This window comes from Budorcas taxicolor, chromosome 13 (assembly GCF_023091745.1).
Source record: "Budorcas taxicolor isolate Tak-1 chromosome 13, Takin1.1, whole genome shotgun sequence".
In the NCBI taxonomy this organism is placed as follows: Eukaryota; Metazoa; Chordata; class Mammalia; order Artiodactyla; family Bovidae; genus Budorcas; species Budorcas taxicolor.
The window spans coordinates 77,098,271-77,202,254 of NC_068922.1; the positions used below are offsets into that span (position 1 = coordinate 77,098,271).

At 41.9% G+C, this 103,984-nt stretch overlaps 2 protein-coding genes across 4 annotated transcripts; one reads left to right on the top strand and one right to left on the bottom strand.

Moving 5' to 3' along the window:
• Window positions 1-543: 543 nt before the first annotated feature.
• On the top strand, window positions 544-36,313 carry CSE1L (chromosome segregation 1 like). The gene is made up of 25 exons (XM_052650491.1): window positions 544-664; window positions 9,301-9,396; window positions 11,673-11,815; window positions 14,025-14,126; window positions 14,200-14,345; window positions 14,679-14,769; window positions 16,363-16,470; window positions 18,853-18,945; window positions 21,183-21,350; window positions 21,452-21,581; window positions 22,398-22,463; window positions 22,872-23,074; window positions 23,508-23,592; window positions 24,647-24,708; window positions 26,969-27,105; window positions 28,155-28,258; window positions 29,927-30,024; window positions 31,196-31,346; window positions 31,493-31,701; window positions 32,079-32,176; window positions 32,279-32,364; window positions 32,887-32,968; window positions 34,187-34,333; window positions 35,204-35,435; window positions 36,095-36,313. Exons 2-25 carry the CDS (start codon window positions 9,306-9,308, stop codon window positions 36,182-36,184), a joined length of 2,922 nt encoding a protein of 973 aa, XP_052506451.1. The 5' UTR covers window positions 544-664; window positions 9,301-9,305; the 3' UTR covers window positions 36,185-36,313.
• A 5,117-nt stretch (window positions 36,314-41,430) lies between these two features.
• On the bottom strand, window positions 41,431-103,267 carry STAU1 (staufen double-stranded RNA binding protein 1). Of its 3 annotated transcripts, XM_052650555.1 has the most exons (16): window positions 103,137-103,267; window positions 93,363-93,433; window positions 82,568-82,856; window positions 80,789-80,913; window positions 77,605-77,761; window positions 75,518-75,656; window positions 74,128-74,293; window positions 62,670-62,768; window positions 50,572-50,784; window positions 49,310-49,453; window positions 47,234-47,380; window positions 45,937-46,012; window positions 45,415-45,734; window positions 44,714-44,836; window positions 43,861-43,946; window positions 41,431-42,947 (listed from the first exon to the last, which is right to left on the bottom strand). In XM_052650555.1, the coding sequence occupies exons 3-16, from the start codon at window positions 82,770-82,772 to the stop codon at window positions 42,932-42,934; spliced, it is 2,016 nt and encodes a 671-aa protein (XP_052506515.1). In that variant the 5' UTR covers window positions 82,773-82,856; window positions 93,363-93,433; window positions 103,137-103,267; the 3' UTR covers window positions 41,431-42,931. The 3 variants fall into 3 exon arrangements, with proteins under 3 accessions (XP_052506515.1, XP_052506517.1, XP_052506516.1); XM_052650557.1 differs by lacking the exons at window positions 77,605-77,761; window positions 80,789-80,913 and having other exon boundaries at window positions 50,572-50,802; XM_052650556.1 differs by lacking the exons at window positions 80,789-80,913; window positions 93,363-93,433; window positions 103,137-103,267 and having other exon boundaries at window positions 50,572-50,802; window positions 82,568-82,772.
• Window positions 103,268-103,984: the final 717 nt, after the last annotated feature.

The window sequence follows — 103,984 nt, forward strand, 5'->3', positions numbered from 1 at the left end:
AGCCTTTGCTGTTAGCATCCCCTTTTCCTGGAAAGCTCTGCAGGCGAATCCACAGCTGTCTTCTTGTGGAACTTCAGGTCACTTGTTTAGAGGCCTCCTCTGGCCATCCCCTTGACAATCTACGTTGCTGCCTGCCGTATCACTGTCTTTCAGTCTTCTCACAGCACTTATCAAATCTGAAAAGATCTTGTTTATTCCTTTCCTCTCTTTAAAACAAGCTCCACGAGGGGCAGAAAAGTTCTCTTCTATCGGAGATGCTTTGGCCATGACTTTGGACAGTTCCTTCGATAGTTGTATGAGACCCACTAGATGCCTGACTGAAGCCCTGACATCAAGAGGGCACAATTCAGCGGACACACGCCGCATACGTGCCCTTCTCAGAACCCGGAGAGAGATACCCACTAGCGCGGTCAAAGAGCAGTGCCGCGCGTGACGTCAGCCCCCTCAGAGCGGGGCCGTGATTGGTGATTGGAATCTGGGTGGAGCCGAGCGCTCTTGGCCCCGCCCCTTACTCGGCCCCTTGTACGCATGCGCCCCGGCCGAAGCCTCCCTGCCGCGCCATTTTGCCGGGGTTTGAATGTGAGGTGTGGAGCGGCGGTAGGAGTGGAGTGCCGGCTACGGTCCGTGACTGGGCTTCCCTTCTCCGTTCCCGCGTCCCCACGAGGTGAGGCGCAGGCCTTCACGGCCTGGTATCGGGGCCTCTCGGGACCCGGCTGGGGGAGGGTGGAAGCGCTCCCTGCGCTTCCGAACGCTGGGAAGCCAGGACCGCACCTCCAGGCGAGAGCGCAACATTGGCCCATGTCTGGGGAAGCGCCCGGGGGCAGGGGCTTCGCCTTCGCGTCTCGCCCCCCCTGGCGGCATTCCAGGTCTGAGGTGCAGGCTCGGTAAGCAACCCCACCCCCGCCCGGGCCTGTGAAGAGCGAGGGCGGCCCTGGCGAGGCCTAGCCCGTGCGGCGCGAGCGCCCGCCTCTTCCTCCCTAGCGCCGCGCTGATTGGCCGCGCTCTCGGGGCGGCCTGCTCTCATTGGTTGCACCCGTGCGTGCGTTCTCGGCGCGCCCGGCCGCCCGCATCGTGAGGCGAGTGCGGCTGCGGGGCCTGGCCGGCTGCGGGGCGGGCATTCAAGCCGCCGCCCCGGCCGCCGCCGCCGCTACCCTGGGCCTCCCTTTCCCGTTAGGGCGGCGGCGGTGGTGGCGGAGCGCCACACCGCCGAGGGCTTCGGTCTCCGCGGCTGTGAAACGGGCCCGGTGATCTCACTTTGCTGAGTTGCTCGTGAGGGTTAGGCTCTGGTCTGCCCCCGAGGGGCTCCGTGCACCTGTCGGGTGACCCAGGGTCCGCCTCTTGAGGGAACATTTACGGTGTGGTAGTTCGGAGCATTGGGATTCCGCTTAGGAACGGGAAGGCCTGGATTCGTTTTCAGATTTAACCCGTCCTTAGGGCTGGTCACTTCATCTCTCCGAGTCTCCACTTCCTCATCTGGAAAAGCGGGGTTGAAAACATCTGCCTCGTAAAGTGGCTGCGGGTCCCCCTGAGTTACTACCCTGGTTTACCAAGCCCCGTCTGGGGTGACCGTTGTCCACCTCTCCCACCCACCTCTTCTCCTTGACTACTGTAGCCATGTTGCTTACGTTTTCTTTCTCTTACATGTTCCTAGCGCATGTCCTCCAGAAGCGTTCGGACGCGCCTTTCGTTTGCTTGGACATGCCAACAGTAGATCTTTGCAAGGCTGGTTCCCTGTCCTTCACGTTTCACTCACATTACGCCTTTTTTTGACCAACCTTTCAAAGGATCTCTTTCAACTAATCACATCACTCTAGTTTTATTTACTTAATAGTTTTTTTTATCATGTTCTAGAATCACTAATAGTTTACTTGGTTATTGTCTTTTTCAAATTTCAAAGGCTGATACCTTACCTGTCTTGTTGCTGCTGTAAGCAGATGGCCAGTGCTTGCCACATGGTAGATGCGCAAGTATTATTCCTCGGAACAGTCAGGCAGGGAAAGGGACTTTTTACTTTTGGATCTTACCAGTGCTCTTTTTGGGCTTCCCTGATGGCTCAGAGGGTAAAGCGTCTGCCTGCAACGCAGGAGACCTGGGTTCGATCCCTGGGTCAGGAAGATCCCCTGGAAAAGGAAATGACAACCCACTCTAGTACTCTTGCCTGGGAAATCCCATGGATGGAAACCTGGTAGACTACAGTCCATGGGATCACAAAGAGTCGGACATAACTGAGCGACTTCACCAGTGCTCTTTTTCTCCTCTGCTCGGACCACCATAGTGAAGATTTTGGCCCTTTTTTGTGTGTCTCCTTTTTTTCACATAATTCGTGTGACTGGATCTACCCAGCGTCTTACTTCTCAGACTCTGTATCTTTCATTTCTTTACACCAGTGCAGGGGAATTCTTTATTCCCCTCTGTTTACTTTGATTTTTGCTGGTTGGGAGCTAGGATAGAGCAGAACCATTTTCTGTACAATATTAGATAGGTTTGGGGGCAGTGCTCTACCTTTGGTATTAATTTGTTCCTTTATTCATTTAATAACTTGATAAATAACTTCATTTAATCCACTTAATCTCTTTGAATACAGTGAAATTTACCTTTTTTTGTCTCAAACAGAATGGACAGAGTTCCTTCCCTTGGGGAACCTATATTCTAGTGGGGGAAAGAGACAAGATTACAAATAAATGACTTAAATAATTCCAGACAAGTGACAGATGAAGGCGACTTTTCTGAGGCGGTGGCATTTGAACTGAGACCAGCTATGGAAAGATGAGGGAACAGAACATTCCAGGCAGAGAGAATAGAAAGTACAAAGGGTTCAAGGAAAATCGAGCTTTCACAGAGTAGTATGTGAAGGGACAGATATCCAGAGGTCAGATCACATCGGGCTTTGTAGACAGTGTAAAAAGTTTGGCTCTGCATCTCAGTGGTATGTTCCTGTGATTAGAAAGCAGGGTGGACTGAGGTGCTGCAGTGTGTTCTTAATGTGTGTGTGCCAGATGGTTTTCATTTATTGGATCTCTCTCCCTTCCTCCAGATGTAGGGCCTCTGGAGTGGTTCTCTAATGCAGAGGAAATATCTTGAGGAAAAGGCATACATCTTGGATCAGCTTATGTCACAGATGTCTGTGTGGTGGCCTTGGAAAGCAAAGCTTTTATTCCAAATGTCTTCGTCTGTAATTGAGGACCTCTGAGAAGAGGCTAGACTTTAGGTCCAGCCAGTCTTTTAACAAAAAGTCTGGCATAATTGATTTATTGTGGTACATAAAGGAAGTCACTCGTTTGTGTCCTGCTTTGTGACCCCGTGGACTAGAGTCCATGGAATTCTCCAGGCCAGAGTACTGGAGTGGGTAGCTGTTCCCTTCTTCAGGGGATCTTCTCAACCCAGGGATCGAACCCAGGTCTCCTACATTGCTGGCAGATTCTTTACCAGCTGAGCCACCAGGGAAGCCCATTGTGGTACATATTTTTCATGTATTTTTTGGTAGAGATTTCCAAAAATAGCTCAGTGGAGAAGTAAAGTATCAGCCTTCATTTAAAGGCAAAAAAGTGAATTTTTTCATTTCTGGTTTGTCTTTAAAGTCATTGCACATATTTCAGAATGTCAGTGTACCTCCACCTCTGGCAAATAAAGATAACTAGACCTTGATCTTGCTGATGTATTGTGAATACCTGTGGAGTAGTCTCTAAAATTACCTGATGTGTCATATTTTCGCAAATCGGGGGTAAGCTTACAATTTGGGTTTATAGACACTGTCACTGAGGAGACAGAAAAGGGATTTTTGGACAAACATTTAGTCCCTTAACATTAAAAATATAAGATTTATATAGTATTTTAACTTTGGGGGTTGTAGCACGCATGTGTATATTCCTCCACCACCAGCACCACCACCACCGCACACAGAGTTTTAGCACACATGGGTATATTCCTTCACCACCACACACACACACACAGTTTCCCCCCATACACCTTTTTTAACCTGGCCCTTCTGCTTCGCCGTTTCATGGGGGTCACTGTCGTGTGCTTTAGAGTCAGTTGGCTCCTGCCCTTCTGTCTCACAGTCATTTGACTGAATAAATGTGAAGCATGATAGTGCTTTTTGATGGGAAAAAGATCAATAAAGCGTATGTAGCTTTTGAAAATAGGGCACAAATACACAGTAGGTGCTCTTCACTGTTTTAAGAATCGAGGGAGATTGCAGTGAACAAAACACAAAATCCTTGCTCCCATGTTGCTGACAGTCTAATGGAGGGAGAAGCGTAGTAAACAAGAATGCGGTTTATAGGCCTGATAAAATTGGAAAAGTAGAACCAGAGAATGGAGCGTGACTGAGCTGGATGCTGTTTTAGATAGGATGGTCCAGGAGAGCAGCTCAAAACAGAAGTGACATTTGAAAAGAGACCTGAATGAAGCGGGGAGTGAACTACAAAGCTCTCCAGGGGCAGAGCTGTCTAGGTGGAGGAGACAGTAAGTCCTAGCCCCTGAAATAAGCACTGGCAAATATGAACAATAATACTGGATAAAGTTCAAACTCCCATTTTTGAAGCATTTTTGAATGAACAGAAACTAGTTATGTCAGTATGTTGGTCACTATTTATCTGACAGATAGACTGAATTCCTACATTATGTCATGCTTGCTAATAACTGATGCTCAGAGAATAGTCTCCAGTCCAGACTGGATCCATGTTTTAGCTGGTTGACTGACATGTTAGCTTATCCATTAATTCATGTGGCAAATGCTTAGTGAATACTGTGTGCCAGGCAGTGCTGAAGGTCCTGGGCTACAGAGGTGAGCAAGACCTACAAAGTCCATGCCCCAGGGAGCTTACATATAAGAGATGACAGGTCAAAGATATCTCAGATGAGAGTAAGTGCTGTGAACAGTGCAACAGGGATGAGGTAGATGATGGTTGTAGAAGGCTTTTTTGAGGAGTTGACAGTGGGCTGGATGATGCCTGATGTCAAATTAGAAGGAAGGGTTATTACAGTCAGGGAGAACTCTTGTCTGGTTTGAGGAACAGAAAGAAGGCTTTGGTGGCTGGACGGCAAGAAGGTCAGAGGTAAGGTTGACAGGTGCCAGCTTGCATGGTACTCTGTCATGAAGAAAGTTAGTAAAATGCAAATTTATTAAGGAGTGTATTTAAAATCTAAACTCAACAAAATAGGTTAAGTTAACCTCTGTAATCTCCTAAACAAACATGCTGCCTTGTGTAAATCCCAAAAGGTAGGATAATTTGCATGTAGCAAAGACTTTTTTTTAAATCTCATATATACTAATGTAAACGGTTTTCCTTGGCAACAGCTTTTCATAACAGATTGAGCATTTCAACACAGAAAAAAGAATGGGAAATAAATTGATTAAATCACTGCTTTCCGGCCTGTGTTCCATAATAACATGGTTCTGTGGCCAGGCTCTGGGTTCTTGAAGCTTTTAAAGTACATCTCCAAAAGAGGGTGAATATGATGCATACCATTTTCCAAACCTTTGGTGTAAAAAACAGGAAGAGTTGCTTCTCCAGTAAATTGTGTGTGTGGTTGAGTGGAACTTCATGCCCATAGAGTGGTTTGCCCTGGATCAAAGGAAGTGAATATATATAAATGGTGGAGTCTACCAAATCACCTGGCTTCCCTTGTGGTAAAAACGAGTGTGTTGAGGAGAATACATATAGCTTCAAAAATTGGTTTCCTTAGAAGGCTGTGGTTTCTGGCTGTGAAGGAGTACTCTTCACAACCTCAGCATTAGCTGTAGCCCTTTATAAAGCCTATTAATCATTTGTAATATATTAGATGTGCATTTTTTTGGTCAGTCATAGCATATTCTGTGATTTATATTTAGTTTTGAGCTTTAAATATTTGAAAAGTTGCTTTTTATTGAGATACAATTAAGATGTAACATTGTTAATTTCAGGTGCACAACATAATGGTGTATATATTGTGAAATGATCACAATAAACCTAGTTAATTAATGTCCATCATCACACATAATTACAAATTTATGTCTTTTGTGTTCTGAACTTTTAGGATTTACTGTCCTTGTAACTTTCAAATATACAGCATGCTGCTGTTAACTGGGGTCTCTGTGTTGGACATTGCATCCTTGTGATTTATGTATTTATTTCACAACTGGAGTTGTACCTTTCGCCCAGCTTCATCCATTTGCCCCTGCCACGCAGTCAACCACCAATCTGTTTGTTGTTGTTTTGCCATGCCCCCACCAATCTGTTTTCTTTGTTGCTGTTCTGCCACACACCACAGTATGTGGGACAGATAGAAGCCATGCCTGCTGCATTGGTAGGCAGAGTCTTAGTCATTGGACCACTGAGGAAGTTCCCTAATCTGCTCTTTTTATCTATGAATTTTTAAGATTCCACATAGAAACATGATCATGTGGTATTTCAGTTCAGTCACTCAGTCCTGTCCAACTCTTTGTGACCCCATGGACTGTAGCATGCCAGGCTTCCCTGTCCATCGCTAACTCCCGGAACTTACTCAAACTCATGTCTGTCGCATCAGTGATGCCACCCAGCCATCTCATCCTCTGTCGTCCCCTTCTCCTCCTGCCCTTAATCCCTCCCAGGATCAGGGTCTTTTCCAGTGAGTCAGTTCTTTGCATCAGGTGGCCAAAGTATTGGAGTTTCAGCTTCAGCATCAGTCCTTCCAGTGGATATACAGGACTGATTTCCTTTAGGATGGACTGGTTGGATCTCTTTGCAGTCCAAGGGACTCTCAAGAGTCTTCTCCAACACCACAGTTCAAAAGCATCAGTTCTTCAGTGTTCAGCTTTCTTAATAGTCCAACTCTCACATCCATACCTGACCACTGGAAAAACCATAGCTTTGACTTGACAGACCTTTGTTGGTAATGTCTCTGCTTTTTAATATGCTGTCTAGGTTGGTCTTAGCTTTTCTTCCAAGGAGCAAGCGTCTTTTAATTTCATGGCTGCAGTGATTGAGGAGCCCCCAAAAAGAAATTTTGTCACTGTTTCCACTGTTTCCCCGTCTGTTTGCCATGAAGTGATGGACCAGATGCCATGATCTTAGTTTTCTGAATGTTATGTTTTAAGCCAGCTTTTCACTCTCCTCTTTCACTTTCATTAAGAGGTTCTTTAGTTCTTCTTTGCTTTCTGCCATAAGGGTGGTGTCATTTGCGTATTGGAGGTTATTGATACTTCTCTTGGCAATCTTGATTTTAGTCTGTGCTTCATCCAGTCCAGCGTTTCTCATGATGTACTCTGCATAGAAGTTAAATAAGCAGGGTGACAATAATACAGCCTTGACGTACTCCTTTCCTGATTTGGAACCAGTCTGTTGTTCCATGTCCAGTTCTAACCTTTGCTTCCTGACCTGCATACAGATTTCTCAAGACGCAGGTCAGGTGGTCTGGTATTCCCATCTCTTTAAGAATTTTCCACAGTTTGTTGTGATCCACTCAGTCAAAGGCTTTGGCATAGTCAATAAAGCAGAAGTAGATATTTTTTCTGGAACTGTCTTGCTTTTTTGATGATCCAGCAGATGTTGGCAATTTGATCTCTGGTCCCTCTGCCTTTTCTAAATCCAGCTTGAACATCTGGAAGTTGATGGTTCATATACTGTTGAAGCCTGGCTTGGAGAATGTTGAGCATTATTTTTCTAGCATGTGAGATGAGTGCAGTTGTGTGGTAGTTTGAACATTCTTTGGCATTGCCTTTCTTTGGGATTGAAGTGAAAATTGGCCTCTTCCGGTCCTGTGGCCACTGCTGAATTTTCCAAATTTGCTGGCGTATTGAGTGCAGCACTTTTACAGCATCATCTTTTAGGATTTGAAATAGCTCAACTGGAATTCCATCACCTCCACTAGTTTTGTTGGTAGTATTTTTGCTTCCTAAGGCCCCTCCAGGATGTCTGGCTCTAGGTGAATGATCACACCATCGTGATTATCTGAGTCGTGAAGATCTTTTCTGTACACTTCTTTTGTGTATTCTTGTCACCTCTTAATGCCTTCTGCTTCTGTTAGGTCCATGACGTTTCTCTTTTATTGGGCCCATCTTTGCATGAAATGGTCCCTTGGTATCTCTGATTTTCTTGAAGAGATCTCTAGTCTGTGGTATTTATGTATCATTTATTTCACTTAGTATACTGCCCTTAGGATCCATCCATGTTGTCACAAATGGCAGGGGTTTCCCTTTTTGTGTGTCGCTGGATAGTATTCCATTCTTGTATGTATACTACATTGGATTATCCATCGATGGATGCTTAGGTTGCTTCCGTGTGTTGACTGTTGTTAATAATGCTGCAGTGAACAGCAGTCAACAGGAGTACAGATCCTTCAGATAAATACCTAGAAGTGGAGTAGCTGGAGCATGTGGTAATTCTGTTTTTAATTTTTGAGGAACCTCCATACTTGCTTTCATAGTGGCTGCACATTCCCACCATCAGGGTACAAGGGTTTCCTTTTCTCCCCATCCTCGCCAAATGCTTGTTATTTCTTGTCTTTTTTATTATAGTTGTTCTAACAGGTGTGGGGTGATAATCTCATTGTGGTTTTGATTTGCATTCCCTTGTGTTTAGTGATTTTGAGCACCTTTTCATATTTTCTTTGGAAGAATGTCTATTCAGTTCCTCTGCCCATTTTTCAGTTGGACTCTTTTTTTCCTGAGTCGTGTGAGTTTTTCTTTTCTTTTTTTTTAACTTTTTATGTTTTGGATATTAATTATTTATCAGATACAATTTGTGAATATTTTCTCCTATTTAGTATGTTGCCTTTTCATTTTGTTGATGGTTTGCTTTGCTGCGCAGACATTTTTGGTTTGATGTCATTCCACTTGTTTATTTTTGCTTTGACTTTTGTGTGGAAAGTTGCTTTTTAATTACAACTGCAGCTGTCATCTTATGAACCCCAAAATTATCGTCCCAGGTGCACATTCTCAGTGTGTAGTTTGTTGTCAATACCTATGGCTGCATGTTGTACACAAAAGAATTTACTCTAGTTTCTTTAATCTCAGAAGTCAATGGGATCCTTATTTTACTGCTTAAAAATTTTAGTTTTTTATTGTGGGTTTGTAAAAAAATCGAAAAATTCATATTTTTAACCTTTAGTTTGTAATATGTTTTTTCTTCTGTTTCTCAAAATTGTCTCATCACTGATTCAAAAAAGCCCATCTACTGGAACCTTGTCTTGGCGAAGAATAAAACTTTATAGGCAATACCCAGAGCATATCAAGTAGATGACTTTCAGAGAGGGGGACATCCATGATGTAAAATGATTCTCTTATGTACATCCTGTGTCCTCATGTGCTCAATTACCCAAACCTCATTTTTGTTTTAGGCTCAATGGCAATGGAGCTCAGTGATGCAAATTTGCAAACCCTAACAGAATATTTAAAGAAGACTCTCGATCCTGATCCTGCCATCAGGCGTCCAGGTAAAGTGAATAAATACTCTCTTGTGGTTGATTTATTCTTAAAGGACAGGTGAGAGAAACCTTTGTGCAATCTGTTTGTAAATTTTTAAAAAGAGATTAACACTTGAATTCTTAGGCATAGTTTATTTTTCATTTATAACATATCCTTCTTTGTTTGTTGTGTTTTTGTTTCTTGAGTAAAATAACTTTTATCCCTTTTGGGATAAAAAGGACTAGTAAGTTTAGGGTGCTTTGTCCGTTGACCTTCCTGAAAATCCCTACACCTTCCTGTTTTAGAGATACAATAATCAGAGCATAGAGCTAAGAGTTAACGGCCTTAAAAGTGATTAAGTGAATGAAACTAGGGTTTTTTAATTAATATTTTAAGACCTAGGGTTCCTCCCCTTTTCCTCCTCCCAGATTTGACCAGTTGTCATTAATGATTTAGTGTAAGCTTAAAATTGCAGCTTAAATGACTGTAGGGAGTTGCACAGGAAGGTAAAAGCTGGGGTTGGGAGGAGGGCAGGCTGCGGGGTTAACTGCCTTGGTTAGGGGCAGATATAATTAATATTTGGAACCATCTAACTCGGGGGGATTCAAACCAGTCTTGCAAGATCAGATTTCCAGCTTTACTTGAAAAATAAGGATATTTATATGTAGCATTCTCATTTTTAAATGACAGTGATTAACGTCAAAAACTTTTGAAATAACACGCAAACTGAACAACTTCTGGGGGCCACACGTGTCTTGTGGATAGTAAGCTGATGATCCTTGTTGTAAGCCATATTAACCAGAAATGCTCTTAATCTGCATCTTCAGAATTTACTGATGTGCATTCTCATAAAGAGGATTTTGGAAGCACTCCATGAAGACGCAGATGAATGTGTGCACATATGTGTTGTATATTATAGATATAGTAAATAGAATTATTTGTTTATTATTTACATGTTAATGCATCCATCCTAGTGTAGAAAGGCCTTTGTGATTTCTGTGAGGGAAAATTGTGATTTTCCTGTTAGTGCTTAAAGAAGTAATTTGTTCTTGGATAAAAGGAAATTAATGGTTCCAGTCTTAGACTTCCCCAGAAATCCTCTGCCAACACTGTTTAATGAAAATTATTTTTAATAACTGTGTCTTTGTAAGGTGGAGGTGCTGTTGTTTTATGAATCCAGGATAAAATGTAGGAATAAATTGATGTTTCTAATAAGAGTTGCAACCATACATTTCACAGGGATTGCCAGATATGAAATATTGACCAACCAAATATTGAACAACCAAAGCTTTCTATAAAACCATATAAACCATAGTGTGTCCCCTCCTGAAAATTCTTTTTCAGTTCAGCATTCTTTATCTTTCAAGAAACACATGGTAGACACAAAGCAGGGAGGGTTTGAGGGTGGAAGTTAAACTCTTGGGACTCAATTCGGAAAGAAGGTGTTAAATCATACTAAATTGTAGAATAATAGATGCTGACCGCTCACCCTTTCAGTAAATATTGAAACACCTTGGATTGGATGCTGCCTCAGGAAGCTTAAGATAGGAAAAATTGGAAGTGCTATAAATCGTCATGGTCTGATCTGAAAACCCAGGAGATTTATTGTCCCTAACTGTAGTATGAGTTTAAAATATATGAGTAAAATCTTTGTATAAGGTTATTGCTGATATTAGAAGTGTTTAGTTTGAAAAGAAAACTGAGGGCTAGTAGGATAGAATAAGGACTGGACTAAAACTTTTTCATTGATGAAATCCGCTAGCTGTGTGATCTTTGACAAGCTTACTTAACCTCAGTGGCCTTGTCCTTAAAGTGAGGGTAATACTACCTACTTCTCTGGGTAGTAGTGACAACTTAACATATGTGAGTCAAACATCAGACCCACATGATTAATGATAATATATATTAAAATGAATCAACAAATTTAATCTTAGTCATAGTCCTATAAAAGAAATGTTACTACCATTACTAATAGTACTAATAATCATCTTTCTGGAACAAGACAGGGCGTTTGACTTTTTTGCCCTAAGGTCACTTAATCTCTGAAAAGCAGATTCTCCTTCACATGAGGTGATCATCTGATTAGGCCACTTCATAGGTTTGTGAGATGAGTTAATGGTGAGTTAATGGATGGTAAAGTGATGTGAAAACTGAGATACTATATCAATTTAATGTAACATCATGTACAATCCTAATCTTTCCATTTGTTGATGCTTCAGTCAGAAATATACATAGTTCACATATACATACAGTCTTAAGATTTGGTTTTAATAACATATCTTCTAACATGGGGATTGTTTTCCAGCTGAGAAGTTTCTTGAATCTGTAGAAGGAAATCAGAACTACCCATTGTTGCTGTTAACATTACTAGAGAAGTCCCAGGATAATGTTATTAAAGTGTGTGCCTCTGTGACATTCAAGAACTATATTAAAAGAAATTGGAGAATTGTAAGTATTTTGTGAGTACCTAGTTTAAGACCCTGCATGTTTAAAAGATTTATATGTGCAGTGTTCCTGAGTGATTCAGACACAGATTAAAGATAAAAAACAGGACCCTCCTCACCAAATATTAAAGTCAAACCCCAAAACATACAAAAAGTATAAAAAGACCATAACCAAGCGAGATTTATCCCAAATACGCATGGCTGTTTCAGCATTCAAAAACCTGTAGACTGAGAAAAGGTAAGTCATATTATTATTTTAATAGGTGCAGAAAAAGCCCATGTCAAAGTCCAACATCTATTCGTGGTTAAAAACTCAGTAAATCTGAAATAGAGGGGTCTTTCTTAGCATGATAAAGACTATGAAAAAGCGATAACTAATATACATAATGGTGAAAAACTTGAAACCTTCCCACTAAGATCAGGTGCAAAACAAGGATGTCCCCTCTCGCCACTCCTTCGCAATATTTTGTTGGAGGTCCTTGATAATGCAGTAGGTAAAGGAGTATGCCATTTGGGAAGAAAGATATTTTTAAAACTGTGTTTGTTCACAGAAAGTTCCTGTTTTATTTAAATTCATATTGATTAAGTCGGCTTCATAACCCGAGCTGCTCGAGAGAGTGAGACTTTGTCTAACCTCCAGTTTGTGTTCTGCTGTTGTTTTGGTTTGTTTTTTGGTTTGGTCGTGCCCTGTAGCATGTGGGATCTTAGGGATCCTGTATTGGCAGCATGGAGTCTTAACTACTGGACTGAGAGGAAAGTCCCATGGTTGAAATTTAACTTTAGCTCTCTGCTGAAGAGACATTATGTGGAAAGTTACACAGTCTAAATGAATAATTGAAGCAGTTTCTATTGTGGACAAGGAAAAATTACATAAAGCTGGAAAAAACACATTTTAAATATATATATATATATAATGTGTATAATGCATTTGAATTTTTTGATATGGGATATGTCCTATGTCTTGGATATGGAAATATTTTCTAATTACAAGGTGAATCTTAATATGCTGCAAATTTAATGGGGGCTTTCCAAGTGGCTCAGTGGTGAAGAATCTGCCTGCTGAGCAGGAGATGTGGGTTCGATCCCTGGATCAGAAAGATCCCCTGGAGAAGAAAATGGCAGCCCACTGCAGTATTCTTGCCTGGGAAATTCCATGGGCAGGAGCCTGGCCGGCTACAATCCATGGGGTCACAAAGAGTCAGACATGACTTAGCGACTAAACTACCACCACTCCAAGGTGAATCTTATTGTGCTATAAGTTTAATGATCAGTATAAAATTATACGTTGAGAAACAGAAACGGATATTTTCCCTACCTTAGCTTTTGACAGAGGTTCTAAAATTGGGGGTGGTTTTGCCCATCTGGGGACATTTAGAGATTTTTTGGTTGTCACGGGGGATGGGGGGTGTTTCTGACAACTCGTGGGAAGAAGCCAAGGATACTGGTAACCATCCTACAATGCACAAGAAAGACCCCCACAACCAAGATTTATCTGACCCAAAATGTCAGTAATGGCACAGCTGAGGTAACCCTGGGTTAGGATAAAGAAAAAGGGAATGTTTTTAGTAATAATAGTAATCACATTTAGAAGGTATTAAAGTTGACAGAAATGGTCAGTTTTTCTAAAAAATCAACTTGACATCTGCTTATTCACTGAGAGTCTTTTTTCTTCATTCCATAGAAGAATTTAAAAATAGTAAATACTGTTGTTAAACTTGTGTAGTCACGTGTTCTCACATGTGGTGAAGAAATGAGTTGGTGAATTTTAGAATGTATAAAAACCCACGCATTTACTTGTAGACGTTCAGGCCCCCTCTGTCTTGATTTATAAAACTAGTGAGACTCAGAATCCCTTTGGGTGATGTAGTCCTGGTTGCATTTGAACTGGTAATAGTCAAGAAGTTTTCACTGACAAGACCTTTCTTTAACTTAAGGTAATGATCAAATTGAGGATGAATATGGGCTGAGTAGCATATATTTATGAAGATTTTAACCACATTTTGATTAATTATCATATAGAACTGAGATTCTCAATTGACATCAGAGAGGCTGATTATTAAAGGAATCTGTGACCCATTCATAGAGAAGAAAGGCCCTGTTTTCCTGTGTTTTTCTTAGGATACCAGGAAATGAGATGGTTCTGTTTTATCTACAAATGCCTACAGTCATGGATATGAATTTAAGTTACTTGTTCATTAATGTTTTGCTTTCAGGTTGAAGATGAACCAAATAAAATTTGCGAAGCCGACAGAGGAGCCATTAAAGCTAACATCGTGCACTTGATGCTCAGCAGCCCAGAGCAAATTCAGAAGCAGGTACGTGAGGCCCTGCTTGTTAGGGGCCTTGCTTGTAGAGGTTTCATCTAATTAGACTCTCTCCTGCCCCCAGTTAAGTGATGCCATTAGCATTATTGGCAGAGAAGATTTCCCTCAGAAATGGCCTGACTTGTTGACTGAAATGGTGAATCGCTTTCAGAGTGGAGATTTCCATGTTATTAACGGAGTCCTTCGTACAGCACATTCTTTATTTAAAAGGTATTGATATGTAAATTGATATTTTTAAAATACTTTTTTCAGGTGTTTTTCCTTGTGTATTTTTGTGACTGTTGTCATTCTTTCATGATAATTCTAGAATAAGAACATAAGCCTCTCAATTCATTATCATGTTTATTTCTTATTAAGTGTAGGATTTTTATTTCATATTGCCCTACTACTTGCAAAATACCTGGTCTTGATAAACTGTGCTTGAATTCCCTTCTTATTTCAGAAAGCTGTCTAGCAGTAGATTTTTGTCTAATCCAGCCTTGAAGACCTAAAGTCAGTTAACAAAAATTTGTGAATTTACCTATTTTGCATTGATTTTTTTAGATATCGCCATGAATTTAAGTCAAACGAGTTATGGACTGAAATTAAACTTGTTCTGGATGCCTTTGCTTTGCCTTTGACGAATCTATTTAAGGTATACAATAACATTTTGGTGGTATCTTTTAGTTACTTAACATTTTAAAGCACTTCAATATTTGTATAAATTTATTTAAGAGATTGCTTTGAAAGCTTATTTGATAGGTCATGGTTTAGAGCAACATTTCTTTTGAAAAATTTCAAACCTATATCTAAATAGAGAAGATGGTATAATGAATTCCCATGTATTGACTACAGGTTTAACAAGTTACTAGTATTTTGTTTCTTTTTACTTTGTTTTATCTTTTTGATTTTGTATAAATAGTTAAAAGCAAATCCCAGGCATCATAGTATTTCACTCAAGTATTTGTGTATCTCTAAAGGAATAGGTCTGTATTTTGATTTTACTGTTTATGGAATTTAATAGTACATAAGCAGCTTCCCTAAACATGTTCTTCATCTTTCTGAGAATCCTTTAAGATTGAAGAAGAAGTAATGTCAACCTTTTTGTTCCCTCGATAAGGAAAGAAGAGAGTTTGGTTTCACAAACAATATAAAGTACCATGCCTCAATAGTTTTTCGAACTCAAGAAAAGCTGCTCATTTCCTGTTTTCAAAAAGGAAAGATTGTGTGATTGTCACAACTTCTAAATTATAGAGTATGCACAGAATTTTTCATGGTTAGAGTATCTTACTGATAGTACATTTCTTATTTTCAAAAATAAAATTGGATAAGCGTGATCATTTTTTTCACCTGTTGGATTGGCAGAGATTTTTTATTTCTTTTCAGTGACGTTAAAAGTTTTAGCCAGGAACAGGTAGAACTGGTGGAGGGGGTCTTTTAGCTAGAGTGCACTGAAATGAACACTCGTGTCCTCCCCGTTGGATTATAAATGGTACTAGCTTTCTGGAGTTTGACACTTCAGTGAGAAAGCCATAATATTTGTATTTCCTGACTCCAGGATATAGTTAGCAACATTTGTTGTGTGTGTTTTACATAATAGATTTGCACGAATTACCAAGACCTTTTATGTATATTTTCTCATTTGATACATATTAGATAGGTATTATGCCTAATTACAGATAAGGAGATGGGGGCTCTGAAATAACTTAACTCAGAGTCATGCTCATTGTGAGCAAGAGTCTGGGTTGTATCTAGATCTGTCTGGCTTCCAAAACCCTTACTCACAGCATACCATTCTGCATTGGTAATATAGTTCTAGAATCTCAAACTCAGAAAACTAGAAGTGTGTGCACAAAGATTTGTAGATAAACTTGTTTATTGCAGTTAGAATAACAAATAGTTACAAACAACCTAAAGGCCAGGTTGCAGGAAATTATTTAATGAACACATATGAAGGCATTTAATTATCTTAACATTTAATAGTTACATGTATACACAGAGGAGAATAGAAGGATCTAGTCCAAAATATTAACATTAGACTTTGCAGTAGTGTTATTATGGACAGTTTAAAAATATATACTTTAAAGAATTTTTCAAAAATCTTAAATGAGTGCACACTACTATTTAAAAGCCAAATTTTGGAGAAGATATATAAATATTGAGTTGGCCAAAAGGTTCAGCATAGTACAAGGCTTTTTCACTAAGGTTTACGATACACTAAAGCCGTCTTCCTAAATTCTTTCCCAAGGCCACTATTGAACTCTGCAGCACCCATGCAAATGATGCCTCTGCTCTGAGAATTCTGTTCTCTTCCCTGATCCTAATCTCAAAATTGTTCTACAGTTTAAACTTTCAGGTAAGTTTTATTTCTTGGTTTTGGTTCTTATTCTTTGATGTCAAATGTAAAGTTTTTCACTTGATAAAGACTTCTTTGCTAGCGCTGATTTCACCCCCCCGCCCAAAGAATAAGTATTAGTTGTTTTGTTTCTGATTCCCCCCACTTTTTATCAACAAATTGTGTTCTATTTTATAGTAGTTCCTAGACATGCTAGTGGGTGGATGTATCACAGAGAAAAGTAGCATTCTCTTAGTCTGGTAAGTTAGGGAAACCCCGCATCCTAAATGATTATTGGGGTGTCACCCTATATTCTATTTTATTGAAGACACAGCACATCCCAGGCCTTCCTCTTGTTCATTTAAGTGGGTGTTGACGCTGGGGGAACCATGTTTTGATTAGAGGCCTCTGGCTAGGTAATACCAAAAAAAGCTTATAGCTTTTAATGGAAGCTTATCTGGGAGACAAAACAGTGAAGAAGCAGGCTTGGGAAAGTGTAAGAACTGGAGCCTCTGTGTCTCACAGGAAACACAGCTACAGTCTTACAGTAGGAAATGCCTGGTCACTGTGTTGCTGGTGAGGTAGTGGCTCCAGTCATTGTTTCTGTTCTTGAGTCATTACTTTAAATAAGAGCTGGGGCTTCAGGACAAGATGGAAGTCTTACTGGTACAGATTCCTATACTGAGATTAAAGAGGAAGGATGTGGCCTTTTCGTTAACTTTAGCCAGAGCCAAGTACCAGGCTTAATCCTCCCAACAGTACTCCCTCACAGTGGTAGGGACAGCATTCCTAAAAGGAATAGATAGAATGAATAGGAGACAAATAGCCCAAAGTGGCATACCTTCATCCGTGTCCAGCTGGACAGCAATTTGAGAAATTCTTAAAGGATATCACTGGGTGTTTTTTTTTTAACACCTTTGAATTCTACTTCCTAGAAGTCAGGTAGAATGAGGTGCTTAATAATTTCTTAGTCACGGAAGCCTAAGTAGGAAGGAGGCATAATCTTTACCCTTGGGGGATTATTCCTCATTAAGAGGGCAGTTCTGTGCCATAGGAAATCAGTAACTGTATCAGCCAGTAAGCCTGACTTGGTTGTCATCTTAAAAAAAAATTGCAGTAATTCAGAAAGGAAAAGAAATGTATTGGTAAGCACTGTGTTGTGTAAGGAAAGTCTTTAGCCTTCAGTTCAATTCAGTCGCTCAGTCCCATCCGACTCTTTGCGACCCCATGAATCGCAGCACGCCAGGCCTCCCTGTCCATCACCAACTCCCGGAGTTCACTCAGACTCACGTCCATCGAGTCCGTGATGCCATCCAGCCATCTCATCCTCTGTCGTCCCCTTCTCCTCCTGCCCCCGATCCCTCCCAGCATCAGAGTCTTTTCCAATGAGTCAACTCTTTGCATGAGGTGGCCAAAGTACTGGAGTTTCTGCTTTAGCATCAGTCCTTCCAAAGAAATCCCAGGGCTGATCTCCTTCAGAATGGACTGGTTGGATCTCCTTGCAGTCCAAGGGACTCTCAAGAGTCTTCTCCAACACCACAGTTCAAACGCATCAATTCTTCATCACTCAGCTTTCTTCACAGTCCAACACATCCATACATGACCACAGGAAAAACCATAGCCTTGACTAGACAGACCTTAGTCGGCAAAGTAATGTCTCTGCTTTTGAATATACTATCTAGGTTGGTCATAACTTTCCTTCCGAGGAGTAAGCAGCTTTTAATTTCATGGCTGCAGTCACCATCTGCAGTGATTTTGGAGCCCCAAAAAATAAAGTCTGACACTGCTTCCACTGTTTTCCCATCTATTTGCCATGAAGTGATGGGACCAGACACCTTGATCTTCGTTTTCTGAATGTTGAGCTTTAAGCCAACTTTTTCACTCTCCTCTTTCACTTTCATCAAGAGGCTTTTAGTTCCTCTTCACTTTCTGCCATAAGGGTGGTATCATCTGCATATCTGAGGTTACTGATATTACTCCCAGCAGTCTTGATTCCAGCTTGTGTTTCTTCCAGCCCCGCGTTTCTCATGATGTACTCTGCATATAAGTTAAATAAGCAGGGTGACAATATACAGCCTTGACGTACTCCTTTTCCTATTTGGAACCAATCTGTTGTTCCACGTCCAGTTCGACCTTAAAGGAATAAGTAGTTTTACATTGGGACAGGAAACAGGCGGCATCATTTGTGATTGAAAGCTTACGGAGACAGTCAAAATGGTTTACTCAGCTGCCAGACCCAGCTGGAGCAGCGAACTCTTGCCAAAGCAGATACTGGTTGATATAGCTGAGAAATGTGGACTGGTGTCTGTAGGCACATGGAAAACATTTGCCATCGTGGGGAAAACTTATTGAAATATAATGATTATTTCAACCCAGAGTCTCAAGTCACCATTTATTCTTTAGGATCTCCCTGAATTTTTTGAAGATAATATGGAAACTTGGATGAACAATTTTCATACCCTCTTAACATTAGATAATAAGCTTCTACAAACTGATGTAAGTATTATTTATTTCCTAAGTAGGCTTTTTTAAACTAAGAGTTATTTGAAATACAATATTAAATGTCAGTTGTATCTCAGTATTTTTAAATGTTAAAAGAATTATTTGAGTACCTGTGAGAATATTGGAGGGAGGATAGTTAATTAATCTTCAGAAAAATGTAAGTTATTTGAGAACATTTAGCATTGTGGTTCCTTATAATTTATTTACTCTTGCATTGTTAATAGATAAAAATTCTAAGAATGCAAGTAAAATTTGATGATACGGGGTGTCCCACATTTGATTATTTATAATATGCAGAACTACTCTTGTAATACTGACTTAAGTCACGATTTATAGGTAAGGCTGTTTCATTACATTATTGAAAGTAAGTCTTCAAGAATATTCACATTATGAGCATTTTATGAAATAGAAAATCACTTGTCATTGAAGATACTAAGAAAACTTAAACCTTTGTAATAACAGCCTCTCTTGAAAAAGTCATCTACAGTGTGGGAAAGAGAGTACATGAAAGTTTGTAATAGGTGTAAGTTTCTGATCTGGGTTTTGTAATAAGTGCTTTTCAACATAATAACGCTTCTGTGTTACTCATTTGCTTGTTTATTATTATATTTATGATTTACCTCTTTCTCAAGAAACAAGAAAAATGTAAAAGGTGATATAGTAAGAATACTTCAACACCAGATAAAAGTTACAGTTGGTGATGCAAATCTGGGGAGTGATGTACAGAGGGAGAATGTTACTGTGGGGATACAGCACGTTTTACCTGAGATTTGCAGAGGATGCAACCAAGAAAAGGATTCCTAAAAAATAATTCCTTCAGTCCACTAGGGAGAAACCACTCCCTCAGAAAACAAGCTTGTCTTTACACTTAAGTCTAAAGGAAGTTTCTCACATAGGACTCTTAAGGGAGTTGTTTGCCCGTTTAACTGTGTGTCATCTGTGTGTAGCATCCCTGATACTTATGCTTTGAGGAGCTGTACTTTTTATCTCTTTTCAATTTGAGTTCTTTGGCACATAATATAGCTCTGAAAGTATTTGTGGATTGCTGCTATATATCTTAAGGATTATTCTGTTAGTCACTGTCATGGTTGTGAGTGGGGCTGGCAGACTTTTCCTATAAAGGTCCAGGTATTTTAGACTTGGACACTATGTGCTCAGCTCTGCAGTTGTAGTTGAAAGCGGCCATGGGCAATACTATAAGTTGTATAAATGAAAACAAAGAATGAGTGTAGCTGGGTTTTAATAAAACTGTACTTCAGAAATTAGGCAGCAGATTGACCCCTGCTTTAGTTGGTGGTTTAACATTTTACAGTAAACGTGAAAGTGTTAGTCACTCAGTCACATCCGACTCTCTGCGACCCCATGGACTGTAGCCCGCCTGGCTCCTGTGTCCGTGGGATTCTCCAGGCGAGAATGCTGGAGGGGGTGGCCATGCCCTCCGCCTTCACAGGGCTTCCCTGATGGCTCAGACAGTAGAGCGTCTGCCTGCAATGCGGGAGACCCAGGTTTGATCCCTGGGTCGGGAAGATCCCCTGGAGAAAGAAATGGGAACCCACTCCAGTATTCTTGCCTGGAAAATTCCATGGACTGAGGAGACTGGTAGGCTGCAGTCCATGGGGTTGCAAAGAGACGGACACAACTGAGCGACTTCACTTTCAGGTGGCACAATAGTAAAGAATCTGCCTGCCAATATAGGAGACCTGGGTTTGATCCCAGGGTCAGGAAGATCCCCTGGAGTAGGAAATGAAAACCCATTCCAGTACTCTGGCCTGGGAAATCCCCTGGACAGAGGAGCAAACTATTATTTGTGAGAATGTTATAGTATTAACTTACGGGGAAGAGAACACATTTTAATATATTTGAAAATGAGAACCTTTTGAGAGATAGCAAGACTATGTTAGAAATGGGAGTGTGATATTATTGATGTTTATTACTCAGATTTTTTAAGGAATATATTATTTTCAGTTTAATACATAAATATTTTGTAATTCAGCAACCAGAAGAAAGGGCTTTATTTAACTAGAAAACTTTTGATAACTCTTCTCATTGATGAATAAATAAGAAGCATTTTCATATTTTATTTACTTGAAAGACCAGGTGAACAAATTTGCAGTGGCATAGATGTGTTTACAGCACTTTGAATTTATGATTTTTGAAGAGTTTGGCTGCTGTCCATGTTTATGGTAGCATTGAAGTTGTATGTTTGAGTTTTCTGTTTTCTCTTATGTGAGGATGAAGAGGAAGCAGGCTTACTGGAGCTCTTAAAATCCCAGATTTGTGATAATGCTGCACTTTATGCACAAAAATACGATGAAGAGTTTCAGCGATACCTGCCTCGTTTTGTCACAGCCATCTGGAATTTACTAGTTACAACAGGTCAAGAGGTTAAATATGACTTGGTAAGATGATGGTGGAGACAATTAAGGCATCCCTTCCCTCCCCCATGAAGTAAATGGTTCAGTTTGCTCTTAAATATGTTTATTTTTGTGTTTTATTCCAGTTGGTAAGTAATGCAATTCAGTTTCTGGCTTCAGTTTGTGAGAGACCTCACTATAAGAATCTCTTTGAGGACCAGAACACGCTGACAAGTATCTGTGAAAAGGTTATTGTGCCTAACATGGAATTTAGAGGTAATTGTGGAAAGCTTTTTCAGGAGATTAATTGAAAGCTCGTTTTTAAAAAGAATATGTTAGTGTGAATGTAAGAAGTCTTCTCTGTGCTGCTTTTTGTAACAGATTCAGTCTATGTTCTATTGGATCTAGTATTTAACCGAGGCCAAAGCTGGTTTTGAGTAGCTGGCTTGAGACTAGAAGTGATTGATGGCTTTTAAACACAGAACTGAAGCCCACCTAGTTCGTGCTTTAAGGTTAAAATAGTCCTCAGAGTCTGTTTTTACAGAATGTCTTTCTTATGAGTAGGAAGAGCAGTCATTAGATCATTCAGTCTGGAACAGAATGAGGAAATAAAAGTGTAACATGGGGTTCTATTTCCTTTCCTTTTCATAAAACCGTATTTAAAGGACAGATCTTTATCTGATACTGTCCTACTTGTTTCGGTGTTGAAGTGACTTTTCTGAAATAATGGTGATGGTAGTGGTTAGGCGGTTGTTTAATGTCTTTACTTGTCAGAATAAAGAGCTGGCCTCCCTGTATTGATCTCCAGCACTTGTGAAAGTTGGTGATAAAGTGCGGTTCTGTGGACGCTCACATTAAAACAGTGAGCCTGTCTCACAGTTGTGTAAATTACCTGTTACCTAAGCTTTCAGGGTAGCATTTACTGCTCTAAGAACAATTAATAGGAATATGTGAAATAATCATTGTTTGGGAAAGAACACTTTGCTGTAAAACACGGTGGTTCCACGTGTTCTTCTGCATACCCAACTGTAAAGCTAGAATGACTTGCCGTGTCTTGTAAGAGGTGACCTGAATGTCATCTTGCTTTTGCAGCTGCTGATGAAGAAGCCTTTGAAGATAATTCTGAGGAGTACATAAGAAGAGATCTGGAAGGATCTGGTATGTTGATTTTTATCTGTTGGTCTCTTAGGAACCAGTGTTGAACTTGCTCTTTTTTGATAGATACGGGGAAGTAAGGGAGTCAGGGTAAGTGTCATTTCAGCTGTCTTTTTCTGGAGAACTGTTTTCCTTCTTCAACTTGAGCGTGGTAAAAAGCAGCCCTTATATGAGCTATATCAAAGTATCAGATGTTAAATCATTTGTCTTCTCTTTTTTTATATACTTATTAGTATTTATCATACTATGATCTTTTAGTTTCATTATCATTTTTTGTTTGTGGGGAGAGAATTTTTTTCATTGTTTTTTGTTGCTTATAGCTATTAGATGGAATTTGTTTTCTTAAAAACTTGACCAGTTGGTTGGTGGTTGCTTCTTTCTCCCATGATGTATTTCCCTTTGATTTTGTAGATATTGATACTAGACGCAGGGCTGCTTGTGATCTAGTTCGAGGATTATGCAAGTTTTTTGAGGGACCCGTGACAGGAATCTTCTCTGGTTATGTTAATTCCATGCTGCAGGAATATGCCAAAAATCCATCTGTCAACTGGAAACACAAAGACGCAGCCATTTACCTGGTGACATCTTTGGCATCGAAAGCCCAAACACAGAAGGTGACTCTTTTCAGTCTGTTTTTGTTTCCAAAACATAGTTGTCCTTTAGCGCAGAAGTCAAAAAGAAGGGATGTATTTCTGGTTATGTAGCCTGCTCTGGTAGGTGATGTTCTGATTAGAATTCGTAGTCTCCAGAAATGACTTTACATTGATGTATTACTTACACATTTCTCATAGACCACAGTGTAGATGGTGCACTTGTTTCTTTAGGCAAGACTCAGTACAGGAGACTTGCTAAGCTTACATTTAGCTGTTCTTTAATTTAGGGAAGTTTCTTTATTATCTGTTAAACCAGTCTTATTTTATATGTAAGCAGTTTATGTTTTGAAGTATTTATCTCCATCTTTAACCTGGTTTTCTAAAGCTGCCTAAATTTCCATTGTGGTGGATTTATACAGGCAGTTCATGTTACTGTTACGAATTTGTTTTTTAGCATGGGATTACACAAGCAAATGAGCTTGTAAACCTGACTGAATTCTTCGTGAATCACATTCTCCCTGATTTAAAATCAGCTAATGGTGAGTTTTGTGAAATGTTTTTAATACAACTTACAGTGTACCTGTAATTCTTATGTGCACTGGTATTTTAAACTACCAAATGAATGCTGTCTTGGCTCTGTATCATTCATGATACTGAAAACAGTGGCTCCTATCCTTGCAGTTACTTCTGTTGGATAAAATTTCAAACAGTTGCCTTCCATCTTGCCCAGGTGAAATTAACTTTCCCTAAAGAAAATGTTGCTTATATAGAAGGAAAATAGGAACAGGTGAGACTGAATTGTCACTCAGCTTTGTTATCCTAATAATTTCACACTAGAAGTCATACTTTGGTTTCTGTTTTCCTTCTCATTTAAAAAAAAAAAGAACTCTTGGGAATTTCCTGGTGGTCAAGTGGTTGGTACTCTGTGCTTCAGTGCTGAGGTCCTGGGTTCGATACCTGGTCAGGGAATTAAGAGCTCACAACATGGCCAAAAATAAAATTAAACTTAAAAAAAATGAATTCATAAAAATGGAAGTAAGTTTAAAACACTTGAGACTAATAGATGCTCAGGATACTTTCATATGTTTATGAAAGTATGTTAAGCAAGACAGACAGACAGATGTAAAGTTGTGGAGACTTACAGTCACTGCACAGTGGGCATAACATAGAGGACTCCCTCGTCACTGTCACTTCAAGAGCTTTGACAACCACCCGATATTCTGTCCCTTTCACTAGTCAGCGTGCTTCCCACTGCTCATGTAAGCTTATCTGGAGAGCCTTGCTCCTGATTCAGAATAGCTTCGGTTCTGGGAAGAGATGCTGTCATTATTTCCCGTGGCCCAAATAATTTTTGTTGAATTATATAAGTAATATGTGTTCCTTTGTAGTGAAAATTAAAGGTAAAGGTGAAAAAAATAGAATTATTCATAAACTTACCAGAAGTAATAGTTGTGTGGTAGATCATTATATAATTAACTAAGCTTTAATTACTTGACATTTGCTTACCAGAACCATGTTTTTAAAATCTGATAATATTGTGACTGATTTGAGAGTAACAGTTAAATAACTGTGACTTTTTATTTCTTTCAATAGTAAATGAATTTCCTGTTCTTAAAGCTGATGGCATCAAATACATTATGATTTTTAGAAATCAAGTAAGTAGCTTTTCATTTATATGTTACATGCCACTTACTCTCTTAAGAGCTTTATTCTATAACAGCTTCTCTTCCCTTCTACTGTGCAGTCATATTTGATATCCACATCTAACAAAATTAACAATATCTCCTTAAGAACTTAGGATACTAGGCCGTGATTAATTTTTCTCCGTTTCTCAAAAATACTGTTTATACATTGCTTACGGTTGTTATGTCTCATGTCCCTTAGTTTACAACAGAGGGGTCCTTCTTCCCCTTTCCTATGCAACACCCCCCCTTTTTTTTTGAGAAACCTGTCATTTACCTTGTAGAGTTTCTCATTCTACCTTTGGCTGATTGCATCATCAGTGGTATAATTTACCTCTTGTTTCTCTGTTCCCTGTATTTCTAATGTGAGGTTAAGAGTGATGATCACATTTTTTGAGATATAGGTAATCTCAATATAGAATTCACCATTTTTAAATGTATACTTGTGTGGTTTTTAATATGTTTATTCTTTTGCACAACCAACATTACTGTCTCATAGATTAATTACCAATTTGAATGGGGAAAACGGGATACATGTTTGTGTGTCCCCTCCCCACCTTTTAAGTAACAAAGACTACAAAATCTATTTAGAAAACCTTAGGAGCAATTTGCCCCTGCTCAGTGTTATCCAACTTTCTTATCTTAAATTCCAGCCAAGCCATTAGGAGCCTAAAGGCAAATCACACAAAATTGCTGATCTTCTTTGTTTTCTTTGTTCTCTAAGTGTTAGTCGCTCAGTCATGCCCACCTCTTTGCGACCCCATGGACTGCAGCTCACCAGGTTCCTCTGTCCATGAGATTTTCCAGGCAATGATACTGGAGTGGGTTGCCATTTCCTTCCCCATGTTTTTCCCCTTTATAAGTTCAGAGTGGTGAGTTTGGTGCCTCACCAGCCTCCAGAAGACAAGTGGAATTTATTTGTTGGCTCTCTGGTGTCATCTTTGCCCAGTAGGGCCCCCATTATGTAGGGTTTCGTTTCTTCTTCTTCTTCTTTTTTTTTAATTGGAGGATAATTGCTTTATAGTATTGTGTTGGTTTCTGCTGTACATCAACATAAATCACCCATAGGTATACATATGTCCCTTCCTGTGTCTTCTTGACACAAATTTAGTAACTTTTTAGCAGCTTCTTTTCTTTCATATATGACAATATTTCAGGTTCATCTTGTATATTTCCTGTTCCAGACCTGAGTTTGCTGCCCTTAAAGGTGGGAAATGTTATTTAGAGACCATAATCTAGATGCTGGGGAAACTGATTCTAGGCTTTTTCATGAAGAGAGCTGGGAAATAAGTAAAACCGATATTATCACCAAAGGAATACTGCAGAGTGCCATTTGATTTCTTTGTGTATCTTATATCCTTAGCATATTATCCTATTGGATGGATAGTCAAGAAATAACTGTTTAAAACAACTTGGAATTATTCTGCATTTTTGCCACTAACTTGATAAATAATTAGCTTCCTACTTTGTGGGGTTTTCTTTTTTGGCGGAAGGCCTGAGAAAGGTACTGTCCATGCCTCCAGAGTCAGGCGAGGTACATTCAGAAAGGTCTAGCTTTCCTCCCTGTTCCTTCTCTCTTCCTGAAGGTAACCGTTTTTCACTGAATTTTGGTTTATGTTTCCATTACTTAATTTTGAAAATATAACCTAAAATTGTCCTATATCTGTTTCTATATTTCCCGCTCTCCTACGCAGAAGAGAGTATGCTGAACACCATTTTTCTCCATTTTTTCTTTTTTGGCTGCACCACATGGCTTGTGGGATCTTAGATATTCTCAACTTTTAGAAGTTTTTAGTGAAGAGTAGTATGCTTATGTTTATGCCTCCCCGCTCCACTTTGTTTTTTAAAGAAGAGAAAGTGAGGCACAAAGAGCTTGAGTGGTTTTTCTAAGAAACTTCCTAGTGGGAAGTACAGTTCCTAAGAGCAGGTAAATCAGGCTGCTGCTCCATGAGTTTTTTCACCCTAAGGTCATAGTTTCATGCTCAGAGCTAGAGAGTTGGTTGGAAAAGTGAATGTGAGTTGAACCATTGCTTGGAGGAAGAAGTTTTGATTTCTCACCCGTATCATATCATCGAATCTCCATTATAATAGTTGCTGGAAATTAGAATCAGATTCTAACTAATCTCTAAAATTAGGTTCTAACTTTTTAGAGCCAGCAAAGCACTCTCTTCCAGTTGGCTTTTACTCAGAGATGGTCAATGAGTTATGGCGTATGTGTTGTTGTGTTTTTCAGGTACCAAAAGAGCATCTGCTAGTCTCTATTCCCCTCTTAATCAGTCATCTTCAGGCTGAAAGCATTGTTGTTCATACTTACGCAGCACATGCTCTTGAGAGACTGTTTACTATGAGAGGGCCTAACAGCGCCACTCTGTAAGTATTTGATGTGTATATTTTTTCATCTTGGGCTGCAGACCATCGGTACTGGTTAGAGATAGCTCAGTGTAGTCGTAATTTCATTAGAAGTTAGAGAAGTAAACGTGAATATGTCATTTATACTGTGTCTCATTCGGAAAGGATTTGAGACTGCATGCCAGAGTAGCTATGTTAATGACAGTGAAGGTAAGTGGAGGAGATTGGAGCAAAGGAAAAGAACTGGGTGTGAGGCTAATTAAGAGAGGTTTGTCCTAGGATCCTGTATAATAAACAAAGTCAGGAATTTTATGTGGAATCCTCTAGCAGCCAAGGCAAAGAGAGAAATGTGGTAAGTTAAAATGTCCATAATGTCTATGAGATGAAAAGTAAAATGGTTATTCAGAAGGCATCTCAGAAGTAGGCCTTGGTTAAGGGAATACTGGGTAGTAGCCCTTTGACCTGGCTGTTCTTGTCATCTTACTTAGTGCTGAGACAAGAGACAGCTGAGTGAAAGTAATTCTCTGGGGTTCAAGGTAGTGGCTCTTGAGGCCTATTCCAAGGATAAAAAGAAGGGGGGGTTGGATGGTCTCCATGCCTTTCAGGCCTTTCTTCAACAGTGTTATTTCTTGAAAACTGAGATGGAAAGCATTCTGGGTTCTTTTCTTCAAGGACTTGAAGTCCAGATACACTCAGTGGCTAGTTAAGGGTTAAAAGGTTATCCTTTGAGGTGAGTTAAGACAGTACTGTCTTCAGGCTCAGAATTTATGCAGAAAAGAGTTCTGAACTTCCTCCGCCTCCTGGAAAGCTAGATGATTGAGGGTCCAAGTTCCGTTCTCAACAGGGACTAGTTGACAGGTGTAAACTAGTTATGACCAATTGTGTTTGGTCTCAGACATGCCTTCTGAGGAACTTAACGTGATCATATGTAAAAGAAATCTTTTCCTAAGCTGTCTGTGGTGGGAGATGGCTCGCTTTATGCCAAGAAGTGTGATTTAGTAGTTGCCAAGGGTATTCCAGAGTGACACTCAAGAGTTGGTGGTGACTGAAAGCTCTTTTTTCATCTATAGCTTTACAGCTGCAGAAATCGCACCGTTTGTTGAGATTCTGCTAACAAACCTTTTCAAAGCTCTCACACTTCCTGGCTCTTCAGAAAATGAATATATTATGAAAGGTAGGCCATTTCCCTGGTATACAGACTCTTAAGTATCTCATTTCATAGACTGCAGGGGTGGTCAACACTGAGTTGTAGTTCAGGTTATATTGAGAATTTGATAGGTTTAGATATTTTTAAATGAGAAATACTATTAACAGTGTTTGAAGAGAAAGTTTTACCCTAACTTGATACGGAACTCCTCTTATTAAAGAAAAGGTATCAAGCTCCTTTTTTCTTTTCCTTGACTGACGTTCTCGAGGGCAGAGATGAGCTGGGACCACATTTATTGACAGCATGCTCTGCTAGGTCTGGGTGTGAAACCTGGGTGTGTCTTATGGACCCCACACAGATCTGCCTTCATAGACACCACTGCCGAGGAAGTAGGAGCTAGCTGTAGGCATCAGTTCTGGGACATTCCAAGGGTCCAGCACAGTTTATATGACACAGAGGAAATGCTTTGGAGAAGGAAATGGCAACTCATTCCAGGATTCTTGGCCCAGGGAATCCCGTGGACAGAGGAGCCTGGTGGGCTGCTGTCCCTAGGGTTGCACAGAGTTAGACAGGACTGAAGCAATTGAGCAGCAGCAGCAGCAGGAAATGCTTGTCAAAGAAACTGTTCCCAGTGCCTCTGGCTTGGCCGGTCAGAACCCTTAGGTGGATGCGTGGGTGGGTGTGCATGTGTTTCTGTTTGTAAGTGTGTATCTAGGTGTATTTGTGTTTTCAGCACTGTATTTCTCCCTACAGTGATTTGTAACTACTGTTGTTCAATGGCCATTTTTTGAGGCAGCCGACTGGTCCGTGGTCTTCATTGCTGTGTTGCTAGGGTGTGCAGGAGCGTGTATGTAGCATGTACCAGCTTCCCAGTAAAGACTGTTGCATGAGTGAACGCAGGGATTCTGTGGCAGCCCAGTGGAGGGACGCTGACCCATCCTGTAACCTCGGCTTTCTAGCAAGTGGTGTCTAAGCTGAGCTGCAGGATAGGGAGTGCTTAGCTACTTGGAGGGTGAGCCTTTGGCATCACAGCAAAGTTTAGGAGGAAAGAGGAGAACTTTCTGTTCTGTGCACCTGGCATATCGTAGATGCTCTGCTTAGTAAATGTCTATTCCATTTGTGTAGAAACAGCCATTATATAGTTTTAGCCTAATAATGTATTTATCTCCGCTGCCCAGTGTGTTTTGGGTGTCTGTTAATGAACAGTTAATTTCACAACATGGGCCCTCTATTGCTTGATGTGTATTTCTGGATTTTTCTCAGACTCCTAGTCTCTTGTGGGAAGATGGGCAGGTGGCCTTATGTTTCAGCTTGTGGTGGGCTGTGATATTTCCAGTAGACTCTAGGCAAAACTCCATGCCCCTGGTTGCTGATGGAGGAAACTCCCTTCCCCTGCTGCTCTCTGTGTCCATCTCCTGCTTCACTCCCCTCTGCTTTACCTGCCTCTTTAGTCACTTCATTATTTCTTACTGTTCCTTAAGCCTTCTGGAAATAACATGAATACATAAATTGTGTTGCCTGATTTTAAAAGGAAGGGAAATTTTAGATTATTTTTAAATGTGGAGAGCTATCTGAGGGTTGTTTCGGAGTCTTAATATTTTATTTTATGACTCAGAAGACTTTTTTCTCCCCCTAACAAGTGTTATTCTGAGGTTTAACTAAACTGTTTGTTTCTGCTCTTCTTGTATTTTACAGCTATCATGAGAAGTTTTTCCCTCCTGCAGGAAGCCATAATCCCCTACATCCCTACTCTCATCACTCAGCTCACACAGAAGCTGTTAGCTGTTAGTAAGGTAACAGAGCCAGTTTTGAAAGTGCGGTTGCTTTTTAACCTAAATGCTTCAAACTGTTTGAGCCTCAGAACTCCTTGGCAATCAGTCGGACAGGGAAAGATCTATGAATTCTTTCTGACCGGCAGTTAATATATGATTCTGAAAGTGTGGGGTGTGACATAGATTGGAGACATTGCAGCAGTCACCTTTAAGTGTAAGCTCAGAAACTTCAAAACATTTTATTCTCACTTTAAAAAGTAACGTGTTCATTGAAGAGAATTGAGAAAGTACAAACAATCTGAAATAATTTTAGATGGAAGAAGTAGGCTTTGCCCCATAGGGACACAAAAGAGGCTGTTCAGATTACTGTCCTTTCGTGTCTCTTCTCTCTGACTCATTTCCCCAAAAATAAAGTTCACTCCTTTGATGAAAAATTTTACAGATATTTTGATCCATATTTAAATATTAATACCAAGTTTTAGAAAAGAAAAATTGGTTTAAAGCCAATAAAATTCATGTGTTATTGTTAATTATTCTATTAAAAGGAGATGAAGTCCTAGGAAGTATTAGGGAGACTTTGAGAATAGTGATCATTTTTCCACTGAATCCCGGGTAAGCCTCTAGGGCCTACTTGGGTTTTGGGGAGCTGAAAGAAAAGAGGAGTAAGGTCTCTCCACTTTGACCTGGCCCTGTTACGCTCATCTTCAGCTCATCAACTTTATATGGTGCCCTTCAAAGGATTGTGGTTGAAAGAGAAAATTGAAAGACGCTGGTCTGAGGGATTGCTACTGCAGGTGTAGACATAGTGAGGCCTGCAGAAGTTGAGATTGGCCTGAGGCCCCACACGTCCGTCTCCTCTATCACTGTTACAGTGACGGCTCTGGGGAGCACTCGGGCGTGAAAAAGCTCCTTATAAACACTGGGAGCTGAGGTTCATGCAGTCACCTTCCGGTGCCTTTGAAGTATTTTTCATAAGTAGACATTTGCCCATTAAAAATAAAGTCCAAACCAGCATTAGTATTACTATTTCATTTTCTGAATTTTCAAGTCACTATAAAATTTGAACATCTAGGCTTTTTCGTATAATTGGTGTTTTTTTTCTTAATAGTGTTTTCAGTAAGGTTAAATGTGTTTTAGGTAGTGAATTAGATTATTAGACATAAGCTTTTTCTTTTTCTTTTTTAAATTTCAGAACCCAAGCAAACCTCACTTTAATCACTATATGTTTGAGGCAATATGTTTATCCATAAGAATAACTTGCAAATCTAACCCTGCTGCTGTTGTAAATTTTGAGGAGGCTTTGTTTCTGGTGTTTACTGAAATTTTACAAAATGATGTACAAGGTAAGTAAAGAAAGTTATTTTCTTTCTGGTTGATTAAAAATTGTTCAAGTGATTATAAAATGCAATTTGCCCTAAGAGATATGTATCTTTTGTGTCAGAGCCATTAATTCTGAAGCTGAAAGCTCTGTTTGTACTTCTGTCAACAGAATTTATTCCGTATGTCTTTCAAGTGATGTCTTTGCTTCTGGAAACACACAAAAATGACATCCCGTCATCCTACATGGCCTTATTTCCTCATCTCCTTCAGCCAGTGCTTTGGGAAAGAACAGGAAATATTCCTGCTCTAGTGAGGCTTCTCCAGGCATTCTTAGAACGAGGTTCAAATACAATAGCAAGTGCTGCAGCTGACAAAATTGTGAGTCAGATTTATTTTGATATAACTAATTTTTAAGATAACTGAGAAACTAGAGATGGCAGATTCTTTTTAATTTTCTAAAAATATATTAAAATGAACTTACTATAAAGGGAATTGATTAGTAGAAAATGTTAACTTACATTTTATTGGAACTGGGTATCCTTTAGTTATTTACCTCTGCTAGAAACTTAACATTGCGGGCTTATTATTCGGGATCCCCCCCCCCCCCCCCCCCGCCCATACTTCAGAAGACAAACGGAGAAAATGCTATTTAGATAATTACAGTATGCACTCTTTTCCAAAATAGATCACCTGTTTTACTTTCAGAATAATTAATCCTTGCCTCTTTAATTATTATTTAATCTAATTTGTTGTAGCCTGGGTTACTAGGTGTCTTCCAGAAGCTGATTGCATCCAAAGCCAATGACCATCAAGGTTTTTATCTTCTAAATAGTATAATAGAGCACATGCCCCCGTGAGTATGAATACAGCTTCATTGTACATTTAATTGAGGATTCTGTTCGGGACTCAGAAAAATGCTGGATTTATTTTGTTGCTTTTTTCTTCAATTCTTTAGTGAGTCAGTTGACCAATACAGAAAGCAAATCTTCATTCTTCTATTCCAAAGACTTCAGAATTCCAAAACAACAAAGTTTATCAAGAGTAAGTAAAGTCATTTGAGTTTTCCTACAGAAATTTTTTAATCATTTATAAATGTTATATATAAAATATTTTAAGATGCTTCTGTTCTCTAAACTAAGTCGTTTTCAATATACTATGCTCCAAAGGTTAGTTTGTAAGTTTAAACATCAAAATATTTTTAATAGAAAAATCATAAAGAAATATAAATCAGAGAGAGACCATATGTAAACCTTTTGTCCCTGGTGGCTCAGATGGTGAAGAATCCACCTGCAAATGCAGGAGGTGTGGGTTCAACCCTGGATAAGGAAGATCCCCTGAAGAAGGAAATGGCAATCCACAGCAGTATTCTTGCCGGGGAAATCCATGGACAGAGGAGCCTGGTGGGCTACAGTCCATGGGGTCGCACAGAGTCAGACATGCCTGAGCAACTAATGCGAAGTTGTATTAAAAGGCCAGGAATGATGCCAAACTGTTTGGCAGACTTTGACTGGATTGCTTATTTAATGCAGTCCTCTGTATTGATACTCTATCTCCTTTCAACAGGTTTCTTAGTCTTCATTAATTTGTACTGTATAAAATACGGGGCGCTAGCACTGCAGGAAATATTTGATGGTATACAACCAAAGTAAGTCTGCTTTTATTATTTATCATCCTGTTTTTAAAAACGAAGCATCTGACCTCTCAGTCTCTGTTTCATAGATGACTGTATAGTTCTTGATGCAGTGATAGTATCTTTGTGGTTTCCAAAATATTCTTGCAGGGGGTGCCGGTGGGCTGTAAAGAAGAAAATACCTGCAAACATTTTTCTAATTCCTAAAGGCCCCTGCCCCTACCCGCCGTGTTCTTTACAGCCAGGGCTCTACGTTGCGTCAGATGTCTGGCATGTCTCCAGGGCCTTCCTCTGTTAAGGCCAACAGTGGTTTTTCAAGTGCGAATAGTTTGGATCAGTGAAATTTTGCTCTTGACTTAGTATATATGCATTAAGAATACAGTTAAGCAGCATTACCCATTTACTAGGAAAGGAAGGCAGTAAAGTAATGATAGAAAATAACTTCTTAGAGAAAAACCTTACAGATATCTGTAGTAAATCAAAAATAATTCCTCATTGATTGAAATGTGAAAAATGAATTAACCTAAGAAGTACCAGAAAATATGTTTTCTAGCTATAGGAAGTCATGAAGAAAGGAGCAGTTTGACTCGGTGCTCATGGCGCCTAAATTAGCATGGTCTTTCCACAGAGCAAAAAATACTTGTCCAGAGATCAGAATGTCCACATGCCTTGATATTTACCATTTCCACTTCAAAGAATTTAATAAGATAAATTCTTAATAACAGAAGTATAAACTTAAGAATTGTATACCATGCAGAATTACAGAAAACTTTAATTCCAGGATGTTTGCAACAACATTCACTAGCCAAATCATTTATTTAAAAGACAGCCTTTAACATTCACATACTTAGAGGTATGTAAGCATAGAAAGTTGGAAAGTTTATAATCCAAAAATGTTAAAACTGGTTTTTGCTGGATAGTGAGGTGATCATGATTCTCTTTTCTTATCTGTGCTCTGTTAGTTTTTTAAAGATCTCTTGAGTAATTAAAAAAACATGCAAGACCAAAAAATGGCCCTAGAGAATCCCCTTGAGCTTACGGTGCAGTGTTCACAAAGGATGGTGGCAGTTGGTCAGAGTAGCAGTTTGATTTTTTTAGGTCTCTTCCTTTCTGTTGACCAAAATTAGCACCCTTTTTTTGTATTTTATTATATTCCTAAGCAGTCACTGAGTGTAAATAAGTTAGACTACTGTAATTAAATATTGAGTGAATTTATTTTGCTTTGAATAACAGAATGTTTGGAATGGTTTTGGAAAAAATCATTATTCCTGAAATTCAGAAAGTATCTGGAAATGTAGAGAAAAAGATATGTGCTGTTGGGATAACCAAATTACTAACAGAATGTCCCCCAATGATGGACACAGAGTACACCAAACTGTGGTAAGTACTCCATTCTGAAGTTTGGGGAAATTACAGTTCCTTCCCCTATGATGACAAAATTAACCAAGCTTATTCTCTTGGGGGCCAAGAGAATTGGGTTTTGACCTCAGCTACCTCTGTAGCTACCATCAAATCCAAGACATGACTTGTGGATTCTTCTGGGCCTAGAAAGATTTTGTTTCCTGATTATTTTTATTTCTTTTGGCCATGCTTAGCAGCATGTAAGATCCTAGTTCCCCCAACCAGCGATCAAAATTGTGCCCCCTGCGGTGGAAGCACAGAGTTTTAACCACTGGACCACCAGGGAAGTTTCGGGGGGAATTCATGGACCCCTTAGAGAGACTGCTGAGAGTCCCTGGTCCAGGTGACCTCTAAGGCTTTCACACACTCACTCCATTAAATTGGCTTAAGTCTTTAAAAGGAGAAACTGATGAGGCAGAAGATCTTACATGCGTGCTTGATGTCTGGCTCCATGACGACCTAGCTTTTCTTGACCTCTTGCCTCACCCTTACGGTTTCAGTCAGGCAGCCTCTTCCATCAAATGATCTGACAACTTGAAGCTTATTTCTTCTAACTTAAAACCATTGAATCTCAATTTGACTTCACACACATGGCCTTCTAACTAGCCTGGGTCACACAGCCAGCACTGAGAGTTCTGGGCAAAGCACATCGGCATGCTGTGGCCCAAAGAATTGAAGAACGCTTTCCAGTTAGACAAAATCCCTGGTGTCCATCTTAATCGCAAGGATCCCTTCCTCCTCCTGAGACCACGAGTCTATAGTTTTATGTCTCTGAAGACATTGCTCCTTTATTAATAACTTAAATCTTCCAAGAGGTTGTTACTTAAATCTTGTCATCTTCCAATCCAGGACTCCTTTATTACAGTCTCTGATTGGCCTATTCGAGTTACCCGAGGATGATACCATCCCTGATGAAGAACATTTTATTGATATAGAAGATACCCCAGGATACCAGACTGCCTTCTCACAGTTGGCATTTGCTGGGAAAAAGGAGCACGACCCTGTCGGTCAGATGGTGAACAACCCCAAAATCCACCTGGCACAGTCGCTGCACAAGCTGTCCACTGCCTGTCCAGGAAGGGTGCGTGTCTTTGTCACCTTGGAGAACTCTAACCTTCTCTGAATCGCTCTGCTCGGTTCACAGGCCCCCGTGGGGTGGCGCTGAGGGCAGCCGCTCAGGCACCTGTCTTCCTTCCAGCACAGTCAGCCGCAGGCACTTGCAGTCAGGTCTCTAAGTGATAGGCTCTGTGTTTCCTTTATGATGATGTGCAAATGACTTCGGAGTAAAGACAAAGTGGAGGATAAATCCCTTGACTAGAAATGTATTTATTTCCCAGAATGAAATAACCCTTCCATTTTTAAAATGGAGGTATTAATGTTTTTAAGTGCAACCTATTCAGAAATGACAGACCGTAGAGTAAATTTAATAATGGCTTTATATTGCATTAGCCAGAAACAGTCTTACCAATTTTGTCGGAAAATCTATATTTTTGATTGTTTTATTGTGGAAAATTTAGAACATAACTTAGAAACTAATAAATACTCATTTATTACAGACCTTCACTAAGTAATTTGAGAGCAAGCCTTAGGCATCATGTATTTCACCATGAGTACTTCGTTAGGCATCAGTAACCAACGGACTTGGTTTAAGCAACCATAACACCACTATCACACTGAACAGTAAAACAGTGATTCCTGTGGGTCCACATTTCAGATCTGTCATCTGTTTCCCATCTGTAGGTGCCCTCCATGGTGAGCACCAGCCTCAATGCGGAAGCGCTCCAGTATCTCCAGGGATACCTTCAGGCGGCTAGTGTGACGCTGCTTTGAACTGCCTTTTTTGAACCGGCTTAGTCCAGGATGGTTTCTGAGGACATCGTGTAGACATCTGAGCACAGCTGCACTAAAACAGAACGTGTTCTTTTTGAACTTGTCTATTAAATGTTGTTTTAAGCTGAACCTTGAGCAAATTAGTTTGTGTGATCATATAAGTGAGTGACTTTCAGTTTGCAGCTACAAAGACAAGTATTACTACTAGCTTAGCGTATGACATTGATCCGAGCATTTGCACTGTTTTGACGGACATTGACTGTGGAGACATTTCCTCTGTTACTAAGTCCTTTTGTTTCGAGGCTGTTGCCATTTGTATTTCCCCTGTCCTGTGTTTTTGTCCGTTTCCTTAAGCTTTTACTGGAAATGTGAATAAGCAAAGAAATCACTTGTGTAACTTGCCAAGAAATGCACATTTCATAGTTTTAAATCTGTAATGAGCAATAAAAAGCCCTAAAATATGTATCTAAGAACATCTTAAGGACAGGTTTTTGGTGCTGATATTTTTATAATGAATTTTCTTTAAGTTTTCCCTCTCCTGGACTCCATAAAATCCTAATTTCTAAACAATTCAAATTCAGATTACCTAGTCTTTTTTTAATAAGGGAAAGGGAACCATCACGGCAGGTTTGCGGCTTGTGTGTGAGAACTCTCAGTTAGCCCAGTTCCTGGGTGGCAACGTGAACTGTAGGAAATGGTTTCCTCTGAGTTGGGAAGACATGCCCGGCCTGGCTTCACAGGCTGTTGGGGCTGTGCTAGGTGCTGCGGCTGTTTGCTGCTGTTCCAGTGGCTTCTCTGCAGATCAGAGGCTCCTTGGAACTTTTTGAACCCTGGCATCCATCTTGGCAAAGGCTGCCAGCCCAGCTCTTCCCAGGGTTCTGTGGCCTCTGTCTTTAGAGAATAAAGAATCAGACTATCGACGTGAGGAGGCAGTTTTTACAAAGGATGTGGGGACTGTCTGTTTAGTGCAGTGAGACCAGAATCTGATTCTGTACAGATTATGTGGGTTTTTTTCCCACCTGACTTGAATGCTTTATTTTCTTCACGTTGGTTTTGTTCTGTTGCTTGAGAGGTTTCCAGTTTAACCTAGTGTACTTGTACCTACCAACCTAATGATTATTTTTGATTTGAATAGTAATGGAAGCATTAAATCATATTTACTCTGGCTTAAGTCGTCACTGGCAGATGAATATTGAGATAGCTCTGAGATCTTTTTTAAACTATGAACATGACCTAATACAGGTGAAACGTCTGGAATGGCAGAGTTGGTGCTGCTTTGGCGCTTGGCGGAGCTCCTTCTTCAGTTAAAACGAATGAGAAACCATTTACTTTGTAACTGCACCTCTTAAAATAGTTTCTGAACAGGAAGGCTGGTTACTTGCATTCTTTTACTCTAGCATAATTCATGAATATGTTGTTAAATTTTTTTTTTTAATGTTTAAAATTGAGATTTCCTACTGCGTCCAAGACAGTTTTTATATCTATCTTATAGAGTTAAAAGACGGGAGGGGAGTTCCTGTGGTGTGTTTTCGAGATGTCTTAGTGGCCGTTCCTTGGTGGGGCCAGCTCTCTGTGTGAAGGGCTGGGTTCATACTTTGGGGCCTAGGCAGGGCCCTCTCTCAGGACGGTTCTAGACACAGGGGCCATTGCCGCTGCAGAGTTCTTCGTCAGTCTCTTGCTGGACCCACTGATTCTCCCTGCTGCTTGACTGTATCTTTCTCTTTTATAAATGTTTTCCTTGTAGCAAATACAGGAAAATATTTTAACAATTAAAAATCATTCACATTCTTACCTTCAAGCATTTTTATTCTCTTTCTAAGCAAAGTTTAGATCATTCTGTAAAGAAAATTTTATATGCTTTTTAGAAAAACCTTCTACCATTTAAAACATTTACTTGGCAAATGTAATTTTCAGTGGTTATATAGTTTCATCGTGTGGATATATCAATACCAAGTTATACAGTCATTGTTAGGTATGTAGAATTTTTATAAATCTTGAAGTAGACAACCTTTTAGGCCAATCTTCCTCTCTTTTTCCTGAAGGTGGAATTATTGGGCCAGTTATCCCGTGGGAAAGGTTGTGCCAATGTCTGTCACATATCCCTACCCACACTGGGCATTACTTCGTTATTTGTGGGGCACAATGAATCTGGCATTCAGTCAGAATATTAGCTGCATAACACATATTACATATATACATAATATTAGCTGTGAAAGTCTGATAATAAATAGGGCGTCTAGCTCAGCTGGTAAAGAATCTGCCTGCAGCGTGGGAGACCTGGGTTGGGAAGATGCCCTGGCGGGCATGACGACCCACCCCAGGATTCTTGCCTGCAGAATCCCATGGACAGAGGAGCCTGGTGGGCTACATCCATGGGGTCACGGAGAGTAACACGACTGAAGCCTCTTGGCACACATGCAACCTGTTAATACGGGTGTGACTGCAAGGCAAACACTGGGAATGTTGTTGGCGGGCTCCCCACTCTTGGATTGTGATCTTTTACTCCATTTCAGAAACCTGAGTGTTGGTGCTGCAGCCCAGTTGTTGATTATTCCTTGCTCTCTGCTCCTTGGTTGAGAAACATGACCTCCATGTGCGACAAGGCAAGATTCAGCTTTGGGTCCACCCTGGCGCATTCTTGGTAGGAGTACTGGAATCCAGTGAAAGGAATGTACGAGGCAGTTTCCTTGGATCCTCTCTGAGCTAAGAATGAGGTAACAGACGAACACGCTGCCCCTGGGCAGGCTGCCGCCCTCATCCAGCCACCCTCCTCTGGGGTTGCTGTGTGATTCAAGACTTCTTTAAAAGTTAGAAAAGTCGACTTTCTCCCTCAAAGTGGATGATGTGAGGGCAAAATGTGATAACGTGGAAGGAAGAGCAGAGCAGCCCCTCGACAGGTCAGGGAGAAGCTGCCCAGACCTGACGCGAAAGGGAGGACTGAAGAGGTGGGGAGGCAGTTGAGAGTCAACGCTTCGGAGTCTAGAGAGGGAATTCTGCTCCAGGAAGCTGGGTTTCTCAGGAGATGTCCCCTAAGGATCCTAAAGGGTCCCCAGAGCAGCGGGGAGGAACCTAGCTCCCACCAGGTCCCGCCACTCACAGCAGAGGAGGGTGTCCTCGGAAGGCTGACAGTCCCACTCTGAGCCGTGGCTGAGCTGAGGCCAGCCCCACTGTCAGGACTCTAGGTCTCAGGCTGGAAGAGGTCCCTGCAGAGAAACCTTCCCAACAAGAAGCCAGGGGTGAGGGCTGGGGGGGGGGGGACAAACGAAGCCAACTGCTGCCGGCTGAGCCTTCCAAGCCCCCATCCCAACAGGCAGCTGAGAACACTGCCTCCAATCCCAGGGACAGATGGGCCAGGGCAGTGGCCTGCGGAGCCCACAACAGTGAAGCCAAAGCCATCTGTCCTTTTAGTCAAAGGTACCACGTCTCGCCATAATTCGCGGCATTTGGGGTGCCATCCAAGAATCATCTATCGTTTAGAGTCGTGTTTTGTATCAGGATAAAAATCACTAGCAAGGTCATCATGATCTTGCTGCTCAGGACACTAGTTCCAGAAGTACCTGTACATTACCTGGGACCTTATTAGAAACGCTCCTCAAACCCAGGCCTCCTACTGCAACAGAACCTCTGAGAATGGCACCCAGCAGCCTCGAAACAGTCTCCCTGGGGAGCGGCTGCTCACGCTCAAGCAGCTGAACAAGGACTGGATGAAGTAAAGTAGAAGTGAATCGGAGACAAGTGGGCACGGCAAAAGCTGTGAACACGGTCAGAGTCTCAACGTCTTATGGGCTCGAAAGGGAGAAGGGATCATACCTCAAAGACACGGAATGATCAGCTTCAGTTTTGCATAAAGGGCGGCAGACACCGCGGCTGTGGCCGACATAGCTGCAGGCCTCGGGGCCTCTTCCAGAAGTCCCCCATCCCCTCCCACCGAGCTGAGACGGACAGGAACTATTGCTTTCACGGCCGTTTCTTGGGAGAGGCTCAGAAGTAGACGAGGGTCTGCGTCCCTGAGGAGAGCCGTGAGCGCGTGACAGGAGGACAGAATGAGGGAGCGCCTGGGAGGTGGCAGGAAGGCTCTGGGAGTCCAGTAGGGAATCGGCCGATGCCTCGGCCCCCGAGGGGGGACTCCACGAAACAGCATCAGCGCCTGTGCTGCAGGAACAGCGGAAGGTGCTGACTAAGCAGTACCAGCCCTGCACACTGGGGAGCTGCTTCCGGGTCAGCGTCCACCCGTTAAAACATCTGGGCCCTTCATGAGGTCATCTAGTTACAGGCGCTCTTCACAGCACAGAAGACTCGGCCACACAGAACCACCATCTCCCGGGGTGTCCCTCAACCAGGGCCTCGGGAAGATGCTGCCTGGCTGAGGGGAGCGATGACAAACCACTGCAGAGAGAACCGGGCCGGATCTGGGCCCACTCTGGCGTTGGGGAATCTCGGGCACGCTTAACTGGCTGCCAACACAGTCTAGACCTAACCCCCCCTTAGCCATCCATCATTCCGGAAGTCACGGTCCCTGGGCTGTGGAAAGTGAGCATTCCCAGGTTTCTTAGCTGGATTCAGCCTGGTTTACACTATCCTTGTCCATGAATCCAAGGAGCCGGTTGACAAAATTATGATTACAATCCAGAGAAGCGTTTTCACGTACGTGTTCTGAGTCCACCCAGTGAGCATATGCTTGGCATACAGGACCTGGGCCGGGGGACATGCACAGAAAAAATCTTAGGCCATTCCCTGCGCAAGACTTTGGCAGCTGGAGGCAATACACAGTTGAAAAATCAGCCAAGGGACTTACCTGACGGTCCAGTGGTTAAGACTCCAACTTGCCATGTCGGGGACACAGGTTCAATCCCTGATTGGGGAACTAAGACCCCACAGGCTCGGGAGCAACTAAGCCCACAACAGCTCTCACCAGAGAGTCCAAACGACACAGTGAAAGATCCTGCACGACCCAAAGCAGCCAAATAAAAACACACACAGCAGGGAAGGCTGAAGAATGCCGAGGTGCCGAAGGCATCAGTACGAACGCATGGCTTTTAAACAGATACACGGCTTGGCAGGTGTGTGTGTACATATAGACAGACAGATAGATGCTCTTTCTAGCTGTCCACGGGGCCTCAACCCAACAGCCCACTAGCAACAAGCTCCACACACCCCCTTGCTGGCAGCTCTGCCCGCAGCACCATACTTCATGCCATCTCACATCTTCCCTTACTTCTTCAGTTACTGCTCGACAGGATGACACGTTCATTAGTAGCTGTTTATTGATCAATGGTTTGATATAAAGTTATTTCAGATCTTCAGAATTTTGCCCAAATGAAATCACAAGCATTACAAAGTTTTTCTCTTAAAAATAAAAAAGGGGTTGGGGGCAGGCTGGGAAGGACCAACCTAGCAGTAGTGGCATTTGAGAATAAATTAACAAAAAAAAAAAATTTAGTATTACCATTTATTGGTGACAAACACTAAGTTTTACTTACATTCCATGGGGAGAAAAAATTCCAGCGTAAACAACGAATCCAAGCAGTACTTAACTCGCAAGGCTACCGTGCTTGTCATGTGGGCTGTTATGCGGGACCTCGCCGCACACATCTCTGTGCACAGCAACACGACTTCAGAAGCAACAGTTGGAGAGAGAAACATGGGCCATTCTTTCCAGCCCTCATGGAGATGTAATCAACAGTATAAAGCACTCACGGAAGATCAATCTGCAGTTGTATATGTGCTACACGGAGACCATATCCTGTAGTGTAGTGAGAGCTGTGTGTCCTCAAGAGTTGTATTATATACACACAATTTTCTTTAAAACAAAGATCAAAGTTCATTTAAATCCTGGTGCATTAACAAAAAAATAAAATAGAAAAGGAACCAAATGATCAGTTAAAGTTTAAAATTCCTAAGTTGTCCAATTTATACCACTGTGGGAGACTTCATCAAGGTTTCATCAAAGCCAGGACTGTTTCAGCTAAACCAGAGGGCACACAATTTGCATCACTGAAAGGGTCCTGGGTTAAGTCCAATGAAATAAAAATGTATAACCACATACACATGGATATGATCTTTGCCGGTTAGATTACTGATAAAGTCAGTCTCAGACAAGCTTCTAAACTGTGCTATGTAACTAGATACAACTGAGAAACTCTCAAATGAAAATTTATATAGTGTCATTTCAATCAAAAGAAAATAATGAAACTAAGAATATGTATCTCTCCTGGAAGAGAGCAGTGGTGACAGTGTGGGTACCGCGGGAGGCGTGGGCCAGAGCGTGCCAAGAAGGTCAGCTGCGGCCCAGCAGGAAGCATATGTGATTTTCTCTGGGGCTTTCAGCCCTCTCTCTCCAGCGCGGGTGTCCAGGGTTTGTCCCAAAGTGTTCTGAGTGAGCCAGTCTGAGAAGGGGCGGTGCTTTCTGTTTCTTCTTCCGCACAGCAAGAAAAAAAACACCCAAAACAAACAAACAAAAAAACCCCACCAAAACCAACACTAGGGTGCCTGGGGCACAGGCCTGCGGTTTCCCAAGGGAGCCGGGGCGGCTGCAGACCGCCCGGCCCCCAGCAGGCGCTGCCATGCGCCAGCAGCCACACCGCTGCCTCCTCGGGCCCCGCCGTCTTCACCACTGCCATCTCCAGGCCTTTACCCATCGTGTCTCTCGGCCCACTGGAGGTATCAGAAATTCCAAATGTTCCAAGCAGTTTCAGCATTTTCAGTATATACGTTGGGATTTTTCAATGATTCATGGCCAGATAAAGTTCAGCACCTCCCACACCTTTAAGGAAGAAAAACATGAAAATGATCTAAGTTTTAAAATTTAAGAGAATTAAGCCATGTTAAAAATGGAACTAGGAGACATCAAGAAGCCTGCTATTCAGGCCCCAGTTTATAACTGATACACACTGGGGGCTGGAGGGCGCCTCCCTGCTAGCTCAGCTGGTAAAGAATCTGCCTGCAATGCCAGAGACCTGGGTTCAATTCCTGGGTCGGGGAGATCCCCTGGAGAAGGCACAGGCTACCCATTCCTGTGTTCTTGGGGTTCCCTGATAAACTTTTGGTAAAGAATCTGCCTGCAATGCAAGAGACCCTGGTTTGATTCCTGGGTTGGGAAGGTCCCCTGGAGAAGGGATAGGCTACCCACTCCAGTATTCTGACCAGGAGAATTCCATGGATGGAGGAGCCTGGTGGGCTATATAATCCATGGGGTCACCAAGAATCGGATATGACTGAGCAACTAACACATAGAATCAAGTGAAAACAGCAAAGAAGAGAATGGGTAGATAGCATGTTATCTCCAGGAGGGAAAGGAGGAAAATAAGGAAAGAAATGTATTTGCATTAAAAACAAACATACAGGAAAGGTACACAAGAAACCTACGCTAATGCAATCTCCGGGTGGGGCAGAGAGCGGCACAGCTGGGGACTGCATGAGGGCAAGACCCATCAACCCATCACTGTGGGCACCTTTTTAAATGATTTTGACTTGCACCATGTGAATGTATTACCTATTCAAAGTTTTTTTTTTTTTTTAAAGGTAGCACTCTCTGCCCAAAACTTGGAAACCTTTCAGGGGAAAGGGACAGAAAGTGACTAAGTCAACAAGTATTTCACTACTAAGTTGAGCAGACAATTTGAATTTAATGCAAATGAGGAAGAGAACTGCCTTTCCATGTAAATCAGCTCACTCACACAGACATTGGTCCATTTCCTGTTCTTGGCATCTCCGTATTCTGTTGGTCCAACTCAGACAGCAACTTTAAAATGTTCAGTGCAGCCTAGTGAGAATGAGAAGTGAAAGTCAAACCACGGCCACCGCTCAGGACTCTAGTACACGACACTGAACAGCGACTCGAGGGCTTCTACTGCCCAACAAAAGATATGGGCCCACTAAATAACCCTCTCACGCTTGCATTTTTAATTAAAAATATAAATTTAAAAAGTTATCCATGGTTACTTCACTGAATCACATCCTCTATGTTAATTTTATTATGTATCACATTACAATATTTTCATCCTGTGGTCAGAGTACAAATTTTATATCCCCACTTTAATGTAAAACCTATGTTTCTGTGTTAGCATTAGAATACATTCCCCTCAGTGACATATAATGAATGCATTATATTCCATCAGATGAATATACCATAGTTTATATCTATTAATTTAATCAATTCCTTTTCTTGGTTTTAGTATTTCTTAACAGTAACAATTTCATCTGAACAGAACATTAAAATGAGAGGCTTTCTAAGCTGCTAGAACATGGGGCTGCAATTCCTTGTTCTGGTCAGAGGTGAAATAAATTCAGTATCTGGAGCCTTTCAAGATCTGGGTGCCCCTCAGGTCAGCAAGGAAAGGCAGGAGAGGGTTGGCCAAAGCCCCTGAGTTCTGATAAACAGAATGAGACATCACACCAGTAATCTAGGAGCAGTCTTCAGAAATATGGAATCTACAGAACAGCCAACTGTCCCCACAGTTTGCAGAGAACCCCTCTCCCTGTCTCTGAGGCCAGTGGCAAGCTGGGGCCGGGCCCGCGTGGGGGACGCACCATGTCGTGGCAGGACTCCACGTCCTTCCCAATACCGTGGCTGATCAGGGGCGGCTGAGAGGAACAGTTGATAAGAGATACAAATTCGTTCTTGTTGTTTTTGGGGAAGTCTTTGTATTCAACCTACAAGAGAAAAGAGAGCTGAGGCAAGGGACGGGGAGAGGAGGCGAGGTCGAGGGGGCGCAGGGCTATGGCTCTGGGTCTGTGTCCCTGTCTCAGCCTGGCATGTCTACACCAGCTCCTGCCCTGCAGGCACGAAAGGCCATCCGTGGGGCCTGCTGTGAAGGGGCAGGCATGACACCAGAGCCTCAGCTTCCAGGATCTCCGAAGAACCTAGAAATCTACTCAAAAACCCCTGGTCTGGAAGAACCCGTGTCCTTTCCTAGCCCTAGAAAGGGCCAGCACAACACATCTGTTCTCACTGAAGTCTACATTTGTAACGACCACTGGGTTAGCGGCTTCATTACTATGGCTGCCCTGGAATTTTAAAATTCACCAAAGGTTGAGGATATTCTCTTACTGTCCAGGGTTCTAACATTTCCCATGCCTCCTCCGTTCCTCAGAATTACCCTTCACCAGGCAGCCCCCAACCATCCACCTAGACAAAGAGCTTGCTTTAAGAAACAAGGTACTTGATTCTCAGAGAAACCAGAGAGGCCCGCACTGAGGTACAGACCCCACAGCTCGGTCCGAACGGTTACCTGGAATCCCTGGACTGTGGAGAGATAGTCCAGCTGCTCAGAGGGTCTCGTCAGAGGTCCGTGGGGTGCGTGGCCTGAAGAGATGTTACTCTTTAAAATGGTCTCGGCTGTAGGCGAGGTGCCCCCATACAACAATTCTCGGGCTATCATGGCAGTTACCGTGGCCTTGGCAGGATTCGGAGCTACCCTGGTGAAATCTTTGGTGTGATGTCCGTGACTGACTCCTACTGCCTGGGCAACCTCGGGCACCATGGGAAGGATTCCAGCAGGCAGCTGCTGATGACTAAGATAAGGCATCCTAAACTCATCTTCTTTATTGCCTGGGGAGGGACACAGGACAAATCAACTGCCTGGAAAAATGTTACACAGCCCCACCCTGACCCTCCCTCAGCACAGCACAGGGACAACCGTGAAGCCAAACACGGAACTCTGTAGCCCGCTCACCAGGTACCTGCTACCACCGGGAACCACGCAAAGGCCAGAAGCACAATCAGATCAGGACAGTGTTAACATCACACTTACTAGTCCCATTTTCATCCCCAGAGCCAGGTTCAAAAAAGGTTACTTTTCTTCCATCCCCTGGTTTCTTTACAGGTGTCTTTAAAAAAAAAAAAAGGCCATGAGCATCAATGAAACCATTCAAAAATTAGTTCCTGCTGTCCAAAACTATACAAACTCCAACCAACAATTCTTGGTTTATTAACTTTTAAATAAGAGGGCACAGGCAGGAAGGCCTGTGCCACGTGCCCCCAGCAGCGCCCGTCCCCAGGCACACATGCAGCCACGTCAGCCTGTCCGTGAACAGCATCTAACAGAGGGGCCTCTGCTCCGCGCTCGTGAGAGGAGAGGGGGACGCTTAACGGGAAAGAGCCAGAATACGTCAGACTGACAGAGCTGACCAACAATGAAGCTTTTAGGTTGATGCCAAACAATTAAATAAAGATTATTTCCTGAAGCAAATGTCCAACTAAAGGATAAGGTGACAAATCAAAGGCAACAAATAGAGGGGAAAACATTATACAGTAAAAATTATGCCAAACACAGCAGTTTCCTTTCTGGGAAGATAAAGGTGCCCTGCGAGGCCCTGCAAGATTCTGGAATGAAAGCCCTCAAAGCAAAGTCCAGGACCTCTACAGACTCTCTGGTGAGTGCCTGGGGTCCCAGCTATTAACTATGTGGCCACAGCTGATGCCAACCATCTGTCTCTGCTGACAGCACTGGCCGACAGAACTGAATCAGTCCTGGTATTTTCAAGTTTATCCCAAAAGGACCATCTAGTATCTGGAAACGAGGTCAGCCACGGCTTTCGTTGCGGGTCCTGCTTACCAACCTCGGCAGAAGTGCAATTTTCAACATGGGATCATTTCTATCTAAAGTTCAATTCATAATGAAAAAGAAACCGCAAACTGAGACTATGGTTCGGCTCTGGATCTAACATCATGCTATCCCCGTGTCCCAGGAAAACCAAAGCCAGTTCTACAACTAACAAAAGCCTAAGGTTGATGAGTCTTTTATGGAGGTCTCATTCTAAGAGCACAAATGACAGAATCATACACTGGTTTGGAGCAAGCTGCCCTCCAGCAAAGCATCCCACACCACAGAGATGCTGGCGCAGTAACAACTTAAACCCAGCACCACGCCCAGAGCCATGGACGTGCACCTCCCGAGCACACTGTGAAGGTGCAACGGCTAAGAGCCTGCTCAGCAGGGCTGCTTCACGGCCAGGAGGAGGCAGCCGTGCCCTAGAGGAGCCAGAGTCCCCCTGGATGAGGTGAGCAGCTCATCCTGCAGTTAGAGAGGACACAGAGCCTGAGTGCACCTTCTCCTCCGACTTGAGGGCAGGTTTGGAGGGCTGGGCCTGCGGGACTTTGAAACCGAGGATCTCCAGCATGTTTTCGGCCGCGTTGCGTTTGGCTGCCTTCTTGTTGGTGCCTGAGCCTTCTGCCGTGTGGTTCCCCACCTTCACCTGCATACGGAAGGCAGGACTCGGATCAGTGCTCAAACCTTCAGAATAAAGACCCGCCAGGAACGGAAGAGAACCCAGAACAATGAGAACCTGGATGGCTTCACAGTGCTGCCCTGGAGCTGGTTTGCACCAGCCCACGAAAGCGCATCATGAAATACTGAGGAATTTGTTGGAGAGCTGGTGGTTAAAGGTAGTTATTAGTAAACTAACTGTGTAAGCTTGTAATTAAATTACTTTAACCAACAGAGGTAATGAATACCTAAACTGCATCACTTCTAGCTGGACTCCAGTTTAAAATCATCTACACTTGTGAGGCTCTCTGTACTTGCTGCGCATCCGCTGTCCACATGCAGCGACACGACTCTCTCCTGCTCAGAGGGAGCTCTCTCACCACAGACTCCGGCAATTCTGCTTCTCAAGGATTAAGTTACTCTGCTGATTTACCTATTCTTTTTTTTTAACTATCTAAAAAAAATATTTTTTATCGCATTATAATCTACATAACCATACAACTCACTTCCTTTACTTCCACAATTCAATGATTTTTGGTATATTTACAGAGCTGTGTAACTATCACCATAGGCAAGTGACGGTTAACAACGCAGATTAAGCTTTCAAGTGTCATCAAGCCTGCAGCCACTACGTAACCAGCACAACAAACTGAAACTTCCAGTCTTGGGAAAATTATCTGATACAGCAAAGAAGCTGTTCGTATTGTTTATATGAGTTAAGTTCTGATATGTCTTTGTTGTTAATGTAAACAAAAATAGCAATCAGGACTCATGCTAATACCAGTCATTCAACAATGACATGAGCAAACCTCCTTGCTGGACCAGAGAACAATAAAGACTTCTCATTCTGTGACACTGCTACGCTGACCATCACACTGAAGCCACAGATGTATGAAATGTACAACAGGGTATTGCACAGCACCTGTAAATCGTGTGCTATGCTTCCTACCAGCACAATTCACACACACACACACACAGCCGTGTGACGTATGCATACACACCCTTCCTCCCAGCACACTGCCTCCCCTAAGAGCTGCCGTTAAACACCCGGCACGCCACAGCTCCCCACCCCCTCCAGGCTGGTCTTGTTGCTGGGTGTTAAGTCACTCAGTCATGTCTGACTCTGTGACCCCACAGACTCTAGCCTGCCAGGGGTCCTCTCCATGGGATTCTCTAGCTGAGACTAGTGGAGTGGGTTGCCATTTCCTTCTCCAGAGAATCTTCCCGACCCAAGGATTGAACCTACGTCTCCTGCATTGGCAGGCGGATTCTTAACCACCGGGCCACCTGGGAAGCTGGTCTTGACGACAGACCAAAACCAAAAGCCCCGTATCACAAACGTTAAGGAAACCCTGGCCTCTGAAGAGAGCTCTGAGGTTGAATCCCAACCTGGCATCCACCAGCCATCTGATTCTGGGCAAATCACTGAGCCTCTCAACACGCTGCAGTATCATCCCTCTTCCTGCCCTCTGACGGTGGAGTGAGACACCAGGCTAACTGCTGGTGCTTTATGAGCTCTAAACTGCTGCCCAGAGTTTTCTGTTTTTCACCAGAAAACACTATGAAATTCCCATCACAAATTCAGCTGGCTGTACCAGTAACTGTTCCCTCTGCACAATCTGAAGCGCAACCCCAGTCCACAGATCCAAGATCCTACGGAAGGGTCAGGAGGAACGGGAATAGATCCTTCACACAGTTTATAAGACAACGTAAACCTCCGAGGGGTAACAAAGAAGAAACAGGCGCCTTCCTGTTGAGACAGCAGCATGTGTTAGGGCATCAAGTTATGGCAAGCAACGTGATCTTAGTAACATTTGGTGGCAGGGCGATGCACTGGGCTCGGCCTCCTGAGGGAGGGGCCCGGCCCTGGAACGCCTCTGGCCGAGACGGGAGGACGCCCACAGCCCGGCTGGCCCACCTGCATGACAAACTCCCTGCGTCGCGGAAGGCCCCGCTCGGCGAGTAGCAGGTACTCCGGCTCCTTCTCCTTCTTCGCCTGCTGGATCTGGGCCAGTCTGCTGATCGGGTTCATCCCCTGGCCATACTCGGGGCCGCTCTGTAGCTGAGGAACAGTCAGGGTGGAAACCATGTGCTGAGTTAGTCACAGAGAGGACCTTGCCGATTCAGAGACCGGGACACGACCGCTGAATACGTCTATGCTGATCTAATGGCTCAGAATTAATCACATCTTTTTTAAAGTTTTTTTTTTTTCACTGAAAGATGCCTCAATGATTTTGATTGCTCTGAGGTGATTTTAGGTCTTCTTAGCAAACCAATATCACCATTCATCATGAGCAGGCAAGCATCGTTGTAATACGTGCTTTTGAACAATAAATGTCAATGGATGATAATAAAGAGGTACAAAAATTTATCAAACTCTTCCTAAAATTACCCCAAAGCCTACATCATCAGGATGGGTTTCCAGGTTTCTTAACAATGACTCAAAATCCAGAAATCATTTATATATGTATAGACATACATATATATATGTATATATAAAATGCGGAAATGCTGACGCCGTGTGGAAAGAACCTAAAATTCCCACAGTGACTTCCTGGTGGCACTTTCCATGCCAGGGAATCCTCACCTGCTCACCAGTAACACCCACCAGAGGAGATATCAAGTAGACAAAGGAAACTGCCGCGGTGTGCTAACGTTCCTACGCAGAGAATGCTAAGTTGAATGTGAGAAAAACTTGTATTCTGACACAACATGAAACTATATGGACAATCAGAACAAAAGAGATCCTGGCATTCATAAATGTCCCAAAATGGAACCTGTCCCTTTTCTGGGAGGGTGAGGGACAGTGTAATTTTTGAATGGTTCATGAGCATGACTCAAAAACCCAGCAGAAGGTGTACATGTCTGCCTCCTGGCCCGCCCCGGCCCCCTCCGCCCAGAGTCTCCCGCACACTCAGAACCGTGCAGCGGGCACGAGACAAGCAGCTGGGTGTCCTCTCCCCGCAGATGACCACAGCTCCTCGCAGGGTCCGCACCCAGAGCCTCCGCCGAGCCCGGCGCTGCCCGACCCAGGGCCCCCCGGGAGCCGCACCAGGCGGCCCAGAAGGACTCGCGAGGCAGGCGTGTGCGGGCCAGCGCCCCGCCTCTCTCACCAGCCTTGCAAACCCCCAGCTGTCTTCAGGCAATGGAAACGCCCTCTTCTTTCAGGCACGTTCTTACCCTGACTATGGATTTTGTTTTCTTTTTGATTCTAGGCTTCACCCGCTCCACTGTAGGCAGGGGTGGTAACTTCTTCAGCTCCTCGAGAACAGCTATAGCAGCATTTTTCTTTGAAATCTTCTTGCTCTTCCCTTCACCTTCCCCCACAAACTCCCCAACCGACACCCTGGTCACAAAGCTCTTCATGTGGGGTGGGCCGCTCTCCCGGGCAACCTGTTTTGGAGGGAAAGACTGAGTGAAAGCTTGACAGACACGCATTACCGGCTGCAAGGCACACTGCTCAGCGTGAGACCCCGGGAAAGGGCGACTAAGGACAAGACTCACTAAATGAAGGCAGTGTCAATGTGGACAGTTCTGAAAGCTTTTTTCCCCTCTTTTCTTTTTTCCCCCTACTTGTTAAAGTTCTCAGGTCTGATGAGTCCAAAAGAGCCATGGAACAGGGCACCATTTTCTACTCCCACCACCCAGGGTCACAGGCGGTCCTGAGTTTAGCGTGCTCCCCTGCAAACGGCAGCAAGGCAGCTGGCCCAGCAAAGCCCAGAAATAAATGCAGCACCAAGAGTTCAAGTTTAATGTTTGCTCTGAGCCGCCAGCCAAGACCGAGCTTATTAAATACTGGCTGCTCTGAGCTATAAAAAGGAATGAGAAAATCTCCAAACACGTAAAGTGATTTCTAGCACTTGGTAAGTAAAGAAAGCAAACTGCAAAGAGTGTAAAAAAAAAAACGGTGCAGAGTATTAAATCTATATATACATACACACATACATAAATAGACACACGTATGTGTTTATATGCTTCTTTTTTCGCAAAAGGAAACTCAGGAAGGATAAAGCACAAACCAATGGAATTAAACAGTTTCCTATAGTAGTTGGGGGGAAGGACTGAGGTAGGGGAACAAGAGGACACTTCTGAGTATCTTTTTGTGTAGTTTTGACACTTTGGAGCATTTACTGTTACACATATTAAAAATATAAGTCAAGAGAAATGGGGGAAAATACTGAAATGGATTATGAACAGAAAACTAACTGTATATTAAAGTGATTATATAATCACACAGAAGGAAGATAAAAATCAGATCCAACCTACATTAGGAAAGATACCCTTGAAAAGAACAACTGAGTCAACAGACTTACAATGCCAGATGTCAAGACTTCCTGTAGTTACAGAATCTGTGACATCATGGTATTATTTAGCGATAAACCAATAGATCAATAAAACAGAATGCAGAAAGAGACCTGCACATATACAGCCTCTTGATGTTCAGCAAACACAAATCAAAGCAAAAGCAACGTCCTTCTCTTTTTTTAATGCCAATGGAGCACCTAGATAAACAAGATCTCAGATTCTACCCAAAACAAAAATTAAGCTAAAACAGGCCCAAATATGAAAGTTAAAACTATAAAATAGCTTTCAGAAGAAAACATAAGAGAAAACTTCATGACCATGAGGCTGGCAAAGAATTCTTGGACACAAAAAACACAAACCATAAAGTAAAATTAGAATTCCTCAAAATTAAAATACTGCTCATCAAAAGATAACATTTAAAAAGTAAAAATGGGGGAGTTTGGGGGAGAATGGATACATGCATATGTATGGCTGAGTCCCTTTGCTGTTTACTTGATACAACCACAACAGTGTTAACTGCCTACATACCCCAATACAAAAGAAAAAGTTTAAAATCTGGGGAAAAAAAAGAGGTAAAAAAGGGAACTCAAAGAGTATGGGAGAGAATATTTACAATATATGTACCAAACGAAAGAATTACACCCAGAACACCGAAAGAAATCCTACAAGTCAATAATAAAAAGACAAATACTCAATTAAAAAAATACTTCAACAGGCACTCTTCGCAAGGATAGGGAGCAAGTGGTAGAAGTGTATCCCTTTGGGAAATAGTTGGACAATTTTTACATAAACACCTACCCTCTGACTTAGCAACTCTGACTGCACATGCACCCAAGACGACTTAGCAGCCTTATTTATAGTAGTTCCCAACTATCCATGTCCATCAATAGAACAATGGATACATTCCATTCCATTCATACAGTGGAATACCACTCAGCATTAAACTACTGAAACATATGGATGGGACTTAACAACAAACAAAGCACACTGTATTTACGTGAAGTCTAAGAACACAGAGAACACATCTACAGAGACTGCAGAGAGCAGCTGTTTCTGGGTGGAATGGGGCACAGGGACTTACAGAGGTTATGATAAAGTTCCATATCTTGATCTGGGTAGTGAATTTTTTTTTTTACACATACTAAACTTTAGTGGGCTGTGCACTTAAGATACCTATATTCACTATATAATGACTATTAGCATAGAGGAAGAATAACCCAAGAAGTCATGAAAGCAATGCTCTGAAGACACACCTTCAGTGTGCAGATAAAAAGTGCAGAGATAACTTGGACTTTACTTAGGACGCTTGCTGTTGAAGGTGTGGATAAATATACTGGTGGTGTTGGAAGCGGAAAAGATCCCAATATGAAGGAATGAAACCGAGGGAGAGCCTGTGATGACGGACTGAAATCAGAGGGATGAACCCGTGGTTCTGTAGACAGTGGACCTGTCTTCTGCTAACAGGGTCTGGAAGCAGTGACCTGCAGCAGCAACAAGCCGACCTCCACTCAGCCCGGCCCCTACACGCCACTCTGTTAAAGGGAGCCAGAACTCCTTGGAAGAACACTTGAGACCATTTGTATTAGAATTTCTGTTTCTGCCAGGGCCAAAGTTAGCACAGGGAAAGTTCCAAGTAAGGCGAAAACACTGTTGTATCACAGAGGAAGGAAGGTCTCTCAAAGTCGGAAAAGGGGAGTTGAGAGCCAGGACACAGGGACATTAAGACCTCCAAACACAAAACACAGAAGAAAAAAAACCCGTGCCTATTACCTCAGGGTACATATAAAAATTATAAGTAGAAATGAACCATTAATCTAAAGAGACAACTCTTCTAGAAGAAAACAAGGGAGAAGGACCTTAGATTTGGCAAATTATCTCAGATGGATCACAACCACCATGAGCCACAGAAGAAAAATTTAACAAAGCAGACCTCTCCAAAATTAAATTATTTTTGCTTTTTGGGAAAATATTGTTTAAAAATGAAAAGACAAGCCACAGACTGGGAGAAAATATTTGGAAAATACCTATCTGAGAAAAGAACTGTATTCAGAATATATAAAGAACATATAAAATCCAATAATAAAAAATAACTCAAAAACCTGACAAAAGAACACTCTTTTCCAAAGAAGATGTACAGATGGAAAACAGGCGTATGAAACATGCTCAGCATCGCTAGTATGCATGGAGATACAAACTAAACCTAAAGTTATGACTACGCGCCAACTAGAAGCCGACCACACTAAGTGGCAGAGAACAACTGAAGCTCCCGTGCACAGCTAGTGCTGTGCTTTCCAGCAGCTCAGTCGTGTCCGACTCTTTGCGACCCCATGGACTGGAGCCCACCAGGCTCCTCTGTCCATGGGGATTCTCCAGCCGAGAATATTTGAATGAGTTGCCAAACCCTCTTCCAAACAATCTTCCCGACCCAGGGATTGAACCCAGGTCACGCGCATTGCAGGTGGATTCTTTACCAGATGAGCCACAAGGGAAGCCCAAGAACACTGGAGTGGGTAGCCTATCTCTTTTCCAGCAGATCTTCCCGACCCAGGAATCGAACTGGAGTCTCCTCCATTGCAGGTGGATTCTTTACCAACTGGGCTGTCAGGGAAGGCCATGTACACAAGTATCTCGTTGCCCTTTATGTGGCTTCTTTAATGTAGTGCCGATTTTGAGTCCATATGTTGTATGAATCAGTAATTCATCTTATTTCTGAGTAGTATTCCACTGTCTGGATTCACCACAACTTATTCACTCCACGTTCAAGGTCAGAAGGGGCAGCCGTGAGGAGATACCCCTCGACCAAGGTAAGGAGCAGCGGCTGCACTTTGCTGGAGCAGCTGTGAAGAGATACCGCACGTCCAAGGTAAGAGAAAACTAAGTAAGACGGTAGGTGTTGCAAGACGGCATCAGAGGGCAGACACTGAAACCATACTCACAGAAATCTAGTCAATCTAATCACACGGACCAGAGCCTTGTCTAACTCAATGAAACTAAGCCATGCCATGTGGGGCCACCCAAAACGGGAGGGTCATGGTGGAGAGATCTGACAGAATGTGGCCCACTAGAGAAGGGAATGGCAAACCACTTCAGTATTCTTGCCTTGAGAACCCCATAAATAGTATGAAAAGGCAAAATGATAGGACACTGAAAGGGGAACTCCACGGGTCGGGAGGTCCCCAATATGCTACTGGAGATCAGTGGAGAAATAATTCCAGAAAGAATGAAGGGATGGAGGAAAAGCAAAAACAATACCCAGCTGCGGATATGACTGGTGATAGAAGCAAGGTCCGATGCTGTAAAGAGCAATATTGCATAGGAACCTGGAATGTTAGGTCCATGAATGAAGGCAAATTGCAAGTGGTCAAACAGGAGATGGCAAGAGTAAACGTCGACATTCTAGAAATCAGCAAACTACAATGGACTGGAATGGGTGAATTTAACTCAGATGACCATTATATCTACTACTGCGGGCAGAAATCCCTTAGAAGAAATGGAGTAGCCATCATGGTCAACAAGAGTCGGAAATGCAGGACTTGGATGCAATCTCAAAAACAATAGAATGATCTCTGTTTCCAAGGCAAACCATTCAATATCACAGTAATCCAAGTCTATGCCCCAACCAGTAATGCTGAAGAAACTGAAGTTGAACGGTTCTATGAAGACCTACAAGACCTTTTAGAACTAACACCCAAAAAAATTGTCCTTTTCATTATAGGGGACTGGAATGCAAAAGTAGGAAGTCAAGAAATACCTGGAGTAACAGGCAAATTTGGCCTTGGAATGCGGAGTGAAGGAGGGCAAAGGCTAACAGCGTTTTGCCAAGAGAACACACTAGTCATAGCAAACACCCTCTTCCAATGACACAAGAGAAGATTCTACACATGGACATCACCAGATGGTCAACACCAAAATCAGAATGAGTATATTCTTTGCAGCCAAAGATGGAGAAGCTCTATACAGTCAGCAAAAACAAGACTGGGAGCTGACTGTGGCTCAGATTATGAACTCCTTGTTGCCAAATTCAGACTTAAACTGAAGTAGGGAAAACCACTAGACCATTCAGGTATGACCTAAATCAAATTCCTTATGATTATACAGTGGAAGTGAGAAATAGATTTAAGGGACTAGATCTGATAGAGTGCCTGATGAACTATGGAATGAGGTTCGTGACATTGTACAGGAGACAGGATCAAGACCATCCCCAAGGAAAAGAAATGCAAAAAAGCAAAATAGCTGTCTGGGGAGGCCTTCAAATAGCTGTGAAAAGAAGAGAGGCGAAAGCAAAGGAGAAAAGAAAAGATATACCCTTTTGAATGCAGAGTTCCAAAGAATAGCAAGGAGAGATAAGAAAGCCTTCCTCAGCAATCAATGCAAAGAAATAGAGGAAAACAACAGAATGGGAAAGACTAGAGATCTCTTCAAGAAAATTAGAGATCCCAAGGGAACATTTCATGCAAAGATGGGCTCGATAAAGGACAGAAATGGTATGGACCTAACAGAAGCAGAGATATTAAGAAGAGGTGGCAAGAATACACAGAAGAACTGTACAAAAAAGATCTTCACGACCCAGATAATCACAATGGTGTGATTACTCACGACTCACCTCGAGCCAGACATCCTGGAATGTGAAGTCAAGTGGGCCTTAGAAAGCATCACTATGAACAAAGCTAGTGGAGGTGATGGAATTCCAGTTGAGCGATTTCAAATCCTGAAAGATGACGCTGTCAAAGTGCTGCACTCAATATGCCAGCAAATTTGGAAAACTCAGCAGTGGCCACCGGACTGGAAAAGGTCCGTTTTCATTCCAATCCCAAAGAAAGGCAATGCCAAAGAATGCTCAAACTACCGCACAATTGCATTCATTTCATATGCTATTAAAGTAACACTCAAAATTCTCCAAGCCAGGCTTCAGTAATACGTGAACTACGAACTTCCAGATGTTCAAGCTGGTTTTAGAAAAGACAGAGGGACCAGAGATCAAATTGCCAACATCTGCTGGATCACGGAAAAAGCAAGAGAGTTCCATCTATTTCTGCTTTATTGACTATGCCAAAGCCTTTGACTGTGTGGATCACAATAAACTATGGAAAATTCTGAAAGAGATGGGAATATCAGACCACCTGACCTGCCTCTTGAGAAACCTGGGGCAGGTCAGGAAGCAACAGTTAGAACTCGACATGGAACAACAGACTGGTTCCAAATAGGAAAAGGTGTACATCAAGGCTGTATATTGTCACCCTGCTTATTTAACTTATATGCAGAGTACATCATGAGAAACGCTGGACTGGAAGAAGCACAAGCTGGAATCAAGATTGCCGGGAGAAATATCAATAACCTCAGATATGCAGATGACACCACCCTTATGGCAGAAAGTGAAGAGGAACTAAAAAGCCTCTTGATGAAAGTGAAAGTGGAGAGTTAAACAGTTGGCCTAAAGCTCAACATTCAGAAAACTGAGATCATGGCATCTAGTCCCATCACTTCATGGGAAACAGATGGGGAAACAGTGTTAGACTTTATTTTGGGGGGCTCCAAAATCACTGCAGATGGTGACTGCAGCCATGAAATTAAAAGATGCTTACTCCTTGGAAGGAAAGTTAAGACCAACCTAGACAGATATTCAAAAGCAGAGACATTACTTTGCTAACGTAGTCAAGGCTATGGTTTTTCCAGTGGTCATGTATGGATGTGAGAGTTGGACTGTGAAGAAAGCTGAGTGCCGAAGAATTGATGCTTTTGAACTGAGGCACTGGAGAAGACTCTTGAGAGTCCCTTGGACTGCAAGGAAGGAGATCCAACCAGCCCATTCTAAAGGAGATCAGTCCTGGGTGTTCTTTGGAAGGACTGATGCTGAAGCTGAAACTCCAATACTTTGGCCACCTCATGCGAAGAGTTGACTCACTGGAAAAGACTCTGATGCTGGGAGGGATTGGGGGCAGGAGGAGAAGGGGACGACAGAGGATGAGATGGCTGGATGGCATCGCTGACTCAGTGGCATCACTGACTCGATGGACATGAGTTTGAGTGAAATCAGGGAGTTGGTGATGGACAGGGAGGCCTGGCGTGCTGCGATTCATGGGTCGCAAAGAGTCGGACACGACTGAGCGACTGAACTGTACTTAATTCATCCATTTCCCTGCTGAAGAACATCTTCATGGTTTTCAGTTGTTAGTGATTATGAGATTATGTATGTACGTGATAGCTTTAATCATAATCAGTAAAAACTAAAAACCATGAAGATGTTCTTCAGCTGGGAAATGGATGAGTAAGTTCTGGTGAATTCAGACAATGGAATACTACTCAGAAATAAGAAATAAACTACTGATACATAAAACATATGGACTCAAAGTCTACACTATATTAAAGAAGCCGCATAGCAGGTGATTAGATACTCTTGCCAGGAGATCGGTAATCTTTTCGGATTATAACTTTCGAAAGGGACAACACTGTACCTGGTGGGCCATCTGTTACGTGAGAGGCCTGAGGGCAGGAACAGAACGGGGACTATGGCCTTTCTTATGATTTATAATATAGTTATGGAAACGTCATGTCTGGGTTGTCTTTTCTGAGATGGCTTTATATTTTTATGTGCTCTTTCCAGGCTTCTCAAAATGTTATTACCCATTCCTGTTAAATAAATAGACAAAGGGAAAGCCCCAAAAGACCAAAAAAACACAGTATATTCAATAATTCCATGTATGTAATATTTTAGAAACAAGCAAAACGTATGGACAGACATCAGATCGATGGCTGCCCAAGGGTGACGATGGAGGGAAAGGGACTGACTGCTAGGGGACTAGGGGAGACCGAGCTGCGTGAAAGATGTTCTTTATCACAGTGGGCAGCAGTTCCACAACTGCACTGTCAAAACCCATCCAATCAGACACAGAAACAGGGCCAATTTTACTTCATGCAAATGATACTCAAGAACTCTGACCCCTCATCCCCTCAGCCCCCAAAAATAACCTGAGAGAGGCATGCCAAAGGATACCGGAGCTAGTCGGAAGGGCAATCTGAACATTAAAATGGCAAGCGAGAATAACGGAGTAACACGTAGAATGAATCTATGCTAATATAAATTAACCCATTCCCTGGCGGCTCAGTCAGTCAAGAATCCACCTGCAGTGTGGGAGACCTGGGTCCGAGCCCTGGGTTGGGAGGATCCCTTGGAGGAGGGCACGGCAACCCACTCCAGCATTCTTGCCTGGAAAGCCCCCATGGACAGAGGAGCCTAGGGGGCTGCAGTCCATGGGCCGCAAAGAGTCAGACACGACTGAGCGACTACGCACATTAATAATATAAGGCAGGAGGAGATTTTCTTTGGACACGCAGAAAATGAACATTTGACATCCACCACAGTGATATCTGGTGCTGGGAAGAATCATCAACGACTGCTAGAAACACTGAGGAACTCTGTAAGGACATACACAGCCTTCAAGCATCTCCCCACAGGCTATGGGTTAACTACAAAGGGAAAGAAAGTCTCCTTGGAGGGGCACACATCTGGTGTAGACAACGGAATTAGCGTCACTAATGATACCACGCAATGCTGAGAAGAACTGACATTAGTTCTTCAGTGTTCCTGTTTAAAAAAAAGAAAAAGCATAAACTGAAACTAATCATGAAGCAAAAAATCCAACCAACCCAAATTTAGGGCCATTACATAAAACTGACTTTTCAAAATACTAATGTCATAAAAGACCAAACAAAAGCCGAGTAACAAATTAAAGGAGACTAAAGAGATGCATCAGCTGAACACAGCGTGTGATCCTGCACCAGGCTCAAGGCAGGGAAATGAAGGAGCACCATGGGGACAATGTCAATATGTGAACCTAGGATGCACATTAGGTAACAGTATTACAGCAGTGTTACGCTTCCTGTGTGGACAATTGCAGCTATTTAAGATAATGTCCTTGCTCTTAAGCTTCACATACTGAAATATGTGCAGTCAAAGCACATATCTGCTTCTTGCTCTCAAATGATTCAGCTAAATAAAATACAGAAAAATATGTACATTTAGAGAACAGAAAAGCAAAGGTGCTGAACTGTGAGGCGCTGGTGGCCCTATGTGAAGGCAACAGTCACAGTCCTATCCTTACCACTTTCCACTGGCCTGAAAACTTTCAAAGTAAGAAGTGGAAAAGACGACGAGGAAAAGTGTGTGAGCCCACATGTGGCTCGAGGTGAGAGCCGGGACCTCAGCTCAGGGAGCGGCCCGCTGCCCTATGAAGGAGGCTGCGGCAAACAGCTCTGCTCCCAGGGCGCCCGCAGGCTGCCCCTCCACCCCGACAACCCACCTGCCGAGCGATACCTCCCTGAGCAGGGCTCTCCACGTCCTCAGACGAGACTCGAGAATTAAGAGTATCCACCCCGATGCTCAAGTCAAATCCACGCCCATCCTGAGCCCTCCACTCTCACTGGCTGCCACCGAGCCCATCTGAATTCAGTGGGATCAAGTCATGACTGGGCTTCCCTGGTGGCTCAGTGGGTAAAGCGTCTGCCTGCAATGCGGGAGACCTGGGTTCGATTCCTGGGTCGGGAAGATGCCCTGGAGAAGGAAATGGCAACCCACTCCAGTACTCTTGCCTGGAAAATCCCATGGACTGAGAAGCCTGGTAGGCTACAGTCCATGGGGTCGCAAAGAGTCGGACACAACTGAGCGACTTTCCCTTCAAGTCATGACTGCCTCCCAGGGACTTGTCAATCAGCACAATACTTTTAACTACAATGATTTTATCAAAAAGCAAGTGGTCTATACTTTTCCGAAAAATTATATGAATGGTTCTTGTCTTCTCCTATTACTTCCAACATGACATATCTTGCTGTTAAAAAAAAAAAAAAAAACCTATTCTTTTCAGTTACTCAGTAACTGTTCCCTGAGCATCCAATATCCAATATATGCCAACTAAACTTCCAGGTGCCAGAGACAGAACTGTGGGGAAAAAATGGAAGCTTCTGCTCAACCTAATAATGGAAGTTAACATGAACATTTGATACGAGAGCTAATTACTAATAAAAGCACTCATATTAACAAACTCAATGCCACACGTACACACAAACTGTCATGTTTTAAAATAATTACTTTAAGAGATAGTCACCACCAGAAGGCATTCCCACAATTTCTTTTGTGACTACTTGACAATTCCCTGCTGTATGTTACTTATTCCTGAACAGCAAAGTCTGAAAGCCAAATCTAAAACCTAAACACAAGTAGCGGTGGGGCAGAGGCAATCTCATCCCCAAATTCCACAGCAAAAACAGAAATTGGCAATCCCTGACTGAGGTCCAAGAAGCCCGGGGACCCGCAGGCAGAGCAGAGATTAGTGTGAGCAGGCAAGACGCATCACTGGGATCTCGGGCCCTGGCCAGCAGTCATCTCTGTGACCTTTCCGTGACCTAAGAAGGCAGGCCTCTTCCACCCCACAGTCTTCACATCCCTCCCTCCGGTCTTTAAACACCCATTTGTGTGCCACACTAATTCTTCAGCAGGGACTAGTGTGGGAAAAAAGTGTTTCTTCCCTTTTCCACAACAGGTTCCCAGGGAGACCTTGTGGCTTCCTTGGGTGGAGTGCCCACCTGGTTCCCACCCAGCAACAGCCCTGTTATTCTGAATGTCCTGTCTCACTGCCTCCCTCCCAGAACAGACAAAGGCTAGAAGGGATGTGGGGCCAGGGAGAAAGAATGCCAGCCCCATCTGGCATGCTGTGTTCTGGAAGGGGGGAAAGACACTGGTCCTGCTGTGGCAGGGCGGGGTACTGCCATGGGATGGCGGGGTGTCCCTGTGACCCAAGGGCAGCTCCCTACCCCCATCTGGGCCTCATGGCAGCAGGTGAGCACGGCCAGCTAGGTCAGAAATCATCTATTCGATTGAGAGAGTAAGGACTGAATTCAGGAGCCAGCTTACGGCATAGTACATAATAGGAAATATCTTATAAAAGTCATACAAGTCAGACATGAAATCTGGGGATTACCTAAAACTACAGAGCTAAGTATTTTACAGGCTAATGAACTTCAGGTTGGCTTTTTAAAACAGAAATAGGCAAAAGAACTTATGAACCACTTAAAATTGTTTTAAGCATGTGCTGTGTTTAGTCGCTCAGTTGTGTCTGACTCTGTGACCCCACAGACTTGTAGACCACCAGGCTTCTCTGTCCAAGGGATTTCCCAGGCAAGAATACTGGAGTAGGTTGCCATTTCCTTCTCCATTTAAGCAGATGCCCCACCTCAAATTTCATTTGTCTGAAGTAACTAATATGTTGATCTTAAAGCTCTTTGGAAAACTAAATATATATATGCTTTATAATTTTGAAAAACCAAATAATTGATTTAAAGAACTATTAAAACACAACCTTGCATAGCCAAGCACAGAACTCAAACGAAAGAATTTGCAAAGAATTTTCAAAAACTAGGGAAACCTAAAATAAAAAACATTCCCCCAACCTGCCTAATCTATCTGGACTCTGTGTCTTTGAAGGAAACACACACTAAATGATCTTATTTTCCATTTTGAACTAGTAATTGTTAATTACTGTTTTTAGACCACAAAGTCTCCAACAACAGATTGAGGTTATTAAATGGGCGAACCGGGAGGCACACGCTGCACAATGACAAAACCTAAGTTCTTTTAACAATTACTTGGACACTTAAGCAGAGTCATGATATTTGGGGGGTAGCATATGCTTCTGAGACTCTTATGAAGACAATGGACCCTCCCTCCAGAAGAAAATGCATGGGAACATAAACACGATCCCCTTCAGACCATTTTAGGAGGTTCACAGACATACTGAGGCCACCTATAGACTGTCTGGAGATTCATGGCTGCCCTAGGACCAAATACTGCTTTGCTAATATGAAGTCTGAATCTTAGATGTGAAGATTCACATGTATGTGATCATCATTTCAACATTGTTTAGGAAAAATACTATTCTGATGATGAACACTAAGAGTATAACAGATGCGTAAAATAAGCTTACCTCAAAATTCACAGGCAAGTTCCGTTTAAGTGCAATCTCAAACACTTGACTTATTTCAGATTTATTGAGATTTTCTTCTTCTGACTCTCTTCCATTTACCTAAGGGAAGAACAACTGGTTAGAGTGAACTCATGTTAAAAAGCTGTTAAGATCCCAGCTGCGATGTTAACCCTTAAAATTATAAGCACTGAACCCAGGCTCTATGGACTGAGCACTAACCCCGTGAGCAGAGCCACATGTGCACCGTGTGTCAGTGAGAGTTAAAAGGTTTAAAAATGTCCTATCAAATTTTGGTCAGTTTGTGTCTCATAAATCCACCATAAACAATCTACACATAACAGGGCTCTACAAATAATCAGCCTGATGGTGAGAGCCACGGCCACTCAGGGAGCAGGGCTCCCGAAGCCCCCTGGATTTGTCCCCCCGCCCCTGGAGGACAGGCAAGCCACACTCTGGAAACAAGCACAGTCAGTCTATGTGGGCCACAGCAAGGACAAATGGAGGTCTCTCCACCTGGGTATGTGTGTTTCTTATTTGGACAAAGTCACTGGAAACCACTTTAACAAAAAGATGCAGTGGAACAGTTATAAAACCACTATGGGTCTCACACTTCACTACTGCTGGCGAAAATACAAGATGAAAACCAACAAAACTGCCTGCTGGCTCAGTCGCTTCAGTCGTGTACAACGCTTTGCGACCCCATGGACTACAGCCCCCAGGCTCCTCTGTCCGTGGGGTTCTCCAGGCAAGAATACTGGAGTGGGTTGCCATGTCCTCCTCCAGGGATCTTCCCGACCCAGGGATCAAACATAGAACTTTTATGTCTCCTGCACAGGCAGGCAGGTTCTTTACCACTAGTACCACTAGCCTTGAACAAAAGCTGCCTCCAGCTCTGTAATAAGGTTCATTTACAGTCCTCCAGAGGCTGGACTGAGAGGGGCAGAGATCTCTGTGCACGTGGCCCACATGGATTCTATACTGTGCAGGGGTGATAATATGAAAAACAAGATCAGCAGTGACCCCAAAACAGGGCAATGCACGCGTGTTTTTCTTATTCCTGGAGATTCTTTAGTCAAAGAACTTGTAAAAATCCTAGTTTCAAGATCAGAATTTCTATGACAGGAACCTGTGGATGAAATTACTGAACAGGCAATGTGTAGCAAAATCCCGGATTTGATCTGTTGTGTATTTCCTGAGGTAAAGTCTAACCCTAACCTAGGATCCATATTTCAAGCTATAAATAAAATAAAGCTCTAAATTTAAAAAAAAATTAAGAATTAAGAATAGAATCCTATAAACATAAATTTAACCAGACAATGTAATTCTGTCTCTCCTTTCGTGATAAAATTTTCTTTCCATCCGGTTTCATTTCACTCGCTGCCTGGTGATATACTGTTTACATAGCAATTTCTGATGGTTTAGGTAAGCTGAACACATTTTTACACTTGTTTAAATCCTAAAGAGAAAGAGGGCCTGCCGTTTTACGAGTGAATCTTTAAAGCCATAAATCTCCAAGCAAAGTATCTTAGAATTCTAGGTTTCCACAGAGGTTTGGTTTGAAATTTATTTTTTAAATAGGTGTAAACAAACCTATTAAAAAGCATTTTAAAAAGTAAGCCTGTTCAACAAATAGTGCTGGGAAAATCAGATATCTACACACACAAAAAAATGAACGTGGACTCTTACCTCATACCACATTCACAAATTAACTCAAAATGGGTCAAAGACCTAAATGTAAGGGCTAAAAGTATAGAACTTTGAGAAGAAAACACAGGGGGAAAGCTTCATGCACTGAATTTGGAATGATTTCTTGGATAGAACACGAAAAGCATACGTAGATTCTGACTTCATCAAAATTTAAAACTTTAGTACAAAAAAACTACCAAAAAACGCTGGTACATTAAAGGACACAAGAGAACAAAGACAACCCGTAGAATGGAAGAAAATACTCACAAATCACATATTTCATAAAGAATTAGTGTCCAGAATACATAAAGAACTATAACAACTTAACAACAAATAATGCAATTCAAAAATAGAGAAAGGATTTGAACAGACATTTCTCCAAAGGAGATATGCAAACACACAACATCACTACTCAAAGAGAAATGCAAATCAAAACCACAAGAAGATACACCTCACACCCATAAGGACAGCCACAGAAAATGGTAAGTGTTGTCAAGGTTGTGCAGAAATTGCAATCTTTACACATTTCTATTGAAAATGTAAGATGGTGTGGCCTCTGTGGAGAACAGTATGGTGGGTTTCTAAAAAATTTAAACATAGGATTACAATATGATCCAGCAATTTCACTGCTAAACCCATACTCAAAAGAATTAAAAACAGGCATTCAGATACTTGTACATCAATGTTCACAGCAGTATTACTCACAATAGCCAGAAGATGATAACCACACAAACATCCACCAACAGATGAATGGACAAAAAAAATACAGATACAATCGTCAGTCTTAAAAAGGAATGGGGTGCGGGGGGGAGAATGGAATTATAAAACAAGCTACAACACAGAGGAACCTTGAAAACATTATGATAAATGAACTAAATCAGACACAGAAGACAAATCTGCACTTACACGAGGCATCTACAACAGTAAGCACAGAGACAGACGCAGGACAGAGGTTTACCATGGCCTAAGACAGCGGCGGGGGGCGGGGGGGCGGGGGGGGGGACGGCAGTGTTACTGCTGAACGTGTCCATCACTCCTGCAGTTTGTGTGTGACGTGATGAAAGCGTTTTGAAAATGGACAGTGGTGACGGCTGCACAGCACCGAGAATGTATTTAAGGCAACTCTTTGTGCACAACCACGTCTGTTGACAGCTGTTTATTTGAAAAGTTCAGAGACTTTTACAATACATGAGCTATTTTTAAAAAAATACATGAGCTATTTACATACTCTCATGATAAATAACTGTGTCAATGAGAATGTTTTCCTCGGGTGCAACCAGAACCAAACCTGGAAATAAACCAGGTGCTGCTGACACAAGACTTATACCCCAATTTTCCTTTTTCTTTTGTTCATTCAGTTCAGTTCAGTCGCTCAGTCGTGTCTGACTCTTTGCGACCCCATGAATCACAGCACGCCAGACCTCCCGGTTCATCATCAACTCCCGGAGTTCACTCAGACTCACGTCCATTGAGTCAGTGATGCCATCCAGCCATCTCATCCTCTGTTGTCCCCTTCTCCTGCCCCCAATCCCTCCCAGCATCAGAGTCTTTTCCAATGAGTCAACTCTTCACATGAGGTGGCCAAAGTATTGGAGTTTCTGCTTTAGCATCAGTCCTTCCAAAGAAATCCCAGGGCTGATCTTCAGAATGGACTGGCTGGATTTCCTTGCAGTCCAAGGGACTCTCAAGAGTCTTCTCCAACACCACAGTTCAAAAGCATCAATTCTTCGGCGCTCAGCTTTCTTCACAGTCCAACTCTCACATCCATACATGACCACTGGAAAAACCATAGCCTTGACTAAACAGACTTTTGTTGGCAAACTAATGTCTCTGCTTCTCAACATGCTGTCTAGGTTGGTCATAACTTTTCTTCCAAGGAGTAAGCAGCTTTTAATTTCATGGCTGCAGTCACCATCTGCAGTGATTTTGGAGCCCCCCCAAAAATAAAGTCTGACACTGTTTCTACTGTTTCCTCATCTATTTCCCATGAAGTGATGGGACCGGATGCCATGATCTTCGTTTTTTGAATGTTGAGCATTAAGCCAACTGTTTAACTCTCCACTTTCACTTTCATCAAGAGGCTTTTTAGTTCCTCTTCACTTTCTGCCATAAGGGTGGTGTCATCTGCATATCTGAGGTTACTGATATTTCTCCCAGCAATCTTGATTCCAGCTTGTGCTTCTTCCAGCCCAACATTTCTCATGATGTACTCTGCATATAAGTTAAATAAGCAGGGTGACAATATATACCCTTGACATACTTCTTTTCCTATTTGGGACCAGTCTGTTGTTCCATGTCCAGTTCTAACTGTTGCTTCCTGACCTGCATACAGGTTTCTCAAGAGGCAGGTCAGGTGGTCTGGTATTCCCATCTCTTGAAGAATTTTCCACAGTTTATTGTGATCCACACAGTCAAAGGCTTTGGTATAGTCAATAAAGCAGAAATAGATGTTTTTCTGGAACTCTCTTGCTTTTTCCATGATCCAGCGGATGTTGGCAATTTGATCTCTGATTCTTCTGCCTTTTCTAAAACCAGCTTGAACATCTGGAAGTTCATAGTTTACGTATTGCTGAAGCCTGGCTTCGAGAATTTTGAGTTTGTTCATTGTACCAGTTCAATTCCTTTTAATTTTTACTTTTAGTTATGACCTGTTTCATACAGCAAAGTACAAATAACAATGTAACCCATAACTCTACTGGATTTAACAAATGCAACACTAAACACCACTGACATTATTTTTTTCCTTTGATAAGGAAAACAATGAAGTCCTTCTCACACTCCTTCCCACAGGAAAGTTAACCACTACTCTAAAATGGGACCGGATCTTTCCCAGCCATGTGGGTTTTTTGTTGTTGTTAACGGACAAAAACAATATATAGGGTAATTTGGTGTTGTGAAAATTCACATAAATCATTCTCACTGACTGCCTTTATAAATACTCTAAAATTCAAACTGACAAGTTCTACTAATGAACTTACTTTTTTATTTAGCATATTGAGGTTCCACCTAAGTCTATAGGGAACTACCTAAGTCTACTACTGAATTCTAAACTCTCAGCCAGTGTTTCTCAAGCATAGCAGCATCAGAATTACTTGGGAGCTGTACAAATACAGATGCCAGGGCCCCGCTCCATATACGTGAACTCAAATTTCTGCAGGTAGGGCCTGGATATCTGTTTTATATATATATATATACTATATATATATATACTATATATATATATATATATATATAGTATATATATATATTTTTTAAAGTCCTCTAGTGACCAGAGTTGAGACTCACAACTCGAAGCTACTGCTTCAAACAGAACTGCACATTGGACAAAGCAGCCAGTAAAATAAAAATGCAAAAGAGAAAACAAAGATATACGTGTATCTGGAAGAGAGATTATATTGCTCTTTTACATAAATAATTTTAATATTATCTGGATTGGACAAAATGTTGCAATGGGGGAAGCAGCAAATGACTCAAAAAAAATCCACAAATACCATTCCCAGTGAAATGAAGAAACTGTAGCAGGCCCTTAGCCTTACCTTCAGGAAGTGGGAATTACTGTTAACGTCAATCCCATAGTGTATGGCTCAGCAATAAAATCTAGGCAACATTAAGAAAAAAAAAAAAAAATTCTGAACCATGCTTAACCCTGAACATGCCAGGAAAAGACAATCATCACCATTTACCATCTGGCTCCAAAGGACCCTCTAGATTTTTCTATATTTAAATAAAGTCATTTTACAAATAACATACAGAATAAAAGGACAACAAAAAAATCATTCCATTATAGATTTTAATAAGAAATTTAAAATAACAAACTTTTCATTCCAGGTTTGTAGTCAGGAATGAAGGCAAATAAACCCAAAACAGGCAAAGACACTAAACACAAATAACAGCTTACCAGCTGCCACGCCTGAACTTAAGAGCACAGCCCACAGTAACAACGCCAGACTTCAAACCCACTCCCGTGGGTTCCAGCCTATCATGATTCTGATTCTTCTTGAAGTCATATTGTCAAAACATATTACTTTTGAAAATGACTCATGACTGCTGAAGGGAGAACAGCCATCTCCTTTGCTCTATAACTACAAACTGCTTCCATTTCCAGGTTTATAAACCCCAAGCGAAGGATCAGCCCAATGATCTTTTTGTCACTGTATCTTCAATCTCCTTCCAACACACACACCTCCTGCTGCATGATCCAGTTATTTTGTGGATGTTAAGTGGCAAGAAAATTCTGGTGGCTAAATCATATGCAAGAAGTCTGTCATACAAATATTTTTAGGAAGTCAAAACAGGATGGTTCAGTTCTTATAAAATACTGTGTGGTAAAAGTCCCTCCTGTTGAATGACTGACCAGGAGAGAATGCACATCTCTTTTTCATACACCACAGAAACACAGTCCCCTTGCGGACTCTTGAGTCTGGGCAAACTTATCTAAGGTATCAGCTGAAGCCTCCCAGTCCAAGTCACATCCACACTCAATCTCCCTGTCCCCATGAGAGTCCAGAGTGCTGCTGTCTGTCTCTCTGCATTCATCTTCCGATTGGTCTAACAAGGAAAATGTCTTCCCCCATCAGTTTTCTTTTGTTTGCCAGCAGGGATGGAAAAATTCTGAATTCTCACCTGGGTTCAACAAAAGCTAAAAGCAGAGTAAACAGACGGGTGTCTCCAGTCTTCTTTTGTATTTTCTTGAAAAATAATCGGATGCATTAGGCAATGCAATAAGCACATTAAAGATGAGGCAACAGTGACGGTTAGTTCACGCCTGTGTCATCCACTGAGGGATTTCATCATTCTTCCACTTCTTCATTATTTTAGTCTTGTTTATTACAGATTTGGGAATATATGATAGTGCTGAAATAGTATGTAGGATGACAAGCAGCAAAATGTTTCAAAACACAAGAAAATTAACAGTCCATAATGTTAAGACTTATAAAAGGGTCCAAAGGACCCTCATGATTGTAGGACAAATTATCATTCTACTTTCAAAACTAAGTATATTTTTACCTTGTTCTTTTAAACCTCTAGAAAAAGAATAAAAGTCATGTAGTATCAATTCTTACAGAAGTAGAAAAAAGCTCAAAAATAAAAATTGGGTTCAATGGACCCCGCGCGTATAGTGAAGTATAGATAGTAAAATGAAGAGTAAGGTCTCCAATTTTAGTTTAGTCCTACTTAAACACATCCCTGGCTCAAGTGAAGATAAGAACTCAAGAACAGGAAGAGCTGCATTTATTTATTTTTACAGAAGTAGTATTTAAAAACTGGGTTTCCCTGGTAGCTCAGTTGGTAAAGAATCTGCCTGCAATGCAGGAGACCCCAGTTTGATTCCTGGGTCAGGAAGTTCCTCTGGAGAAGGGATAGGCTACCCACTCCAGTATTCTTGGGCTTCCCTGGTGGCTCAGACAGTAAAGAATCCGCCTGCAACACAGGAGACCTGGGTTGGGGAGATCCCCTGGAGGAGGGCTTGCCACCCACTCTAGTATTCTTGCCTGGAGAATTCCATGAACAGAGGAGCCTGGTGGGCGACAGTCCATGGGGTCGCAAAGAGTCAGACACAGCTGAGTGACTAAGTACAGCACAGCACAGTATTTAAAAAAAGAAAACTTCAAACAGTACAATTTTAAGAAGTGTGCCTTCTAACACTATTACCAAGAGAAAACTAATTTTAAAGTTTGATATAACCTTCAAGATAGAACCTATGCACATCCAAATGGACACACACACACACCATCCCACCCCACCCCACCCCCAACCTGGCGCCTTCATTTACTTAACTCAAACAATAGCACTACACTGGCAGTAGCAGCTCTCCATCATGCTTCCCCGCCCATTCAACGGATTATAAGCCTTCTTTCAGGTCCACGTAAACAGATCTACCACACTCTGGTAGTCCTGGGATAAATGTATTCATTTATTATATTTAGCCATTTCCCTAAGACTGGCCATATGAGGCTAGCTCCTGTTTTTCCCTATCCCATAGACACTGTAGCTATGTCGATCTTACTCCTAACACCTCAACATTGAGTAAGTCATCTTTCATTAGTACAAGCCACAGAAGAGAAAAGAAAAGAAAGGAACAGAATAGATAGAACAGAAAGAACTGGTTTCCCAACTCAGGACCTTTGCACAAGCTGCTCCCTCTGCTGGGAATGTACTATTCCTGTTCTCTTATTCATCTTCATCCTGAGCTTAAATGACTTGCCCCTCAGGGCACCATCAGTACTCCAACCTAAACAAGACACTCTATGCTCTCATGATGCGTGCTACTTTCATCCAAGCATTCGCTGCACTTTTTGATGACATTCCATTCAACCAAGCTCCACACGGGGAGGGGCACTGCGCTGTTTACCTGCAGGGCTGGCAGAGCTCAGGGCCTGTTGTCAAGGGGTCAGACTACACCTGTCTTACAGATGGAAACTGCTGGCTTTATTGGCTATGCTCTAGAGAAGATGAACTGATTCACCACACAATCACAAGTGCTAAAATTATCAAGAACAAAACAGACAATTTATTTACAATGAGAACTTCCAATGCAGGCAGGCTGTGGGTAAACAGGCTCCTCAGGCCCTGTTAGCAGAGGCCTAAAGAGGTACCATCTTCCTGGTGGGGAACCTGGCCATATACACTACCAGGCAATTCCACGTTGAGGACTACGGCTCACAAAAATAACCACAGACATACACAAAGATTTCATGACAACAATGTCCTTCACTATCTATTTTGTAACAGGAAAAATTGCAAACAACCCAAAAATCAAGCTTCTGTTGTTGAAAAACTAAACTGGTATGCTCACACAGTGGAGCACTCTGCAGCCGTTGAAGGTGGCTTAGAGGCATGCTGAATTTGAGTCCTCCATGGAATTTTAAGTAAATAGCATCAACACATCATAATAAGCACTTCAGTGGGGGTGGAAAGAGCGGTTATCATACAATATTTTCCCATTTTTGTGAAATAGATAGATGGGTGTGCTTACTTACATATGCCGATATCCACAAAAATGTTTACAGTGACTACCTTCAAGTGGGAAATTTATTTTTTCTTTTTTTGAAGTTAAAAATTGTTATAGTTCACATGCATTCCTTGTTAAGAACAAAAAATTAAAGCTATCTTTTAAAACCGTCTTTCTTCCCCTGCTGCCCACTCTCCAGAGGGCCTGGTAGACCAGCGACAGCTCAGTCAGGTGGAAAGCCAAGTGTGTTTCCCTTACAACTTCAAAGAAAATGTCATTTCTGAAGCACTGTTTGGGCCAGTCTTTGCACCATTTCTTAAGGGAACTGTCTCTACTTCAAATCACACAGAACTAGAAAAGGGGCAAAGAGGAGGAAACAAGGGGACAAATGATGCCCATGACTCCCAACCAAGCTGCTTACAGAAGTCAGATGAGCCGAGGAAAGGGTGTCCGCAGCTCTAGCCTCTGCCCTCAGGCCTGAGGCAACCGACTGCTCCAGTGGGCAATGGGCCACTCTAGGCTCTGACAGGCACCTTCCCTTTGTAGCGATACAGTGCATTCAAACTTCCAAGGAGGATTCAAAGGCCGAAAACTGCCTGGGAAGCACTGACAATATTTAGGACCTGTGATTCCCAAACCCTGACTGTTTCAGTTACTCTAAGAGCTCACTGAAAAGAAAAACAAAATAAGAACATAAAAAGTCAGACTTTCCTGGCAGTTTAGTGGTTAAGACTCTGTGCTCCCAATGCAGGCAGCATGGGTTCAATTCCTGGTTAGGGAACTAAGATCCCAAACGCACGAGGCATGGCCAGGGGAAAAAAAAAAAAAAGCCAGATTCATGGCTCTTAGCCTACTGCATTAGAATCTAGAATCGTGTGGGTTAGGCCAAGGAATTTTTTTTTTTTTTTTAAGTTCTCAAGTGATTCCGAAGCAGATGGGCCACATACCAGTGTTCAGTAATCATTTAACAGCTGCTCGCTGGAAGGAACCAAGAAATACCTACTCCATCTGATTCCAATTAGATTAGCACCAAAGTCAGCTCAACAAATGCAATGCCTCCAAAAATGACTCAGATTTCACTACCTTCAGTACTTTAACAAATTTCACCACTAAGGACCTCATCCTTTCACTTCAGTAAATCCTCCTAAGTTATAGTCCATTTCTTTCTATTTGGTCCTCAGTGAACTCTGGAAATAGAACATCTCTGTTAAAATGTGTGATTGCACTCAAGCTGAAAATGCACCAAAACAAAAGGAAAACAAAACCTTCCCATGCAACTAGCCATGAAGCCACAGAGTGCTGCCCTGAGCCAGGTCACCCTAGGGGACAGGTGGACACAACAGACCTCTGCAAGCACCCTGCGAAAGGTCCCCCAGCTTCATACCTATCATCACCCATTTGGCCCAACGTTCTGTGCAAGATCTTCTGATTGTTTGAGAACTTGTTTCTTGAGCAAGAAAAGTCAAATGCTTCCAAGGGATATGTTCAGGAGGCATTTCACGCTGTGATAAACAGAACCATGAAATCACAACGTTTTCTACTCAGTGGGCTCTCCTGGACCTTTGGTGATCCAACTGCTTTACCAGAGCCAGCCACTAATGCTTTGGCCACGCAATAGCATGGAGTCATTTTAGTGATGACTTATCACTTTCTATTTAGTCACAACATCCTATACCTATCATGATCATTTTAAAACACAGCCCCCAGGGGAGTCCCTGCCCAGGGCCTAGTCTCACTGCCCAGGGCCTAGGCTGGATCCCTGGTTGGGGAACAATCCCACAAGCTGCACGCTGTAACCAAAAATAAAAAAAATAAGTCCCCAATTCTTTGATACTCCTCTCATCCACAGGTGGGGTTCTCAACATTGTGAACGTACCAACGGTCACTGACCTGTATACTTACAAAAGTTAAAACTATGAAATTATGTGAATTTTATCTCAAAACAAAATTAAATCAATAAATAAAAGTGAGCTCCTGTAGCCCCTTCTTGAGTCTGGGCTCCCCGCCTGTTTGACCTACAGGATACGGCAGAAGTGGTGCTGGGCTGAATTCTAGGCCAGGGCCCTGAGACACTGGTGGCAGCTTCCAACTCCTGTCTCCCAGAATGTGCCCTCCTGGGACTGAGCCACCATACCGTGAGGGTGTATAGAGAGTCTCTGCTCAGGCCACAGAGGAGGGGAACCAAGGTTGCAGGACCAACGCCCCCTCCTTGATCGCAGACGACACACAGCCAACCAGCGAGAGCACCGCCTTGGAAGAGACCCTCCAGCACCGCGGCGCCGCACCGGTGGCGGCAGAGATGAGGTCTCCATGCCATGCTCTCCCTGGACCGCAGGCTTGAGAGCAGGATAAAGGCCTGGAGGTATTTAAGCCATGAAGTCTTGGGACAGTTCGTTAAGCACAAATGGTTAACAGGCATTTCAAGATAATAAAGAAAACATCTGGTCAAAATGGCTTCAGAAAATCCCCTAACCTGGTACCATAAAACACAGATTATGACAAGAATAATGTTCAGCATCGAAGAGTTCATCGCATGCTCTTCACCACTCAGGTGAGTCACAATCCTTCTAACATGTTCAGAACCACGCCACTGAGTGCACAAGAAGGCACCTGACTTTCCTGCTAAAATTTCCCAGGTGGGTGGAGGGGCAAGAAAGGCAAGAAACCCTCAGGGTACCAGAGCTTGTATGCTATCTAACAACAAACATTAAGCACAGCTCTCATGCATCCTCTTAGAAAAACCAACCTGAAGAGATGTCTTCCTTCCACCCTCCCGCTCCACCCCAAGCTCCAGGGGCCCCGGCTCAGCCTTCGCCTCACCTCCAGCCTCTCGGGGGGGGGCTCGCTCTGCAGGATCCTCAGGGCTTTCGCAGCAGCATCGTGTTTTGCAGCCTGTCTCGTCTTTCCTTTCCCATTAAATTGCTGTCCTCCCACAGAAAGTTCAACTTGATAAACTAAAGGTGGGACTGGAAATGGGTAAAAGTACCTAAAAATAGAAGGGGATGAGGAAAATTAGTCTCAGATAAGTCACCATACCATCTCTGACAAATTCCAGGTATTTCCTTCATCACAGGTCCTAATTATAGCAGTGTTTGCTCGCCAATAATGAGTCCTCATCAGCACATCCAGAGATTTCATGTGTTTATGCTCGATTAGAATTGCCACACAGTATGAGCAAACACTGTTTACATTTCACAAAATAAACTGGCTTACAAATTACATGGGTTCAATGTATAAAGCTAACCCATACTTAAAAAATCTAAAATGGATTAGACTTTGGTTAAGAAAGAAAATTTAACTTGCTCTACTTTCTCATACCTGGAATGCACACTTTCATGTCTCCAGAAAAGAATGGGACTTTTTTAACCAGTCTTTTAGTCTTTATTTTGTCTGATATAAATATAGCTATTTCTTCTTTCTTTCAGTTTCCATTTGTATGGAATAAAGTTTGTGTGCTCCTGAAACTGCAGAGTCTCTTATAGACTGCATATAGCTGGGTCTTTTGTTTCTTTAAATTCAGTTGTCCACTCTCGTGTCTTTCAATTAGACGACTGGATCCATTTATATTTAAACTAATTGACTGGACCCACATTTCTAGAAATCCCAACAGCCTAGAGCCTGGCAGAGGCTGGTTTCTATTTTTAAAATGGCTTTGGCCTCCACCTGACTACCACCCCAAAGTAGGGCAGGGAAATGAAGACCTCCAGTTTGATCATCAATCTCTCCACTAGTGTCTTAAGACCTCAAGCAGAAGGTTTTAAATGCATGGCACTTTCAGATTTCAACTAATATTGCTCTGCACCTGTATACCAAGGCTATTTACAAAGCACATAAGTAAGTTCAAAAGTCAGAAAGTACTCAGTAAACGATAATCAATAAATCTGAGGGCTGAGAATTGTGGTGTCGCAAGAATCATGTTCAAATATGACTCAGTTGCACAAAGCAGTTACATGGGTGGTCTTTAACCAGATTGTTTGGGGCTCGAGCTGTACTGCTTGTGAGGAATGTGCCCAAGACCTTTCCAATGACAGGAGTTCGAAGAGCATCAAAATGCAGTTCCAGTGACACCAGGACAATTCAGACTGGCAGAGGCCTTTGGCAGGCCAAAGAGGACCAGACCATTATGCATTCTACAATCTATACACCTTACTATTCTACATGAAAGAGCAACTATACTTTCACCTGGATTTAAAACAAAACAGACACATACCTTGGGGGATAAGCACCTCCTCTCATGTTGTAGGTATAGGTGGACTGCACCCGAGAGTAAGGGTCAACAGGCTTATACATCGGTTTCTTCCCAAGTTTCATGCACAGCGCATTTAGCTCTACAGTAGGGGTTATGCTTTCTGCAACACAGAATCAAAACAAAGAACTTTTCTTCCTGAAATGAGAATGACACTCACTAAAATCAAAAAGAATAGCATGCTTTCTACTAATGGACTCATGATGCATTTCATGAACGGCTCTAAGTACTTCACTGCTAGGCATCAGGTCAGGAAATCCAAGAATCTGCTGTGATTTGTAGGTATTAGTACACAATCAACAGCACAAAATATACGGTAACGGCTACTGAGGAGCAGCAATGTAACACAAGATGTTAGCAGTGAGAATCAGTTGTCAGAAATAGGTTCCAATACACATCAAATTTCATGATTAAAAGATCCCACAGGACTGTCCAAATCATTTCATTGTTTGGCAATACTCTACCAATATAACTCTGGTTGTACTGACTGACTGGCTTACACTTAGAAGGACATCCATACACATTATTTCATAGGACAATGCATTTATTCAGTACTATCTGGAGGCAAAGCACTGTGCTGAGCTTGAGAAACACAATTCTTGTCCCGGAGGAGTCCAGAGAACACAAGACACACTTCAAGAACTCTGATACAACACTGCGTGTGCTGTAAGGAGGTGCAGAATCGCCGAGAAGACTGTGAATTCTATCTGGAGAAATCAGATGGGACCCACAAAATACTTAGATGTTTTCTTTCTTAATATTTATAATGGGATTTGATTTGTGGTAATACTTGTTAGAAAAAATGAGTTCTGTTTCCATATACAACAGGAACAGGTATATCTTAGGTTACCTCAAAATTATCAATTTTAGAAAATACTCATCATTCATCCTTCTCTTTTTCCCCCTCTAAGTTCATCCAATTCATAAACCTTTAAAAATCATTTAAAAAGAAAACCAACCTGGAAAGATTGGACCTGGAAAGATTAGCATCAGTGCACAATCACATTTACAATCAACAGCTTCATATCAAACACAGAACAACACTAGCAATGGCAAAGTTCAATTGAAATGCACACAAAAACCCACTTGAAAATGCTTCTTTAGGATGTAGGTAGAGGAAAATAAAAATGCCTTGATTCTGTACCATAACTGGTTTCACTAATCTAGTGCATAAATCAAACTTATAAGAATACCTTTTAGTCTGCAAGTCAAGAGGGTCACATGAATAATTAGGCTCTTTTTTTTTCTTTCTTAGCTAATATATGAACTATATTTTTTACACAATTCAAATAGTTGTGTTTTAAGTAAGAGCAGCTCTGACCCATAAAATTTATCTGCAGTAGAGTATAAATGTGAAGCAAAGATCCAGAGAAAGCGAAAGGAAGAGAAAGGCATGGCCAAGGCCTTCCCAGATCGTTCCTGCATGCGAAGGGCCCGGGTGACTTCATACACTTGAGAGGTGACTCTCCTTAGACAGCCACTACTACCTACAGCTGCCAGGTCGGTGGTCCCCAAGCTTTCACAGGACACTCCTCTTTAACAGTATTCTCCCCAACTGGGACCCTTGCCTGAAGAGATATCTATTAATCTGAATTTAAGAAATAAATATCTATTTTCTCATTTTTGTTAACAATCAAGAGACGTAAAACTGACAATCGGGGTTACAATCAACAGGTTATAATCAATATTACCACACAAAGTTGAAGTGATTTTAAATAAAACCCACATTCTCACAATCTATACAACCCTTATCAAAAGAAAAAAAAAATTCCTTTCATTAAGCTTTTCTGAAAGTCTCCGAAATTGTTTGGTGACATGCCCCACCTCCCGTGACCACCTCTCCAGATCATCAGGCATCGAGGGGCTGTAGATTGGGAGCCACTGCTTTAGAGTAAGGCTAAGATTCTGAAAAGATAAGCATTTGCCACTGATAGTGCAGACTCTGTGCTCTCAAAATCAACAAGTCAGTTAAGAAAGAATTCATGTACATACTAAACGGATACCTCTAGACACACTTTTGAAAGGAACCTGTCTTGGCCCACGCATAATACCTGGATTTCTTCCTTCGCTACGGAAAGGGCGGACTATAGGTTTAGGAAATTTTGTTCCTTCCAAAGCTTTGGCAGCAGCTGTGTGTTGGGCTTTTTTAATACTAGTTCCTTCAGCTTCCCAGTGCTGATCTCCAAGTGTTAGCTGTACTGTAAACACCTACAAATGAAAATTGTGAGCTCTCAATTCAGGAAACCTGATGTTGACTAAAATATGTCACTTGGACCTTGAACATAATTTACAGTCATGGTTTAAAAGGCCTGGTCATTATCTCTGTAATTTATCCCTTCATCCCCCTTTTCACTGTTTCTAGAAACATGAAAAGATACATACATCGTCGACTTGTACTGCATAGCACTCCATGAAAAAACATCTTTTGAAAAAAAAAAAAAGAAAAAACATCTTTTGAAAGATGGGTGTAAGTACAGAAATTAAAAACTGTTCTCTTATATGTTAAAATATTAAATGCTAATTATCTGGAAGCCATCCAAATAAAAACTGTCTTCCCATTTCTTCTCATGGAAGAAGTTTAGCAAGCTCAATTTAGACACATAATAGTACCTCATACAAATGAAGACAGCATTTGTTGTAATTTGTTCCCTGATTCTTGTCTGAAAATACAACCTCATTAGGCCAAAACCTCAAATGAATTTGGGAATGTCATTATTACAATGCTACCTTTTACTTTCCTAAGACTGTACTATTCAGACACTGCCCCCCCTTTCAGAAGATGAGATTCACTGCAAGCAAAGATCTAACAACATTCTGAACTCAACTCTAAGGAGGCATTCAAAAGAGCTAATTTTGCCCTTAACAAGTGCGGACAATGACAAGCCTCTTTTTTCCTTTTTAAGTATAAAGGGAACTTGTGTGCACGCTCTATTCGTAAAGTTAGGTTATGTTAATCCCATCAGAATTGGACAAACAATTCATCCAAAAAACACTAGGACCCACCACAGCGCAGTGATTCTTTAACACTTGTGTACATCTGAAGAATAACCCAGGAAGCCTGGTGAAATACACGTGCCCGGAGTTTTGACTGAAAAGAACAGCATGAGGGGAGGCCTGAGCCTGTGTATTTTTAATAAGCTCCCAAAGTCATTCTGATGCACTTCAATGGTTGAGATTCACTACTTTGGAGTTTTTATTCTTCTGATTTTCTTTATCACGGAATCTATCACTTTATTTCACTTACAAATAATTCACAAGAGAAACGGTGATTTGAGTATGTCCAGGTCATTTAAATTTGGTGCCTCAAGGGATGGGGCCAACTTGCCTCTAGAGCTGATTTTTCTTGTAGGTCTTAACTTCAGGATTCCCTCAGTGCACAACTTCCACTAAAGGGCGAAAAATTAAAGAATCCTTCACCCCCCCTTGAAATATTAGGGGTCTCCTGTATTTATGCTGCAGTTCATAAAGTTACTCATTAAAGCACTGATAGCATGAATGCAAAACCCTGGCTAGCACAAGAAGTCAGACAGCAGAAGCAGCCTGCAACGCTGTGCAACCCCTCAGTCATTTCTGTGATCCTTTCATGAAAAGACATCGAAGGGGGAAAACGCTATAAGACAGAAGAGAGTTAATTTCACGGTCAGTCTTGCCTTTCTCCACGACTGTCCCGATGGCGCTGCTGCCACGCTGCTGCCTTCCGTGCGGAGGGGCAGTGGTGAGGTTACATCTCGGTTCAGAGAGAATTAAAAGTACACCAGACCTCTGACTTTTTAAATAGTCTAATAATCATCTAGGAGGGAATAAATTTTTCTCTTTGAACAACTTGTAGGCAAAAAAAAAAAAGCAGCTACAGACTGAACACACAGCCAAATTACCTAAAAGGTACCAAAGTTCAAGTGAGACAGTACATATTTCCAAGAATACCAAAAACAGTTAATAAAGGGAATCCCAAAGTTAAGATCTGCAAAAAAAAATCCTGTAGAAGAAACAGAACAGTTACCAGAGAATTGGCTAATTGCCTTCTAAAAGTAAAGAAATATTTCAAATATAATTATGCTTTAGAATAATATTAAAACTACCTTCATGAGAGTGGGAAATTCCTGTTTTTCTTAAATGTATAATTGCTTAATTTGTAATAGCTACCATTTCTCAAGCATTTACTACGTGCCAGACACTGCACTCCACACTTTGACATATATTCTCACCATAGACCTATTTGGTAAGTACTATTATCTCCATTTTACAGATGAGGAAACGGAGTTTCAAAAAAAGTAGTAACCTACACAAGGTCACCAAGTTAGTAAGAAGCTAAGATTCAAACCCAGATCTGCCTGACTCCAAAGCAACTAACCAAAATGCACTCCCCTATGGGGCCTGTCCGTGATTGTGGTCAATGCTACTTTTAGTCCAAGAAAAAAGAGAAACTTGGTATCATTCAAGGTTTGAGGTTTGCATGTCAGGAAAACTGAGGCACAAAGAGACAAACAACTCTTCCTTATAAAACTGTATTATCTTACTTCAAGGCTAGAATCAGAAATAGGCCTAATTCTTTATCTCTCATACTGTAGTTGCAAAAGATAAAGCCAGATACACAAACATTTAGGGTCCAAGCACATTAGCACAGATATCAAGCAAGCTTAAAACTCTGAACTCCTGAAAAACAAATAGTAAAAATTCAAATTACAGTCAGTCTTTCATCCTCTAAGATGAGAGTGACAAGCGTACCTAAAATCAGACATAATTCCATGTACTCACAGGGAGATTAATTTCTACCTCTCACATTCAAATCCTGTATCTGATTCTGAACAAGAAGCAACACTGACTTCCCATTCACCACCTCTCCCTGCCCTGCCCAGACCTAAGGTACCTATGCACGTGCAAACGAAAAGGAAAGGAGCCAGACGGAGGCTGCAGCCAGGAGGCCCAGAGCCCAGAAAACTCACAGGAATCACAGGTGCTTGGGACTTGTCTTGATTCAGAATCCTAAACAACCACATGCTAACTGAAGTTTTAAAAGCCAAATATCCCCCAGAGAAGCATCTCTTTCGTTTGACCCACTCTGCAAGGATGGAAAAAAGAAGTGACTCGCCCAAAATCTGTACTTCTGCATCTCTTTAAAACAACCTCAGCAGTTTCAAATGTGTTTTGAATCACCGCACCACTTGCAACTGTATGAAAAGAAAGAAAACATTCCTAGTGGGTTATAAATGCACAAGCAGTATGGACAATATTTACCTTACAGTGAGCTGGACCTTGCTCACGCAAAAGCTTATACTCAGGCTGAATCTTGTTGAAACGGGCTAACTCATTCACAAGACACATTGGGGTTTTCTCTTTAGGGTGTGCCATGTTAGGAGGAACTGAAAAATAATGTGAGAGCGTTGACGTCAACTAGCAGTGTTAGAGACGGCGGCTCTCCAGGGCTATGAAGAGAGGGAAAACAAATGCCACGTCTAATGATTTAGAGCAACAGCGATGCAAAACTGCAAACCACACTGAGGGCACATATCTGAAGACACAGCTGGGATCTTTTCTGAACCAGTTGAAGTCAGGTTACCTAGGAAGGGGTGTGTCTTCAAAAGAGAGAGAATAGAAGTCAGAGGAATAACCAAACCATGGCAAGCACGCAAGATTTGAAATCGGATGAAGGACTGCTATTACAACCAAGGGAATAACAAGGAGGTCTTTTGAGCAGAGACACATACACACATTAGTTACTACAACAGTTGTCAGCTGTACCCTGTTCATTATTTCACAAAACGCAATACGCCAATACCATTTCTCAAACGACGACTGTCTTTTTCCAAATAGCTAACTTCTCCTTCCTGGGGTATCTTCTCATCTTATCTCCAAAGGCTGCCATCCTCAGACTTTACCTATCTTTAATAATTATGTAAGTAAAATAAAATGGTCTTGGAGGACAGGAGTTTTATAAAGTCAACAAAATGTGGATATAAGAACACATTAGAAGAGAAAGCAATTAAATCCCAGAGGACTGAACTAGTCCGTGCCATTTCCTATTAAGATGGTATTCAAATGGCAAATATGGGGAACACTGAACCTCTAGGGGACTATGACAAGTCAAGAACGCCATCTGGTGAGCTGGTCCAAGGAAGTCTAGAGGTAGCAGCATGATAAGAGTCTGCGCAGCTGAGAGTGGGACAAGCTAAAACTCTAAGAAGAGAGATACAAAGTAAAGGAAACGAGAGGACAGAGGAGGAAATGCAAGGGAGATGTCAGGCACTAAGGGCTGAGAAGCATTTATTACAAGGTGACTCCAGGACAGAGACACCTATGCTGACACCCCCTTTAACTGGCTTTGCAACATGGGATGAGATCGGGAGAACTGGGGAGCAGAATATTGCTTTTAAGGGTTATTTCCCCAGGGATTGCAAGTCTTTTCTAATCCATGGATATTTTTCATTCTTGTTTTCCTAATATTCAAATTTGAGGGCTTCCTTTTTAAACATCTCTGCTGCTTGGTTCAATTTCTCATTGGCCCTCACTGTGATTTCTCAACTACCTCTGGATGGCAACTTAAACTTACTTAGTCAAAATAAAAATTAGCAAATGCCAACACATTCTTTTGCGTCCCAAAATCTGGCTGTCCCCTTGCTTGGGATAAATCTTACAGACCTCCAAAAAGGGTACTTACACCTACAAATCAGTCCTGGGAAATCATTTTAACAGCAGAATTTTCCCATATAACAATGAATATCCAAAGTGGTATTTTTTTTCTGCCAGCTACCAGTTTATAACAGAGTAGGCTTTATAGTTTGGTTTCTAATTTTCTTCCTTACACTTTGAAATACTCTGTAAAAGGTCTCTTTCAAGCCAGTATATCATCAAGTGTGTTTCATATCTGGTATAAATAAAGAAGTGTGGGCGGTATACTTCCTCCTGCTTCTTGAAGGTAAATGTGCAAGAGCTCCCTGTATCTGCAATCTACTTATCAGGTCAGAAAACAGGCTAAGAAAACATTTGAAACAGAAGACACTTGGATCATACGCTTACCTGCAGCTGCACTGGTGGATGTAATAGATGCAGAGGGTAAAGCAGAGTTTTGAATAGGTCTACCTGCATTTTCAGAGGGCAGAGAGCTAGCAGTAGAAGGAATACTCATCAAAGGCTGTGAGAGAAGAGACTGGTTCTTGTTCAGTATTTGGCTCCCTGAGAGAGCAGCAGATGGGTTCTGAACTTGCACTTGAACTTGAGACATGGTCACTTTCAACAAAAGTGAACAACTGCAGGTAAACAGCTTTCAGTGCAGGTTAATTCAGTGCTATGAAGTCTAAAGTTCTACCTGAAAGTTGTAAGGGAAAGAAAATAAAAAGATAAATTATAGAAGAGATATGTAATTGCCAATATTCAGTCAAAAACTGGTGTCACCTACTCAAGTATGAAAACAGCCCGTTTAGTCTGTAACTGTGATGTACAGTAAGATTCACTAGCTTTATGAATTTCTCAGTGTTTTTTTTTCCCCACAGTGTTTTAAAATACTTACAATACCCACATACCCTGCATGTTCATTTTACAAAAAGAATCAGCAAGGTATAATAATACTTATTGTTGAATATTAAGAATTATAAACTATAGCCTACATTAAAAAATCAAATTAAAAACATGAAGAGGTTTTCCACTGAATATGGGATATGGTAAAGGTTTCTGGGCTCAAAATGATAAGAAACTGAAAGTAAACTGGGTCTGTAACACCATTACTGGTGAATGTAAACACTGCTTCCGTTTTTTGGCCATGTGCTCAGAATGGCGCCTTTGGAGCTCTCCTTTAAGTTGACTGAAGAAAGAGAAGAATTCCTCACTTTTGCCATTTCTTTTTCCTAATGATGACAAAAGACCTCTTTGTTCTCCTGTAAGGTTTGTTTGAGATAGTCTCCTTTATTTACAGATTCCCAACAAGAATTGTTGCACCCACAACCATGGTCATGGATCCTCAGAATAGCAAAGAACATTCTATAATATGTTTATTATTAAAAGCAAAAGTGGAGAAGATGCAGAAGAGAGGAACAGATTTCAGGCTGACGATTTTACTAGTGTGGCTTGTGGGGGGAGCAGAGAAGATTTTTACTGTATCTTGTAAGTTCCAAAGGTATTAATTCTAAATACATTTAAATTTATTCACCAGTCAAAAATAAGGACAGTTCTGCTCATTTTCATGGCCATCATTCAAAAAGCTGAAAATGTTTAAGCAAATCAAAACTACTCAAAAATAACCATTAAGCAACAAAGAACAGAAAAAGCCAAGCAAGGCAGAAACCATCAAACTAACAAATTAGAAGTTCTACTATAAAGTAATTTTTGTTACTTTCGTTTTTTAAGTCTCAAAATGATTTTTAATTAAAGCCAAACTTCTACAAACAGATGAATGACCAGATAAGTTACTTGAAGTCTTGGAACATCCTCCCTTGTGGAGAGCAAAGTGAAAAAGTGAAGCTGCTCGTCATGTCTGACTCTTTATGACCCCATGGACTGTAGCCTGCCAGGCTCCTGTGCGTGGGATTTTCCAGGCAAGAATACTGGAGCGGGTTGCCGTTTCCTTCTCCAGGAGATCTTCCTGACCCAGGGATCAAATCCTCATCTCCCACTCTGCAGGCAGACTCTTTACCATCGAAGCCACCAGGGAAGCCCTTTGCAGAGAGCAAAAAGGACTACAAAACTCACAACAAGGCAAAAATCAGAAACAAAAGCACCTTGGCTAAACTATGACTTTGGTTAGTAACAGGTATAAATATTACCTTACACGACAAAATTCTCCAACATTACAGTTGTTCCCCGTCTACTTTTGAAATCAGAACAAAATAACAGAGGAGATCCACTGAAGATCTGGGTAGTGGTCTTAGTAGACAAGTTGCCAGTGTCAAGCAACAAGTCCAAAACCTTTTAGAAGGCAGCTATGACCTTTCATTGTTCAATCAGCTGCCAAAATATAAATATTTCTCTTTCAATCTTCCCCTCCTGCTCTTACTCATTCTCTCCCTCTCTCTCAACTCTGTCCTGAGGGCATTTTTCTACCCTCCCCTGCAAAAAAAAAAAAACCACTGAGAGTTGTACTCACAACTTCACAACACCAACCAGAGATCACAGGTCCAAACACAAGCCAAAAGCACAGTGCTTGCTCCAGAGTCTATCTGCATCCCAGAAAGTGAAAGTGAAGTCGCTCAGTCATGTCCGACTCTTTGTGATCCCGTGGACTGCAGCCCACCAGGCTCCTTCGTCCATGGGATTCTCCAGGCAAGAATAATGGAGTGGGGTGCCATTTCCTTCTCCAGGGGATCTTCCCGACCCAGGGAAGCAACCCAACTCTGCTCTGGGTGGCTCTTGAGAGTCTGAGACTGAATGAACTAAATTTAGAAAGGGTGGGGCCCAAAGGGATCTTTGTTGGCTAGCTTCTCTAAGGCAGGCCCACTGCCAGCATTTCCAGTGACAGGCATAAATTCATAGGTTTGCTAGAAGTTGAGATAAGAAACAAACAGGATACTAATTAAGACCGCCCCAAAAATGCTAACCTCAGGTACACCTGGAGGAGTTATATCTTTCAAACAACTGATTGAAATAAGTAGTTCAAAACTGCAGATGGAAAATATTTTAAAACCCAATAAGGCTCTATATTTTAAAATTTTTTAGTTTGTAATATGACCAATAAAAATACAGCGCAGTACTCATTTTAAGTCATTTACTAATTTAACTTTTCTATGTGTCTTTAAGCCTGAAAATATAATCTAAAGAAGTAGTTTTAAAGAGGTAATTTTGCTCCCCAAGGACACCTGACAATATCTGGAGACATCATTTGGCCATCGCATCTGGAAAATGGGAGAACCTACTGGTATCCAGTGGGTAGAGGAGCAAGGGTGCTATTTCTAGCATATATACGTGCATTCACAGAATAAAATCTTACTAATGTATGAAGGAGCTTATATTCTCAGAGAGGAAAAGAAAACCCCCTTTTCATCTCAAAAGGCTCTGAAATACTGATGCTAATATTTTACCCAAACAGATGCTCTTCCCCTAAGAAAAGTCAGGCAGCTATAAATAAAGCTTTTCACTACTGCCATTTATATAGTTCATGGAAGCATTCAGGGGAAATCACATAATTTCAGAGATATTATTTCTGCATAAATTAAGAACCTTTTGCTCAACACTACACCATCCTGAGATTAAATCCTTAAATGAAAACTTACACTTTCCTTTACACTTGTCTTTAAGCATTGTTTTCCATCAAATAAATCACGGACTTAAAAGAGATTTTAAATGCTTTATTAGAGTCTTCTTACAAAAGAACAGAATTTCACACACAGGAAAATTAGGTTGAAAAGTTTAAAACACAAAGACTCCAGTTTTCCCTGAGGCTGGAAACACTCCTGACTGTGAAGCCTGTGGGGTGCTGTTTCCTTGCCTCCTGCCTCCAGCACAGATGAGAGCCGGTCATCTCCTGATTTTTTCCCCTAATTGAGGAGCTTGAGGTACCAACTCAAGAAACCATTTTCATCCTATTCTCAAATCCTAAATTTATGGAATGCAAACAAAGGACTACAACATTGTGAGTGGTGAGATGACAGGAGTTATGGGTGCCTCTTTTTAAAAATTCCTAATTCCAGGTCCCCCCAGATCCTAACTTGGGCCTGGCGACATAAAAATCTCATAAAAAACAGTCTCACCTGGCAATTTCCACTTTACAAGTGTCAAGTACTTTTTAATGGGTTGCAGTAAGGGGAATATGGGCACATTATAAAAGCATTTTGAAAAATTGTACATGATGTCCTAAAAAGTGATCAGGCACAAAATGCACATCCCTAACTCAGCAATGAATCTACCAAAACTGGGCCATACTGAGTGCACAGCCTGAGTGACTCAATACACAAAAAGGCAGATCCTTCTATAAACAGTTTACAGAACCACCTACAGTACTGCTTAGTACTAATCCCTTTCAACTAACAGACTGCTAAATTGCTGCAGTATGAAACACCTACTTCAGCAATTATGGGAAAACATCATTTCTATTACTAATATCCATTTTTCAACAGGATTAACACGTAACATAAAGTGTCCATACTTTTGTGCAATCAACACATCATTCCCCTTTGTAGTAAGTGATGTTTCCAAACAAGATGTGTTTTTTAAAGAAAGGAAGGAAGGAAAGAAAAAGAAAAGAAAAAAGTCATCCCAATTCTGGACAAGCTTTTAAGAGCCAAAACACTGCAACTAAGTATTTCCCCTTCTTGCCTTTATTATTAGGTTGGTGCAAACGTAACTGCAATTTTGCCCTGTTGAACTCTGCCATTTGATACCGGAAATACATCCTTAAATGTGGTTATGTTGTATTAATATATCATTTTAATGCACATTTCTCACTTTTTTTTTTGCTAACGACATTATTTGCTATTTATTTTATATTTAGACTATGGAAATGATGTTAAACAAATAACAAATTCGAGTAAGTTTTTAATTCAAGTTCAAAATGAGTTGTAAAGCAGTGGAGACAACTCACAACATCAACAACGCATTTGGCCCAGGAATTGCTAATGAACGTACAATGCAGTGATAGTTCAAGAAGTTTTGCAAGGAGATAAGAGCCTTGAAGATGAGTGTAGTGGATGGCCATCAGAAGTTGACAATGACCAACTGAGAGCAATCATCAAAGCTGATCCTCTTATAACTACACAAGAGGTTGCAAAGAACTCAACATCTACCATCTACAGCCATTGAGCATTTGAAACAAATTGGAAGGGTGAAAAAATTCAGTAAGTGGGTGCCTTGTGGGCTGACCAGAAATCACACAAAAAAATCATCGTTCTGAAAGTGTCACCTTCTCTTGCTCTACGCCAACAACAAACCATTTCTCGATCAGATTGTGACATGCAACGAAAAATGTCATTAAAAAAAGTTGTCATTTTATATGACAACTGGCAAAGACCAGCTCAGTGGCTGGACTGAGAAGAAGCTCCACATCACTTCCCAAAGCCAAAGCTGCACCAGAGAAAGGTCATGGCCACCGTTTGGTGGTCTGCTGCCTGGCTGATCCATTATAGCTTTCTGAATCCTGGCAAAATCATTACATCTGAGAAGTATGTTCAGCAAATTGATGAGATGCACCAAAAACTGCAATGCCCGCAGCTGGTACTGGTCAACACAAAGGGCCCAATTCTTTTCCACAACATCCAATCGCATGTCGCACAACACTTCAAAAGTTGAACGAATTGGGCTACAAAGTTTTGCCTCCTCCATCATATTCACCTGACCTCTCACCAAACGACTACCACTTCAAGCATCTTGAGAACTTTTTGCAGGGAAAAATGCTTCCACAACCAGCAGGAGGCACAAAATGCTTTCCATGAGTTCGCTGAATCCTGAAGCCAGGATTTTTATGCTACAGGAATAAACTAACTTATTTCTCATTGACAAAAATATGTTGACTGTAATGGTCCCTACTTTGAGTAGTAAAGATGTGTTTGAGCCTAGTTATAATGATTTAAAATTCATGATCTGAAACCACAATTACTTCTGTGCCAACTTAATAAATCTTACATAGTACAGGTACACAGATAAGAAGGATCTGTGCTTCACCATAACAGAACGTTAGCAGGACCAACAGCAATTTTGATACATTTATTCACTATTCAACAAAATCTATTAAGCCTCTACTACATGTGAACTCTTCTATGGCAGACTGTACATTCTCAAATGCTAGAAACTACTTGTTAAACTTTTCCTCAAAGACACAAGAAGAGCTCTTTAAGCAACCAACTGTACATCTATTAATCTGTTCTCCACAGCTTCTGAGAGGCTTCACTCTCAGAGAAACTTTGTCAGCAACAACAAAAAGTTAAGGAACAAACCACTTTTCTTATAAAAGTCTTGAAATATACCTAATATACCCACATCATTCCCTTACATCCAACATGTTACTTCCAAGATCCTTCTCCCAGACATCTTTCTAGCTATAATGAGGTTATATAGTTTTCTGCAAGTGAACTCACTCCCCCAACCACCACTTCACCCTACCTTCACCTCCCCCGCAAGCATCCTCCACCCCCTACCCCCCAAAGACAGCACTTCACTGACTCCAAAGGTTATCCAAACACCAGTAGGCAGAGCACCAGAAGCACAGAAACATGGCAATCATTATCATCCTACATAATCATTTCCAAAAAGACAATGTCAACGTCAAGCAAATAATGTTCAACAGCAGGCCCATATATCAAATCACACAACAATAAAAGGTTCTTCAAAAGAAATATGACTGAACTACTTAGGGAAAAAAAAGAGAGACGGCAATGTACTTGGTGCCCAAGAGAGAGACACAGGACAAACAGCCAAGCTGAGGCACAATCACTTGCAAGACAATAAAGTGAGCCAAAAATAACGCCTGGAAGCCCAGACTAGTCAAGACCTCTGCACCCAATACAAGAGCCTGACTGCAGTCCCTCACACAGTTGGCCCGATGCCACGTGGGCAACGGACAACTTTCTTTCCACACAAATGTAACCATTGGGTAGTCCACTTAAACAAATACTTCCTAAAAGAGAATTCATTATTAACTGTTTATCACAGAAAAGCTAGCACATCATACCCTATGCTAAAGTGAAAAAAAAAAAAATTTCCTTCTGCAGCCTGCTGCTGCTACTGCTGCTAAGTCGCTTCAGTCGTGTCCGACTCTGTGCAACCCCATAGACGGCAGCCCACCAGGCTTCCCCTGTCCCTGGGATTCTCCAGGCAAGAACACTGCAGTGGGTTGCCATTTCCTTCTCCAATGCATGAAAGTGAAAAGTGAAAGGGAAGCCGCTCAGTCATGTCCGACTCTTAGCGACCTCATGGACTGCAGCCCACCAGGCTCCCCCGTCCATGGATTTTCCAGGCAAGAGTACTGGAGTCGGGTGCCACTGCCTTCTCCGCTCTGCAGCCCAGCAAGTTGCAAATCTTTCTTTTCTAGGCTTGAAACCTTATCAAGAGCTCCCCGCCCCACCAATCTCCCTTCTTCTAGAAGAAACTCTTAAAAATAACACAAATACATTATTTTTGTAAATACGAAGTGGGTTTGAGAGGTCGGTATGTTTTTTTGGCTATGCAGCGCAACTTGTGGGATCTTCTATAATTCACCGACCAGCAACTGAACCGGACCCTCAGTAGTGAAAGCAAGGAATTCTAACAACTGGACCACCAGGGCACTCCCAAAATGGAAATGTTTTTAAATCAAAATGAATATCCATCTGTGATTCGCTGGAGATTTTTAAGAGTAGTACTGTGTACCATATCTTGAATAAGAAGGGGCTTGGTTCAACTCCGTTAATTGGCTTTTCCTTTCAGAGAAGAGAAATTGTAGACTGTAGCCCTGTGCCATCTACCTAGAAACACAACAGCATTTACCATCATCTTCAGGCAAAACGGACCAGTGCCAAGACTTACGTTTCTAAGAAACCAGCCTTGCTGTTAAGCGTGTGCTCATCTGTGTCCAACTCTTTATAACTTCATAGACTGCAGCCCACCAGACTTCTCTGACCATGTCATTTTCCAGGCAAGAACACTGAAGTGGGTTGCCATTTCCTTCTCCAGGGGACCTTCCCAACCCAGGGATTGAACCCGCGTCTCCTGCATTGGTAGGTGGATTCTTTACCACTGAGCCACCTGGGAAGCCTTTTGCTGCTAAGTAGCAACCAACAATGTTAAATGAGATCAAACTTTTGAGGTGTAGCTTTCAGTTCTACAGACAGCAATTATATGTCTAACTCCTGGCAATCCATTGCTTGCTTGCCTCAGTTTGCCCAAAGCACCACGTACAGTCTCTTTGACAAAGCCTCAGTTGTAGTGATCTGAAAGCTACAACCCTGAAGGAATCCTGAGGCACTGTAACAGTTACTCAGTTCTTTGAAAAGAAAAGCATTTTACAAATTCAGTGTGATGAGTGCCTATATATCCTTTTCCCTGGGCTTTGTATAACTTAGTTTCTTTTCCATCAATTTCCCCATTCCCAAGGAAAGCAAGGGCTCACTTGTCTCCTAATCGCCACCTCAGAGAGAGGGTGTGAGGATGGGCTTCCAGCTCTTACAGGGAGATGGCTACAGAGCACCAAGAAGGGTCGGTGCTTGCAGTGTGTTTTGCAGTGTCCTGATCAAGGATCAAAGATGGAGAAGGTCTATACAGTTAACAAAAACAAGACCAGGAGCTGACTGTGGCTCAGATGAACTCCTTATCACCAAATTCAGATTTAAATTGAAGAAAATAGGGAAAACCACTAGACCATTCAGGTATGACCTAAATCAAATCCCTTATGATTATACAGTGGAAGTGAGAAATAGATTTAAGGGCCTAGATCTGATAGATAGAGTGCCTGATGAACTATGGAATGAGGTTTGTGACACTGTACAGGAGACAGGGATCAAGACCATCCCCATGGAAAAGAAATGCAAAAAAGCAAAATGGCTGTCTGGGGAGGCCTTGCAAATAGCTGTGAAAAGAAGAGAGGCGAAAGACAAAGGAGATAAGGAAAGATATAAGCATCTGAATGCAGAGTTCCAAAGAATAGCAAGAAGAGATAAGAAAATCTTCTTCAGCGATCAATGCAAAGAAATAGAGGAAAACAACAGAATGGGAAAGACTAGAGATCTCTTCAAGAAAATCAGAGATACCAAGGGAACATTTCATGCAAAGATGGGCTTGATAAAGGACAGAAATGGTATGGACCTAACAGAAGCAGAAGATATTAAGAGGTGGCAAGAATACACAGAACTGTACAAAAAAGATCTTCACGACCCAGATAAGCATGATGATGTGATCACTCATCTAGAGCCAGACATCTTGGAATGTGAAGTCAAGTGGGCCTTAGAAAGCCATCACTACAAACAAAGCTAGTGGAGGTGATGGCATTCCAGTGGAGCTCTTTCAAATCCTGAAAGATGATGCTGTCAAAGTGCTGCACTCAATATGCCAGCAAATTTGGAAAACTCAGCAGTGGCCACAGGACTGGAAAAGGTCTGTTTTCATTCCAATCCCAAAGAAAGGCAATGCCAAAGAATGCTCAAACTATCGCACAATTGCACTCATCTCACATGCTAGTAATGTTCAAAATTCTCCAAGCCAGGCTGCAGCAATACATGAACCGTGAACTTCCTGATGTTTAAGCTGGTTTTAGAAAAGGCAGAGGAACCAGAGATCAAATTGCCAACATCCACTGGATCATGGAAAAAGCAAGAGAGTTCCAGAAACACATCTATTTCTGCTTTATTGACTATGCCAAAGCCTTTGACTGTGTGCATCACAATAAACTGTGGAAAATTCTTCAAGAGATGGGAATACCAGACCACCTGACCTGCCTCTTGAGAAACCTGTATGCAGGTCAGGAAGCAACAGTTAGAACTGGACATGGAACAACAGACTGGTTCCAAATAGGAAAAGGAGTACGTCAAGGCTGTATATTGTCACCCTGCTTATTTAACTTATATGCAGAGTACATCATGAGAAACGCTGGGCTGGAAGAAACACAAGCTGGAATCAAGATTGCCAGGAGAAATATCAATAACCTCAGATATGCAGATGACACCACCCTTATGGCAGAAAGTGAAGAGAAGCTAAAAAGCCTCTTGATGAAAGTGAAAGTGGAGAGTTAAACAGTTGGCTTAAAGCTCAACATTGAGAAAACGAAGATCATGGCATCCGGTCCCATCACTTCATGGGAAATAGATGGGGAAACAGTGGAAACAGTGTCAGACTTTATTTTGGGGGGCTCCAAAATCACTGCAGATGGTGACTGCAGCCATGAAATTAAAAGACGCTTACTCCTTGGAAGGAAAGTTATGACCAACCTAGATAGTATATTCAAAAGCAGAGACATTACTTTGCCGACTAAGGTCCGTCTAGTCAAGGCTATGGCTTTTCCTGTGGCCATGTATGGATGTGAGAGTTGGACTGTGAAGAAGGCTGAGCACCGAAGAATTGATGCGTTTGAACTGTGGTGTTGGAGAAGACTCTTGAGAGTCCCTTGGCCTGCAAGGAGATCCAACCAATCCATTCTGAAGGAGATCAGCCCTGGGATTTCTTTGGAAGGAATGATGCTAAAGCTGAAGCTCCAGTACTTTGGCCACCTCATGCGAAGAGTTGACTCACTGGAAAAGACTCTGATGCTGGGAGGGATTGGGGGCAGGAGAAGAAGGGGACGACCGAGGATGAGATGGCTGAATGGCATCACGGACTCAACGGACGTGAGACTGAGTGAACTCCGGGAGATGGCGATGGACAGGGAGGTCTGGCGTGCTGCGATTCATGGGGTCGCAAAGAGTCGGACACGACTGAGCGACTGAACTGATCAAGGACTGTAAAATCCTGAACACGCTTACTGTAAATCTTTTTTGGTTGAGACAATCAAAAGCAGCCAGTGAGAAATGGAATTTGTTTTCATTCACAATAGAAAATGATGCTGAATTATTCCCACAAGCTTGAAAACCAAGTTTAGCAAAAATCAAAGGCAAATCTCTAAATAAATCTTTAAATCAAAGGCAAACTAAAGTTTCTATGACCAAGATGCTAAGTTTAATACCACTTCAGTGGTCAGTTTTCATGTCTCTACATTTAAAGTACATGGTAGGGCTGGCTAGAAGGTTTTACATTATTTCAACAATTTTCCCTGTATTTACTTTCGAATTAAATCCCAAGAGTAAAAAGAAATCAAACTGCATAAAGTTTCTTCTGTTTCTCTAATATTATAGCCAGAAGTAAAAGCCATTTGCCATATAAATCACCAAAGAATTCAAAAACATTAAAGATTATGAACAAGCCTGAAATTATAGAGCCAAATTATGCATACCTTAAAAACAAGTGCTTCAGCAACAATGTCGTTTTGGTTCAGTTCTGAGAGGTTACGTGGTTAGGAAACTCCTGGAAAATAAGAAAGCATGGTACTTTACTAGAGTCGATCTTTTTCTGAAAACAAAGATGTACACTGCTGAAGTTTGGGGGAGACTAAAAGTTTACAAGAAGGGAAGTTTCTGAAAGCATGAAGTCAAGGCTTGCAGCAGCACACTGTAGCATCTACTAGGAGACACAACTGTCTGGGAACTAACTGGGCACAAAGCACTTTGCAGACACAAACATAAGAGACAATAGAAATTTCCTTTTCAAGTCTTAATTACTTCCTGCTAAGCGAACTATGAATACCTCGGAAATTAATTTTTTAAAAGAAACTCAAGGGAACTCCCTGGCGGTCTGGCAGTTGGGGCTCCACTGTTTCAGTGCCCAGGGCACGGGCTCAATCGATTGCTCACCGGGGATCTAAGATCCTGCAAGCTGCATGGTATGGCCGAAAAGCAAAAAAAGGATCTGGACATAAAATATTTTCCAACCACACAAGTCTGATTTTTAAATTTGCAGCCCCCCTCTTTTAACTACTGGTTAAATACTTTAGGGCATAAATGTCCTTACCATATGCTTGATGATGCAAATGCAATTACATGGAAAAATTTACAAAAAGGCACTCTGTACACAAATATTCTTATATTAAACTGCAAAATATGAAAAAACACATTACCTCTAGTAAATCTAAAATCATAATCATTCTTTAGAACTGGATTTCAGGTAACATAAGAGTTTAACTCTCAAACTCCCAAGTCTCATTTACCTAGCGGCTCCTCTTTAAATGGCCAATAGTCAGTAACAAACAGAATTCCTTACCTTGAGATGCTTTTTGCATTCTTACAAAATAAAATAATTTTAATGTTGCTCATTTCAATTTCACACTGCTACTGTGATTAATAAGCAATAAAAAGTAGCTTTGCTGTCCAACTAATTTCAAAAATAAAATCATGAGTTCTAATGTTCTACAGTATTTTAACAACCCAAGTTCTTTCTGTAAATAGTATACTAGACTAACAATTTTCCAATCTAGAACCCTACTGTTCCACAACCTTGCCCATTCAAAGACGAGCATGAATGGAAACTGAAAAGGCCTGTGCAGAGCCCAAACAGGTGTCTAAGGCCACCTAACAGAGCCCGCACCTTTGATCAATGGGGCTTTCCTCGATCCAAGCCCATCTAAATCTATGCTGAATGCTTTTGGTAGGTTTGGTTTTCCAGCCCAAACTTTAAGTTAAAAAACTAAAATGGGGGATTTCCCTGGTGGTCCAGTGGCTGGGACTCCGTGCTCCCAATGCAGGAGCCCTGGGTTTGATCCCTGGTTGGAGAACTAGATCCCACATGCCTTCACTAGGAATTCACACATTTCAACGAAACGTCCCACGTGCTGCAACTAACATTTAGCACAGCCAAATAAATTAATTAATTTTTTTAAAATTTAAATGGAATAAAACACCTGCTATTAATAGAGTCAGAAAACAGTGAGAAACAACTGCCAACAACTTAACAGCAAGGAAAATGGGGGTGGGGGAGCAGTCTACAACCACTTGGATTTCAAATGTCTCAACACACGTAAGTGATAGCTGAGATTCACAGACACATTCACATTTCCATGAGCAAACTTTTTCTTTAAATCCCCAACCATTTCCAAAGCCATCATGGTTATTATCAGTGTATGTTTATAGCACTCACGCCAAGAAGCCGCAGAGAAGACTATAGGTTAAGCCCAACTCCCTTTCTTCCCCACTCAAGAAACACACTAGAATGCAAGAGAGTGAATTAAACTCACTGTTGTATTCACTCAACAAGTCATTCCTGAACACCTATACGACATTGTAGGCACTATTCTGGGCACCAGGGAGAGAGGAGTACACAAGTTCCTGTCCTCACGGACGCCACATTCGTATAGGAACAACCTTGAACACGACACAAATTTAAATAAATAATTTACAGTAGCATTTTAATTAGTAGTAACATCATTTGTAATACACATTACCTCATCACTAAAGAAGACACAACATAACATAAAAGGCACCTTGGCTGCAAGACACTGCTGTAGGATAAGGGCGGACTAGCTATTACAGGGCTGTTTGGGTGAGGTACAGAAAACTTTTTTTTTAATAGCTTGATTACAGCTCAGAATTTTATTTGGTTAACAAAGGATAGTGCACCCTCAAGGCGTTGAGGGCAGGCCAACCCAGAAGGAGTGGCCAAGAAAGCTCTTGACTGGGGATCTGAGTCTGGGTCCCAACTTTGGTGCTCAGCTGAATCACCCTGAGCAACTTACTCTGTAGGCTCCACCTTTTAATATGTTAGATAGGGTTACTACCACCAGTTTCATATGATTAATAAACCATAATCATATTATTCCTCGGTAGATTAACTGGTAATGTAGGTGAAATGCTTGTAAACGATGACATGTCACACCAAAGTCAGCTGTTAAACATCATTTTCTTAGGGTACACAGTAACCAACATTATAATACTAACAAATCATGTTTAAGATACATTATTTGAGAAAGAAAAAAATATATAGGACTTTCCTGGGGGTCCAGGGGTTAAGAGTCCACACTTTCACTGCAGGGGGCATGGATTTGATCCCTGGTTGGGGAACTAAGCTCTCACATCCCTTGTAACAGGGCAAAAAAAGACTGTACCAAACTTAAAAACAACCTCATTCCCTTCAAAAAATATTTTTTTACTTTATTCTTTTTTGTTTGGTGTTTAATAAATTCTGAGTTAACAGGGAAAAATATTTCCCTGAAGCAGTCAGCCTCTAACTGTTCCAGACTCTAAAGGTTCATTCTACTGCAAACCAAAAGGAAACTCATTTACCTGACCATATTTGACTGTCATCTAGGTAAAGTGTCATGGAGCTTCAATGAGCAGGTTAAATTGTACAACAAAGAACATAAGCCTCCAAGAATAATCAGACTTATTATTACATATAAATTCTCTGCTACAGAGGAAAGGACCACCTAGCATTTTGTACCAAATCCACAATGGCAATGGCAGACAGTGGCCCTATTTGTATCAGGATGGAATCTGCAAGGGTAGAAAATTCATGCCTCAATTAATTTTAATCTATAGAAAGCATGGACTTCAAAAAAGAAAATAATGAGAATTAGACAAGATCTAGGTAGATCCCAAAGCTCCTGCCTGAGAGGAGCTAATACAGTAACCACTTAAGAGCCATTATCTGCTCACTCCCTTCCCAGAAAAGACCTATTTCCAACACCTTTTCCTGATTAATGAGACACACTTACAACACCTTGGTTGAGATTAAACACAGAATGGAAACACCATCTCACTAAAACCCCAAAACCAAAGGCACACTTAGTTTCACCGATCTAGCCTTTTAAGACTAGCCGTGAGAGATGACGACTGCAGAGTTGGAGAACCAAAGAGGCTTCTCATTCAGGGGATCATCGATTCAAAGAAAGTGAAAAAGAAACTGTTTAAGAGGCAGTCCAATACCAAATAGAAAGTTACATTAAATATTCTGAGTACCGTCAGCCAGGAAATGAATGTTAGAAATGGCCGGGAACCAAAGAGGGCAACAGCCCTATAAAGTTAGAGGCTTAGTTAACTCATTTCCAATAAAGCAGAATAACATGACTCTAAAGAAACTAGTTTTCTTAGCAACAATCTTGTCTATAGTTAATCAATCATTTATAATAAACTTCATGAAGGGAGATTATAGCAATAATTTAGGGAAAGGCTAATGAAACCTCCTCCTCCCCATTTACTTCTAAGCCCTACCCTCAACCTTTGAATCAGCCTAACCGTTTATAAGTTGACTGGAGCAAATAAAAGGAAACTGTAAATCCAAGCTACTTCAAGGAAATGACACAGCATTCATTTAAGACTGAGTATTACTGAGCCAGACTTTTTCCCAAATTGGTCTAAAGCCTTACTGAACAAAATTCATCCTAACTGCCGTGAGTAGGAGAATTGGGAAGACAGCACTGTTGACCAGCAGAATCAATTATCCTCAACAAAAAGCACCTGAGAATTAAAGACGGTGTTGCTCAGTAGAAAGAGCTCAGGACCCGCTCCAGTACTGGGCCTCCTGGACAGACCTCTGCTATTACAACCCTTCACTGCAAAGACAGCTCAGGAGGATCAGAAATACAATATAAAATGTCCACTTCAACTTCTAGCACAGAAGAAGAGCTCAATGAACAGCAGCTTTTATATTATTAAATAAATTCAATCTGACCTTTCAGATTCCTTTGCTGCATCAAGTAACTCTCTCCCTGTAATCCTAACCTGGCACATGGTAAGAGCTCAATAAATAGTAGCAAATATTATTATCCAGCAAATTCACTGATCCTGTCCTCAGTCATAAAACATCTATAAATATAAACTTACAGTTACATACCACTTGTAAAAAAAAAATATTTAAATGGAAGTAGAGAACATGCTGATTAAAATCAACCCACACTGACTGGGTAACCAACTGTACCGATACCTCAGGTAGACAGACAATCTGATGAGCAACCATTTTCATTTTGGGAAAAGACCCCAGGGCACTTAAATAGGTTTTCTTAGACTTTGTAGTTCAGCAGACATTTCAAAAGGCCTCTAGGATAATTATGACCTCTATTATATGATAAAACAGTTTTCTGTTTTGCTTTCATTATCGTTAAAAACTCACAAAGTCTTCACACTTTTCCAAATTAGATTCCAGTTTAAACAGAAGCAGATGGGCTACAAATTTAATATTTAGAAGACCAATTTTTAATTGAAAGCAAATACATTCTTGGATAGATTTTCCTACTTTTGTTTTCAGTAAATATACTTTGAGGGAGTCCCCTGAATATACTCCTTTAACAATTGAACATGTGTTATTTCAGAAAATATAATTAAGTCTGAAGAGTTTGCTTCTACCTCCATTTATCTGGAGACACAAATCACTTTATATCAGCCTTATTCACTTCTATGGAAATGTACATATTTAAAATAAACAAGCTATTGGCAGTAATTTCCTCATTCTACCATTTTATTAAAATAAATAATTATCTTTGATAGTTCAGAGCATTTTTTAGTTCAAAGCATGAAGCTGTCAGCAAAATATATCCAAGCCATCCATCTGGCAGTATTTGTTAAGATCAATATAGCTGCATATTTATAATCTTATTATCTCCTTATGTGAGAAAAATGGATCTGATCAACATTACTCAAACTTTATAATACTTGATACATGGATAAGCACATCTTCATGCAAAAAGTTCTTAAAACAATTCCCTGTAGAAAGCAAAGTTCTGGGACTTCCTGGTGGTCCAGAGGTTAAGATTCTGGATTTCTACTGCAGAGGGCATGGGTTCAATCCCTGGTCAGGGAAGTTGCACATGCTGCACGATGCAGCCAAAAAAATAAAGCGAAGAGTTCTGTAACTAAAGTAAAAGTTGGAAACAAAAGTCAGCAAAGCTCTTGGCTTTCAGGATCAAGGAATACCTTGTAGAATTGTCTCAATTTAAGATTAACTCTGGTAGATAATCACGCTGTGTGCTGATAAAATTTACTTGGAAATATACTGAAAATAAAGCAGATTAATGAATTAAAAGAGATGGACAGACAGAAATGGCACGTGATAAAGCAAATATAGTAAAATAATGGCAGAAAGTAGGTGGTAAATATAGAGGTGTACACTAAAATTCTTCAAACTCTGTTATATGTGTGAAAATTTCACAACAAAATAATAGGGAAAAATAACCATAGCAACTAAAATGTCTTCTCACGGTTAAATGTATATATTTTTTGGAAAAGCATAAATAAAACCTGGTCAAAACCAAGCATTTAAGGAAAAGCCCATACAGAAAATTCACCAAAAGCATTTTAACTACAAAGGTCTCTGTCACAAGAAGTTAATCTGAAACAATCTGTTACAGATCTAATGTGAAAAAAAATATGCTATAAAATTCTCTAAACTTGTTTTCAGGTGAATCTGCACCAATATAACAACAGTAGCTAGTGAACTTTTCTGATTGAAAAAATAATTTTACACAACAATTCAATGAACACACATATATAATACATACACATACATAAGTGAAACAGAAGTTCTCTAAATAATTTCGAAGGCCCCAAATCCTAGTCTGAGAGAAATAAAGCAACTCCAAGAGCTCTCATTTGAGGGAGAGAAATTAATATTTCCCCAAATTGAGCAATTCTTTGTTACTAAGTAGGACATCAAATATGATCCAGTTTGGAGATTCATAAACTAGGCTTCTAGCATTGATATACGACATCCTACAGAAAGATACCTTTTTCATAAAAGTTTCATCTTTCTGCTGGTGAATTTCACTCTTTCTCACTCCATCCAGTCAAAGCACATCAGAGAAAACTGCCCCACAAGCTGAGACCCACTCTATGCCTCCGCCCATCATCAAGTCTTACTGGGAGAAACTCTGGATAAAGCAGCACGCTACAGCTCATGTTTAATAATCATATCCAGATTGTTAATGGCTTAGACTTCAGAATCACAGAGGGGGAAGCTCCATGAGTCACGCTCATTTCTAAACTTAAGATAATCTGTATATAAATAGGCTTTCTGGCCGAATCTTAAAAGCGAGCACTTTAGTCTGAACAAACGCTAACAATTCCAAATATTTAAAAGTTTTACTTAATGCCTACTGGGAAGCACTATGCATTTTTTTAAACTGTATTTTGTATCCTTTCTTAGATAGCAAAATGATTGGGTTTCCCCCCATCCCTAATTTTAAGAGGCAGGCATATTCCTGCTCATCTCCCACGTTATAGTAACTAACAAGTAAATTAACTGATTAAGCTCAAAAGTAAATCTGAACAATTGAAATAATGATATGACAGGTCTACAAGTTGAAAAGTGTTCATAACCAGAAATTTCAAAACAGTAACAAACACAATATTCCTGTCAACCTCCAGTCTAAGAGAGATCTCTTTTTAGATGAGAAGGAAAAACATGAATATCCATGCTGTGAATTCATTCTTACTTACGAAACTGGTTTGTAAATACAGCAGATTGTGGGGAGCGGCCGGCCATCTTTAAAAAATAATTCACAACAGTTTTGAAATAAAATATCCTTTGCTTAATTCTTAACCTAAGGTGATAGCAGTATATTTACACAACTACTGTAAAGAAACTTTGGAGGTTTCATAATGAATTATTAACTGTACTTTAACTTTTGACACAAAGCTTTTCTCCATTAAAAGTGGTTTAACAGGTAGACCTCCATCAAAACAAGATTAGGGATACATGTATTTATGACTGCTTTTCAATTACAGTCATTAATAGCTCAAGAACTGTTGCTATTGTACACAAAGAAGCAGGGCAGCATTTCTGATAGGTCTTTGAGGGTGGTTAAGTTTTTTTTCCCCCCTGATATACAGTAATCATGTATAAACAGAGATAAGAAGCCCAACAAACAAAATGAGAACTATGATTCCACTAAAAGTAAACCTTGTGACAGATTAACAGTCTGGGGCAATCTGGTAAAATTGTATGATATTCAGGATTTATTTCAAAACAACCTAGTTTGGGGGAGGGGGTACTACATGAAACAAGACTGACCTTGGCTATGAGTTAATAATTATCAAATGTGATCAATTCAGGGGCTCCTCTATACTATTCGACTTTTGTATGTTTTCCATAATAAAATGTTTTTTTAATTAGATTATCAACTGCAGGGTTAAAGGCATTTCCCTAACACTACAATTTTGAATATGGCAGAAAGCAAGCTTTGTATTGCCTGTATAGCTGTTTCTAGAGAGTCATCCAAAGACTTTAAACGATTTCTTGGATGTAAGACTATCAGAAAATTCTAGGAAAACGTCAAAATCCGGGAGGCCACTTTGCATCCAGTGTGTTACTGAGAGATGGGTGTAAATCAAAAGAATTTAAGTTCAGAAGGAAACATACTACCTAAAACAACCCTATGATATAGGAGGGTCCAGTCAGCAAACACACCTTCCTCACTCTTCCGTAAGTTAGAACCCCCATAAACTGAGTTTCCTTAATAAAGGGGACAACTGTACAACTGAAAACAGAATTAAAAGAAACTCAGTATCTTCAAATCAAGCTGCTGTTTTAAAAATCCCACTTGCTGGAAAGGAGGCTAAGGAGGGAAGGGATATATACACACACACAGCTGATTCACAAAGTTGTACGGCAGAAACTAACACAACCGCTGGAAAGCAATTATGCTCCAACTAAACAATCACCACCAACAAAAGAAATAAAAATTAAAAACTAAAAATCCCACCCGTGACCAGGATGACTGAAGCTCCCTCCACCACCCCACTGTATTTTCAGTTTTGACTTCAACAAGCTGCAGTGCAATCTACCTTTGGTAAGCACACAGATTCCTGAAAAGTCCAAAATCAACCAAAAATCTGGTCTCTTTTTCCACCACCCTCTAAACGATGAAAGCGACAAGCCGAAGAGCAAGAGTGACCTTAAAAACGTCCCCACAGCCAGAGAACAGAGGAAGAAGAGAGGGAAGCACACATCTTCGCCCGAACAGAAGAAAACGTCCACAGAAGCAACACTGCAACACGGAGGTGGGGCAAGGGCTTAAAACCAAAGCCGGCCCGCGGGGACGGAGGGGACTTAAAAGCAAAGCTGCGGTAAGAAAAAAAAAAAGTTAGAGATGCAGCGGCAAGAAAAGACAAGACATTTTTCCAGCTCCGGACACGGACACTCTCCCTCCAGAGCCTGACAAACACAGCAAGTGCTCCAGAATGGTTTGCTAAACTCAACGAAACTTTCCCTGAAATGGAATGACAACAAGAAGCCGGATGATGGGCAGAGGAAAAAAAAAAAAAGGACAGGTTGCTCATAGACTTGAGGGAACTGGTGAAAATCCTGCAGTTGACTCAGCGGCGGCGAAGGAAATAACAACACTTATCTTTCACAGACTGCCGGCTCACAGACTGTCCCCATGAAACGGACGCCCCTTTCAGAAGTTGACCACCCCAAAACAATGCCCCGGCGCTGGCGGTGGGCACGAAGCTGAAACGTTTCCGCCTCTAAGGAAACCCAAAACGGGTAGGTAGGTCAACTCTGGTCCAATCTCTACGCATTAAGTTAGACCCTAATATCACGCTAATAAACTATGCAGGCGGTGTACTGGGACACGCTGTGGGTCTGGCACCCTGATAAGCGCTTCCCACGCCCCGTTTCACTGAACCCTACCAGCCTTCAGAGGGCAGGGACGGCATTCGCCCCTTTTTTTTTACTAACCAAAACACAAAAGACTTCCAGCGACTTGCCGAAGGGAGGGGGACAGTGCTGGGATCTGCCCCCCACCCCCTGCGTCGGACACCTGGGCCACGCTCGCATCACGCTCCACAGCCGGCTGAGGTGATCTGGGTGCCCCGGACCCCCAGGGACTGGAAGCAGGGGGACCCCCCCCCCCACCCTTCCCGCCCCGGCCTCGAGAATAACTTCAGCAACGCCGCGCGAGGAAAAGCAATGAGGCAAGGCGGCGTGGCACCTGTTTTCTGGGCCCCCCAGCGCGGGACGGAGTGGCTGGGGGCGCCCCGGGGTCCAGGCCGCGCGGGGCGCCCCGGGGCCGGGGGGCGCGGAAGAGCCCGCCTCCTCCGGGAAGGCCCCGCGGGCGGGAGAGAGAGGCCCGGGCGGGGGGAGGCGGGGGAACAAGGCCGAGAGCGCGCGGGCCCGCCGCGGCCTAAGCCCCAGGCGCGCGGCCCACCGGCCCCCGCGGCCCCGTCAGGCCCGGCCGTCTCACCTGGCTGCTGCCCCGGGCTCGTCCCCCGGCCGGCGGTCCTGGGCGGCGGCGAGGAGGGGAAGAAGGAAGGGGCAGAGGAAGGGACGTCGGGTTGGGAGAGGCGGAGTGGCCGCGAAGGAGGCGGGCGCCGCCGGGCCGGGGGGGTCTGAGGGAGGCGGGGAGCCAAGCCAGACGCGGCCGCCGCCGGCGCAAACGCTGAAGAGCCGCCCCGGCGCCCGCAGCCCCGCAGGAAGTGACGGGGGAGGGGCCTGCGCCCGCCCTCCCGGCCCCCGCCCGTCTCCGTGCCCAGCCCCACCCCCACCCGCGGCCCAGACTACAGGTCCCGGCGGGCGCTGCGGCGGCCGCCGTCACGTGAGGCACGACGGGAGCCGGGCTGTCTGGAGCCGGGCCGGCCCGGCCTGTGCCTCCTCTGCCGGCCCTAGGCTCCCGGGGCCTTGCTGGGAGTTGTAGTCCTCCGGAGATCGGGGGGAGGCGTGGGTTGTCCGCTGGAGCGGAGCGGAGGCTGGGCCTGCCTTCTTTCCTCCTTCCGCTTCGTTCTTCCCTTTTCCCCTTTCCGTCTTCGTCTCCTCAGACCTGCGTTACTCCTTTCTCGCCTCTCAATTCCTCGTTTCGTGAATGTTTATGGAACGCCGGCTACGTGCAGAGCACTGCTCCGAGGGCTGAGAATATAGTGGTGATCAGACAAAACCCCCTTCCCTCATGGGACTTACGTTCTAGGGAGAGTAAAACACAATAAAAGCCCCAACTTTTATAGTGAGTTAAAAGGCAAGAAGGGCCGGGTTTTTAGTTCTTTCGCCGAGTTCTAGATGAACTAAGTAGTGTTTTGCCGCCCACATATAAGAGGTTGA

Excerpts from the sequence above, each read along its gene's own strand:
- STAU1 (XM_052650555.1), bottom strand. The coding sequence starts at position 82,772 with ATGTCTCAAGTTCAAGTGCAAGTTCAGAACCCATCTGCTGCTCTCTCA. Across the intron at positions 74,294-75,517 it reads GGAGGTGCTTATCCCCCAAG|GTACTTTTACCCATTTCCAG; the intron begins GTATGTGTCTGT and ends TTCTATTTTTAG. Across the intron at positions 45,735-45,936 it reads TGGGGATGAAAATGGGACTA|GCAATAAAGAAGATGAGTTT; the intron begins GTAAGTGTGATG and ends GTCCCTCCCCAG.
- CSE1L (XM_052650491.1), top strand. The coding sequence starts at position 9,306 with ATGGCAATGGAGCTCAGTGATGCAAATTTGCAAACCCTAACAGAATAT. Across the intron at positions 31,702-32,078 it reads GTGCTGCAGCTGACAAAATT|CCTGGGTTACTAGGTGTCTT; the intron begins GTGAGTCAGATT and ends AATTTGTTGTAG. Across the intron at positions 32,365-32,886 it reads AACAACAAAGTTTATCAAGA|GTTTCTTAGTCTTCATTAAT; the intron begins GTAAGTAAAGTC and ends TCCTTTCAACAG.